Source organism: Aulonocara stuartgranti (assembly GCF_965226115.1).
Source record: "Aulonocara stuartgranti genome assembly, chromosome: 6".
Lineage (NCBI taxonomy): Eukaryota > Metazoa > Chordata > Actinopteri > Cichliformes > Cichlidae > Aulonocara > Aulonocara stuartgranti.
In genome coordinates, this window is record NC_138944.1 from 18,179,099 (window position 1) to 18,321,338 (window position 142,240).

Below are 142,240 nucleotides of genomic sequence, written 5' to 3' on the forward strand. Positions count from 1 at the left end.
TGCTTTCTTTGTTTTGTTAGATAATAGCTTTGGTGCTGTTATGAATAAATCTGTCCATCAGAAGTATTTTGATTTTGGTTTAACATCAAATGTGAAGCAGCATTTCTGAGGTTGGTTGAGCTGCTCTGGCAATGTGGGCCTTTTTGTTTTTTTAAGGTGACAAAACGCTTCATGTGTTTTTATGTATTTTGAATTTGAATTTGAGTTTTCAAATTTTGAATTTTAATGACAATCATCAAAGCACTTCCTTATTTAGTGCACCTACTTTGCTTCTCATGGATTAGTGGTGACTGGTTTCTTCATGCAGCAGAAGTACCCTTGTAGGATTTCCTTAACTTTCTAATGCTCTGTGAGTTTTAGAGATTATAACAAATCCTTGCTGTCTTTAAAGTGTGTTTTTAAAGTAACTTAAAAAAAAGAGTTACAATTAGAAAAGAAAATTTGTTCTTCTTTATATTACTGGTTAACAAAATGCCTGATTTCAGTGTTTTTCAAATACCCCCAAAAGTATGAGGCCAAAACTGCCGTCTTCATGATCCATTAACAAGTAGGAGTTGTGTCCCTCCTGTGGCGATTCATCCAAACTGCCGCCGGTTCTCTGAACCTCTCCTGCTCACACAGGCCTGCATACACACTATTTGCAGCCTCCCTGGTTAAATTATAAGCACTAACCAAACTGTTATATTTTCATACACACAGCAGGTGTAGATGATAATTACATGTGAAGGGTGGAGTGGTTAAAGGCTGCTGCTAAACACAGGTCAAGACACAAGAAAGGGTGATGTGGGTGATGTAGCACAAACGTCTCTCTCTCTCTCTCTCACACACACACACACACACACACACACACACACCTTTCACTGAATGACACGTAACTCAAAAGCCACCCGCCAAACTTATCAGGAGCACCTGGCTGATTCCCATAAAGCTTCCAATCACAACTCAGAGAAGTCACAGTGGCCACACTGGGCTGCCATGTGGCGACCATCAGAGACAGAGCAGAGGTGACAAAGCTCTTTTTAAAGAGTCAAACAGCTACAGGTTCTCCTACACTTTCCTTGGTTCGCTCCTTGATCACCCACCTCACCCGTGTGAGTTGAATCACCCAAAAACATGCCGGGCGCCCTGTTTCTCTGCCTCCTAGTGTCTTCTGTAATCGCTGCAGAAAAAGGTAAACTCTTTAAGAATTCTCTTGACTCTCTTTAGTTCTCGTCACTGCTCTAAATGTCAAATATTGCAATGGGAATGTCTTCCTCTAAGTTCATAACAGTGTTGCAGATTTACTGATGTCCTGTACACGTTTGAGCTACTCTTTCACAACTGTGCTCCAGACTAGAAGACCTGTATGTTTTATGGATGGTTTACCCATTTAAAGAAAAAAATAAATAAATTCCCGTTTCCTAAAAAACTTTCCAGCTCATTTTGGTGATTTCCTGACTTCCCAGTGATGGGGATCTCGCTTGTGAGAGAGAAAGGCGTCTACAGGGTGAAAGTAGTTAAAACTGGGACACTTTTTCACAAAATGTTAAGAAAGAATCATAACAATTACAGATACTCATGTATTTATCCTTGTATCCTTGTAAGTGTATCATATTTTAACAGTTTGGGTTAGTTTTTTGAGACTTTAGCATCATCACTGTGATTTCCCCTGGAAAAAAAAGTAAAACTGGCACGATACATTTTTAAGCATTACATTGAAAAAAAAACTGTCGCAAATAGGGATGGGTACCGGTGTCCGGTGCCATGATGGCACCGGTTCTGACATAAACGGTAGTAACCAGACCGAAAAGCAGCGCACATTTCGGTGCTTTGTGCTTTTTTTTCCTGAGCTGTGATACACTTCTAGCCAATCATTTTACGTTTCCGAGGATAGTAGGCGGGGCCAGGTACGTACGTTCTGTTAGAGCAGAGCTACAGATTAAAAATGCCCAAGGCAAAGCGGTCAAAAGTCTGGCTGTACTTCACAGCAAAATATGCAAACTCAGCAGCCTGCAACAAGTGCTTTAAGCTGATACTGTGATACTGTCAAAGGAGGTAACACCAAGAATCCGATTAAACAGCTGGCGACGCATAGCGTTTTTTTTTAAAAGCCGAGAAATGCGCAGTATTTGATAGCTTGCTGCGAGACCTCACACCGTGCACGTCGGGTGTGGTGCCAGTTATCGGACCGGAGCAACATCCCCCAAAAACCCGAAGAATAGAGTCCTGGCCCCTAGCCCTGCCAGTGTAGCAGAAATGATGAGGATGATGATGCAGCAGCCGTTCTTCTCTGCATGAGTAGCTTAATGTTGTTCGTGTGTAATTTACGTTGAGTAGGCTAACGACGTTATTACATTAATGCAGGTAAGGTGAATTAGCAAACACAGTCATAGCTACATGCAGCTGTCTTCTTGTTTGATGGCAGATACTCCCTTCACCCTGGCCAAAAAGGCTAAAATGACCAAAGAAAAAGTGGGAAACAGTTAAACGAGAGAGGTTTTTGGACAAAGTTTGTGTTTTTTCCATTGTTTAAGCACTGCTTCCAGCCAAGAGTGATGCCATATATGCCACATAGCTGCAGAAAAGGCTAACATTGTTATCTTTTTACAAAAAAAAAAAACAAAAACAGCTGAACATGAGAGGTTTTTGGACAAAGTTTGTGTTCTCCATTCTTTAAGCACCGGTTTGAGCACCGTTTAAGCACCGGCACCGTTTCAAAAGTACCGATTTGGCACCGGTATCGGATAAAACCTAAACGATACCCATCCCTAGTCGCAAATATGAGAAAAAGTAAAACTCTTATATACAAAGTACTATTTCATTTATTTTATTTCATCAGAAGATTCAATAACCTCTACATTTAAAAAAAAAACTTGACTTTTCTTGAATTATTTGATGATTTGGGGTTTAAAGGGTTAAAAAATATGCTATGCCACTTCTCTAATTCTTTTGTGTCAGATGCCATCTTCTGGGTTAAACAAACCCTAAAAATAGCCCATCACTGAAAAGATCAGATCAAACTGTACAAAGTGTTGTTTCTTTGCATTTTAGTAACACATAAAATTGCATTTCATTGTAAACAAATAGGTCACATTCTATAGCAGTTAATAAATCCACAAAGATTTATTGAATAGGTTAAACTTCAAATACAAAAATACTTTACAAAGTCTTTAGTAGAAGTAAAAGCATTATGATGAAGACTCAATTTATTATGTTTTGGGTTTTTTTCTCTGAGACTCAATTACTAAAATTCTTTATGCCTCCTAAAATCTAGCACAAAGCAAAATCAGTTTCCATCGACAAGACTCCTTTTTGGTGCCTCGTTTTTTTCTTATAATTCTCATGCAGACGCAGATTTATTGTTTCCAATTTGGAATATTGGTGGACTACCAATAAGAAGGAAAGTCCAGGACTTTCATTCTATACATTTTGATATCAGCCATTTATATTGTTATGTATTAGCAGTGCTAGCAGCATGCCTTCAAGACTAGCAGTCGTGGTAGTGCAGTCAGCAGGTTAAAGGTCAACCACTATGGCCTTCGACAGTCCTACTAGAGATGACACAAGCCTGTAAGGACATTTTTCTTTATAGTATAAGCACTGACATCCTATATCAGGGGTCTCCAACTCCAGGCCTCGAGGGCCGGTGTCCTGCAGGTTTTAGATCTAACCGTGGGTCAACACACCTGAGTCACATGATTAGTTCGTTACCAGGCCTCTGGAGAACTTCAGGACATGTTGAGGAGGTCATTTAGCTATTTGAATCAGCTGTGTTGGACCAAGGACACATCTACAACCTGCAGGACACCGGCCCTTGAGGCCTGGAATTGGAGACCCCTGTCCTATATACTGCATATGTGTGTGTGTCACTAAGCGAGTGCAGACTTTGTTTCCTGGTCTTATTGAGACACTGAAAAAAGGAAGTAAAATCTCTCTGCACAGTTGAGTGTTTAGTGTGTCTCCTGTCTTCCTGCCTCAGACAGCGCCCTTCCTGGACTGAATAACACCAAAGATGTTGAAGCCTTCATCGACTCTGCTGAAGTGGTGGTCATCGGATTCCTGGAGGTCAGACAAGAAAATTGCATGTGAATAAAAAAAGGTCTCAATCATAGGCTCAGATAAGTTTGGGGATTTTTTTTAAAGCAAAGCCCACAGTAGCTGTTTTGCGGCTTAGTTTATTATGTTAACATGCATGTGGAAACCCAGACACGATGAGACAAATTAGCTGAGAGTGAGACCGTGAGGTCTCCAGAAATACAGCCTTTGTTTGCACCCCGGCCTCGGTGATGCTGCTGTCACGAATACGTTTTGAAAAAGGATCTGCTTCCCGTGGCCACACCTTTGGCAGTGCTGGTGCTGTAAGGACACAGGGTGGCTGGCTGTCCCACGGTGGCGAGCTCTTTGGCCAGACTTTGTGTGCGGGGGAAGATGGCAGACTTGACAGGAAATACATAGGCATCTGAAGATCTGTGGGATTGGCTCCATTGCTCCTCTCATAAACAAGTGCAGAGACGAGGGGAAGGTTCAAGAGAGGATAGTGGAGGAGAAAGACAGAGAGCACACAAGGATAGTTCATAGCCGGACCATGATGCTGAAGGCAATAAGAGACAAAAATATTGGTGCTGTGACTCACTGAGAGTGAACACATATTACAGGCTGCGAAATGAGAAAACGGACTGCCAGAGCTCATGCAACAGACTCTCAGAAATAGACATGATTCACCTTCCTTTGAGTCAGCCTCATCTGTCTTTTCTCCCTGGCAGCTGCACCTTCCAAATTGTTGAGGGTTTCTAGTGTCCCCCTGGAGACACTGGTGTTCTCGCTCAAATTTTACATAAGATAGGACAAACAGTAACAAACAAATAGTGAGGGGGAGAAAAAGAAGGGAAAAAAAAGAATTTACATGGTAAGTTATGAGAGGAGGTTGAAACGGTCTCCCTCTTTGTTCCAGGGAGAGGAGAGTTATGGCTATAAAGAACTGGTGGAGGCTGTGAAGCAAGTCAGCTCTGTCCCCGCAGCCATTTGCTCCGTGAAGGAGGTGTGGGCTGAGTACAACCTCTCCTCGGATGCCATCACTCTCTTCAGAAAAGTACTGCACATATTTTCAGTAATAAACGATGTACGATGTCTGTTTTCATGAATGCGATGGTGATGCTGTGTGTGATGCTTGCAGGCAGATAACCACCAGGAGAACATTGATCTTTCTGAGGCCAAGGACTTAAAAGCTGACGGTCTTGTAAACTTTATTTCTGTGAACGAGATCCGATACATCACAGAGTACAGCCAAGTGGTAGGTCCCACTCATGTCTTCTTCACGGTCCTCTCCTTCTATCTAATATTATCTGTTAAGTTAACATTTCAAATACTTTTAATTAATTGAAAAATGAATGAATAAAAAGCAAAGATCCATCACACAAAATCCCCGGAAAAAGGTGGATTGTTAGAATTTTATTTCTCACATTTTGAACCCCACTCTTTTCTATGTCCTCATCACTCTCTTTTCTCTTCTGTTCCTCTCAGACAGCAGTGGGTCTGTTCAATTCAGAGGTGAAGACACATCTCCTGCTCCTTGCCAACAGGGGGAGCAAAGATTTTGTTGAGCTCAAGGAGCGACTGGGAGCCCTGGCACCCGAGTACACAGGCAAAGTGAGAATATTCCTTAGTGTAATTCAGGTGTAAAAGAGCAGCTTTGAATAAATCTGAGTGCTATATGCATCGATCAGCTTCACTCTGGAGTGTGGAAATAGAAAGGGCTCATGAGAATACAATAAGGTTTGGCTTTTTTGCTTCAGTACATCATCATAGTGGATTGAAAATCAAACAATCCATAAGTGACTGAAGTGCAGACTTTCAGCTTTAATTAAAGAGGTTTAACAAAAAAAAGTATTGACTGTTTAGGAATTACTTTCATTTTTAGACAGTCTTTAATTCTCGCTTTAATTTCAAGGTAACTGGGTAAGCATAAGAGCATAACACGTTATCAAGTCAAACATGGCAATGTTATGGCATTATGGCTACTAATGGAACCGGCTTAGGTGTGCATTGCTCATGCCAAGTCAGTCACCTGATCTGAATCCAATAGGCATTCCTGTTCAGTTACTGAAGACAGTGAGGTGTCTGCAGCTCATGGCAGGAATAAATATGAATTTATGAGGTTTAAATATCAATTTCCTGCCTTTAGGTGAGAGGCAGGTTACATCTTGGACAGGTCACCAATCTATCGCAGGGCTAACATATAGACAGACAACCATTCACACATGTGGTCAATTCAGAATCCCCTATTAGCCTAATCCCATACAGTGAGAGGAAACCAAACACAGGGAGAACATGCAAACACCACACAGGTGGGAACTTGGAAACTGCTTGTTGTGAGGCCTCAGTGCTAACCAACAGCTTTAATATAAAATCGTGTTAATTTGTCCAATTACTAAATCCTAAACAGTAAATGAAATACTTTTGTTAAACCTCTTAAGCTAAAGCTCAGAGTCTGCACTTCAGTCACATCTTGATTGTTTGATTTAAAATGCGCTGTGGTGGAACACACACAAAACTGTGTGGCCTGTTTCTATACTAGTTGATCATTAGACTGCAAACCACGTGCATCCTTCATACAGCACTTTATTCTACATCCTTTTATCTATCTCACATCTACACTTACAGACCCTTTTTGAATAAGCAATTAAGCTAACACGCAAGACTTTGGACCAAGTAGAACTTATTCAATCTGGCCAACGAAAGTATAGACAGGGATACAAAATTCTTTAATTACATTCTGCCAAAAATCAAATAACTTGATCTAATCTAATTATGTAAAATGAACCGCCTGTGTTCCAGTTCTTGTTCGTGCTGCTTAATGGAGCGCTGAAGTCCAACTTAAAGCCACTCGAGTACTTTGGCCTCAAGCCGAAGGACCTCCCACGAGTTGGCATCTACGATGGTAACTCTGACACGAAGTGGCTTCTACCGGAAGGAGAAATTTCTACAGAGCGAGTGCGGGAGTTCTGTGAGTCTTTCTTACGAGGAGAACTGAAGGTGAGCAGCTGTTACTAAAGCTTAGTCACTGCTCTTGACCGAACACATCTATGGTTGCGGTGTATACAAATCCAGTTTGAAGATTTTAATTTATTATGGCAAAATGATCATTCTCTTGAACAAACAGAGGTCAGTATCCTCCAGGAAAAATTGCAATTGCATTAGCCCACACTAGTAATGTACCATGAGCCATCTTCCATATATGAGCCACACAAAAGACAGGAAACCCCCCCCCCCTCTGTGTATACCAGTTTGCTCTGTTACACCCCACAGAGCTCCAGCTGGCTGTGAGTTTCCACATCACTAAACTGTGGCATTAGAAATCTGAATTCAACTGACATCATATTCATTAAATGAATCAGCCCTAAAAAAAAAAAAAAAAAAGAGAGAGAAGCAAAAATAACAGCAAAACACAAGAAAGCATAATCTGCTTAAAGGTTTAATCATAATAATCTTTTAGAGAGCACAATTGCTGATGAACCTATCGATGAGTTAATGCTTCTTTCTCTACTTCAGATTATAGTTGTTATAGTCTAATCCAAAATGTGTCATCAAAAGATGTATTAAGACAGAAAGAAAACCTGCCACTGCTATTTGCTTGCTTTTTATTTTGCGTTCAGTTTCTGGTGGGCTTTTTTTTTTTAAGCTCTCAGCTGCAGATATACTTTAAAAGGAAAAGCTTTGACTCTCATCTTCCTTTTATAAATGGTTCAATCACATATTTACTTGAATAAAGGAATCCATTTAGCTTATAAATATGTTGCTTCCCCCAGACGCTGTCTTCTAAAATGCTAAAAGATGAATACATTTATAATGTTCAGGATTAAATTACTTAAAAAAAACAAACAGATGTGGCCAGCGTAAATGAAAGTGCTCATAATGCATCCGTGTAGCTGCCATGATTGTAGTTTATTCATGAATTGCAAGACTTTGAACTTTCCTCTGAATAATGCTGAATTGATAAGCTGTCTTCTGTATTTCACTTATTGCACCTTTATTTATTTATTTATTTATTTTCAGGGGATGAAAGAGGCTGAAGAAAAGCCTAAAACAGAGCTGTAGGACTCAAGAAGAAAATGAAAATGAGCTTCTTATTTACAAAATAAAATGAGTAAATTTGAATGAAAAAACTAGATTGATGTCTCTTTTCTCATAGGACTTATACCCTTTGAGCAGACAGGGAATTGTTTATATTTATGAGTGTCCATAAGTATATTATGTGTCCTTATTTATTTTCCAGTATTTGTTATGTTTTGCCTGTTTACACGAGTGTGAGTCCGTCTGCAGTCTGGTTAGTTGACCACAAGTCACTGGCCGCAAGTCGCAGTGATCTGGCGGAGTTTGTTAGTCTTGTCCACTAATGTTATTGTCAGAGCCACAACACACCAACCTCAGAGAGACTGACAGAAAGCATGCTGGGAAGATGTGGATGGAAGCACTGTAGTAAGTGGTAGTTTCTCGAATGATTCATTCTGGGGAACAGTGTTCAAATAAAGTGAAAAACACCATCTGTACAATATAAACTAACATGAAAATCACACACAGCCCTAAAGCGGGGCATCTAATTCAAGATTAACGTAAAGTTTCACTACAAGACATATCAGGATCTAAAAAAACGGAGCATATTTAGCTACAGAGGCTGTAAAAGTTCTATAAAAGAACAACAGATGGGCTGTAGACATCAAGAGTGAAAAAGGTTTGGGCTGTTCCCAAAAATATTCTCTCAAGCAAGAAGGGAATTTCAAGGCCCAGACTGGGATCAGTATAATTAGTGGTGCTGCGCTGCCAAGCGGATACATCCGGCGGAATCGGGAAAGCCTGGCAGGTGAACATTTCTCCAAGACCAGATGGAATATACAGTATGTGTCCCCCGCCATCTGAGTTTGTTTACGGCTACAAGTGAGACGGCTGACAGATGAGGCAGTGTTACATAAAGTGCTGGGGGCGGACAGACATGACAGCGTTTTCATCAAAAGGGCAAATTGTAAGTTAAAGCCTCTGTAGGGTTCACGTTTCCTTACGTCTGATATTAAATATTGCTGCCCCTCTCGTGCTCTTCTTAAATAAACAAGATGTTGTATCACCAGAAATTAAAGTATGATTTTATTTGCATTTATTGTGTTTATATTACTGTCATTTTTAATCAAGGTTCCTTCTGTCATCACATCAAAATACAAAGAACACATGATTTAATACAGAATCGCATGGCCTCCTGTGGTTTACAGATGATTTTCTTAGAAATTCTGCTAAGGCTGTTTTTAAATTGAAACTTTGGCGGCTGTTAATTTTAATAATTTGGTAATTTAGTTCTGGATGCAGGTGGGACAAGCTGACGAACATTTGGAGAGTATGGGTATGGGAAGAAAAAAAAACATAAATAATTCCATCATTTCCTCTTAAAAACAAGCAAAAACTGTTATTTGCTTTGTTTTCCTCAGAGCATAGAGTTTAAGTACATGTAGTTTCTGTTGCTCTTTACCTTATATGTCTTCAGTGCAGCAGACAGACTGCAGCCATGCCAACTGCAGATGTTCTGCTCAACAAAACTCACTCCCAACCAGTCGTGGCAGATGGCCGCCTGTCCATGAGCCTGGTTCTGCTTTAGGTTTCTTCCTGTTAAAAGGAGTTTTTCCTTTCCAATGTTGCCAAAGTGCTTGCTCCTAGGAGCTCCTATATGAGCTCTTTTTTCTCGAATTATTGTAACATCTTTACAATATGAAGCACGTTGAGGCTACTGTTGTTGTGATAAAACTGAATTAATTTTAATTGAATGTGTCCTTCAGTGTGCACATTAAACATGTAGAAGTGTTTTCTTTCATTTGTGCTGTGTTTATTTGTAAAATTAGAAACAGTCTAATGTATTACTTTATGGATGGACTATTGTTATTCATTTTTATGTTCTTAAAGCTTCCTGAAAATTCAGTTCAATTCAATTTTATTTAAATAACACCAAATAATAACAACAGCCTTACAATAATACAGAGAGAACCCCAACAATTATTCAACCCCCAATGAGCAAGCACTAAGGCTACGTCCACACTCATTGTTAGTCCATTTAAAAATCTCTGTGCTTTTCCTGAACATTTTGCCGCAACGTTTCAACGAACCGGAAAGTAAATAAACGGCAGACAGAAATGAGACAGGCCGAATCTTCTTGCGTTTCATGCATGCGCAGTACTGGAACGTAAGCGTTTTGGGCCTTTTCAATGTGGACGCACAGCTCTGTAAAAACGACTGAAAACGCTAGTGTGGACGCGGAGCGTTTTCAGACGAAAACACCGTTTTCAAATCTATCCGGGCTAGTGTGGACGTAGCCTAAGTGACTGTGGGAAGGAAAATGTCCCTTTTTGCTGGAAGCAAACTCCGACAGGAAGAAGACAGGACAAAGGACACACTGTGGGAGGGGGGCAGGTATTAATAATTACTAATGATTAAATACAGTGTGGTGTATAAATTGACTGAAAAAGAAATAGTCATGGGATTACCCCAGAAACCTAAACCTATTACAGCATAACTAAGGGAGGATCAGGATACCCTGATCCAGCCCAAACTATGAGCTTTATCAAAAAGTAAAGTTTTAAACGTAATTTTAAAAGTAAAGAGGGTGGCTGTCTCCCACATCCAACCTGGGAGATGGTTTCACAGAAGAGGGGCCTGAAGGCTCTGCCTCCCATTCCCAAAGGGAGTTTTTCCTTCCCACTGTTGGCAAATCTTTCTTACAACTGATTATATGATTATTGTGGTTTTCTCTCTAATATTACTGAATTGGTGCTTCATAAATATCACTGACCTGAGTTGAATCCACTGGATGTAGAAACTCTTAAAAAAAAGAATATGACACCACCTATATTACTGTAGCTGGTGATCATGGACAAGATAAGGCCACAGCTTCAGCTGCTTGATTCTGTAGTTTCCACTATTGTAGGTATTAGATTCATGAGTGAGCTCATGAGCTTGTGGGATTGATGGTATAAGCCTCAGGGCCATCTTTCATGACATCTGACATGTGAAGCAACAGTCTCTTCCTCCTGCTGCTGAACCCAAACATGATCCTCTCTGTTCTCTGGCTCTCACGGTCCTGTTGGGCTAAACTAAGCAGTAACTTGGCTCTTACAGCCCAAAGTAAACCTCATAAATCTGCATCTAAAACTGGCCTCTCAGTAAGACAAGTCTCTAATAAGTAAGCAATAAGTATACTGTAGGTAACCGTCTTTAGCCAAGTGTGTAACTGGTGTTCCCCAGTTTTTCAGAAAAAAGGCATAAAATGTCACATGATGCTGTTTGTTTATTCTTCTGAAAAGAAGTGGTAATGTATTTAACAGAAAACAAAAATTCTTTACTGCACATTTTTTGATTTGATTTTGATTTTATTGATTAGGATTCAAATATCTCAATGAATACAGAACAAAGATCTACCACAAAGCAAGAAAGCATGAGACAAGGCTAATCAAAAGGTACTGGCTGAAGCATTTGCTTATTACGCCAACCCTTTTAACAAAAGATCTTTTTGCATGCAGCTCCTGTACACAGGGCAGAAAGAAAAAGACTTTCCCTCCATATATTTATAGTGTGCAATGCTCTGAAACCACATCGATGTACTTTACAGATTTAGATTACTGTGTGTATGTGTGTTTACTGCTTGTATAACAAAACTTTTATTACTCCCTTACTTTGTGCGGCACACAAAAAGCAAAAAAGCACAAGTGTTTTTCATTTTTATTATCAGTATGAAGTTGTAGCTTCATATGCTTATTAAATAGATGGTATGTGTGTGAGGTTGTGTAGTAGTAGTAGTGTGTGTGTGTGTGTGTGTGTGTGTGTGTAGTGGGGTGGTGGGGGGCAGCAGTTTAATATCGATGGGTTTTTTTTAGGAAATGTGTTTTGCTGGCTTGATGAAAGGTTTTGTGGTAAGTGTGAAGTCCCATCCATCCAATTTACAAAAATAGCCTTTATTTTGAAAGATGCAGATGGCATCTAAACATGCAGAAAAAAATGTAGATAGCTATAATGTATTATTAGAGCTTCCTGCAGGAGAGCTCAACCTAATACATTTTTTTTTGTTCTTCCTCCTGAATGCCACAAAAAACCTTCTGTTTGTCGAAACATGACGTCACACAAGTGTCTTGTGGTGGTTTGATGGATCAGGTGACGAGAAAGAGGACCGGCTTCAGCACCATACAGACCTCGTGTGCCAAAATGTGCAGTGAGGATGTGCTAGAAGTCCATGAGATGTCCAACACCACTGCTGTGTTGGGTGAGGCTGATTTAGCTGACAGGCACCTTGAGATCAAACAGAGCCCTACTCTGGCAGTTGCTGAAGTTTCGTGATGCCATGAAATAAAAGCTCCATCCTCTGCACAACTCTTACAAATTTTTAGTCAGTGAAGGGGAAAGCATCTTCCCACCCACTCTGTATGCAGAGGGGGCAGACTGCTGTCAACCTTAACTGAGGATACAGTCAGGTGGTGGAAAAAATACTTTGAGGATCTCCTCAATCCCACTGGCACACCTTCCATAGAGGAAGCAGGGTATGGAGACAAGGGGTATGCCTGTGGCTGGGGTCACTGAGTTTTATATAAACTCTGGTGACAGGGGCCCTAAGACCTAGAGTCCCTTTGCCCTTGGATTGGTGGTGGCCCCTATTTTTAAGAAGGTGTGTACAAAGTTCAGGGAGATCACACTTCTCACCCTCCCTTGGAAGCCTCAGCCTCCCCTTGTAGACATGAGAGAGGAGGTGTAAATTTAGTTTTTATTGCTAACAATAAATTAAACTCATTCATGATGGCAGCTGGACTACTACCTAGAAAAGAATTTCTAGGTGTAACTGAGATGGATGTGGTCTCAGGATCTCATTTTGCACTGGGGCACTTTACAGCCAAGTGTGAAGCAATCTAAGGCCATAGTTCTCCCCCAAACACGGTGAAGAATCCACTTTGGGTGGGGAATAAATTGCTGCCTAAAGGGAAAGAGTGCAAGTGTCTCAGGTGGTTGTTCATGAGGGAGGAAACAAGGGATCTGGAGATTGACATTCAGATAGTTGCAGCGTCAGCAGTGATGCAAGTACTGCCATCTGTTATGGTGAAAGCGAGCTGAGCATGAAAGGAAAGCTGATGACTTAGCAGTTGATCTATGTTTGTACCCTTAGTTATGGAAACAAGCACTGTATGCCAGAAAGAATGAGATCACAGATACAGGTAGCAGAAACAAGCTTCCCTCAAAAGGTTTCAGGCCATCTGTTAGACATAGGGTGAGGTGCTCAGTCAGTAGCGCCTCAGAATAGAGACACTTCTTCTCCACATCAAACGAAGGAAGCTGAGGCATTTTAGCATCTAAGATGCCTGCAGGATTATCTCCTGGGCAGAACTGTTTGAAGGGGCTTGAAACTGGGGGTGCTGAATATATGAGTGTTTGTGCGCGCACGCTTAGTGCAACACATGTGAGGCAGAAACACAGGTGAGCAAATTGATTATGAAACACTTAAAAAGTATACCAGTCTTTCAACTACGAGTTTTCTTTAGACACAGCAGTCAAGATGTGCATACACACACAATAACCTATGTGTGTGCAGCTAACCTAAACCTAACCCTAAATAATGACATGAATCATTTTTGAAATTTAAAATACATTTATCTGTTTTTTTGCATTTGCAGGGGTTACTGTACTGTACTTCCCGCAGCATTGCTCTTAAGGTTTTTCAGCCATGTCCAAATAGGAAGAGAAACCCAATAAATGCAGGCGAGATATATCTCTATATCTTTACAGCTAGCTTGGGAATGCTTCACTGTTCTCCCATGACAGTTTGAGGAGGTGACAGGGGAGAAAGAAGGCCTCTGTTTAGACTGCTGCCCCCTCCCACCCCCCCACCCCCCCAAGCCAAACTCCCATAAGTGGCAGAAAATGATGGATGGATGGATGGATGTAATAACATAGCTGCTTCATTATAAATCCATGTCCAGTATTATAATGTAATTTTAAATTTTGTGTCTAAGCACAACTAAAATTTAACTGCTAAAAATCAAAAAACTTGTTTTGCTTTTATTTAAGCTGGATAATTTTTACTGCTAATTGTTTGTTGTTTTTTGTTTGTTTAATATACTAAAGGAACAGCTAGAACTGGCTCTTGCGGTAACACTGTTGTATAACAGCACCGTGTCCGACAGTTCCTTACTCTTTTCAGATGTTACACTGTAATATTTAAATGTTGCTGAAATATATTATGGGTATTTTAGGTACCTTACTGCAGACACAACACGAACAAAAGGAAATGTCATGCTTTTCTCCGAGCTTCCACACGCAGCCTGAGGTAATGGTTTTAAAAAATGCTGAATACAGTCCTCTAACTGGTCATTTGAAAGTTGTTTGTTGCAAAGATATGAGGCATGTGCATCATGCAACAGGAATAAAGCTGGTATGGATAAGAGTTCCAGTAAGAATGGCTCTGCTTACCCATCACCCATGAGGCCATCTGTCTGATGGATATAGACGTCTTTACTAGATACTGATTCTGTGTAAACTACACAAAGCTCAAAGAGAAGCAAATGATGGTTAGCCAAGAAAAGAAATTCCAGATTTCAACCCCACTGAAGTGTCGTGGAAGTATTTACAAGAACAAAAACTGACCGTCTTGTAGTTAGAGATATTTTCCTTTGAAAGGTGAAACAAAATTTCAGCAAACTGACAATAACGAGAAATTGTCCCTGCTTAAAAAAGGGAAATGATAACTTCTCAGGAATTTATTTCTCTACCTGAGAGCATATCTTCAGACCAAATGTGAAGAGGTCATTTTCTGATTGAGATCTTTGTGCTTTTTTAAATTTGTTTTGTTTTTAAATTTAGCCCCACAGGCTGAAAATTAATTTACCTTTTTTTTTTACTTAATACTTATTGCTTATTACTATTTACATACTTAATGAATCACTTTGTAATTCAACTATTGTTTCTTTGACTTTTCTTTTAGTTGTTTGTTGATATTGTAATTCACTGCTAACTATTAGCAGTAAAATGTGTTTGCGATAAAGTCAATATGCAACAGCATATGCTCTACGTCGTTTTCTCAAAAGAGTTTCTTTGTAAGTTTTTTTTTTGTATTTTTACTGGTTATGATATGACTAAATATACTGATAATCATACATGTGCAAATAGACAATGGAAAAGTACAATGAAACAGAGAAAAATCATTGGATTTATCAAAAAAGTTCCAATAACAACAACGTAATGGATCATTTACTAAATAAAATTTTAGTGATAAGACGATGTAATCAAAAGCCAGGGTGAGGAAGTGCTTCATAGTTCGGCCTCAGATCATTTGATAGATTGTTCCAGTAGCTCGGAGCATGAAAACTGAATGAAAAAATCTTTGGAATGCCGAAATCATTCCCTGAAACATTATGTATCTCAGGGGATGTGATTTAAAAATACATTTGTAGGAAGTTCTTAAATTAAAGAAAAATATGAAAAAAGGGAAAAATGATGACATTTGACTTGTGAGGATATTACATCATCTGCTTTAGAAAAAGATGCTCATCACTGATATGACTTGACTGCTGTGATCATACACAGTACAGTCGCTATCACATGTTTTAGTTGTATTTAAATCTGCTAGATGCACAAGAGCTGGGACAACTGTGAAAAACTGAGAGCGTTACCTGATGTCTACATGATATTAATTAAAAGCCAGGATGCGGCAGCAACGAGGAACTGTGTCTGCTGCATTTCCTGCCTCCTCGGGGATGTTATCACAATTGTTTTCTCCAACTGTGTCCCCCGAGTACTAAATCCACAAAAATCCACAAAAATGGACACTGGACGAGACACTGAAATTACATGGCATGAAGTCCAAAACAAATCCTAGACACCAGGAATAACGCTAGACTACGAAGCACAAAGGACAACAAGGTCACTCTGCACCACTGGATCTGGCTCACTACATGACAAATGAAGCCATTCGGGGCTCTTTGAGATAAATATGTATATACACGAGTCAAGTGATATGTGTGTGTGAAAGTTTGGTTATCTACACAGTATTTAAGATGCAATATGGTTTAGGTCAAAGCTGCAAACTCCAATACCTTTTTTAAAAATATACAAGCCACCAAAGCCGCACTCGAATATATCGCACAAACAGAAAACTGCATCCAAACCCGCGTGCATAACGCTGTGCGTCCAACACATGGGGGTTGTCTAAATTTATCTCTCTATATGCTGAAATACGCTGACTGACACTGTGCATTGGGCCGCTGGTTGGTGTTGGTAAGCCATAGCCGTGCACTGGATCTCTCCAGGACCTGGGCCGAGATGGATCTGTAAATAGCGTTTGACTGCGGTTTCGAGTGGGACTCTGCAACACTCTAATTAAGCTCTGTCGCATAATGAGGCTCACTGCTGTTCCGTGTCACTCGATTAGTAGGTTGTGGTAGGCTCAGACTATAGTTTGGGGTTTGTGTGGGTGGGAGATCACATCTGGGGCAAGGAATATAGAAACATAACAGCAATGGCAGACCTGGCAACCTTGATGTTAAAGAGGCAGCCCTGCAGTGGGTCGTCTGGATTAAAATCCAATTAAATGTTAAGGATATTTTATAGAAATCTTGTAATAGCACCAGTTTGGACTTTCAGGGTTTGTTGTATTATTTATACTTCAGCGATGACGGATCAGGACTTAAAGGAATTTGAAGGGGATATATAAGACTGGTAAACAAGACAAGTATATAAAAAATGATTAGTTTTGCCTTAAAAAAAAATTGCATTTTTTGTTGGAGAAAATATTACTAAATATATATATATATATATATTGTGGAGTTTATCCAAAAGCAAGAGAAAGGAAGTATTTTGAGATCTCTATTCAGACATTTAACTCAAAATTGATCTACAAGTCGTTCAAGTTCTTCAAAAGTTATCTTTAACTATTTCTGATGAGTTTTTTTCTTTGTATGTGAAAAATGCATATTTGCACACGCGCACGTTGTGGAGAAAACAGCACTTCCACAAAGAGTGTAGGGAATAATTCATCCATCATTCTGTCAACATATGCTCGTACTCACAGGTTTACATGTGTTGCCATGTACTGTACGTAATGTCAAATGCCAGAAATGTTTGTGGCTGTGGCTGTTGGATGAGTTTTTGGACTCTGTGCCAGGAGCTGTTTGGATGTTTATGTGAGTTTTCATGATAAGTGGAAGCGGAAACGGTGACATTTGATTCCCCAGCCAATCAGAGGATTATCTCATTGTGTGGGTCTGGTCTGACAAGAGAGGTGGACTACAGTATATATTGACCTCGACTTGGGAGAAAGAAACAGAACAAGCCGTCAGAGGAAAGCAAAGAAGAAGAAGAAGAAGCTGTAAAAGAATCGAGTTGTCTACAAGGAGACACTAACTACAAGACATCATGAAGGCTCTAACTCTCCTCTCCATCTGCGCTCTTCTCTCAGTGTGCTGGTCCATGGGAGGTAAGGACAAACTCTTGTTAATGCTGTGAAGCTGAGAATCGTTCTCGACCTTTTTAGGGGCGATGTGAGCACCTACAGTACGATTAACGTATGCCATTGTTTGTTTTCATCAGCGGTGGAACCCGAGGTTGTCGTGGACCCCGATGCCGACACAGCTGCTGATGTTGCACCTGCTGACCCTGCCGCTTCTGATTCCTCCTCCGCTTCCGACTCCTCTTCCTCCTCTGAGTCCGATTCCGCCTCATCTGACTCTTCCTCAGACTCTTCAGCATCCGATTCATCATCCTCAGAGTCCTCTGAATCCTCTGAGTCCTCACAGTCTTCAGAGTCCTCTGAATCTTCCGAGTCCTCTGAGTCCGACTCCTCTGCATCAGACTCTGGCTCTGACTCTTCTTCATCATCATCGTCATCCTCATCTTCCTCAGAGTCAGCCAGTTCTGAGGGTGGGTAGCAGATTTGTTTGATAGAAGCTTTGCATAGTTTTAGAATTTAAACGTGAAAAAAGTAAAAGTCTAAAGTTGCAATGTTTGACTCTTCAGCCAATCCAGTGGTGATGAAGAGAGATCTGGCCGCTGTTCTTCTGAGAAGCCGAAGAGCCGCTCCAGCTGGTAACCTCTCCCCTCTGCAGCTGGAAAGGTACAGCCGTTTTCTTTCACTTTGCAGTTTCTTGCTACAAAAGTCAATATTCATAAGTAAAATGCGGTACATACATGCACCATCTAAAACCATTTCTCTCCACCACCCTTCAGCCTCAGAGAGGTGTGTGAGCTGAACGTTGCCTGCGACGAGATGGCCGACACTTCCGGCATTGTGGCCGCGTACACCGCCTACTATGGTCCCGTCCCTTTCTAAGTTAAAAAAGATCTCTGTCATTCATATGTGTACTGTTTTTCTGTCATTTTCTTATGCAACAGTGCAACAACTCCCCTAAATCAGAAGCAGAACACAAAATCCATGGTTCAGAACCATGCTATGATGCTACACAGAGAATTTCTTTAGGCACAAATTATTGCACAAGTGGCCAGCTATAGTGGTCCTGAAAGAAACTGCCTCTTCCAGGCTTTCAGAGAGAGGCACATGGAAACACAAGCCTGTGAAGTATGTTATAGTAGCCCACACAAGTTTTAAATTATTCTTTTCATCTGTAGTGTAATGCAGTGAATGGTGCTACAAGTGCAAATGTATTGTTTCGTTTTTCTTTTTTTTTCTTTTGATGTACTGATGTTTTGATATTATGGATAGTCTTACTTTAAGTGGTAGTTCAAGTGAGTAATGGATGTAGTCGTAGAGGTAGTGTAGTGTTAGCATTGTGTTGATAGTGGTAGTGTACACTATGTGTAAAATGCACATCAGTTATCTGTTATGACTGTAACCACAAATTGCCTCTGGGTTTGAAAATAATAAATTATTTTGGTTTTTGTCAAATTGTTGCATTGTCCTCATGAATTTTTAATTTTAGTTCCTGATCTAAGAAAACAGAATGTTTGGGGGGATACTCAAGGTTTGGCACTAAAGGGCACTGAACACATGCTCCACACTGATATATGTCAGATTGTTTAATATGCTAACTTGTGAGCTAACAGCAGTGGTTCTAGTCAGATAAAGCACTGTGAGATCCCAGCTGCAGCTTGAAGATGAGCAGCCAGAGCCGTCAGTTGTCAGAGGTAGTTAGGAAACCTTATGAGACAGATTCTCTATTGTCATTATGCAGTCACATAATGTAATTCTGTATGCTAGTTCTCACCTTAAAACAGACCGCATTACAACATACATACAAATACACAAATAGTACATACAGTAGACAAATAATTGGAACTGAACAATTGAGGTGATTCAGATGGATTTGCGCTGAACTATTACACATAGACATGCGTTGTGTCTTCAGTATCCTCTTCCTCTTCTGCTTTTCCTCAAATGCCTTGTGCTTCCTTTGATTACCATTAGATGGCAGTGTTGGTCAATCAGTCAACTTAGCCTGTAGAAGTCAGGACTTTTATACTCACCGGCCACTTGTTTAGGTCGACCTGTTCAAAACCTCATTAGTGCAAATATTTAACCAGCCAGGGCATTTAAGCAGGTAGAGTTGGTCAAGACTTGACAGTAACACCTGTAAAGGCTTGCTACAACCAAGGTGTGCAGGGTAGTCTATCTGAATACGGCTGCTGATTATGTCCTTCCTTTGATGTTGAGATGGTTTTTGGAAAGGATAGTGCATCATGTCACAAAGCTCAAATCATCTCAAACTTGTTTCTTCAACATGACAGTGAGTTCACTGCACAGAGTCACCAGATAACAGTGGAACACCTCTGGGATTTATTGTAAAGGCTCACATCATAGATGTGCAGCTGACACATCTGCAGCGACTGTGTGATACTATCATGTCAATGTGGATTTTCTATAATAGCGTGTTCAATATGTACAACAAAGAATAAAGGCAGGTATGAAGGCAAAATGGGGGTCAAAACAGTACTAGCACAGTGTACCTAATAAAGTGGCTGCTGAGTGTAATTCTGTACTAGTTTTATAGGTGATTTAAGAGTTTCCAAAGATACAAGATATGTTATTCTGAATTTGGGATTAATTATGTTCAAGACATCTAAACTATTTTTCTTCTGATGGACTAAAAATACAACAAACACACGCCGTCACACAGATGTCATAATATTAGTATGTCTATCAAAATTAATCTGATCTGCTGTCACCCAATGAAATGGGTGCCAGCAGTCTGTGTGTGTGTGTGTGTGTGTGTGTGTGTGTGTGTGTGTGTGTGTGTGTGTGTGAGAGAGAGAGAGAGAGAGAGAGAGAGAGAGAGAGAGAGAGAGAGACATTTCCATGGCATTACAGTTTTTTACAGACGCTAGGACACATTTCTCACTTTTGCAAAACTCCTCACACAGTGAGCACAACAGAAGTCTATGTGGGCTAAACTGAGGATCAGTTATCATTGTTTTGGCACAAAATGCATTCAATGACTACATCTCTCAAATTTCATGAATTATTTTCTCACTCAGACACAACAACTGCCAAAAATCTTTGTACAGGACATTTTGCATGTGCTTACATACTGTTTTCAAAACTGTTAAACTTATGGCCAAAACAATAACACAATGCAAAACTTGAAAAGACAGCAAAATTCAACAGCAATATTTTATTGAAACATATTTTAAATCTAAAAATGCAGTTTAACCAGCCACAGCTGATTCCCATTGTAGATGAACCTCTACACAGGTGTTACTCCTTCAATTTCATTACAAAAGGAGACAACTGCTGAATAGGTTTGTTTTGTGACGTAAACATGGACCCAGCCAGAAATGGAGAAGTGGCTGAAAGAGGAAGAAGAGTGGCTGGGAGGGGGCGAGGAATACGTATGCGTGGTGGAAGAAGAATAAGAGGAAGATCAAGAGCTGTAGTCTCAGATGAGATCAGAGCTACTGTAATTGATCATGTAGTAAATCATGGTCACTCAATGAGAGAGGCTGGTCAGAGAGTGCAGCCAAATCTGCAACGCTCTACAGTGGCATCTATTGCTAGAGCAAACCAACAGGTAACTTGTATTCTGCAGGGGCATTTGCACATTTCAGAAGTAAATAAGCTTTTGTGTAATTGTTGTTGCATTTCTGCTTAGGACTCAACGGTCACCTCACACAGGAGGGAGAGGACGGATGTTCACTGATGTGCAGGAAACTGTCATTGTTGATATGGTCATCAGAAACAATGGGATAAAACTCACTGAAATTAGACAGAGTCTTGGCAGACAACGTTACTTTTGCAAATATTCACAGTGTAAGCGTAACAACAATTTCTAGAGTCCTGAAAAAACATCAGGTCAGGATGAAACAGTTGTACACTGTGCCTTTTGAGAGGAACTCTGAACATGTCAAGCAACTCAGGAACCAGTATGTCCAAGTAAGATCAGAATAAAATACAGATCTGTTTTTGAACAAAACCAAACACACAAAGACAATTATACAAATTTACTACTGTAACAGCTTATGTTGCCATGTGGATTTATGTTAGAGAGTCATGGAGATTGAAGGCAGGCAAACACACCACATTTTCATCTTTGTGGATGAGGCAGGTTTCAACTTGGCCAAAGCACGGCGACGAGGGAGGAATGTGATTGGGAAGAGAGCCACAGTGAATGTCCCGGGCCAGAGGGGTGCCAACATCACAATGTGCGCAGCAATATCCACTGATGGACTGCTGCTACACAGACCACTGATTGGGCCATACAACACTGAACGGCTCCTTGCGTTCCTGCATGATCTCTATGGAAGGGTTGTGCTAGGTGAGGAAAGGGATGCGGAGAGAAGGAATCAGCCAACATTTATGATTGTATGGGACAATGTGGCATTTCATCACTCCCGTGCAGTCAGAGTGGTTTGCAGCCCATCCCAGAATGGAGTCTCTTTTCCTTCCACCTTACTCTCCATTCCTCAACCCCATAGAGGAATTCTTTTCCTCATGGCGGTGGAAGGTTTACGACCATCATCCACATGATCAAATGTCCCTCCTGGATGCAATGAATGCTGGATGCCTGGACATATCAGCAGAAGATTGCCAGGGATGCCTAGGTGTATTGCTCTAGATGACATTAGATGTGATGTGGATGAGAACCTGTGGCCAAATGGAGAAGACAGAGTAGATTAGCATTACTATTGTATGTGCATCAGTGGATGGTGTGTATACAAATTCTTGTATTTTGGGATTACTTGGTGCAAAAAAATAATACATAAACAAATATTAACGAATTCTGCATGATGTCTGATTCATTCCAGTAACATACATTGAAATTATAAACAGATGTGTCCTTGTTTTACACAAGAAAACACTGTAATGCTACATGTTGTTAGTGTTTTTTAGGTCATTGTTTTGTGGGTGACAAAGTGTGTTTGTCGGCTGTCAACCTTTGCTAGTGTTCTGGAAGAATGAGTTTATTTGAGACCTGAATAAAGTGTTTTGGTAGTTGTAGTGCATTTTGAATGTGAAATGAACTGCTTTGCCAAGCTGACGGTCAGATAGGAGGATTGTGTGAAGAGTTTTGCAAAAGTGACCTAAGTATTGTGAAATGTGTCCTAGCAGCTGTAAAAAACTGTAATGTCAGTTGACCATGTGGAAACTGTCGTGATTCCCGTGTTGTGCTTTGACACAGTTGCACACCCTCTTTATTGATATATTGATGGTGCATCTCATGTTCCCTGCACATGGCTCACTGACACGTGACAGTGAAGGTTTCCCAGATACCGGGTGTGATGGTACAACTCTACTCTAATTTTTTTAAAAAGCACATTTAGGAGAAAAATTACTGTTGACCTAAATTCTGTGCAAAACGTAGAATGTAAAGAAAATAATCAAGGAAATAGGTAAGAAATAACTAAACACATACAATCTTGTAGATGTAGATGATGTCTAGAAAAAAAATAAATAACAAAACATCAATAATTAAAACTTCACAGATCTAACAATACAGTGAACGTACAATGAGAGGACCGTTGGACAGTCATTTTAAAAAGTATGAAAGAATAATTCAATAATACTAACAAAGTTTATGATATTTTTAGACTCTATACATATGTGTGTGTGTGTGTGTGTGTGTGTGTGTGTGTGTGTGTGTGTGTGTGTGTGTGTGTGTAGATAGATGCATTTATTGACTGCTAGTTCTGGAGAAACAGTGCTCTGTCTCTCTGTATTCACTTATTATGCACTTCCTGGAACTAGCTAAAGCCTACATGAACCACGTGATGACCTTGTATTCTGGACCCCTGCTGATGTGACTCTTACCACTGCAGGGCTCTGTCTTTATCTCTCTTAACACTTTGAACACCCTCCTTATACTTTGGTTAGCTCAGAAACAAATAACACAGATAACAGGGCTATATAGAAATGATCAGCATATAAACGGGTCAGGAAACCATACCAATTGATGAATCTAGCATTATTTTATTCTTTTTCCTTTTTAACACAGTTTTTTTTGGGAGGGACAACTCACAATTAAACAAACAAAAACAAATTGTTAGATGTGCATTAATCTAATTCCGGACTATATATTCCTTGAATACAATTACCTCTTCAATTACAAAGTTATACTACACCTTAAAACGATGTTTTAAAGATCTGAATGTGTCTTTTATACACAGTGATTTTTTTTGTCTCTGTATAAAAATACAAAAATGGGAAAATGATGAAACTAGGTAAACATGACAGGTTGGTGTGTCAATGAAACTGCAAAAAAACAAACAAACAACAACAACAACAAAAAACAAAAAAACAAGCACTACATCTCAGACTCCACAGTTAGCACGTTAAATGTTATGTTATGTTAGTTCATGACAATACAGTTACTCAAATGTCAAAAGGATAAGACTGGTGATATTCTGCATTTTTATATCCACACACAAATTGATTTAAAAGACCAAAGTCAACATGATTGAGTCTAGCTTTGTCTGTGTAGCTAAAAATTGTCACATCATGCACCACTTTATAGCGATGCTACCAGTTCTGAGGCTATACACATGAGCTAAATGTTCATCAGCAAACAATGAGCAGGCAGAAAATCATGATGGCATACTGACACAATGACACAACACAAAGTTTAGTTGAAGCCTTTGGGTTTTTCAAGTGTTTAATCATGAACCAGGGAACTATTAAAATTTAAATTCACCAACTCAGCAGGACTCATAAATAAAATAAGCATTTTTATAGCAAAATTTCAAACAGCGAAAATCAACATGTCTGGGTGAAAGTATTTGACTGGCACTGTCACAGTTCCCTGTCTTGTGCCCTGATTTACAGCAGAAAAATAGTCAAATAAAAATTTCCCTTCATTTAAATAATGAAGGTAAAAACAATTAAAGTAGCAAGCTGCTTTAAGAAATGATGATGTCCTTTATAAGGTTAATAGAATTGCACTGATGTTTGCTGCATTTATGTCTTCAGCAAGGCCAAACGGATTTGATGTTAAAATCATAAACTTGCTAAATTATGAAGTATTAGTACTCCGAGATCTAAGTCATCATAGTTAATAACCCTAACCCCACTCTAATAGTATGCTGTGGAAAAAGTAAAGGAGGATCTTTCAGGAGAAAAAAAAAAAAAAGACCCAAAACAAATATTACATATTCTGTGAAAAAAACACACATACACACATTCTGATTGGCTAGCCTTAGTGTTAGGGTTAGGTTTGGGGCCGCGATATGATGACTCTGAGAAACTAAAGTGGTTGGTTTTCATCCTTTCATAGGATTTGCTGACATTAATATAATTATAGATTTCCACTCGTATTTCAAGGTCACTTCAGTTAACGATGTAACGTTTTAGTGCATTCGTCTACGCAGTCATTTCCTATGTTACACTACAATATGTCCATTAGTATGTTTCTTTGCATCACACACAGTCACACACATACAGTTGTGGTAGGAACTTTAAATACATCGTGGAGATTTTTGGATTTTTAATGATTTCTTGGAACTGCTTTTTCCATGGTGGAATGACAGCATACATCTTTAATGACAGTAAAAAATATCAATAGGGTGCACATGTTTGAATTTATTTTGGAATTTCTTCATCCACAAAGCGTCAAAATGACATATTTGATTAAATGTCCCTTATCAAGTTGCAGTCCGACCAGATACTTTTGGCATCCATCAGTCTTGGCAGAGTTTGGTTTAAATTGGCTGGTCTCCTGGCAAAAACCTGGCTTTTAAGCATAATCCATAAATTTGTGTTCTTAGGTTTGAAAGCCTCACCTTTAACCATCCAAACATACCTCTTGTCATTGTGATCAAACAGCTCAATCTTTGTGTCACCTGACCATAAAATTTGGCATTTGGCTTGTCCACGTGGGCAGCTGAAAATTGTAGATCAGTTGTTTAAGGTGTCGATTTTGGAGCAAGGACTTCTGTCTTGGTCAGCGCCGTCTCAGTCCATGGCAATGTAAAACATGCTTCAATTGTTCAGTTCCTACTGCTGGTTTTCCAGCAGTTTCCAGTTCATGGCAGGCTTGAGCCTTTGTGGTTTCTCAACATGTTCCTGAACAATTCCCTGTCATCTAAGGGGTGAGAGTTGGGGTCTTCTTCGAGAAGTTGGCAAAGTGGTGACAAATAACTTGTACTTACAGAGAATTGTTTGAAATGAAGAATTGAAAAAAGGCGTTTTAATAACATTGTACAACTATCAGCACAACCTAAATGAGTTTATGTATAATTTCGATCCTGTGTGGATTAGAGAAAATTCAAAATACATTCAAACTTGCACCCAGTTCTTGCTTTTTAAAGTCCTGTAAGTTGGCTTAATTCCCCCCTGGAAAAACAACAGTTAAAGAAATCATTAGAACTCCAACATCACAGTTACGTTCATGGCCATGACGAGTGCATGTAAACTTCTGACCACAACTGCACTTAAAATATCAAATCTCAAAGCGTGGTCATTTTCAGGACATTTAACTCTATTTTCATCCCATCTTCCGCTTCATTCTCTACACTCATTGCATGATTGTCATATACTGCTGTGTGTGTTGTCTTGTTATTTTCCAATTGTTCTGCTCTGTCTTCTTGGTCGTCGGATGCAGCTTGGCAGCATTTGCAGCAGCAACAGCATTTTGCGATTAAAACCCCAACTGCTTTGTCGTAGGGAGCCAGGGAGTGTGCCCATAGTGGGAGGAAGTCCCAGGATCGCAGGACTGCAGGCAGCCACCCAGGTTTCCGCTTTTGTAGTATGTTGATCACAATGATTATGATCAACATGATGAGTAGAGGAACACCCACGCCCACCAGTACCTTCCAGCCAGCCAGCGACAGGGCGAAAATGAGAAGCGGTAAAACGAAGAAGCAGCAGATGATGTAGACTACAGCAAACCAGCGGTACTTGCCCGTGATGTTGCCCAGACCTTTAGCCAACCGGATAGGGACGCGGGTAAATGGAATGGGATACCACAGAATGATGCCAGAGATGTTGAACAGGAAGTGCACGAGGGCAATCTGAATTGTTAACAAACAACAAGCATCAGTGTAAGTGCAAAGAGGTAGCTTGCTACAAATTCAGAGTAAAAAATGTAATCTTTTACAGGTTGATAATTTCCTGATAAGTTTCTTTTTTATTGAAAATAAATGATTTGGCACGAGATGTCAGAGCCACAAAGATACTGGTCACTTTATTAGGTACACCTTGCTTGGACTTCAATTCTTCCTGACATGGATTCAACAAGATTCAGAGATTTTGGTCTATATTGACGAAAGCATCGTACAACCTCTGCAGATAGGTCAGCTCCACATCCATGATATGAATTTCTCATTCTGCCACATCCTAAAGGTGCTCTATTTGATTGATATCGGGTAACTGAGGAGGCTGGGATGAGTACAGTGAACTCATTGTCACGTTCAAGAAACCAGTTTGACATAGTTTGAGCTTTATGACATGGTGTGTTATCCTGCTGGATGCAGCCAGCAGAAGATGCTCAGTTGGTACTAGGGGGTCAAAATGTGCCAAATATCTCCCACCCCATTTCAACACTACGACCAGCCTTACTCTTTGATGTAAAGCACAATGGAGCCATGTATGTTGTTTACAGCTAATTCTGTCCCAACCATCTGAATGTCGCAGAACCTGTGTGAACTGTAATCTCAGTTTCCTGTTCTTAGCGGACAGGAGGGGCATCTGGTGTGGTCCTCTGCTGCTGTAGCCAATCTGCTTCAAGGTTCGATGTGGTGTGCATTGAGAGTCGTTAATTGGTGGTTATTTAAATTGTACCTATCAGCTTGAAGCAGTATGGCTATTCTCCTCTGACCTATTTTTTATGTAGTTGTTGGGAAAATCCCAGTAGTTTCTCAAATATGCAGACCAGCTCATCTGGCACCAACAAGTCGATATTACTGAAATCACCCATAATTGAAATGAGCTCATTTTGTTAATCAATTATAAGATTTCTCAGTTTTAACATTTGTTATCTTATCTATGCTTGGAGTTGTGAATAAAATACTGGCTCATGTGATTTGAAAGTCTTTTAGTTTTCATTTTGTTCAAATTTAAAGAACGGCCTTTTCTGGATAGTATTAACAAGTAGTTGATAAGGTGTACCTAATGAAGTGTCCAGTAAGTTTATATTTCCAACAGCTGTTTCCACAACGATTTGTCCCAAATTTTCATGGAGGCACCCAATTTCTCCCTCAAACCACAAATTTAAAGTTCAGCTAAATGTCACAGTTGAATAAAAATTAAATTAGTTGGATAAAATATTATTATTATTAGGGTAAAATTAGTCATTTGGATTTTTGCAGACCTTAATATGTAGGTAACCATAGGAAATATGTTAAATAGCAAATATGACATAATTTCTCATGAGAAGATGTACCTGCAATGATATTTAAATTATTATAAATTAAGAAAATGATTTTTTAGTACAGTATAAAACCTTAGAAAGGCTTGTAGTGGTTCTAAATACAATTACTGACACATTTAATGTTAACCAGGACAGGAGAGTGTTTTTGTGGGAATGACTGACCTGTAGAGCGTCAGCCAGAGTTTCTCCGGGACTAGCCATGGCTGCCAGAATGGCTGTGGTGGTTGTGCCGATATTTGAACCAAGACACAGTGGGTACGCTCTCTCTATACTGATGACACCAATGCCTATTGAATTAAAAACGACATGGTTGGAATACATATTTTCACCATGTGTCTGACAACCATCACTATCTGCTTCACCATGATATTACAGTCATTAGATTTAGGTCCTGGTCATTATGCATAAACAAAAATATCAAGAAAAGAACAATACTCCTTTCAGACAGATTCTGTCCTTTACTGCCTAAAAAGTCACATAAAGAAGACAAACAAGATATAGAAATCTTTAGAAAAAAATATTCAGAAGGAAACAAATATTTTCAATCGTGCATCAATGCTGTTTTTAATAATAAATACATGGAGGTGATAGAAGTAATGGATGAATGCATAATTAACCTCACCAACTAGTGGCGTAATGGCAGAAGTGAACACTGAGCTGCTCTGCACGATGAAGGTCATTCCAGCACCGACTAAAATGGCGATGTAGCCCGTGACCCAACCGAAGGGAAATGGGAAATCTGTGCAGATACAAGAACATTCATGTATTATTCTACACATCACATCCAGTTTTTTTTTACAGAATTTATAGAGTGCAGTGATGCTCACTGGTGTTGAGGACTTTCTTGATGACAACAGCCACCTGTCCCTTCAGCATAGAGTTGAGCAGCTTGACTATGAGGATCAGGCAGGAGCAGAGCACGAGCAGAGAGAGAGCCAGCAGAATCAGACCCACCGCCATATCAGACAGATTCACATCCACAAAGAGGTGTGTACCTGGCAACACACAGAAACACGCACATAATTACAAGAAAGAAATACACAATGTGGACAAAACTACTGGCCTACATGTCTTAACATGTCTTTGAATTCAAGTGTTTCATTCAGCCTCATTGCCACAGGAGTGTAAAAATGTTTATAGGTCTACCATTATAAACATTTGTAAAAGAATGGGCCCACTGAATTTGAGTAAGGTACTGCAATGCAATGCAACAAGTCAGTTTGTAACATTTTTTTTTCCCACGATCAAGTCGAAGTAGTTTTGTTGCAAAGTGGAAGCATTCGGGAAACACAGCAACTCAGCCTTAAAGAGGTAGACCTGATAAACTGAGTGCTGAGGAGCGTGGTGCATAAAAGTCACCGGTGCTCTACTGATGCAATAACTGAACAGCTCATTACCTCTGGCATTAACATCAGCACAAAAACTGTGTGCTGGAAGCTTCATGGCATGAGTCTCCAAGCTGAAGCAGCTCCTGTAGGTATAATGTGTAGGTGTCCCACTACTTTTGTTCATATAATGTTGTAGTAACTTTTGTATGCAATTTACTGATAGACTCACAGTGCTATTAGTAAATTGCACTATTATTATGATGACATCTGATGTATATCTAATGTATATATATTTATATGAGATGCTTAATCTGGGCAGACTACTGTCCCACAAGGACAATGAAAAGTACACAGTTCAATCCAAATGTCTCTACAAGGAGACTGTCTATCATATTGTGATGGAAACATTATTCCTTTATTTACATAATTAAATTAAAGTAAATAGTGGTCTTACATTTCTTTATATTGTATGTCTGAGAAATGTTCTTTAGCGTGAAGGTATAATTGCCATCAACCCAGCACAGAGAAGGAGAGGTACAGTTCTCTGGACCAGGAACTGTGACATTCATTAAGGTCTGAAACAGGGTGGAAAACATATATTCAGCATTTAATTCTTAGTTCTTTGGAGTATATTTGGATATATTTGACATGCTTTGGTCTTACTGTGTTGGTGAAGGTTTGGCACCATCTCTTTATGAGGCTCTTGTTTTTAGCTTCTGGATCGTCGGTGGCAATCCCACTAATCACAGATTCATCCAGCTGAGTCAGAAGGAAAAAGGGAGGAGGAAATAAACTGTGAACTATAAACCATGAGAGATAACAGTCTTATATATGAGCATCTTATCTGTCTGATAATGTTAAGAGTGTGAAAAAAAGCAATAGACTACAGACATTCATGTCAGCATTCATCTTTCAGGAAATGAATCGTGCTACTTAATACTTTGTGTTCTCAATGTCATTTTAGATAGAGGTGAAATTCTGCTGTTATATATAGATGTTATGCATGGCCACTCTTACTGTATCATCCAGGCCTGTCAAGCATGTTTTTTCACCTTATTGATGACCAAAAACTGAATAAGGCAGCTGCATGTTTGTTTGTTATTTGGAAAATTAAGATAATAATGACATCTTACCTCTATGATTGATTCAGTGAGGGGGTCAGTGATCACATTTAACAGATCTGGGGCCTCTCCACTCTGGATTTCGAATGAATCAGTGATGAGCTTGGTGACCACAAACAAGTAACCACTGGCTACCTCCAGAGGCAGCAGCACCAACACTGAGAGCCAGTTAAAGAAGTCGTGCACTGTGGCCCCTGCGAAAGCTCTAAGTGTATAATGAAACACAAAAGCAATACAACAATGACCTTTGATCTTTTTGATGAAAGCGTGATATCACTGCTTTCCAGGTAAAGAATTCTAGAGTCATAAAATAAAAATTAATTAACTATTTTGTTTGTTGATTTATTTATTTTTTATTAAATATTACATGGTTAATTTTGTATTTATTTTATTTCCCGGAGGCCTAAGAATCTCAGGTTGAAAAGAAGGCTGTTTGTCAGTTACATAGTAGCAGGTTATTGGAGTTCAAAGAGCTTCAGAGGTAAGATAATAATACAGATAATAAGAGAGTAATAAAACAGACCGATTAATATTCATTTACAGCTAAGTAAACAAGTCAAAAAAAGAACAAAACATCATAAAATGAAATAAAATTCACAGGATTAGTTATCTAAAATTGAATGCAGATAACAGTATCCATAAAAATACAATAAAGTAATTCTGGCGGAAATATGTATAACTTCACAGTAAGTTCATCACACTTTTAATTTATCTATGTTCATCTTTTTAGGACAGATCATCACATCTTGCAAAAGTTTTGCGAGATCTCGCAAAACAAACTCGGGATCTCGCAAAAGTTTTGCGAGATCTCGCAAAACTTTTAGCCGCATTCTTCGGACGCCGGCTCGAAGCCGACGGGGAGGTCGAGGCACGATGTGCCGGGAAAGCGGTGTTCCTCCCGGCTGTAGTGGGTCTCGACCTCCCGTTAGCTCGAAGCTAACGGGAAGAATGCGGCTAAAACTTTTGCGAGATCTCGCAAAAGTTTTGCGAGATCCCGAGTTTGTTTTGCGAGATCCCGAGTTTGTTTTGCGAGATCTCGCAAAACTTTTGCGAGATCCCGAGATAGTTTTGCGAGATCTCGCAAAAGTCTGTCTTAATTTTTTTTTCTCCCATGTCCCCTGCGGGGCTCCGTAAAAAATAAACAAAACCGCTCAATTACTTTTAGAAATATTAGGAGCATTGATCTATCAGCTCTTTCCCATGGCATTAACAACTTACCTACCATTGATGCCTCAGCTTCCATAGACTATAACACTATAACAATGAACTTATCAACCTCTTAGATACCTTGGCTCCCCAAAAAACTCGGACTGTTTCTTTCTGATACTCATCTGAACTTCGCCAACTTAAAGCTACTGGACGCTGCCTGGAACGTCTATCCAGGAAAACAGGACTTACTATTCACAAAGACATGTATCTCAGTCATATACAACACTATAAAGAAGCTATTCATCATGCTAAATCTGCTTACTACACCTCTGTTATTGAATCCGCTGAAGGAAACACTCGCACTTTGTTTTCTACATTGCATAATATTGTTAAACCCCAGATACCTTTGCCATACATACACACTCTGCCACAGTTTGCAACAAATTTATGGACTTTTTTTACACCAAGATTGAGACTATTCATCAGCAATTGCCCTCGTCCTGTGAAATGGTCAATTGTTCTATCTGCATTTTTTGTCCTTCTCAGCTGTCATCCTCTCTATCCAATTTTGAACTTCCCACAATAACTCAGCTATCTTCCATAATTACTAACTTAAAGTCATCATCATGTAAACTTGATCCACTGCCAACAAATCTTGTTAAACTCTCATTCCCGTCTCTTGCCCCACTGATTGCTAATATCGCACACTCCTCTCTTATATCTGGTTCTGTTCCTTCTTCTCTTAAAACTGCAATAATAACTCCAATACTGAAAAAGAATGGTTCAGATCTCTCCAATCTAAAAAATTTCAGGCCAAGTTCAAATCTCCCTTTCCTAGCAAAAATTCTTGAAAAGCAAGTGGCTGCACAGGTTCATCATCATCTCATTGGAAATAACTTGTATGAACAGTTTCAGTCCGGCTTCCGTTCATGTCACAGTACAGAAACAGCCCTAGTAAAAATCACCAATGATCTTTTGCTTGTAGCTGATTCTGGACTTATATCCATTCTCATTCTCCTTGACCTTACAGCAGCTTTTGTCCCACCGCATCCTCCTTCACAGATTAGCATCTATTGGCATCAATGGTACAGTACTCACCTGGTTTACTTCTTATCTCTCTGGCCGCTCACAGTTTGTTCAATTACAGTTCAGTATCTACTCCAGTTAATTCCGGTGTACCCCAAGGCTCTGTCCTGGGTCCTTTACTTTTTTATCATCTATCTCCTACCCCTAGGTAATATTTTTAGGAAGCATAACATCCAGTTTCACTGCTACGCAGATGACACCCAGCTCTACCTATCCTCCAAACCCACAGCTACTCTCCCACCCACATCCATTTCTGACGGTTTAAGTGAAATCAAGGTCTGGTTTACTCACAACTTTCTTAAACTTAATGGCAATAAAACAGAATTAATTTTAATAGGCACCAGATCAAAACAGTTCCAACCAGTCTTTCGTTATCCATTGATAACTCTGTTGTCACACCCTCCCCTCGGGTTAAGAGTCTTGGTGTCATCCTCGATAGCACTCTGTCCTTCACAGCACATATAAATAATATCAGTACCGCCATACTTGTCAATGCTCTTGTCACATCTCGTCTGGATTACTGTAATTCTCTTCTCTATGGTTTACCTCATAAATCCCTCCATAAACTGCAGTTGGTTTAAAATACAGCTGCTCGTATTATTTCCAGAACTAGATCCACTGAACATATAACACCTGTTCTTAAACAGCTCTATTGGCTTCCAATTCACCTCCGTGTCAATTTCAAGATCCTGCTTCTCACTTTCAAAGCGCTTCATAACTTTGCTCCTCCATATCTATCCGATCTTCTCCATACATACTCACCCCTCCGTACACTCCGCTCTTCTTCAGCTTCCCTTCTGTCAGTTCCACCTGCTCGCCTGACTACCATTAGACTCAGAGCCTTTAGTTGTTCTGCCCCGAGACTTTGGAATGCACTTCCACTTGCTCTCCAGACCACACACTGTCTCACCACTTTTCAATCACGTCTCAAGACTCATCTATTTAGAATTGCATACACCTGATCCGTCTGAGTCCATTTTTACCTTGCCCAGTTTTTATATTTGCCTTTATACTTTTATGACTGTTTATGTCTAAATTTTATCTACCATGTTTGCTATATATACATTTTTCTTATCTTTTTTTATGGTATTGTTTACGTGTTACTGTAAGGTGACCTTGAGGGTCTGAAAGGTGCCTATATATAAAATTTATTATTATTATTATTATTATTATTATTATTATTATTATTATTATTACATGTATTTATCATTGGCATGAATGCCATGGTAATTTTTGGCTTTAATGACTTCATTGAACTGTTCTTCTTTCAGGGTGGAATGATTGTACAGAATACATTTTACTGACTTTAAATGTTAAAAAAAAAAATAAAAGCAAGAATTTTTTGATCATGAGAGACTACGGCTGATAATTTCTCTTTGCCAGCAAAGAAGAAGAACTGTAGAGTTCTGGAGGAAGTCCCAAACTGTTACCCGGGATGAGAAGACATTGCTTAAGATATTCTGGAAAAAGCCTGCCATGAACTAGAAACTTCTGAAATACCACATAACGGTCAGTGAAGTGAGTATTATGTCGCCATGGACTGAGACCTTCAACACCACCCCCATATGGTGAAGCAAAGGAGAAGCTAAAGGTCCTACACATTCTCTAACTTCATCTCAAAGCAACAGCTAGATGGTTGAAACTTGGAAACAGTTGGACGTTCACACATCAAAACTAGTTTTGGAGTGGATAAAGTATATATTTGATCCTGCGTATATAGTTTTGACCATGTGTAGATTACAGAAAATTCAAATTTATGCACTCAATCCTTTTTTTAAGTCAGTAAAGATGTATTCTGTACAATAAGTTCACTCTGGAAAAAGAGCAGTTAAAAGAAAACATGGAAATCCCCGAATAACCATACATCGATGCCCATGATGAGTGCATGTAAACGTCTGAACAGAGCTATAATTCATCAGGGTGTTCCTCTAGATACCGTGGGAGAATGCCCACAAGATTCGCAAGGTATATATTTCTGTATATTACTACAATATAATGAAGAACACACACATATTTTCTCCTGGGTTACTTTTTTCTGTTTAGCAGAAGGAAAGGAAGCTTCCATGATGCACAAATTCATTACCTCCGAAAAGTGTTGCGTTCACCAGCCTGCGTCATGGCGACTAGAGTGTTTGTGACCGAGGTGCCGATGTTGGTGCCCATGATGATAGGAACGGCTACCTGAACTGTTAACACTGTGGAGACACAAAGACCTCCTTCAATATCATCCTCACTCATGATGAGTTTTCTATGCATGGATGTGTCTCTGTATGTGCTGGTAGAGGGGAGAAGTTCATACTCACAACCAGACGAGACCATGCTGACAACTATGGAGGAGGAAGTGGATGAGCTCTGGACCAGCAGGGTGACCAGAACACCAATGACTAAACCAGCCAGAGGGTTGGACAAAATTTCGTTGTCCTGAAAGATGTCACCTGCCGTTTTACCTGGACCAGGTGAAAAGTAGAGAGTGAACATTTTCACATTCATACCATATTTTATTTTTGAATATAAAAATATTATATATTATGCTTGGGATTGGTGATCAGGTACATTTTAAACAGTAGTAGAACTGAGTACTGCTAAAGGTGACTTGCACAGTGTCTTAAAAACAAGATGTCTGCTGTGGTAAAAGGACTATAGCTTGCAAGTTTATTGCTCAATATTACATTAACTCACAGCTTCTGATAAGTTTAAGAGTGAGTACCTCCCACAAGCTGGAAAGCTGAGCTCAGGATGTCAAGAGAACAGACGAACATATAGAGGAAACCTAAAAGCAGAATCAGCTTCCCCACTGATATCAGCACTCTGAGGACCTTCCCTTTGGTATCCAGAGCTGAAACAAAGAGAAAGAGACAAAGCAAAATATACAAGATCAACATGTCTGAAATAACTGACTGAAAAAAAAGCACTATTACACAAAAATACACCCCCCCCCCCTCTTCTTTATTGTAAACTCTATAGTCCAGTGGCGCTGGATTCAAAGAGGAGGGTAACAACTAAGTGAATATAGTAATTCATGTATATTTTTTAGTGCTGTCAGCGTTAATCTCGTGGGGCTGCACGGCGTTAATGCGTTAACGACCTAACCACGCTAACACATTGACGCCGTGCAGCCCCACGCAGTAACTCGCTAACGGAGATTTGCCACGTTAATGCGGTTATGGCGTTAACATCATTTTAACAAGACTAGCGCTGACAGCACTAATAATTTTATATACTAGTAGTATTATGTTCTATAATTTTAGAGTTCATCTTAACCTCTATTGCAGTCAAAGCAAATTTACCTAATTTATCTTATCTGAACAGGACGTTTGTTCACTGCTATCACTAACACTACCATTTATTACTGGTACACTGTTCAAGTAATCAGATCAATGTTTGAACTTCTTAAAATGAGGTAATGATGATCCAGAAGCAAACTAGAGTTTGTATTAATGTTTTAAAACATGAAAACCTTTTATGTCTTATTCTTTTAGTTTTATACAGATCAACACTTAAAGCTGTTTTTAAATAAATATTTACAAAATCATCAAACTTACAGACAAACTCGAAATATGAAACAAGTGTTTGCAAAAGCATTTACACCTTTAATAGGACACACTGAATATTAACACACTGAAAATTAATTTGGTGTACATGAGGAAAAACTCCTAAACACATAAACTTATTGGGGGGGGGGGTTCACTTTGTTTAAAAATCAAATATAAAAGCTTCTCAGTGACTATTTTAATTATCACTGTAACAAACAGTAACTCTTTAGCTGCAGGACTTTGTGTTTTACTGCAGCTCTTTATGGTGTGATGTACAGGTAATGTTCTTAATCACTAGGCCTGATTTGTAAATGCAATAGTTATTAACAATGTGCTCATCTTATCAGGACTGTCTTATCACAGTCCTTGATGAGACATTGCTTGTACTATTAGAAACAACGAGTCTACACCTGACCACGGGACACCCGCGTCCTTCAGTTCTGGCAGGTCCCATGGATCTGTCTCCTCCGGCTCATCCACGATCAGAGCCGCAGTGGAATGTGCAGGGCTCGCTTTGATTTCTATAAACATGAGAAAAAAGACCATTTTTGTCCTGCTGCACACACACATGTAATTCTGATTAAATCAATCAGTAGCTTTTCCTTACACACCTTTACTTTTATATCCATTTTTCTCATCGTTGTCTTCCTTACATTTGTTTTTTGTAGCCATTTGCTGAAAAAAAATCAGATTCATTTTCACTCATTTAGCTTTAGTCATTCTCAAACTATTCTTTAGCATAAATAATACTTAAATTATATCAACGCTATTGTAATATTTAGATAACACAAAGAAAAAACTCCATATTATACATAAACTGTAAAGTAGCTTGCTGTTATCCCTAAATGCAGCAAGCTTTTACACAGAATGATGCATTGCTATGTAAAATTTCCTCTATTTTTGCTGCAATTTGTTAGAGTGATGATTGCCATTAACTAACAATGCAGCAAACTAAGCATAGATACAGAAAACCTCATTCAGCTGTATCGGCTCCTCGCTTTTAAACTAATTTTCTCTAGCAGGTATTGGCTTCAGGAATAACACACACACACACACATCTTGTCTCATGCCATGTATTGATACATATATTGATCTTTGTGTCACATTTGTCTAAGCTGTGCCCTGTTTTCTATCATTACTTGTTCATAAGAGGATTACTGCACAGCTAATATTGAACGTCAGTTTTAGTTTTCACATGCTGGGCTTCAGTGGACCACATCCAATCATTTTCAGACTTAATTTCAGTGTTTTCTGTTCTGAATTCCAGCTCAGTAACAATAAACGTGTTTTTTTTCCACATGAATTAAGAGCCAGATGCATACACAGCAGTATGTATGTTAAAACATATTTTAAGAATTTATAAATAAATATAATTAAAAAATCTCCACACATCCTCGTGTTACCATACAAATGTTGCAGTTCATGAACTCTTGACCCATACTGATTCTCCCAATCCATCATATAATTTTATTAACTTAAATACTCCAGTTTTGCATTCAGTTTTCAGTTAACAGCAGCAAAAATAATTAGAAGATTGACTGAGACATGTCTGTCCTCACCTGTGGCGGGTGTAGTGTGTCCATCCTTCCCGTGCACTTTTTACTTCAGCCTCCGGTTTAAAAATGCTGCCTTTGTGCAGATAAAAAAATGTGATGTGCAGTGTTCACATCACTGGGAACACTTCCGTCACGATGATAAGATAAACACACCTTCCAAACTTTGATTATTCTTACCTGACTCGGCTTTAATCTTTTTGTCAGTGGTGTTGCAATCCAACTCACATTGTACCTGATAAGTCTCAGGCTGGTGGCGTCAGCTTTCAACTGCACCTCCACACCTGCTGCTAAACTTACCCTACCGATGTACTTTGTACATTTTGCACGCAAAACTCATAATCAGTTCTGTTTGCGTGTCCCGTTTGGAAATATGATCATCCATTTAAAACATGAACTCTTAAAGCAAAAACTCTGTGCTTAATTTAGCTGTTAAAAAAAATAATTCTTCGTTGCATGTCTCATGCACAGCTCTCAGAGTGAGGATATCTCCAGCTGGTGGACCCTGAGATTAACATGGGAAAGAGGTGACAGACACAATGGATGCCCTGACAAAGATTTATTTATACCACACAGGGCAGTGGGGTGTGATCATTGACTGTATTGGGGATGGGGTGGGTCTATAATGTCATACAAGTCCAACTTGAGTGTATTTTTTGAGCATTTTTGGATAGAAATTATTGATTTTCCTAATCCAGCTACCCATTGGTCAATATTTCAAACTGCCAGTGAATTAAGTTTAGCTCCATAAAACTCTTCATAACAAACAAAAAAAGTCAATCTGCGCCAGAGTGATGCACTGAATCTCCATGGTAGCTGCGCCAGCATGGGAACCCAGAATCCACTGCTCTAGTGCACAACAAGCCCCTGTGGGACATTTCCATGTATCCTTCCCATCTGACCAAATGCTCTGTTGCTAATTTATTAGGTTCAGCTTGTCAATGTGGATGTACATGAAATAAATATGAACTCATAATTTTCCATTTTAAAGAAGTGCTAATTTGATTTTTTTGAAGCACTTTCAACAAATACTGAACACCTTAACTTTCATAAAGGAATTCTGTGTAAGAGGACTGCTTTAGTAGACATAATTGATTTTAGATAGATTAACCAAGCAAATGTGTAACTGTTTTTTTTTTGTTTTGTTTTTTTGTTTTGTTTTTTTTGGGGGGGGGGGGGGGGGGTGAAATGGGGGTAGTTAATATGAATCCAAAAAACAAACCAAAGTGCCACAGTTAACTCAGCAAGTAATTTGTACCTATACCACAGCTTAGAGCTACTTGGGTGGCCCAGTTATGTAACAGTGTGGTTAGCTCAAGTAACTCTGCAGTGACCTAATGAAACCGTTGCCAGTATTGATTGTCCCAGAAGCCACGCTGTGCCCCTCTGCAACCCAGTGCACTGAGGTGCCCGTCTGGTTGTCCCAAAAGCCCACAAATTACAACTCCCCAGCTACAGTTCTAATTGGCTGATTATGCCTTAGCATTCCAGTTTGGCCTTACCCCTAAACAGGAGCACCTCCATCGCACACCAACACAGTTAAGGCACATATACCCTTTAGCCTTGCATCTCCTGCCATGCAGTAAAACCAAATGGAAGATAACTAAGGTGACAAAGGATACAACTGACATTGTCTTTTAGTTTTCTTTTACTTTTATTGATTGTGGTCTCTCTTCTGCTGTACTTATTTTGAACATGCTTAGGATAAAAAGATTCACAGGCTTGATCTTCTCCTTAATAGAAGCATTAAAAGACCTTTGATGCATATATGTGCCTCTACATGGCATGTCCTTCTGAAAACCAAGTAAACAATTATGTTTTAGTTGAACTTCTTTTGTGATGTCCCGCCTATTTGGAGATGAAAGAGGCCACCCAAACACATGAGATATCATTGGAAAAGCCAGGATGTTCTCTTTTGAACACAACGGGGCTTATTATGGTAGCTCAAATATGTCCAAAGACATAGAACAAAAACAATTGTCCATTAAAGAGGACATAAATTAATAGGCTGGTTCTCAGGAGGATGTGAGGCAAAGTCTTTTTCAGTTTACAAGTGCAACAGCATCATCTAGGCACTATACCATGATATTACAGCACTGCACAATTTGGCTCTTATCACCCATTTGTGGCCCTGTATATTATTTTTAATGAAAATCAAGTTGCCATTAATGGTTCCTAAACTGATACATCACTAACGAAGTACAGAAAAATTAGTTGTGCAACTCTGGAAAGTATTTTGCTGTCTGTAAAGTCTAAATAATCAGTACAACATGGACAAAATTATAGTAAAATGTAATGTGTTATTCAATTGAAATATTACGTAGCATGCATAATGTATATTATAAAAGTTGCAGTATTGTAAAATGTAATATGATGAGACATATATGATTATGTGACAAACTGTGCAAACATCTTGAGTCACCCCTCATTTTGCTTTCTAGCAGCCAGACTTTCCTGTCATGTTTTTAATAAAATGTTCTTGAGAAATGCTTCTTCAGTTTTATCAAGGTCTTTTAAAAGACAATGGCTGCTTTTTTGTTTATATTAAATCAAAGTACTTGCACCTGGCTATTTTCACAGGAATGCTTTTTGTTTCTTAAGTCACTTAATACTGACCTATGAATGATTTGTTCATGAAAAGGCTGTGCAATTTAAGAGATGGAACAGTGTTGTGTCTACACATAACAGACAACTTAGCAAAGAACCCTTTTTAAATTGTATCTTCAGCTACTTTATTACTAGTAGTCTGATTACTACTTTATTACTAGTAATCAGACTACTAGTAATAAAGTAGAGTCATAGAGTCTTTAGCCGTCTTTAACCGACTCTATGACAAATGTCCAAGATTACACTATTTGACAGGCAAGAAACTATTGTTCTAATAATTCTCATTAGTATCGGATCTCTTTGGGCGTGTGGCTCTAAAAAAATGTATTCTTCTTACCAGCAAACCAATAGCCACACAATAAGGCAGTTATGATTATGAAAACAATTAAATAGTTTGCATAATATGAAGATGTGAACCGGAAAGTGACAGAAAATAGTTCACCTCCACTAGAGGGAGCGGGTTGACAACATTAGTACCGCTCTAACAGCCTTTTTTTTCCAAAATAAAAGACCCAGTTGAGAGCGCTTTCTGATGTTTTAAAGTAATACAATTGCAACGATGTTTATTTTTTATTATTTGGAATCATGTTCATGGGAGATTACATTCCAGCAGTAAAACTGAGATTAACAGGCTTTCTTTTCTCCTTTTTTGTTAGCTAAACAAATGCAACTTTCCTTTAACTTCCGGGTTAATGTCAACCAATCTGTAGCAATGACATTGTACCAAACTCTAGACAAGTCAGTACGCCGAGTGGCTTATACTATGTTAGTTCACATGCTTTGAGGTGTCAGGAAGCTTGGACATTATCGTCAGTATGTCGTCCTCCACTACAGGTTTCCCGGGCGAGCGGCAGCACCAACCGGCGCAGGTAAAACATGGAGATAAACACGCACTAATTTAGATGCTAACACGTTAGCTTACGGTAGCTGGCAGTGACTTTGGATGAACTGCACGCGCAGTTTTATGGAGAGGGGTGTGTGCTTTGTTGCCCTCCGTTTTAATTTCAGTAATTTGAAGATGGATACGTTTGCATGGATTTCTATGACTTCTAGCGGCTGTTAACTAACAGTAAGGTGTTTGCGTTAACCTGCAGACGCCGCTGAACATTGACTACATCCCCACAGAAGAAGAGAGGAGAGTGTTGAGAGAGTGCAACCAGGAGAGCTTTTTTTACAGGTGTAAGTTTCCCGTGCACGCCAGCTTGATGGTTTAGGATGTGAAAATGTTGTTTGTTGTGACTCCGTCGTGTTTACACTGACATCATTATGATTTCTCCACAGCGGTGCCCTTCTCTGTGATCAGCATGGCTATTACCCAAGCCCTAGTGGCCAGAGGTAATGTTGTTCATACTGTGGAGCAGGGGTGTCAAACTCATTTTACACAGTGGGCCACATTCAGAGCAGTCCAATCTGGTTTTCAATAGGACAGATCAGTCATACGTATTATAAAGTGTTCCTCTTTCTTTCACTCTGAAGACGTAAGAGAAGTCTTATGAAAACAATTTATAAAGAAAATATGTGGGAGTGAATTGGCGTGTCACTTTGGTCTTAAATGTTTAGAAAGAAATGTAGCTTTGTTTTTTATTTTACAGATAAATTTGATCGAATTTTACCACAAAACATTGATTTCTAAAGAACATAGTGAAAAACTTGAACTTCTGCTAATTAATGGAGTATTAACAATAATTTTAAAAAAAAATCTATAATTATAGATACTTTACTAATTCCACACTGTGGAAATTCCCTTGTTACAAGGGTCAGAAAGAAAAAGTAAATTAGACATTATATTTATACACAAGTATTTTTAGATGGTGTTTTTTCTGTGTCTACATTGTACACTCTGACTGCTGTTGGGATGAAGGACTTGCGATAGTGCTCGTTCCTACACAGTGTCTGTAACAGTCTACTGCTGAAGGACCTGCTCAGGGCATCCACAGTCTCATGCAGGGGGTAAGAGACTGTGGATGTGGACCATGCTAATGTCCATAATGAACATTAGCATGGTTAACATCCTGCTCTCACCCACTTCCTCTATGGAGTCTTGGGGACTGGCAAGGACAGAGCTGTTGATGGGTTGCTGATATTTCTGTTTGTAAGATGGCTCTAAAACTGACAGAAAGCACAGTGAAATGTTGAAATTTATGCTCTCCTTTGTAATTTTCACATTTTCTAAAGCATCCAGAGGGACGAGATCATTCTGGCCCCAGGGCCATGTGTTTAACATCCCTGCTGTACTGGAATCGGCACAATATCAGTTAAATGAACATTGTCACATGTTGATACTCAAGTTGACATGAATGTGTTAAATTTGCAGGGGCTCTGTCTGCATCTCCAAGATTTGGATCTTTACCCAAAGTTGCCTGTAAGTTTATAAGTGTTAAATATGTGGGATACACACATACACACACTTGCCCTGTATTTACTGAGTAGAATAAGAAAAACCTCTCTGTTAAACTCAGTTTGTGTTGTTTTCTCGTTTCTTTTTTTTTTTGACTGTGTTTGACCCTACAGTTGCTGGTTTCTGTGGCTACCTGGCTGGAAAACTGTCATATATGAAAACATGTCAGGAAAAATTCAAGAGGCTGGAGAACTCTCCTCTTGGCGAGATTATCAGACAGAAGTCAGGCCTGCCTCCACTGAAGTGAGTATCACATGCACTTAATTAAATGCTGGCCTGTTGAGATTAACTGTCAGCAGCATTGCCTTTAGCATTTTGTCCCCTTCTTTACAGATCCCAGGGTCCTCAGTCAGAGTTGGGTGACCCAGACTCTCAGTCTTTTGAACCCATATTCCAGCCTGCAGAAGCCTCGAGCCACACCTACAGCAAAGATTATGGATATGGCTACAGTCCAGACCCACCAGCACAGATGGACAGAGGAGATGACTTTACTGCTCCAGGTATTCCAAACGGGCAATATGTGGGTTATTCACAATTGAGTTCTCCACAGTAGCTCACCAAAAGAAAGTCCTGGGGCCAAAGCTTCCTGTTCTCTTTTTTTGCAAGGAGTTTGCGGCTCCCACTAGCCGTCTTCAGTTAATTTTCCACGAGTGTTAATATTGTATTGATAAAGTGCTCTCTGAATTTTGCTTGCAGCAAGAATAGAAAAGTGCTACCAGTGAAAAGGAAAGACCTTTTCTATCCTTTTCACTTGTTACAGTTAGGTGGTCATCAAAGTCCAGCATTTACTAGTTTTTCTTGTTCGGCATACATCTGAAATTACTTTTTTTTTTAAAACAAAACAAAACAAGAGTTGGTTGCACAAATTTGAATTTACTTTGGATGTTCTCTAATCCACACAGGCTCAAAAATAGATACACATATCTCCCTTGATATTTTGTTATATGTCCCTTAGCAAGTTGCACCTTAGCCATATGCTTCTGGTAGTCATCAACAAGCTTCTGGCATAGTGCTGGCTGGATTTCTTGGTTAATTTAAATCTGTTGATTTTGTGGTACAGGTCTGACTTTTTGAGCATACTCCAAAATTTTTTAATAGACTTTAAGGTCTAAGCTTTCTGAAGGCAACTCCAGCTTAATGGCAACCTGCTTTATCTATTGCAAAGTCAGTTTTAAAGTACTGAGATCATTGTCCTGTTGGAACACTCAGTTGTGTCCAAGTTTCAATCGTTCGTCTGCTGATTTTAGGTGAATTTGAAGAATTAGGAAGTAGCTGCGTCCAGATGAACAAAATCAACTTTTTTGAGATTTCAGATTTCCTTACGTGGATTATTGAGCATGGATTAAGACGTGGCCCTTCTTCATTATTCTTTCCACTTTGTATAATGTACCACTGGCACCAAAACAGCTGCAGATCATAAACTACCACCCCCATGCTTGATGATACAGTGTTCTTGGGTTTAAAAGTCTCCCCTTCACACCTCCAAACATACCTCTTTGCAAAATACTATTTTTAATTTTTAATCCTCTCATTCTAAAAAGTAATCAGTGTATAAAGCATCAAACTACTTTTTTGCAAATGTTATATTGTAACTTGTATTCTTACTGAGATTAAACATGTAAGTTGCAAAAGGTGTCCACTGAATTCACAGACTGAGTTAATTTAATCATCCAAACATTTCAACAAAACTTTCCAGTAGAAATGAACTTTTTTTTTTTTAAATCCCATCTTTTGCCCTGTAAATTTCAGTCCAGTCATATGTGGAAGAGGAGGAGCCCAAGAGGAAGTCTATCCTCTATGAGGACCTGAGGCTCAAAAACAGAGAGAACTATGAGGTCACACTCACTCAGAAAGCTGACGCATTGCTCAAAACACCACCTGCAAAAGAGCCAGAAAGACCCAAGAAAGATGGTAGGTGGTTACTGCTAAGGCATATATAGAACTTGATATATACTTTTTTTTTCCTTCCTTGGCCAAACTAGATGGAAGATAACCAACATTATAGAACTGTATATTTGTGTCTCTAAAGTGGTGTCTTACAGAGGTTCAAAGTTAGCTGTTAAAGGAGTTGCTTCATAGTCTATAATTCTGACAATGTCTGTAAGTTAGCATTAAATGACACAATAATTAAATTATAGCAACAGCTGAGAGAAAAAAAAATCTTATAGAATTCAAGGAAGTAAAATGTACAAAACCAAATGTCTGGAAGTCCATCAAAGAAGAAAACCTTATTTAGTCGTGGCAGCAGAATCCTATTCCTGTGATGCGCCTGCATCTATATCGTGAACAAGCAGAGGAGCAACTGGCATGGAAACAAATAGTAGGGAGGGAGAAATTTGACCTCATTACTGCCTTTTATTATAATTCAAGATGCAGTGTGGATTGCACCTTACAGGAGGACTAGGATAATTTCCTTAAAAAATGGTGGTGGATAGATAGAGGTCGATTTGCAAGTACAGCCTGTCTTTTAAGTAATTTGTAAAATAATTTGCATTTCTCCTTCTGTCTCTGTACAGTGAAGAAGAACATCTATGGAGACGCTTGGGAGGAATGAGTCCTTTGGTGAAAATAAGATGTGATCAGTATTCGAGTGTCACTTATTGTACAGGACACGGGCTTTTCAGTGGTCACTTTTCATGATGTACAAGATTATGATAATTTTGTCTTTTAAGTATTAATAAAACCAAACAGTTTCAGGTCTTGGTGCTCTGTGTTTTCACACTAATGTGACTTTATCAAAAAATTTTCTATTAACTAGGATAAAGGCAAAGGTTCAAAACAAAAAACCCTGGAGGTGCATTTGACTTGTTTGAACTTGCATCCAGAGTTTAAGACGCTTTCCTAACCTGCAGTTGTTACAATGATTTAAGCACTGTTGTAATTGCATCATGTTTAATACCATGGTGCAAGTACAACAGGGAGTTTAATAGTGAAAGAGAAACTTCTGTTTTACTCATCACAGAGGCCTTTAATTTAGGCGTAAATATGACAATTTAACTTGCAGAGAAATGGACCAAAACCACCAAGGAAACCACTCTCTAAACCTAATCAGTGAAATTTGTTTGGACTGTTTGTCTAGATGCAACACAGAAAGTGGAGTACATCCTGCTGACACCAAATTCAGATAATCAGACAAAAAAAGAAAAATAGAAAGATACAGTGCTTAGCAATTTTACTAGATCACCAACTAGCGTAAGGATTACGCAGCAGCTCCCATAAATTAATAGCACTGGCATAAAAATCATATTTGGTGTTATTTGGTTATTCCACCAGTATGTGCAAACACTTTTAATCAAAATATATTTAATGCTAAAATATAGTTATCCATGAATTTTCAGATGTACTTTTACAAAAACTGGTAAAGCACATTATTGCTTTCTTGATGCCAAGTTGCAATTATTTACATGCATTTCTTACCAGGAACATAAATAGTTGAATTTGGTGGTCTAATAAAATAAGTTTTTTAATACTACCATAAAAAGATTGGAATATTTTAAGAAATACTGGGAAAACATGACTGCTCCAACAACACTGCACACTGGTTATTAGTTATACTTGATTGTCATTTTTCTTATGGGTTGACCATGCAGTTAATACAGCCCTATTAGGGTCTGTATTAACTGCATGGTCTGTATTGTTACTTCTGTGCATCAATTCTGGTTTCCAATTTGTAAGAAAGAGATTAGAAGGTTTTTATTTAATTTTTAATTAGTAGGAATAAAAATATAGAAAATTGGAATTTTTAAAAATGACAAGTCACCAGAAATATTTGAACTTTCAAAAAAAAAAAAAACTACAATTAATTATACAAGCAGGCAGAAACAATCAGTGCTGAGATGCTGCAGGATCTTATAGATGATAAAAACTGAGTAGCTTTTATATAGGATAAGCCTTCATAAGTGGATCCTTGCCAAGGCAAACTCATCTGAAAATATCTACTCTTGTAACAGTGATCCTCCGCTCTTATGGCCATGGCTATGACCATGACTGTGACCGTGGCCATGGCTGTGACTGTGGTTGCAGCTGTGGTCGAAACTCTGTGGTGAAAAGTGTCCAGAGCTGTGTCCTGCAACATGTCCATGAAGACTAAGAGGTGGTGTGGGACTCGCCTGGTGTGGCCAGCCTTCATAAGTCATGGCAGCAGTGTTGGCAGTGGGTAATGGAGCATAAGCTTGCACTGGGTAAGACCCAGGTGTGGGATTGATCTGTGGAAGCAAGGTCTTCTTCCTGTCCTCGGAGGAAGCTGGGATGAACATATCACCGCTGACGGTCCTGAACAGCCTGAAAGGCAACAACTTCTCCAGAACTCCAGCCTTTGCCTCAGACATGTCCAGAAAAGAGACCCATCCTTTACCGTACATCACCCCAACCAGGATGGCAATCACATTACAGGGCAGCACACAGTGAGGGACCAGAGCAGTGGTGATGACAAGGAACACCCAAGGAAGGGCCATAGTGGGAAAACTCACTCCACATAGAAAGGCTTTAGTCATCTTTGTGTGCATGGTAGTTATAGCCACAGAGGCAAGAGTGACGGGAACCAACCCCTCAGTGTGACCCTGGAAGCCGTCCTCCTGCAGGAGATCCATGAAGCTGTAAAACAAGCCTATGATCGAGGACAGCAGGAGGAACAGAAAGAGGAAACGGACCGTCCCCACACCTTTCTCCAAGCTCCCGCTGAGAAACACCAAAGTTGTGATGTTCAGAAGAAGCTGAGCAAAGGTTCGGTGGTAAAAGGGAAACATCAGGATGCAGTATAGGTGTCCGTTTTGAAAAACACTTGCGCCGATGCTGAAGATGCCTTGTTTTAAGCTCAAACATGTTTGGATTGCAAATAAAACACACGATATGATGCTCACTGTGACAATCCCGCTGGTGAAAGCTGGAACAATATCTTTGATAATTTTGCAGATCATCTTAATATGCTCAGTGAGAGCCATTTTATCATCCAACTCAGGATATCCACGATTAATGAGCTAAATAGAAGTTGAGCAAGACTTGCCGAACTGCTTCATCGATGTCTTCACTTCCTAAAGAGGAAGAAGTGCCATTTCGGGATGTTTCGAGCCGAAGGCTTCTGTGACTTTCTCAGGATGTTTCCTTTTTGATGGATAGAAATGGCGTGCAGTCTGTGATGCAATATATCGATAAAAAGCACACCAAATTAACTTACTGTACAAACATCTAGCTAGGTATGAATCAGGGCGGCTAGCATGGGTAATAAGAAAACTTCTCGGTAAAACTTTCAAAATAAGTTTCCCTCTAATTTATTTTAGTAAAAACATGTATGTTCTAAGATTTAACCAACGACATTCAAGTCATATTTTGAAAAAGACTTTGCTCAGCTTCCGGTTTTAACTGCCCATCCTCTAGCTATCATTCACACTTCTGCGCCTTCTGCTCAAAGTGAAGAGATGCACTTTTTTCTTTCCCACAAGTATTTGTACAAGTTTAAGATACTTGAATAATCTTCATATAACAACATGCAAGACTCCTAAATAGTTGGGAGATTGAGTATGCATCAAGACACCATATTAGACTGTGAAACACCGACTGAAAAGCTCAATAGTTTATAAAGGTTTTTAAAATGACATAAAACTGCCAGTGATTAAATGCTACAGTCAATAATTATGAAAACTATAAATAATAATAACTCAGCTCAAAGAGCATGAAGGAAACTTAATGCAATACTTCAGTTCTCCCTTTGTTTTACTGAGCAAGTGAGACAAATATTTTTTGCCATTTGAACCTCTCACACGCATCAGTGCGTCAAATTGTGATAACTCTGATTTTTTAAATAAAATGTGCTGTGGAATATCAGTATCACTAGACAGCAGTAAATGTCATTCCACAGATAGATGCCTTCAAAAACATCTATCTATGGAATGACCTGGGATTTTTACAGATGGTAAATGGTAAATGGCCTGTATTTGTATAGCGCTTTTCTAGTCCCTAAGGACCCCAAAGCGCTTTACACATCCAGTCATCCACCCATTCACACACACATTCACACACATATCCATCTTCCTGGGTTAGTACATTGCAGAGAGCTGTAATTGAATACTTGTTTACAAATATTTCTCGAATTAGTTTTACATATTTTATATATTGTTATTTCATATAGTGGCCTTCGTTGTTTAACTGTGAATTGTGCTGTTCTTGGTGTTTTTCTGTACATCTGTACATTCCTCAATTACACCTCTATGAAAAGTGCATCCAAACAAAATGGATTGCTATCATATTTTATTTTATTTTATTTAACAAAAAGTACATATAAAAATTACACGCGACACCAAAGCCTTGTTTTGTGAATCGGCTTGTTAAAAAAAAAGTCTGAAAAGAAGTCTGTCCCTCTTCCGGTGTCGTACGGTTACTGCGGCGGATGTTGATGTTTTGTTTCAGAGATCTCAGAACGATGTGAAACTGTATCGTCTCCGGGACTGCTCGATATTTTTGTGGCCGTCTTCCCCGATACTTTTTGTCCTATTTCTCTGTAAGGTTTCGCTGTTTGTCGGCATCGTGTCTCTCCCGGTGTCTGTCCCGGGAAGCGCGAGGCCGAGTCGTGCGATGATGGAGGACTTTGATGAGATCTACGAAGAGGAGGAGGAGGAAGAGGAGGACGAGGACAGGGCCGCGGAAGAACAGCTCCTTAAGTACGCTCCGGACCCGGTAGTGGTGCGAGGGTCCGGTCACGTAACTGTGTAAGGAACTGACAGAGCTCACGGGGGTCTACAAAACAGTTTAACGTTACTGTAAAATGCGGCGGCTAACACAGCTTTCCGTGGGTAACCGGTGGCTAGCTGCGTTAGCTGCCGCTGTCTGGCTTAGCCTAGCTAGTTAGCTTCTAACTTAGCATCAAGCTAACTAACCGAGAAGTGAATGATCGGGTCTAGCTTCAGATAAATTTGACCTTTCTTGAGATTTTTTTATTGTAGCTATTGTCAAGTTGTGACAACGTGTTCCCATCACTGGTTTCATTTTTTTGAAGTTAAGTACAGACTTTCAGAGCTGTTTATACCGATCATTACAACACAAGACAGTACTGTGTCCGTAAATAGGTATTCTCACAATTAAAGCTAGTAATAACCTACCATATCTTGAGTAAAGAAATTGTATTCTTAAGTAGTTGACTGTACTGAGAGTAGAGCTTTTTTCCAAACAAGTATACGCTTAACTTGTTTTTTCCGCTTATCTTACCTTGTCTCTTCAAAAAAAAAAAAAAAGGAAGAGTATCAAGCGTACAAATACTAAGAATAAAGACGGGAAAGGGATAAAGGTTGCAGTTTGTTAAAGTTTTGTGCCTTGAATGGATAAATATACCTCCGTATTTCAGCCAATTTACATTTGTGGATTTAAAAGTTGGGTTTTTTTTTTTTAAATGTCCAGTTTAGTTGGGTGGAAATGAGCTTACAGTTGAGTTACCTCCAAACATAAATCTGTGTCCTTACTGTTTTGGGGAGTTTAACCTACTGGTACTGTTTCTTTAATTTAACAGTGCCTCACATTCATTCTCACAGTGTTTTACACTACGCTGCTCTTTGCGTTGAACATTAGATTTGTTTGTGTAATTCAAAATTAACAGTGACAGAAGCTAAATAAGCAGGTCTGTGTGATAGTACACAGATGTATGGGATGTTTGAACTGTGTATTATACATTATCTTTGAATGTTTTAGATGAATTATAAAATAATTATTTTTGTTCTGATAAAGTAAATAGCTTCTCTTTGCTGTGGGTCTCAGAAAGATGTTGTGATGTGATTTTTAATTTCTGCACTAAAAGTATATTAAATCTCTAATAGTGGTTCATGTCTGATACAGTTTCATCTTTAATGTTGTAAGTAAAAATGTAATTTTTTACCTACTTTCAGGTTTGGACTCAGTAACAAATTCGAGTCAGAATTTCCTTCAGCACTTACAGGAAAGGTGAGTGTGTTGTTTTTATTGAAAGCAAACCATGACCGTGGGATTTAGATCAGAATCAACATGTAGTGCGTCATTTAAATTAATTTCTTTCCTCTTTTTTTTTTTTTTTTTTGTACGAAATACAGATATTTGATCCACATTTAATGGTGCTAAAAGTGTGAATATACATACTTTTAATAATAAAAGTAATACTGTGTGCTTCCCTTAGGTGGCACCAGAGGAATTCAAAGCCAGTATCAATCGTGTGAACAGCTGCCTAAGAAAGACGCTCCCGGTGAATGTGCGGTGGCTTCTGTGTGGTTGTCTTTGCTGCTGTTGCACACTGGGCTTCAGTTTGTGGCCCGTCATCTGCCTCAGCAAAAGGGTGAGATGCCCATTCACTTCGTCCCACAGTTTGAAAATGTTACGCATTTGTTGCAGCATCACAGTGAACACAACAAAAAATGTTGTGCCCTAAGTTGATATGAGGCCGTTTTTTCACAACAGTATCATCTAATATCTTTTTCCAGACAAGAAGATCTATAGAGAAACTTTTGGAGTGGGAAAACAGCAGACTTTACCACAAGGTAAGCAATGAAGGCATCATTTGAAATGTGTGGGTTGATGAAACTTATCTAATCTTCTATAATCACTGTTTCTGTGTAGTTGTGTTTGCATTGGAGACTAAGCAAAAGGAAGTGTGAAACCAACAACATGATGGAATATGTAAGTATTAGCTCTTTTCAGTGGTGCAATTATCCCAGTACAGTTAAAGAAAGTATACTAGGTGTTACACCCACTACCAGATTGCGTTAAAAAGCTGCTGATTTTAACTCAAGAGGTACTATTTCAGATGATAAATTGTGCCGAGGGTTGGTTTGTGGTTGTTCATGTAGTTACAGGTTTATCGCTGCACCATGGAAAAGTATCATATCTCCAACCTTTTTGAGCGCAGATGTTAGGCAGTTATTGTATCTGCAGTGTATGCTTGCGTGTCTTTGATCGATTAGTGTAGCGCATTGTTGCTCAGTCCAAAAGAAAGGGGTAGAAAAAAAACAACAACTTTTTAATTGAGTATATTTAGTTGTCGAGTAAATGGGGCTCCTGCAATCCACAGCCCTGGCTAGTGGTTGTGTACCACCTTGTCTTTTGTTGTGCATTAACAAAATATTACAAATTAGTTTAACCTACTAGTATTAGCGTTTCTTATTACTAACATTAGCAATTTTGTGTCATGGTGTCTGGGCTTTTATATACAGATGTTGTTTATCCAGCCAGCTTTCAGCTACTTCATCTGATTCTGTGCCAGTTTAATTGTGTTTAGAAGAGGCTGACATGCTCCTCTAAATATAAACGCAGCATATTGATTCTTGTAAAGATACACAAAATGTAATATTCTGTGGTTGTTATCTGTTAATATATCTGGCTTCCTCATAATGGTAACACAATAGCCATTTATCCATCAGCCAGTTCCTCTTTTTCATAGTTTTGCGTAGGCAAAAATGATAATCACGATTATTTTCACTGAAATTGAAATCTCGATTATTTGACGATATTTATTTAACCCTTTAAGACCTACTATAGAACCAAGTCCGCCAGAGCTTATATTATTTTTTTACATGTTGTAGTGCCATTTGTGGGAGCATTTCAAGTTGCTATACAACTATTATAGCCCATATTTTAATAATATGTATGCATTAAGTCCATAGTAACTACATTAATTGCAAAAAAGTGCAATAAACTACAAAAAAAATTGAAAATCGTTTTTGTTTTTTTTACATATATTTCTGCTTGGAGAAATTTAAGAGGCTTATCCCTCAAAACTTTAAATACAAAAAAGTTGCAAAAAATACTTTACAACAACAGGAAATTTATTTTGAGTGTCTTCATAGTTTTATTTTGGAGATACACCAATTTTTATATACTGCAGGAAAAACGAAAAAACAATCCTATGATGCAAATTTGCAAAGAAAACAGCAGGTGCATCAAAATAAACTATTTCCAGCAGTGCAATTCGAGTTCTAAGCATCTCAGAAACTATTCAGAAAAGTCAAACATGACCAGTATACACTGTAAAAACTGTGACTAGAGGTTACTTAAAAAACCTATGGCAACAAAGTGACACTTATTTTACTTAAGTAGAATTTAATTTCAAGTGATTTATGTAAAATTTAGATAAAATGTTAATTAAATTTCAACAAAAAACAATAATAGATATTATTGACATTGTCTTTTAAATATGTGTTGAATTTAGGGACAAAATCTCAAATTGAAGGTTAAAATTGCCTAATTATAACAAAAAATTAGTTCATTTGAAATGAATCTCTGAGAAAAATTACTTTGAATTTACTAACGATCTGGCAAAGGTTTAGTAAAAATGACTAAAATATCCATTACAAAAAAATTAACAACTTTTTGTTTTTAATTAAAACTCTAATTGGATTCACTAATTTTCCAATTAAACTTTATAATTAATGACTGAATAGTAAGAGAAAATCAAATTAATTTAACTTCTTTTCTGAGTAAAATGAATCAATTTCGCAAAGACAACATTCAAACAGTAATTGTTTTTATTGTGGAATTTAAAACATATACAAAATTTATAATATAATATTTTTCTGATTAATTTAGATTGTATGCACTGAAATTCTTCACTAGTGCTTGCCCCAAAATAATAGGAAGAATAGGCCATAATTGAAAATACAGTTTCAGCCAACTTCTCGAGAATGTCAGTCTTTACTTTGGAGGTGGGCAGAAGATTTCCATTCTTTTTATACTCCTCGGTGGCTCTTTCCAGTTACATTTCAGTTTCATGTGCAGACTGTGGAATGGGGAACAGCTTTGGCCAGGGCTCACAACGTTCTGTGAACTTCTGCCTTTTGAGAATAATGGTGTCCTGAGAAGATGTGGTTGCAGCAGAGTCTGCATTGGATACAACTGGATTGGATGATGAGTCATAGTCAGTTGATCAGAGGGGCTGCCGAAAACTGGCAGGATGACCAGGGTGATGCCAACAACCTTCACAGTGTCTTTGTCTTTTATCTGGTCACTTCTGCGAATAGTGAAGTAGTCCTGAAATTTTGGTTTAAAATACTGAAGACTTAAGTTGTTTGAAATCCCAAAGGTATCCTTCACAACACCTTGCAGCTCCTCCTACTGTTGGTGGGATCCCTGATGAAAGAACCAACTTCTCCGTTTGGTCATCAGTGATTACATGGAGCTCTATCTCGTTCAACCTAGAATAAAATGTAAATGGGCAGAGTTAAGTTAGATTAAGTAGGGTCAACTTTGTCATTTTCTGCTGCTTCAATTTCAAAACTAGTAGTTTAATTCAATACAATCATCCATCAAAACCTATTCAAAATGCATAGTCTACATACTGATCAGCTGAATTTAAGTTGAGGGATCTTCCAACAACTGAAAAGAACACAACATTAATAGCAATCGCACTCTCCAAAGTAAAAATTTTACACACACAAATTGTTAAAGACAAATTTGAATTAATACTAAAATTTTTAAAGGTGAGATTCACATATAAAACAATGAAACTCTTTATTAGATTAAAAAGGGAATAGACTCTATTTTCTGTACCGATTTGGTGACAGATCATGACATGAAATAACACTATTTGTGTATTTATATACTGTATATATCTTCCCATATTTGAAAAGATGTCCTTTTAATCTACACAAGGTCATCTCTGTATCCAAACACCATTGGGTGTTAAACATAGAAATTATGAAAGACTTATGTCAGATTAAACACGTATTACTATATTATTTCCTGAATGTAGCTTTGTCTTGAAGATCGTTACATCGTGACTGAGCATGGGTCTCACTGATACACCGACCAAGTTTAACTGGAAACTTGCATTATCCCTCTATGTGAACTGTGCCTGCACTAAATTCACAGGGCTCCGACAGCATGAAAATGAAAACCAGTTATTTTGCTGGACTGAGCCACTTTAGCTTAATTACCACAACTGAAAAACACTGCGTGGAGACATAAGCTTTGAAAAACCGTGACTGACAAAATCCCGCACAAATGATTTTAACTACATCACTCACTGCTGAGTGCAAAACGTTTTCATAAAATTTTAAAAGTAAATGAGGGAGGTTACAGCCCATCGAAATACATAATTGATATATTTTTTTAATATGGTAAAACGTGGTTAGTCAAAGCTCTTAAGTAACACAGCTGCGAAGGCTTGGAAAGTGACCTTATGCTAGCAGTCCACTTCGTGCCATTTTGTGTAAAAATACAATACTGTCATTACAGTGGTCATTATTAGTCTAATTTTGACGTATCATACTGTTTAGAACTTTTACTCAAAACTGCTATACGTTATTGTTTAAAACGTGTCGTATATTCGTACAAATTCAGATAATCTTACCTCGGACAAAATGGAGATCATCATCCACTGCTGAAGCGTGTGTGTCCTGCACGTGGCACAACAGACTACAGGTGGAAGTGTAGAATGATTGAAATGAAAATGCTTTCATTAGTTAAATCTATTAGATTTCTTCATTTTTCACGCTACTCATACATTTTTGTTAAATCTGCTCAAAAAACTATTGCTTAATTTACCCCAAACAAAATTGTGTAAATTTAAATAACTGAACATCTCAAAAATGTTTAATTTTGCTTAGATTTAATTAAAACAACACATACATGTTTTTACTGATTAATAGTTACTATTACTTTCCTATTAGATACTAATTAACCCAAATCACAGTTTTTACAGTGTAGGCTTTTAAGGCCTACAAGTAAAAAACTACAATTTCCGCGAAAATGACATCACTTCCGGTTTCGGGCAGGAAATGGCGGACATGTGATAGTTCGCGCTGACGTCTGTTTCACTGTGGGAAGTGTTACGAACAGCTGATCGGATTGGCAAAGCTGTTTCTGGAATATTATGTTTTTGTTCCTGCAACCGCTTTTTATGCAGTTTTTGCAAAGCTTTATGTGGAAGGAAACCGTGACCGAGGACAAGCTGATGGCATCAGATGTAAGTACAACTCCTCCGGGTTATTGCGCTAGCTTACACGGTTCCGGTTCTACAGGGATTTAAAAATAGTTACACAAAACGGAGCGTGCTGCTCTGACCGGCTTTAAAGGGTTAACAATGACTTTAAAAAATAATATAAAATAGTGTGCAACACCACTGAAGTTGTTTTTAACCTCTCTTTTCAACCAACGGCAGTCACTCTCCTCTCCAAATAACTTCTGCTTAGCTTTCCGAGCTTCCCTCGGGTCCTCTTAATCAGCGGTCTCCAACCTTTTTTGCGCCACGGACCGGTTTATGCCCGACAATATTTTCACGGACCGGCCTTTAAGGTGTCGCGGATAAATGAGGGAGGGGCTAATAATCGGCTCCGTCATTTTTAATGATCGTTGAAAGCCCAGATCGTAATCGTGATTAAAATTCGATTAATTGAGCAGCCCTAGTTTTGCGTATAGCCACGGGCAGCCTGCTTGTTTTTTGGGGGTTTTTTTTGTATTTCAGAAAAAGTAACTTTAGCACGATCTGCTTAGTTAAGTTGGCACTCAGAAGTAAACAAATAGGCTTGCACAGGTTTGCATCTGTGACCCAGTTAGATGTGAGATGGTGGCTGTTTTGATATAAACGCTGTGGCCAAACCTCTCCAAGTGAAGTGAGTTTTTTTTCCATCAATACCTACTCGGGTCGGCTCAGCACAGCCTAAATCTTAAGACTTAAATCTTGTTGAAACATCCCTGACTCACTACTGAGAGCCTTTTGTTCTATTCCCTGCAGGTAATCCTAATAGAATTCCTACCTAAGGTCCCGATCTTCAGACCGGACTAGCCTGACTACAGCTGATCTGAAACTTCTTCTGCTGCCTGCCGCTGTCACAGAATCATGATGGCTGTAAAGTTCCCAAATTATTACAGTTCCTTAAATACTCCAGCATTTATGTTGACATTTATTCTCCCTGTTTTCTCTTGGATCCATTCCCTATAACATATCTACAGCCTTGTTTACAAATCCAGCAGCCCCATACTTTTTTTTTTTTTTGGGGGGGGGGGGGGGGGGTGACATCACCATTGAACCTTGGCCAGCTGGGCAAACCTATATCAGCCTATGGGATGTGAGGGGAGAACCAGCCGTGGACAATTTTCTTGATCTTTGGAACTATACCTGGAGACTAGACTCTCAAATTGAGTTCTGGGAGCCACGACTGGAAATTTGTCATTTTTATGTTTCCTAACCGAAGCACATGGCACAGACAGACCATGATTAAAAAATATATCAATCAATAAAACACTTTCATATGTTACACCACCAACTTCACCTGCAAAAAGTACACGCCAGTGCATTTGTAATAGTTGGTTTGGTGCTTTCGATTTGTTAAAGGCAGAGGAAGCAACGCAACACTGAACTTCAAAAGAGCCTTCATCCAAATCGACGCTGTAGCGGAACGTGGGGGTCCTGCGGGAACATGTTGGGCCAGTGGCAAAAACAGCTGAACTCAATGTCACTATTCAAATACCAGGCATCCTCTGGCCTCTTTTCACGTCACTTCACTGTGCATCAACCTAACCCAGTGACAATCACACACTTTGACTGTACTGTATGAATGGGTCTTTATGCTACACAGGCTACGTGGAGCAGTTTGTTTTAAACATGTGTCCAGGTGGTGGGCTGACTCTTGAAGAGACGGCCACCGGTGTTAAAGAAAAGCTTTTTTTTTTTTTTTTTTTTCTTCTTCTTCTTCTTTGTTTTTATTATTTGAAGGTTTGTTTTCTGTTTTGTTGAAAGAAAAGACGGACAATGCTTGCAAAACTTTTATGTGTGTCAAACATAAGCAAAAAAATAACCGAAATTGGACAAATCAAACAGAGGATACTCTTCTTTGGTAATGAAAAAAAAATACTTCAATCTTTTAGTTTAAGTAATTTATAAATGTGAGCGTGCATTGATGAAATAAGCATCGTTTGTGTAACTGCAAAGGAATGCCTTGGTTGTTTTATTTCTCTCTGGGGTCTTGTGTCGTGACTAAAGCACACAATCGCTTTGTACATAAGAGAGGCCAAGTAAAGGTGTTGATTATCTGCTGACCTTGGCTTACTCGTGTGTAAAGGATGTGGATGTGTACAAGGCAGATATTCTGTTTTAGATGTAAACTTACTCGAGATGAGCATAAAGAATAAGAGTTCCACCTTGTGAGGTGTTATGTGGTACAAGTGATCTGTGTCATGAAGCAGGATTTGGGCGTTCAATATAGTATGGGGAAACTCAAACAATCAACAAGGAAATGAAGCAGGTCTAATATGTGTAAAGAAGTTTTCAGCCCTACTCTGTTCTATGAGGCGTTTTTGTCTTCCAGTTTGAACCAGTTGTTTTCAGAAAAAAAGCTCAGACTCTCCACAGTCTGCTAATATGTAAACATGCCGCTCTTTCCAGCAGAAGTTAGTGAACACCAGTAACAGACCTCAAAGGGAAGTAACAAAATGCACTCCGTACAGTAGTAAAGTGTGTCTAATTTGATTGCAGTTTTTCCAAAGACTTCTATAGAACCTGAACTCTTTTTTTGTTTTTGTTTTTAATCACAACTGAGTGCAAGTATTGGCTCTTCCACATTGGCTTCATTTTTTTTTTCAGGTCTTGGAGCCATGTCCATTTTTTATATCATCTATAGTTATCAGCTAGCCTGACAAACAAGGGGCATTTATAGGCCATATTTAGCAGAAATAACTGCTAAATAATAGGCAGTTATTATTTTTCGCGTAAATCCATTAAAAGCAACCTAAAAAGGTTTGAGTGCCGCAAACATGGTTAAAAGGAGCCTGCCTCAGGTGGTCATATGAGGAGCTGCAGCCGGTGGCAGTTCGATGTTAGCAGGATTTTTCAGCTCCAGAGAAGTCCACTTTGTTATAAAATGTTGATTATGAAGCCTTGTTTCTGAGTGAGTTATTTAGCCTGTAATCCTACTTCATGATGGTTACTTCAACAAATGGTTCCATGTCACAGATCACAACGTGAAGCACATCACATATCTTGCATATGTTTGACATTGACAAAGAGAGGAACAGATGGAAATCTGAAAGAAGGCCTTTTTGAGTAGATTGTATAATTGTCTTTCCCTGCTCCACACACCTTTGTGAAAGCATAAGAAGACTATGAGGTTATGTATGTCAAGAATTTGAGCTAAGCCACTTAGTTTTTGTTCACTGAGGTCTGGTGATTGCATGGATCACACTCAGGGGATTGCACTAGATTTTGAAAAGCCCCAAAATGTAGCAAAATCTCACTGTTACACCAGGGTGTCGCATATAGTACACGCGTCACATGTTACTTTGAGTAATTGCTAAACGATGCAGTTGAAGATTTGGAAATATCCCTGAGAAAAAAAAGAATAACCTTTATAACATTTCTGTGGTCTTTCTATTTAGAAAGTGAAGGAAGCACATGCACCAACAAAAAACAGATTTAGCCTTTTTATGTTAAAAGACCCAAATTCACTTGATTACTGCTGGTTTGCCTGTCGGTTCATCTGTCACTTTTCTATACTTTGAACTGTTCTGTGTAAAGCGAGGCATAGGGCCGTATGCATATTTGTGGTGTGTGTGCATGATGTTTGCAGAAGCAAATGTTCCGATGTAGATCTGACTGTGATGAAATCCTGCACAAAAAATGAGTCCTTTTTATATAATCTTGAGTGGTCGTATGTGTGCGTGTGTGTCTGAGAGACAGAAAATGTATATACATGACTCATGAGCAGATGTATGTAAAGGAATAAACTTAATTAAACAAAGGTATGGACATTCTTCTCTTCAACTCATTTTTTTATTAACTGCTTCCTTGGCTGCTATTATTTGCTAGATAATAAGCGCTGACAGGCATCTTTGTAAGGTACACCTGTCCACCTGCTCTTTCATTCTAATCAGCCAATCAAATGACAGCAACTCTGTTTATTTAAGCATGAAGACGCAAGATAACCTGCTGAAGCTCAAATCGGAACATCAGAATGGGTAAGACAGTTGATTTGAGTAACATTTAACATAGCATGGATCTGTAAACCCTAGGGTTTACAGAGAGTGGTCGGACAAAGAGATCAAGTAGGCTTTAGATTTAGAAAATGTGTTAACACCAGAGGTCAGAGAAGAATGGCTTAGTGACATTTATGACTACTTCAGTCTTCCTTGAATAGATCCAGACTACTTTGGACCATGTCTAAAATGGTCTTGGTGCCATTTATTCAGAAAGCAAATGAATATTTTCATTTTTATGTCAGTTCAGTGAAGCTAAATCTAAATTGCTTTGAAGAGAGATGACAGCCACTCATATGTTTTTAGCATGTTTAATTTTCGTGGTAATGCTCTTGACAGACATGGCTTCTTCATCAACACTTAGTGACATTTATGACCATGTCAGTCTTCCTTGAATAGATCCACACTAGTTTGGACCATGTCCAAAATGGTCTTCATTCCACTCAGTGAAAAGCTTCTCAAATAGGTTGAGATCATCGGGCGTTGTGCTGCTCAAGGTCATATCAATAGTCTTTGTTCCTGGGCTGAGCGCTGGATCTGGGCAAAACCCTGCAAGAAGACATTTGTAAATAAAGTTCATTCATAAATTTGATTAATCTATGACCTTATCAAACATGGTGGTTACAAAAATATAAAGAGTATAAAGATAATATTAGATTGAAGAAGTAACATTCAGTTCAACTGCAGTTTCTAGGTTTTCATATTATATAAAGGTTTATACCTTTTTCTGAATCCATGATAGCAGGTGGTTGTAGGTTCAGACACTCTGCCTGCTTTGTAAACTCTTCCAGCTCAGCAGCAGACACTTTAGTTCTCCTACCTGAGAGACAGAAAAAGTGTTAGCACGGCACCAAGTAAGTAAAGAGATTAAAACACAAAGAAACAACTGCTGCTGCTATTTCAGGACCTGGACCACTTGCTGCAATTGAAGGAACCATGATATTGAAGGAGAATTTGTGGCCATGAGCACATGAGCAAGGCCACCTCTGAATGGCTTTCAAAATCTGTTCATGCTTGAAAATCCAATCCAGTGCTGGTGTATTGAATGGACTCTACATAGTAGAGTTTTGAAAAATTCTTCCACAGCGATGTGAAAGACTCATTGCTAATGATTGCAAATGCTTGATTTCAGTTCTTGATAACCAGTTATTAGGTTTAGGGACAATTTCCTTTTCACACAGTGCCATGTAAAGGAAATATTCCTTTAAGAACTGTGTTTTCTATTTGCTTGGGTTATTTTTGTCTAATCTAAAATTGTATTTGATGATCTGAAATATCTAAGTGTGACTAATATGTAAAATAGAGAGAAACCAGGAAGGGTGCAAATACATTCTCACAGCACTGCATGTTTTTAGATGTTTTATTCTTTTCTTTTTTTTTAAAAAAAAAGAAGAAACATTTCTAAATATGCCTTTAACTGGCAAGTGTTATTTGTAACTGGTATTTCTAAAGGCAGTGTTCCAGTTTATTAAGCCGTAGAACAGTGGAAACCACTGTTCAATTATTAGTCATTGTTTTATTTTGGAAATTAGTGGCCGGCATCTCATAAAAAAATACTTAAGTACTTTGACATTACATTATTTAGTGTGTCATTGTTCTTACTCAGGAGATTGAGTTTGCTTGTGGTTCTTCCAACGTTGTCATTTGCGAAGATAACAAGGCAGTCAGGGCAGCCAGTATTCAGCAGGACAGCAGAAGATTGGTTATTGTGCACTGTGGACAGATGACAGATGATGGCCACGCTTCATATTCTTTTAGCATTGGTAAGGGTGCAGTGTGCAAATACACACCAATCGATATATACTAAAAGTGTTGTGGCAATGCTAGGTCCAAAGTCTAAATCAAAGTCTAAATCTGGTCATCGAATGTTTGTTCCCTCACTAATACTCACCCAAACTGTTGTTAACCAAAGTCATGGTGGTTTTCAGTGTGAAACACTTGCCCATCCTTTTAGAAGATAAAATTAAAGAGATTTCTAAATTCACATTACTTGAAAACAGTATCAGTTCAGGCAAGGCTTTATCATTTTTATTACATTTTATTAATGTAGAGATTATTGAACGTATTAGCCTCAGTGGCAGCAGTGGTGTTCATCCAGGCGGACACCACAAGCATCTTCATCAGCATTTTGAATCCAGGTATGCCTGTGCTCGCTGCTATTTGTGTCCATTTTCCCACCAGCTGAAACAGATGGTGTATAATATACAGGGGGTAAAATAAATATTGAAAACATCACCAGATTTCTCAGTACATACATTTCTAAAGGTGCTATTGACATAAAATTCTCACCAAATGTCAGTAACAATCCAGCCAGTCCACACATGCAAAGAAATCAAACCATAGATGTTATGTGTAAGAATGAGAAATGAAAGAAGGAAAAAGTATTGAACACGCTTACTGAAATTGTATTTAATACTTCATGCAAAAGCTTTTGTTGGTAATGACAACTTCAAGACGCCTCCTAGCCGCAGGCATCGCTCAGGTGTGATTTTGGTTCATTCTTCTACACAAACAGTCTTCAGATTCTGAACGTTCTGTGAGCCCTGCTATGAACTCTAAACTCTATTATATCTATAGATTGACAGGTCATTCTAGCAGCTTCTTTGGCTTTGTGTTTGGGATCATCGTCTTGCTGAAAGGTCCGTCCTCATTTCATCTTCAACATCCTGGTAGATGCTAGCAGAACATTTTTCTATTCATCTTCCTCCATTTATATGAAACATTCCAGTGCCACATGACGAAAAACAGCCCCATACTTTGATGTTCCCAACTCCAAACTTCACTGCTGGTATAGTGTTTTTGGGGTGATATGCAGTGCCTTTTGACCTCCAGACATGGCATGTATTATAGCATCAGTTCAGTTTTGGTCTCTTGTGACGGACCGAGCAGTGAAGGAAACTTAGGCACAGGTTAAAGTCCAAAAAAATGATTTTTTATTTAACCCAAAAAACATATTTGGTTAACTCATGCAAAAAGAATCAAAATCTTGGGCCCATAAAAGAGGTCAAAATAACAAAACTCTACTCAAAGTCGACAACACAACCAATAACTCAAACAAACTGACCTAACTTAATGAGACAAAGGGGAAACTTAAATAGTGGCTGATCAGCCCACAAAAACAGGAGAAGGGGTAAAACACACAAAACCTAACTAAACCAAACATAATGAACTTCAATTCCCCCCCATTGTTATGATATTTTGATACCACGGTTAGCATTTACAGAAGATTGTTTTATACAGGAAAACTGTTACTCAATAAGGCCCATATACTAGTTGTTTTTCTCTTTCTCTGTGACCCAAGAATTAAGGTGTAAGACTCACAAGCTGGTCCCCCAAGGTCGAAAATACCACAGAGATGAGACCACTTCCTTACTCCCATCCTCCCTTTTTCTTTATCTCCTGGAAAAGGCTCGTTAAAGGCTAGGTGGTTCGTTTCAGAATTCACTGATGAAAGAACTCTGTATTCTATGTCTAGGAGTGTATTTTGCTGGGATGATCATAAATTGTAGCTGAGCTGATAAACTACACACAGGATACTTCTTTGCTCACAAGACAGGAAGACGTTTCCTTATTTGGTCTGTACCGGTTTGAACTGGGAAAGCTGACACACGAACCTTTTTTCATCTATATAAACTGCTGTGTATCAAATAAACCTTTGAGTCGATTGGGAAGGCAACCTAAAGCAGTCTCTGTTTTCTTGTTCTCCCAAGCTGCTCCCGAGCTCGTACTAACACGCTGAATGGCATACCTGAGTGTTACTTTAAATAATTAGGAATCTTAGAAGGAAAGGACAAAACTCTGCTTATCGCTCACGCCACGGAGGAAACCCGGGACGGCAATTTCCTTCACCCATGGTCCTGAGTTATGGCATGAACCAATTTGTAGTCTTCCTTTAAAGCTCGCTCTGCCCCTTTTCCACCTCTTGGCTCCTTAATCAAGGGACTGGAACAGCTGCAACTAAGGTAACTCAGAAAACAAAAAATTAATCATACATAACAGTGTAAACTAAAATGTGTGCACTTATTTTAGAATGCAGTGTTATGTGGATATGTAAATTAACTCTAAACCAAAACCAGTTATTTATTGTCCTGTAAACAAATTCCTATATTTAAAGAAAGAAATGTGACTGCAATGTTACTTATAAGCCTCTACACTAACATGGTGGGTATTACCACTGTGTGGCTGTAAGTGCAGCCATCACATCTCTACTGACCAGAGTATATTCTGCTAGTATCTCTTGTCTAAATTTTGTTCAGCAAACTTTAAACGTGCTTTAGCATGCTTTTTCTTCAGCAATGGAGTCTTGTATGGTGAGCGTGCATACAGGCCACAGCAGTTGAGCTGATTCCAAGTCTTTTTGTAGCTCTTCGCAAGTGCTCCTTTGCTTTTGACAACTCTTCTGATAATTCTTTTCACTCCCCTGTCTGAAAACTGGTGGGGAGCAGCTGGTCCTGGCCAGTTTATGGTGAAATGATGTTCTCTCCTGCCCCAACAGTGCTCACTGGAACCTTCAGATCCAACACAACCGTTCTGGTTATGTTGGATCTGAAAAGTACTAGGTTTAAAACACATGGGGATCGGGCTTTTCAGGCACTGGCACAGAGGCTGTGGAAGTCCCTGCTGTTGTCTTTACGCTCTCTAGACTCCACTGACTCCTTTAAAAAGCAGCTGAAGACATTTTTATACAAACGAGCTCTTAATTAAATTTTTCACTGTTTCACTATATAAATTAAAATTTATTTACTTGCTACTTACTAGTTTAGTAATTCTGATGGATTGGTTTTATCCATCATGTTTCTTGTGTGACACATTGGTAATGAGACAACTTTTTATAGGCCATCAGTTAGAACAGAACCAGCTAACATTAATTTGCACTAGGGGGCAGGGTTGCTTTGTAATTGCTGATAGATTTCAGCTGGTGTCATGACTTTCCATGCCTTTTTGCACCTTCCTTTCTATATATTCAATACTTTTCCTCTTATTATAACACAGCTTAATTTATGGATATCAATGGTTTGATTTCTTTGTATGTGTGGACTGGATGGGTGGTTATCCACATCGGGTGTGAATTTCATGTAAATTTGGTGGCATGTTCAAAACTTATTTTACTCAGCGTATATGTGCAGAAAGTCATAAGTGAAAGGTGAGATAAGAGAGAGTCTGACCTGATTGCCGTGGATTTCAAGAGGCTGGATTAGATTCTCACAGCTTGTCACAGGAGCTGAGTGTCCAAGAGACAGAAGACCGAGCACAGCTACAGCAACGTGAACAAACTCCATCATGGCTCATCTGCTGATAGTGTGGCTTCAGACTCTGAAGTGTGTTCTGGACATTCGAGACTCAGCCCAGTTTAGGTGAAGTATTGCTCAATTGTTTACTTATGTGTTGTAATTGTACTTAACAGAAATATTGACTCTGTGGCAGTACAGTCAGGGGGTTATTTAAATGTGTTGCGACAATGGTAGAGCAGGTCATCTACTGATCGGAAGGTTGGAGGTTCGATTCCTGGCTTCCCCCAGTCTGCATGCCAAATATCCTTGGGCAAGATACTAACCCCAAATTACTCTCCGATGCATCCATCTGAGAATGAACGGGTGTGTGAATGTTAGTTAGAAAGCACCAAGAAAATGTGCTTGTGCGAATGGGTATGAATGCACAAGTTGTGTAAAGCGCTTTGAGTGCTCAGAAGATTAGAAAAGCGCTATATAAGAACCAGTCCATTTACCAATCCCACCTAAGGGAATTTCACCCTCTGGGAAATAAAAAGATTGACATGTAAATGTAACAAATTAAATTAAAAGCTACCTGGGTTTGAAAACACATCCCGGCAAGAGAGGCAAGGCAAGGCAAGTTTATTTGTATAGCACAATTCAACAACAAGGTGATTCAAAGTGCTTTACAGAGACATTAGAAACAAGAACAAATAAAAAGCATGATTTAAAATTGAATAAAACAAGCAAATAAACTAACTAACTAATTAACAAACAAACAAACAACAGTATATAAAATCAAAACAGATAAAATCAGAACAGTAGATAAAATCAGTAGTTAAATGTAAGTTTTGAAATTTAAGCTTAAAGTGTGGATTTGGTGCTTTATTCAAATGCAGCTGAGAACAGGTGAGTCTTCAACCTGGATTTAAATAAACTGAGTGTTTCAGCTGATCTGAGGCTTTCTGGGAGTTTGTTCCAGATATAAGGAGCATAAAAGCTGAATGCAGCTTCTCCGTGTCTGGTTCTGACTCTGGGAACTGATAAAAGACCGGATCCAGATGACCTGAGGGATCTGGATGGTTCATACTGGGTCAGGAGGTCATTGATGTATTTTGGTCCTAAACCATTCAGAGCTTTATAGGCCAGCATCAGAACTTTAAAGTCTATCCTCTGACGGACAGGCAGCCAGTGTAAGGACCTCAGAGCTGGACTGATGTGGTCCACTTTTTTGGTCTTAGTGAGGACTCGAGCAGCAGAGTTCTGAATGAGCTGTAGTTGTCTGACTGATTTTTTAGGTAGACCTGTAAAGATGCTGTTACAGTAATCAAGCCTACTAAAGATGAATGCATGGACTAGTTTTTCCAGGTCCTGTTGAGACATCAGATCTTTTATCCTTGATATATTCTTGAGGTGATAGTAAGCTGACTTTGTTATTGTCTTAATGTGTTTTTCTAAGTTTAGGTCTGCATCCATCACTACACCCAAATTTCTCGCCTGGTTTGTGGTTTTTAGATGTATAGATTGAAGTTCTCTGGTGACCTGTAATCGTTTTTCTTTGGCGCCAAAGACTATTACCTCAGTTTTGTTTTTGTTTAGCTGGAGAAAATTGTGGCACAACCAGTCATTGATTTCCTCAATGCATTTACCAAGAGCCTGTACAGGGCCTCGGTCTCCTGGTGACATTGTGATATATATTTGTGTGTCATCTGCATAGCTGTGATAGTTTATTTTGTTGTTGTTTATAATCTGTGCCAGTGGGAGCATGTAGATGTTAAACAGAAGGGGTCCCAAGATGGAACCTTGGGGAACTCCACATGTGATACTTGTCTGCTCAGATGTGAAGTTACCTATTGATACAAAGTATTTCCTGTTTTCTACGTATGTTTTGAACCAGTTTAGTACAGTTCCTGAAAGACCTGTCCAGTTCTCCAGTCGTTTGAGTAATATGTTGTGGTCAACTGTATCAAATGCTGCACTGAGATCCAGTAAACTAGGACTGACATTTTTCCACTGTCTGTATTCAGACATATGTCATTAAACACTTTGGTCAGAGCGGTTTCAGTGCTGTGGTTCTGTCTAAAACCTGACTGGAAGGCATCGTAGCAATTATTCTGTTTTAAGAAGTAACTGAGCTGTTGAGAAACTGCTTTTTCAATGATCTTACTTAAAAACGGGAGATTTGAGATCGGCCTGTAGTTGTTCATTTGTGTCTTGTCAAGATTGTCCTTTTTCAGTATAGGTTTGATTACAGCAGTTTTTAGTGATTCTGGAAACACACCTGATAATAAAGAAAAGTTGACGATCTGTAACAGGTCTGACTCTAAAGTCTTTGAGACCTTTTTGAAAAAACTTGTTGGCAGGACATCTAAACAGCAGGAGGAGGAGTTCAGTTGACCTAAGATGTCCTCCAGGTCTTTGCTGTTAATAGGTTGAAACTGTTTCATGGTGTTTAAACAGTTTTTTGGTGGACACAGTACATATCCTGGATCTGCTGTTGATGTACCAATTGCTTGTCTAATTTTTTGGATTTTTTCAGTGAAGAATTTGGCAAAGTCATTGCAGGCCATGGTCGAATGAAGTTCAGCTGCCACTGACACAGGAGGGTTTGTTAGCCTGTCAACTGTAGAAAATAAGACCCGAGCATTATGGCTGTTTTTAGTGATGATGTCAGAGAAGTATGACCTTCTTGCATTCCTCAGTTGTAAATTATAATTGTGAAGTTTCTCTTTATAAATGTCATAATGAACCTGGAGGTTTGTTTTTCTCCATCTGCGCTCAGCTTTCCTACACTCTCTTTTTTCATTTTTCACCAGTGTGGAGTTTCTCCATGGAGACTTTTTCCTTCCAGAGATAACCTTCACCTTAATGGGAGCAATAGTGTCCATTACATTTAACATGTTAGCATTGAAGCTATTGACGAGCTCATTGACTGACCCTCTGGGCAGGTCAGGTGTTAATGGGAAGACCTGGTTAAAAATTGCACTACTGTGTTCAGTTATACACCGTTTTGTGATCACTGTTGTTGATATATTTGTGTGGGCTGAGATTTTACTTTCAAAGAAAACACAGTAATGATCAGACAGGCCCACATCAGACACAGTAACCTTTGAAATGCTCAGGCCTTTGGAGATCAGTAGGTCAAGAGTGTGTCCTCTATTATGTGTGGCCTCTGTTATATGCTGAGTCAGCCCAAAGTTGCCCAGAATGTTACTCAGGTCTTTAGTCCCTTTGTCCTGAGGGTCGTCCACATGAATGTTAAAATCCCCAGCAATAATTACACAGTCAAAATCAACACAGATCACAGACAGCAGTTCACTGAGGTCATTAAAAAAGTCTGTGCAGTATTTGGGAGGCCTGTAAACATTAAGAAACACAACTTTGGATGGGGCCTTCAGCTGTAAAGCCACATATTCAAAAGACTGAAAACTTCCAGGAGATAGCTGCTTACATTGAAATGATTCATTAAATAAGACAGCAACCCCTCCTCCTCTCCTGCTCGCCCTGACCTCACTGATAAAACTGTAGTTAGGAGGGGTTGTCTCGATGAGAACAGCTCCACTGTTACTTTGGTCCAACCAAGTTTCAGTTAAAAACATAAAATCAAGGCTGTGCTCAATGATTAAATCATTAATTAAAAATGTTTTCCCAGCTAGAGATCTAATGTTTAATAAAGCCAACTTAAGTGTTTTAGAGGTATTACTTGTCCCCTCGTGTTTGGGAGCAGTCTGTGGCACACAAGGTATGTTTACTATGTTTAAAGATCTTTTAGAGTGCAGCTCTCTGTGTTTTGACCAGGCCACATGTCTCCTGTCACCTAAAAGTACAGAAATTTTAAAACCTTCTAGTAAACAGGGTCCCAGCTTCTCCTGGGAAAAGTCATCACTGCCATAATCCTCACAGCCCGGACCCTTCACACATCACGCATCAGACTGCGGAGACAAAGCATGAAGGTGGTAAGGAGGAACTAAGGGGGGCGAGGCTGGGCAATGTGACTTCGATTGCTCTGTTGAGGGTGGGGCTCGATGGCGAACCTTTGGCCGCTCTGGTGGGGGGTTTATGGGGGACAAAAAGGGATTGGGACGGGGGGTAGATCTGAGCCCAGCATTGACCCGCTCCATCATCTCCTCAGTGAATTTCAGGTGTGGGGAGGAGGGAGAAAGAGGGGGAGGAGGGTGATGGCCTGTCAGGGGTTTGGGGGACTGGGGAAGGTCGTGGTCCCTTGTCCTGGTCGTTGGTGTTGTTGAGAGAGTTGGAGGCAAATAGGGACCCCTCTTCTTGCCTTAGATGTCTCTCCTTTCTGAGGCTCTTCCTCAGATGCCATGGATGTCTCTCCTTTCTGAGGCTCTTCCCGGGTGGGGGCAAATGGAGCTCCTCCTCAAGGTTTCTGCTGGGCTTTGTCTGTTCTTGGAGTACTGTTTGTTCCTCTTTATGAGATAACTCCTCGTTTATCTCAGCCTTGGCACCAAGCACAGATGGATGACGCATGGAATAAAACAAGTTGGAGGTGAACAGTTTCACCCCTGACTTGTTAAAATTAAATCCATTTGCTTTGAACAGATGCCTGCGTTCCCAAAAAATATTAAAGTTGTCGATAAAGTGCACTGAGTGGTCAGCACATGCTGATATAAGCCATTTATTCAGTGTAAACAACCTGCTGAATCTCTCGTCTCCTCCTCTGACCGGCGGTACAGGTCCACTGATGAATACAGCTGCATTCAGAGAGTTTACAGTATTTAATAATCCAGTAAAGTCCCGTTTCAGAACCTCCGACTGTTGTTTGGACACATCGTTTGACCCTGTATGCAGAACAATGTTTGTCACAGTTGGATATTCATCTGCAATTTGAAGAATTCTCTCCTTCAGGTTGTTGACCATATCGTTAGGAAAGCAGAGGACTTTAGTGTTCTTACCGCACATCCTTTGTACATCCTTTATGGCAGAGTCACCCACAATCAGAGTTTCAGGCCTAGCCTTTAGCTTTCCCTGTGGCCTTTCACTTTTCAACAGATTTTCAGACCTTATTTCGCTGCTTTTAGATGGATGGTTGTCCGATATAGATCCAGGGTCCTTTGATAGTGGAGCAAATCTGTTCTGCAGTTTCACATTCAGTTGTTTTGGAGGTTTGTTGTTAACCTTCCTATTCACGGTTGTCCAGTCCTGTTTCCTCCCGTATACAGGGGTAGAAGAGCTTCTCTGTCTCGTAGGAAGTGAAGGCCAGTCGGTTTCAGAGATTTCAGCTCGCTGTGCCCTGCCTGTGATACGTCCTCCCCCTTCCAGGAGACATGATTTATGTCTTGGTTTTGCACCAAGACAGTCTAAGGGGGGATTATCACTTGAGGATTTATAATAATGCACAGAGTCTACTTTCTTGGTCATGTTATCTGTGCTCCTTAGCTGTGTACTAGCTTGCTCATCGCCATTGTTTTGAATCAAAGGCAAGGTTGTTTCATTTCCACACAGTCCATTTACCTCCACGTTTAATTCTAAGCGATGAATTTTTGTCTCCAGTACTGCAATCTTCTGCAGGAGGCTGTGGTAGTCATCTGTGGAGAGGGAAGGCATCTTGTTGCTAGTTAGCCTAGCGGTTAGCACCTTTCCAGGTTATTGAGGCTGCTCGGTGCCCAGACGCTGTAATCAGGCTTCAGCTGTGTCTAGGCCACAGACACACGGAGCGCTGAGGATAAGGTAACCAGAGGTGTGGACTCGAGTCACATGACTTGGACTCGAGTCAGACTCGAGTCATTAATTTTATGACTTTAGACTTGACTTGAAAAAATGTTCTAAGACTTGTGACTTGACTTGGACTTTTACACCAATGACTTGGGACTTGAATTGGACTTGAACCGGTTTACTTGAAAAGACTTGATATTTTACCCCAAATATAAAATTTAACATGCATATTATATAGAGATTGAAAATGTGACGTCATTCACGGGTAGAACCGCAAAGGATTCTGGGAACTCGTGGCAAGCGGTACTAGCGCACGCAGGCTTTCAATTAAAATCAGTTATACAGCGATAAAAAGAAACACAAAAATGTCAAGAAGCTGTTGTATTATTAACTGCAATAGCCGGTCGCATGACAGCCACGGGAAGCCGACGGGTAAAGAGATCGGTTGTTATCGGATTACGTCGTTGAAGAGAAATTGTTCGAGCCATGTTTCCGAAGTAACAAAGACGCGACGGATGGTCTGGATTGCAGCCATTCAAAGATCAAATATAACATCCCAGAACACTCCAGCTCACAGGTTAGTCTGCTCCAAGCATTTACACGAAGGTCAGTGTTTTTTAGTAGTTAATACGTCATTTTCATAACATAATTGGTGATATAGGTTACAAGCAAGTCTGGCGCTGAACAGAAATTGTCGCGCTATGCTCCTTTGTTTATTGTGCATAAATAGTGAATTGTCCTGACACAATATTGCGTTTCGCTTCTGTTATTATGGTACATTGACAAAAACATATGCTTTTATTCACAGGATAAAACAGGTTTTTTGTATCACTAATTGCCCAGTACGATTACAGCATACAATATTATTGTCACTGCTACATTTCTGTGATGCATACCAGAAATTATTTCCACTACTAATTAACTACCGTTGAGCTCAAAGGTCCTATTAATAAACGGTTAACGAATGTGTATTTATGACGACGATTTGTGAGACTGGTAAACTTATGATACGTACGATGGTCTTTCGTTCTACACGGTGCAGTTCAAGGTCCTGTACCCATCCGTCGGTAAACTGTACCTGGGCTTGTTGCAGTGACCTGAAGTTACTAAACTTCATGAGTGTATGCACTCACTCCAAGAAGCGTATAATTATAAATATGCATATAAATATGCCAAGATGAGATAGCTGACTTCATCTAACTAGCAAATGTTGTCCAGGCTACGTTGGTGATACAGTTTTTTTTAATGTGTATGATATTTTTGTCATGCGATTTTAAAGCTGGTCCTACAACCGCATCCAAGAATAACATGCAGCTTATCTCAGAACTGTCGGTGAAAATTATTCTTGGAGCTAGGTTTAATTGAGCTGCATTTTAAAGAGGTGCAATTTCACAATTTGTGTATATTTTCTAAGTTCACTATTTTGTCATGTGTTGAGAAAAACACAGATTTTAAAATTACACGGTCTAATATTTACATTTAGCATATAACTGCAACATTATTTTTTCGTTGTTTTTTTTTTTAAAGACTCGAAAGGACTTGAAATTCAAAGTTTCAGACTTGTGACTTGACTCGGACTTTTACACCAGTGACTTGAGACTCGACTCTGACTTGCCTGACATTACTTGAGACTTGACTTGAGACTTGAGGATAAAGACTTGAGACTTACTTGAGACTTGCAAAACAATGACTTGGTCCCACCTCTGAAGGTAACCATAAAATGTTGCTGTTTCTGTTAAGAACACTCTAGTCCTAATGATCTACAAGTGTCCAGAAGTTATCGCAGGTAAGCTCACACGGAAAAAGGGAAAAAATCAGCATAAAAATCAATAAAAATCAATATAAGAAGCAAAGCATTCAAGAGCAAAGAGATGAAGCGTCCACACTCACAAAGGGGAGGAGCAAGCAAGAGATGGTTTCAATGACAAAAAACAACACTTTATTGAAAGTTATACAATAAAAACATAAATGGAATAAAAATAATAGAATAAGCCTAATAGTGTCCTCATATCAGTACCAATAAATGTCTTGATGCATGCTCAGTCATCCAGGTAAGTAAATCCCAAAAGGTTCAATTCAATTCAATTTTATTTATATAGCGCCAAATCACAACAAAAGTCGCCTCAAGGCGCTTCATAGATACAGAGAAAAACCCAACAATCATATGACCCCCCTATGAGCAAGCACTTTGGCGACAGTGGGAAGGAAAAACTCCCTTTTAACAGGAAGAAACCTCCGGCAGAACCAGGCTCAGGGAGGGGCGGCCATCTGCTGCGACCGGTTGGGGTGAGAGAAGGAAGACAGGATAAAAGACATGCTGTGGAAGAGAGACAGAGGTTAATAACAGATATGATTCAATGCAGAGAGGTCTATTAATACATAGTGAGTGAGAAAGGTGACTGGAAAGGAAAAACTCAATGCATCATGGGAATCCCCCGGCAGCCTACATCTATTGCAGCATAACTAAGGGAGGATTCAGGGTCACCTGGTCCAGCCCTAACTATATGCTTTAGCAAAAAGGAAAGTTTTAAGCCTAATCTTAAAAGTAGAGATAGTGTCTGTCTCCCGAATCCAAACTGGAAGCTGGTTCCACAGAAGAGGGGCCTGAAAACTGAAGGCTCTCCCTCCCATTCTACTTTTAAATACTCTAGGAACAACAAGTAGGCCTGCAGAGCGAGAGCGAAGTGCTCTAATAGGGTGATATGGTACTACAAGGTCATTAAGATAAGATGGGGCCTGATTATTTAAGACCTTGTATGTGAGGAGCAGGATTTTGAATTCAATTCTGGACTTAACAGGAAGCCAATGAAGGGAAGCCAAAACAGGAGAAATATGCTCTCTCTTTCTAGTCCCTGTCAGGACTCTGGCTGCAGCATTTTGGATTAGCTGAAGGCTTTTCAGCGAGTTTTTTGGACATCCTGATAATAATGAATTACAGTAGTCCAGCCTGGAAGTAATAAATGCATGAACTAGTTTTTCAGCGTCACTCTGAGACAGGATATTTCTAATTTTAGAGATGTTGCGCAAATGGAAGAAAGCAGTCTTACATATTTGTTTAATATGTGCGTTGAAGGACATGTCCTGGTCAAAAATGACTCCAAGGTTCCTCACAGCGTTACTGGAGGCCAAGGTAATGCCATCCAGGGTAAGAATCTGGTTAGATACCATATTTCTAAGATTTTCAGGGCAGAGTACAATAACCTCAGTTTTATCTGAATTAAGAAGCAGAAAGTTAGCGGCCATCCAGGTCTTTATGCCTTTAAGACATTCCTGCAGTTTAACTAATTGGTGTGTGTTATCTGGCTTCATGGACAGATAGAGCTGGGTGTCATCAGCATAGCAGTGAAAATGTATGCTATGTCTTCTAATGATACTGCCTAAGGGAAGCATGTATAATGTAAACAGAATTGGTCCTAGCACTGAACCCTGTGGAACTCCATAAATGACCCTGAGTGTTTGAAGAGGACTCTCCATTTACATGCACAAATTGGAGTCTATTAGATAGATATGATACAAACCACTGCAGTGCAGTACCTGTAATACCTACAGCATGTTCTAATTGCTCTAATAGGATATTATGGCTAACAGTATCGAATGCTGCGCTAAGGTCTAGCAGGACAAGCACAGAGATGAGTCCACTGTCAGAGGCCATAAGAAGATCATTTGTAACCTTCACTAAAGCTGTTTCTGTGCTGTGATGAGCTCTGAAACCTGACTGAAACTCTTCAAATAAACCATTCCTCTGCAGATGATCTGTTAGCTGTTTGACAACTACTCTTTCAAGGATTTTTGATATGAAAGGAAGGTTGGAGATTGGCCTATAATTAGCTAAGACTGCTGGGTCTAGAGATGGCTTTTTGAGTAAAGGTTTAACTACAGCCAGCTTGAAGGCCTGTGGTACATAGCCGATTATTAGAGATAGGTTGATCATATTTAAGATCGAAGAATTAATTAATGGCAGGACTTCTTTGAGCAGTTTTGTAGGAATGGGGTCTAAAAGACACGTTAATGGTTTGGAGGAAGTAATTATTGAAGTTAACTCAGAAAGATCAATTGGAGAAAAAGAGTCTAACTTAACATCAATGGTACTAAGAGTAGCTGTAGATAATATTACATCTGTGGGATGATTATTGGTAATTTTTTCTCTAATGATAAAAATTTTATTTGTGAAGAAGTTCATGAAGTCATTACTAGTTAACGTTAAAGGGATGGTTGGCTCAAAAGAGCTCTGACTTTTTGTCAGCCTGGCTACAGTGCTGAAGAGAAACCTGGGGTTGTTCTTATTTTCTTCAATCAGTGATGAATAGTAAGATGTTCTGGCTTTGCGGAGGGCTTTCTTATAAAGCAGCAAACTATTTCTCCAGGCTAAATGATGATCCTCTAGATTTGTGACACGCCATTTCCTCTCCAGATTACGAGTCATCTGCTTTAGGGTACATGTTTGAGAATTATACCACGGAGTCAGGTACTTCTGATTAGAGACCTTAGTTTTCACAGGAGCTACAGTATCCAGAGTCGTACGTAGTGAGGAGGTGAAATTATTAACAAGATAATCGACCTCTGTTGGGGTAGCGTTCAGATAGCTGCTCTGCTCTGTGTTGGTACAGGGCATTGGAGATGATAACAGTGGGTGGATTATATTCTTAAACTTAGTTACAGCACTTTCAGAAAGACATCTACTTTGATAAAGTCTACTCTCCACCGCTGTGTAATCAATTATTGTAAATGTAAATGTTATCAGGAAATGATCAGACAGGAGAGAGTTTTCAGGAAACACTGTTAAATGTTCAGTTTCTATGCCATATGTTAAAACAAGATCTAGAGTGTGATTAAAGTGGTGGGTGGGTTCTTTTACATTTTGAGAGAAACCAATTGAGTCTAATAACAGATTAAATGCCATGTTGAGGCTGTCATTTTTAGCATCTACATGGATGTTAAAATCACCCACAATAATTATTTTATCTGAGCTCAGAACTAAATTAGATATAAAGTCTGAGAAATCAGACAGAAACTCTGTGTAAGGCCCAGGTGGACGATAGATGATAACAAGTAAGACTGGTTTCTGAGTTTCACAGCTGGGGTGGACAATGTTAAGCATCAGGCTTTCAAATGAATTAAAAGTCTGTCTTAGTCTTTCATTAATTAATAGGCTGGTGTGAAAAATTGCTGCCACACCGCCCCCTCGGCCTGTGCTTCGAGATTTCTGGTAGTTAGAATGACTCGGGGGTGTTGATTCATTTAAACTAACATAATCATCCTGCTGCAACCAGGTTTCTGTAAGGCAGAGTAAATCGATTTGTTGATCAATTATTAAGTCATGTACTAACAGAGACTTGGAGGAGAGAGACCTAATATTTAATAATCCACATTTCACTGTTTTACTCTTTGGTTCAGATGTGGATACTGTATTGTTCTTTCTTTGTGATTGTTTATGTTTAAGTTGTTTGTTGCTGGTTTTTAGTTTGTTTTGTCTTTTTGGAAGCTGACACAGTCTCTATGGAGATGGGTTTTTGGGGGGGGTAGCAGGAGGAGAGAAGCTGCAGAGAGGCGTGTAAGACTGCAACTCTGCTTCCTGGTCCCAACTCTGGATAGTCATATTTTGGGGGGTTTAATAAATTTGTCCATATTTCTAGAAATGAGAGCTGCTCCATCCAAAGTGGGATGGATGCCCTCTCTCCTAACAAGACCAGGTTTCCTCCAGAAGGTTTGCCAATTATCTATGAAGCCCACATCGTTTCTGGGACGCCACTCAGACAGCCAGCAATTTAAGGAGAACATGCGGCTAAACATGTCACTCCTGGTCTGATTGGGGAGGGGACCAGAGAAAACTACAGAGTCCGACATTGTTTTAGCAAAGTTGCACACCGATTCAATATTGATTTTAGTGACCTCCGATTGGCGTAACCGGGTGTCATTACTGCCAACGTGAATTATGATTTTACTGAATTTACGTTTACCCTTAGCCAGCAGTTTTAAATTTCCTTCAATGTCGCCTGCTCTGGCCCCTGGGAGACAATTGACTATGGTTGCCGGTGTCTCTAGCTTCACATGTCTGAGAACAGAATCGCCAATTACCAGAGTTTGACCCCCGGCGGGTGTGTCGCCGAGTGGGGAAAAACGGTTAGACACATGAACGGGTTGATGGTGTACCTGGGGCTTCTGTTTAGGACTATGCTTCCTCCTCACCGTGACCCAGCCGCCCTCTTTCCCCAGCTGCTTGGGGTCTGCCGGGGAACAGCTAGCGGGGCCTACGCTATCTTCGGCTGCACCAGCTACAGGGGCCTGGCTAGCTACGGGTGAATGAAGGGTGCGAAGCAGAGTCTCCAATTCAGTAATCCTGGCCTCCAGCGCTGCAAATATGCTACATTTGTTACAGATATCATTACTGCTAAAGGTGGCCGAGGAGTAACTAAACATCTGACACAATGAGCAAGAAAGTGCAGGAGGAACAGGTGAAGTAGCCATGGTGCTAACGAGTCGGCTACGAGCTAAGCTAAGCTAGCGAGACAGTACAGAGACAGTGAGTGAATACTTTGGCTATAAATTAGGTAGTGAGTACACAGAAAGTGTGCTTCGGATGAAGCACGTGAAGATTATACTATGAAAAAGAATGTATTTAAAAGTTGTTAATTAAATTGCTAAGCAAATAAGCTACTCAGAAACACCACTGTGTTTGAGCAGGAACAGGAAGTGATACTCTACCACAGAGCGAGCGAACACCAAGTGCCACCAAGGTTGATCCTGTTCATCTGGACGTAGCATTTTTAATGATCAAGGAACTGACCTCACAGCCTACTGTTCATTCAGTGGGCTAGTTTCATGCAAACCTGCAGTCAGCTGAGACTGAAGAAGTCACTTGGATGAGTGACGAAACGTTTCTCCCACTGAAAGCGCTAAATCCAGATGAACAGACTCTACCTTTTGGGAGTACCAATGAAGAAAAATAATAGATGTTGGGATGGACTTGGTAGCTAGAGGCTCAAACAAAAGGGAATGAAAAGAAATACAGACACTATAAGTCACTTCAAACCCAGAGTGCTGGTCAATAAAAGAAGTGTGAAAAAGCAGGGCCACAACCAGAAAGGCCACACTGCCACTGGCTCGATCTTCTGTAGTCAAATCCAGCAACTACACTCAACAAAAATATAAACGCAACACCTTTGTTACTGCTCCCATTCCCCATGGGATGGACGTAGAGACCTAAAATTCATTCCAGATACACGATATAACCATCCCTCCCAAACAGTGGTCACAAATCAGTCCAAATGTGTGGTAGTGGGCACATCTGCTATATTGAGATAATCCATCCCACCTCACAGGTGTGCCACATCAGGATGCTGATCTGACATCATGAGTAGTGCACAGGTGTACCTCAGACTGCCCACAACAAAAGGCCACCCTGGAATGTGCAGTTTTGTCTCACAGCAAAATGCCACAGATGCCACAAGCAATGAGGGAGCGTGCAATTGGCATGCTGACAGCAGGAATGTCAACCAGATCTGTCGCCCGTGCATTGAATGTTCATTTCTCAACCATAAGCCGTCTCCACAGGCGTTTCAGAGAATATGGCAGCACATCCAACCGGCCTCACAACCGCAGACCTCGTGTAACCACACCAGCCCAGGACCTCCACATCCAGCAGGTTCACCTCCAAGATCGTCTGAGACCAGCCACCCAGACAGCTGCTGGAACAATTGGTTTGCACAACCAAACAATTTCTGCACAAACTGTCAGAAACCGTCTCAGGGACGCTCAACTGCATGCCCGTCGTCCTCATCGGGGTCTTGACCTGACTCCAGCTCGTCGCCGTGACAGACTTGTGTGGGCAAATGCTCACATTCGATGGCGTCTGGCACGTTGGAGAGGTGTGCGCTTCACGGATGAATCATGGTTCACATTGTTCAGGGCAGATGGCAGCTGAGAATGTCCCAGTTCTTGCATGGCCAGCATACTCACCGGACATGTCACCCATTGAGCATGTTCGGGATGTGCTTGACCGGCGTATACAACAGCGTGTACCAGTTCCCACGAATATCCAACAACCTCGCACAGCCATTGAAGTGGAGTGGACCAACATTCCACAGGCCACAATTGACAATCTGATAGACTCCATGCGACGATGTGTTGCACTGCATGAGGCAAATGGTGGTCACACCAGATACTGACCGGTTCTGGGTCCCCAGACCCCCAATAGTGCAAAAAACTGCACATTCCAGGGTGGCCTTTTGTTGTGGGCAGTCTGAGGTACACCTGTGCACTACTCATGATGTCAGATCAGCATCCTGATGTGGCACACCTGTGAGGTGGGATGGATTATCTCAATATAGCAGATGTGCCCACTACCACACATTTGGACTGATTTGTGACCACTGTTTGGGAGGGATGGTTATATTGTGTATCTGGAATGAATTTTAGGTCTCTACGTCCATCCCATGGGGAATGGGAGCAGTAACAAAGGTGTTGCGTTTATATTTTTGTTGAGTGTAAAAAGGATCAAACAAGATGATTAGTAGTCACAAGAGCTGGACTTTATAGTTTTACAGTGTCCATAATGCTTTGTCCAACCATCAGCAGACTGAGCCCAACCGGAGCAACATGAACAAACTTTATCATGGTTTGTTGATTGTTTTTAGTACATGGTGCATTAAAGTGACAAAACTAAGTAATCTTTTCTTCTTAAAGCAGGTTCACATTGTCATTTTTATGTCAGTTCAATGAAACTAAATCTAAATTACACTGATGACACAGAACAAATTGCCACAGAGGAAAAAACAGTCACGCATCTTTATTTTAAGTGGCAATATTCTTCACAGGCATAGCCGTCAGTCTTGCTTGACTGAAGCCATACTTCTTTGGATCATATCGAAAAGGGTCTTCACTCCATCTTCACTACTGAGAAGTTCTTCTAGAAGGCTGAGCTCATCAGAGCTTATGGTGTGTGTGGTTACATCAGTGAAATTTGTTTCTGGGGTAAGAGATGGATCTGGGCACAAACCTGTGAAGATGACATTTGTGAATGCCTTTAATTTATGAGAGGAGAAATTAATTGAATCTACAGTTGTTCAAACCATGGTGGTATACAAATAATGACAACATTAAACTGAAGGTGTAACATTTAGTTCAGCTGCAGTTTCTTTGTGTAACTGAACTCATTTGAAAAATTGTAATCTGCTACTGTCTATTGCGTTTTGTTTATTTTTCAGGGCACATACAGACGTGGCTTTAAGACTTTCATATTAAGTAGAAGTTCATACCCTTTTCTAAGTCCATGATAGCAGGTGGTTGTAGGTTCAGACACTCTGCCTGCTTTGTAAACTCTTCCAGCTCAGCAGCAGACACTTTAGTTCTCCTACCTGAGAGACAGAAAAAGTGTTAGCACGGCACCAAGTAAGTAAAGAGATTAAAACACAAAGAAACAACTGCTGCTGCTATTTCAGGACCTGGACCACTTGCTGCAATTGAAGGAACCATGATATTGAAGGAGAATTTGTGGCCATGAGCACATGAGCAAGGCCACCTCTGAATGGCTTTCAAAATCTGTTCATGCTTGAAAATCCAATCCAGTGCGGCTGAATTGAACGGACTCTACATAGTAGAGTTTTGAAAAATTCTTCCACAGCGATGTGAAAGACTCATTGCTAATGATTGCAAATGCTTGATTTCAGTTCTTGATAACCAGTTATTAGGTTTAGGGACAATTTCCTTTTCACACAGTGCCATGTAAAGGAAATATTCCTTTAAGAACTGTGTTTTCTATTTGCTTGGGTTATTTTTGTCTAATCTAAAATTGTATTTGATGATCTGAAATATCTAAGTGTGACTAATATGTAAAATAGAGAGAAACCAGGAAGGGTGCAAATACATTCTCACAGCACTGCATGTTTTTAGATGTTTTATTCTTTTTTTTTTTTTTTTTTTTTTTTAAAGAAATATTTCTAAATATGCCTTTAACTGGCAAGTGTTATTTGTAACTGGTATTTCAAAGGGCAGTGTTCCGATTTATTAAGCCGTAGAACAGTGGAAACCACTGTTCAATTATTAGTCATTGTTTTATTTTGGAAATTAGTGGCCGGCGTCTCATAAAAAATACTTAAAATAAGTACTTTGACATTACATTATTTAGGTGTGTCATTGTTCTTACTCAGGAGCTGGAGATCTTTAACTGTGGTTCTTCCAACGGTGTTATTTGCGAAGATAACAAGGCAGTCAGGGCAGCCAGTATTCAGCAGGACAGCAGAATTTTGGAAAGGGAGCTCTGTGGACAGATGACAGATGATGGCCATACTTCATATTCTTTTAGCATTGGTAAGGGTAAAGCTGCAGTGTGCAAATACACACCAATCGATATATACTGAAAGTGTTATGGCAATGCTAGGCACAAAGTCTAAATCAAATGTTTGTTCCCTCAGTAATACTCACCCACAGTGAGAGTGTTGTTAACCAAAGTCATGTTGGTTTTCCGTGTGAAGCACTTGCCCATCCTTTTAGAAGATACAATTATTGAGATTTTTACATTAATATTATTTGAAAACAGGGTCAGTTCAGGAAAAACATCCTTTTTATTACGTTTTTTTAATTTGGAGGTTGTTAAATGTATCGGCTTCACTGGCAGCGGTGACCTTCACCCAGGTATTTTCCATAACCATCTGTACCAGAATTTTGGATCCAGGTATGCTTGTGCTCTCTCCTTGTAGTACCCATTTGCCCAGCAGCTGAAACAGATGGTATTAGCTGTATAAGACAACAAACATTTCATATCGAAAATAAAAAAACAAATAAACAAGTGAGAAATGATGTAAGAGAGAGTCTGACCTGACTTCTGTAGATTTCAAGAGGCTGGATTAGATTCTCACAGCTTGTCACAGGAGCTGAGTGTCCAAGAGACAGAAGACCGAGCACAGCTACAGCAACGTGAACAAACTCCATCATGGCTCATCTGCTGATAGTGTGGCTTCAGACTCTGAAGTGTGTTCTGGACATTCGAGACTCAGCCCAGTTTAGGTGAAGTATTGCTCAATTGTTTACTTATGTGTTGTAATTGTACTTGACAGAAATATTGACTCTGTGGCAGTACAGTCAGGGGGGTTATTTAAATGTGTTGCAACAATGTTAGAGCAGGTCATCTACTGATCGGAAGGTTAGAGGTTCGATTCCTGGCTTCCCCTAGTCTGCATGCCAAATATCCTTGGGCAAGATACTAACCCCAAATTACTCTCCGATGCATCCATCGGAGAATGAACGGGTGTGTTGAATGTGCTTGTGCGACTGGGTGTGAATGCACAAGTTGTGTAAAGCACTTTGAGTGCTCCAGTGTTGCCAGCTCCTCAGTTAGGAAAATCGCTATTGGCTGTCCTAAAAATCGCTTAGAAGTCGCTAAATGATGTCATCGCCTAATTTGCATAATTGGTCATGCTAATGTAATTGTAACCTAAGTTGTTGGAGAGAGAAATAACATCGTGGAAGACACATAAAGTGAGTAAAAAAAAAAAAAAAACCCATCTTAAATGCATTTAGAATTTATTTAGAACTATAAATTAAATTTCTTTTAGCAATTATTGTTTTTTAATGTCACAATTCCAACCCTGCTCCTTTACCAAGGCTTGCACCGGCAAAAGTGACCTGAAATAGGCACTCTGGTGGAGGTACTTTGTGTGTGTGTTTATTAGTAATGGCCTATATTTGTATAGCGCTTTACTAGTCCCTAAGGACCCTAAAGCGCTTTACACATCCAGTCATCCACCCATTCCCACACACATTCACACACTGGTGGTGGCAAGCTACACTCAACAAAAATATAAACGCAACACCTTTGTTACTGCTCCCATTCCCCATGGGATGGACGTAGAGACCTAAAATTCATTCCAGATACACAATATAACCATCCCTCCCAAACAGTGGTCACAAATCAGTCCAATTGTGTGGTAGTGGGCACATCTGCTATATTGAGATAATCCATCCCACCTCACAGGTGTGCCACATCAGGATGCTGATCTGACATCATGAGTAGTGCACAGGTGTACCTCAGACTGCCCACAACAAAAGGCCACCCTGGAATGTGCAGTTTTTTGCACTATTGGGGGTCTGGGGACCCAGAACCGGTCAGTATCTGGTGTGACCACCATTTGCCTCATGCAGTACAACACATCGTCGCATGGAGTCTATCAGATTGTCAATTGTGGCCTGTGGAATGTTGGTCCACTCCACTTCAATGGCTGTGCGAGGTTGTTGGATATTCGTGGGAACTGGTACACGCTGTTGTATACGCCGGTCAAGCACATCCCGAACATGCTCAATGGGTGACATGTCCGGTGAGTATGCTGGCCATGCAAGAACTGGGACATTCTCTTTTTTTTTTTTTTTTTTTTTTTTTTTTTTTTTTTTTTTTTTTTTTTTGCCTGTCCCGTTTGGCTCTTTTGCCATCAGAATTGTTGTCTAAAGGCAAAGAAAGATGCCCAACGGATTTACTTTACCAAACTGACCATCCCAGCCTTGCCGTAATGGTCCATTTGATTCACCTTTTATTGTTTATTTTATTTTCACTTACTGAATACGGGACAGACTTGACTGGGGGAAAGAAGGGGAGAAAGAAAGAGGGAAAGAGAAACAGCTGAGAAGAGGGACGGGGGAGAAGGGCAAAAGACAAAAACCAACAGAACGGGCAGAGAAAAAAAAATGCATATATCAATCACCTGGATCACCTGCTGAGAAAGAAAAAAGAAAGCAAGCAGAAGAGAACAAGAGTAATAGAATAAACAACATCACAATGATATATGGGAATATGACAGTAAATACTAAATGTTAAACATTATTGTGCAGCACATAAGATCAACAGAACACAGTGTGCTTTGAGGTAGGAGCCAAAAAGGGTGTAGTTTGTGGGTGTGATCACCCGTGTGTACACCTGTGAGCATGGACGCGCTTGTTTTTTGTTTTTTTAAAAGGTTCCTTCATGTAATAATCTGCTAGAGGGTGTGGGGGGGGCCACAGCCCTGTCCTCCAGGGCGTGAAGCAGGTGTGGAGGAGATCAAAACTCCAGACATCCAGAGGCCCCCAGAACACAAGAGACCAAGGAAGACCAACAGAGGGGCAGCCGCGCCACTGTCCCAGAAAGAGCTGAGGAGAGTCCCAGATGAGGGCTCACTCAGCAGCCGCGGAGCAGAAGCCAGGGGGAGTTGCAGTGACGCGCCCGTGAGCTCCGCCGGCAGCCAGCTGCGCCTGAGTGACCGAGCCCCAGGCCGAGAGGCCGGGGGCACCCCACCTCCGAAGTGGCCCGAGCGAGCCCCAGGCTCCAGGCCCCGATAAGCGGCCGCCAAGGAGTGAGCCGGTGTGTACCTGGACGCCCATCCCCGGACACAAAGAACCACCAACGCACCGATGTCTGAGGGGGTCCGCCACTGGCAGGGGAAGTGGTGGTAGGGGGAGATAGGCCTCCAAACCTTGGAGGGCCTGAGATGTCCCCAGAGAGGTGGCGCCTGACACCCAACCTGACATATAGACACAGACATACAGGCACACACAGATACAAACATCCATTCCCACCCTCATGCTCTCATATGCACTTACTCCACACTCAACCAACGTGGAGACAGACATAAAGAGACGTTGTACACACGATCACACTCCCCAAGCGTACTCTACAAACCGGGTCTAGGTGCCCTCGCCCCTGGAGGGGGGAACTGCACCCAGACCCAGGTGGTGTTACCCTTTTCCCTGCGGTGGGGGGAGGCAGACCGCCCCGACTCCGCAGCAGCAGGAAGGCTCCACACTCCAGACCGCAGTCGGACGGCCAACTCCTCCTCCTAGCCCCCCTGCTCCAGCAGGTCGCAGAGAACGGGGGTGAGAGAAGACTCCAAACCTCCCTCCACCCGCTCATTGTAATGTTGATGCATGTGTGTTCTAAGGTGCATTTAAAACCCAGGAGGGCATGGAGCTACCTGCCAGAGAGCAGCAGGTAAGCGCATGGTCCCTCCTGCTAGCCCTCAATGTCTACGTGTATTTAAAATTGAGAGGTGGGCAACGATGCCAGGGGTGGGGTGTACACTGGGACATTCTCAGCTGCCATCTGCCCTGAACAATGTGAACCATGATTCATCCGTGAAGCGCACACCTCTCCAACGTGCCAGACGCCATCGAATGTGAGCATTTGCCCACACAAGTCTGTCACGGCGACGAGCTGGAGTCAGGTCAAGACCCCGATGAGGACGACGGGCATGCAGTTGAGCGTCCCTGAGACGGTTTCTGACAGTTTGTGCAGAAATTGTTTGGTTGTGCAAACCAATTGTTCCAGCAGCTGTCTGGGTGGCTGGTCTCAGACGATCTTGGAGGTGAACCTGCTGGATGTGGAGGTCCTGGGCTGGTGTGGTTACACGAGGTCTGCGGTTGTGAGGCCGGTTGGATGTGCTGCCATATTCTCTGAAACGCCTGTGGAGACGGCTTATGGTTGAGAAATGAACATTCAATGCACGGGCGACAGATCTGGTTGACATTCCTGCTGTCAGCATGCCAATTACACGCTCCCTCATTGCTTGTGGCATCTGTGGCATTTTGCTGTGAGACAAAACTGCACATTCCAGGGTGGCCTTTTGTTGTGGGCAGTCTGAGGTACACCTGTGCACTACTCATGATGTCAGATCAGCATCCTGATGTGGCACACCTGTGAGGTGGGATGGATTATCTCAATATAGCAGATGTGCCCACTACCACACATTTGGACTGATTTGTGACCACTGTTTGGGAGGGATGGTTATATTGTGTATCTGGAATGAATTTTAGGTCTCTACGTCCATCCCATGGGGAATGGGAGCAGTAACAAAGGTGTTGCGTTTATATTTTTGTTGAGTGTACATGGGGCGCACTGACAGAGGCGAGGGTGCCGAACACTGGCGCCACCGGGCCCTCTGACCACTACCAGTAGGCAATGGGTGAAGTGTCTTGCCCAAGGACACAACGACCGAGACTGTCCAAGCCGGGGCTCGAACCACCTTCCAATTACAAGGCGCACTCCCAACTCTTGAGCCACGAGATCACAAGGTTTAAAACTACTAAACCACAAAACAGCATAACAGTAAAAGAAGAACTGACTGCGTTACAGTCAGTGCAGGAGCAGCGGCTTCGCTACAATAGCTCGTCTGGACATAGTGCCAGACGAAGCTTCTGACCCTCAATTAACTGAGCTTCAACTCTTTAAAAGCACAAACTGCAAGGTGTGTATAAAAATAGTTATAACTGCACCTGGAATAAAGGTTAATATGGTGCCTGCATGTTTAAACATCTTAAGGCCCTCTCAAAGCTATCTGTTATATTGTTAATGCAATGCGAAGGCGGTCGCACTTTTTCTCCTCTCCTCCTTCCCCTTATCTTCCCTGCTTAGCCTCTTGTGTCCTTGTCTTGTCTCGTGTGTATTACTTTCCCTCGAACAGTCTCTCACTGTCGTTCTCTAAAACCTAAAGAGAATTATGGATTTGATCAACTGGTCTCTGAATGCTATTGACACCCTTTTCTCAACGAGAAGTCTGGGCTCGGGAGAGCCTGAGTGCCCTGGAGGGACTTTCCCTGCCGGATACACGATGGACGGGTGGCAGAACTGGAGGGTCACGTGCCTGGCGGGACTGTCGAAGATATCTACCTATTCGGAACCATGATAACAGGGTTCTTGCTGATCGGAGCTGGCTTGGCCCTGACTTATTGGAGAAATAAGAGAGCGAAACCAGCTGTTCAAACCCCCCCCCCTCCCAAGGCTGACCGCTGGAATTGAAGTGATGGAACGAGGCGCGATCTCTCACAACGAACGCAGCATGGTTAACACCTTGGAGACGCTTACGGCTGCCATGAAAACTCAAAGTAACAGCATTGAGCGTATGATGGGATACATCAGAGAGGGGCCTGCTCAAAATGACACCCTTGAGCGAAAGTTGGATCACATCGCAGAACGGATCACTGCAGTTGTGGGGTCTCAGAACCAAAAGAATGACAACACCACGGAACAGAAGTTTGATACCATCATGGGGAGGCTCGCGGCTCTCCAACAGGAGATCGAAGAGACCAGTGTCAGAGTGCTAAATTCAGAGCTGCTCGCATAAAGGAGAAATCAACAATATTCAACATATGGACACCACGGCGCCAGCTGCTCAGGCCCAAGGCTGGAGCCGATCAACGACTCCCTGATAACGACTGTGTGATGACTATTCTTCCCATCCCATGCAAGGCCACCTGGGTTGGCTGGCAGACTGTTTACTTAGCCTGATAGAGCGAAGGACACTGTCTCAGCTGAACTCTGGACACGCACACACATACACTTACACTGATAAGCACGCACTCATCCCCCTCCCTTTCCAAACGCCTTCGATGCTTGTTTCCTGTGGGGGACGACGGCGGGTCTGTGTGCCGCGCTGTTCATTCAGTGGGCTAGTTTCATGCAAACCTGCAGTCAGCTGAGACTGAAGAAGTCACTTGGATGAGTGACGAAACGTTTCTCCCACTGAAAGCGCTAAATCCAGATGAACAGAATCAACCTTTTGGGAGTACCAATGAAGAAAAATAATAGATGTTGGGATGGACTTGGTAGCTAGAGGTTCTAACAAAAGGGAATGAAAAGAAACACAGACACTATAAGTCACTTCAAACCCAGAGTGCTGGTCAATAAAAGAACTGAATCTACAATTGTTCAAACCATGGTGGTATACAAATTATGACAACATTAAACTGAAGGTGTAACATTTAGTTCAGCTGCAGTTTCTTTGTTTAACTGAACTTATTTGACAAACCGTAATCTGCTACTGACTATTGCGTTTTGTTTATTCTTCAGGGCATGTACAGATGTGGCTTTAAGGCTTTTATATTAAGTAGAAGTTCATACCCTTTTCTGAATCCATGATAGCAGGTGGTTGTAGGTTCAGACACTCTGCCTGCTTTGTAAACTCTTCCAGCTCAGCAGCAGACACTTTAACTCTCCTACCTGAGAAACAGGAAAAGTGTTAGCTGGGGATTGCTGCAGGCTCATGTCAGGGCACTACGATGGTACAGAAGTATTTAAGTTATCAAAATAGTCGTTGCCCAGTAAGGAAATACAGTAAAAAACAAAAATATGCAGAATGCCCATGGATTACAAAAGGATTGCAAAATGCATGTAAGAAGAAAAATACCTTATACAGAGAATTTATAATGAACCGAAGTACAGAAGCTGAAAATAAATATAAGAAATATAAAAATAAATTAACGAGTATTTTGAGGTCATGTAAAAAGGAATACTATGAGAAATTATTGATTATGAATAAAAATAATATTAAAGGGATTTGGAAAACATTAAATACCATCATTAAAAAGGGCTCTGGACAGTCAGACTATCCTTCGTATTTCACAAATAATAATAGAAACATTACTAATATGAGCGATGTGGTAAATGATTTCAACAACTTCTTTGTAAGTGTTGGGCCAGACTTGGCTGAAACAATTCCTGATATGACAGATTCGGTAGAGAAAGAAACCAGACTCATTGATCGCAATCCTCATTCAATGTTCTTAACGGCAGTAGAAGAAAAGGAAATCATTGATATTGTTGGGAAATTACAAACAAAAAACTCTACAGACTCTGATGACATAGATATGGAAATAGTCAAGAAAGTGATAGAGGGCATTTCCAAACCCTTAACACATATCTGCAATTTGTCCATACAAACTGGTACATTCCCGACACAAATGAAAATAGCTAAAGTAACACCATTGTTCAAAAATGGTGATAAACACCAATTCACAAATTATAGGCCTGTCTCTCTACTTTCTCAATTTTCAAAAATACTGGAAAAGGTTTTTATTAATCGACTTGACAAATTTGTAGATAAACACAAAATAATAACGGATAGTCAGTATGGTTTCAGATCAAATAGATCAACATCATTGGCATTAATAGAATTGATTGAAAATATCACTAACAATATAGATAAAAGACAATGTATAGCTAGTATATTCATCGACCTAAAAAAAGCTTTTGATACAATTAATCATGAAATATTACTCGATAAATTGGAGTATTATGGCATTAGAGGAGTGGTGTTAGAGTGGGTAAAGAGTTATTTGAGAGACAGGAAACAATTTGTGAAAATTGGGGAACATCAATCAGAGTGTATGGACATTGTTTGTGGAGTTCCGCAGGGGTCAGTATTGGGACCAAAGCTGTTTATCCTCTATATCAACGATATATGTAGAACATCAGATATATTACAGTTTATTCTATTTGCAGATGATACAAATATTTTTTGTGCTGGAGAGAACTTACAGCAGCTTTTGGAAATTGTCACACAAGAAATGACTAAACTGAAAACATGGTTTGATAGAAATAAGTTATCATTAAATTTGGAAAAAACGACATTTATGTTATTCGGAAACTATAAAAAAGATGCCGAAGCAAAGTTATTAGTAAATAATGTCGAATTAGAGCAAGTTTCGGATACAAAATTTCTGGGTGTGATAATAGATAACAAAATCTGCTGGAAACCTCATATAAAGTATGTACAAGCTAAACTGTCAAGAAGTGTCTCCATACTGAGTAAAGTTAAATATTTTTTGCCTTCCAAATCACTCCAGGTACTTTACTGTTCACTCATATTGCCATATTTGGAATACTGTGCGGAAATTTGGGGAAACACATATAAAACTTCACTTCAACCAATATGTAAAATTCAAAAAGAAAGCAATCAGGATTATTAGTAAAGCTGGATATAGAGACCATACTAACACCATGTTTTTGAAATTAAAAATATTGAAGTTTATGGATCTTATAAAATACAAAACGGCAAAAATTATGTATAAAGCTAGATACAATATGTTACCAGGAAATATACAGAGGATGTTCTATGACAGAGAAGGAGACTATGAACTAAGGGGTAAGTTGAATCTGAGGATTCTTAAAGCACGGTCAAATGTTAAAACCTTTTGCGTAACTATTTATGGAGTAAAACTGTGGAATAGCTTTACTGCAGAATTACAGCAATGCTCAGGAATTGGCAAGTTCATAAAGACACTTCGAAAATTACTCTTGGAAGGATATGATATTGAAAAAGACAATCACCCATTGTATGTATAAATATGTCAACTCGTATTTAAATTATAAATATCGTGCCAGCCTTGTTGATATAAGTTTTCTTGTGTATTGTGTGGAGTATGTGATGAGGAGATTTAGATAAATATGTGGGATTAATAAGATGTTGAGCAGGGGTAGGAGTTAATAAGTATGTGCATACTTCTTCCTACTCCTTTTCAGACCAAACAACTGTTATCTCATGTTAGACGAATGTGTTTTATTTTATTATATTTCTTTCTTGTTTGTCTGTACAAATACGTGTGTGTGTGTATATCTACACATATATTCGTATTCGTAAATGAAAATACATGTAGACGAGTATATATTGTTTTTTTTTTGTTTGTTTTTATTATGTCTGAAATAAATAAAGATACAATACAATACAAAAATGAAAATTACCACACAGACTTTTCCTATTTTCAAACATCAGTGCATCTGTGCATGTCTTTAAGACGCAGCTGTAGTTTAACTAGTTGATTTTTTTTTCATATTGGAGTTTTGTCTTATTATTAATAAGTAAAGCTGGGTGTCATCTGCATAGCAATAAATATATGTGTAGTGTTTTCTAATAACATCGCCTAATGTATAATATAAAAAGCATTGCAACTGTGACTAGTTCTTGTGTGTGAAGAAGATACCCCATTTACTTGCACATATGAGAATTTATCAGATACATATTATTCATACCAGTGACCCAACAAACATCCAACCACTGGGGTGAACAACCTCACCTGACTTATTTTGATATTTAGTGATAATAGTGGTAAACTATGAGTCCCTCCCAAATGGCCCTGCTCCTCACTCTATCACTAAGAAAGACCATCCGCCACCATCTGGAGGAAGCTCATTTTAGCTGCCAATTAGTCCTCCAAGTAAAGGAGTTTTAAAATGTTGCTTAGATATCACCGCATTAGTGATACTCATCTAGTAATTGAACTGGACTTGTCCTTTGTTCCAGTAAAGACATACAGTAACAACATAAAAGTGATTGTTCATCCAAATAAAGCAGAAGAAATCAGAAGCTACATTTAGGCATTTTTATTTGTTTGTTTTATTTGTTATGCTTTTTCCATAGTTTCACACATAATTTTTAAGAAGTCTTTAATTTAATTCAGTATTACAATGGATAGTTTTGTTTTGGCACAAATACAAACCTGTTAATGTAGAAAAATCATGTCCTTAACTTCTCTTAGCAACTGGATGTTTATGCTATTTCAGACTTGATGACCATTTATATAGAGTGAGATGATCTTTGGTATTTTGCTGGCTCGGAGTAAAAATGGTCACAAGAAGTTAATACAAAGGTTTTTTTTTAACTGATCACTTTTATCCTATAAGACATTTCTGTCCTGTTTGGAGTTTTCAGTTTTATACAGTTTTCAAAGATTCAGTTCAAAACTTCAGATCCTTCACTAGATATGTGTTTATCTTTCTCCAAATATGCTCATTCATACACGTCAGACAGAAAAATTATGTTGCTTTCAAATTAAAGCCTTTGATTTTAAAACCACTTACTGTGGACTGCAAGATTGTGTACAGAGTTTGCTAAGAGGCACACTCATGTAACAGACTACAGATCCGTTTCAATCCCAGTGTCAAGTGAAATCATTTTAAAGGTTTTATTAGTAACAGGTTTACATCATAGGAAATGTTAGGCAGTAAAATAAAAGGATCTTTAATGTCATCTTAGAGATGAACAACAATCTTTGCACAGAGGTGGAAGAAAAAACAAACAAACACGCGATAATAAGACACAGAAGCACTCAAAAAGGAGGGTGATAAAAGTAAATGTCCACATGATACAATGACCTTTAAAATAAAACTGTCAGCTACTAAAGAAGAGACCAGAAATAAAACCAAACAAACAAAAATAAGTAAATAAAAACAGAATAACATGTGAACAGAGAAAGAACAGGAAAAACAAAGAAAATAATGAATTATTAAAACACAGACTATGACAAAATTTCATAATTTTGACATAGCATGTTTTCTATTTTGTGTTCTAACACGTATAAATGTGTCTAAATATGTTTTAGAGATGTGAAATAAACAAGAAGAAAAGCTGATTTGGACTATCTTTGCAATATATTATACGTGCAATATTATAGCAATAATTTTAACTTTTACTATTTCCCCACTAACAATATAAAAATAATAATGCAGTTCCATCATATTAAAATGAGCTACAATCTCCTTTTATCTTAAAGTAAAAAAAAAACTGGCCAAACTCTCCCATTTGAAGGGACTATAATACATGAGGTTTACATCCGATTCAACAAGTGCGTTTACATTAATTCTTTCCTTTTTTTCGTACAAAATACAGATACTTGATGCACATTTAATGGTGCTAAAATGTGAATAGACCCACCGTTAATAATAAAAGTAATACTGTGTGCTTCCCTTAGGTGGCACCAGAGGAATTCAAAGCCAGTACCAATCGTGTGAACAGCTGCCTGAGAAAGACGCTCCCGGTGAATGTGCGGTGGCTTCTGTGTGGTTGTCTGAATTGCTGTTGCACACTGGGCTTCAGTTTGTGGCCCGTCATCTGCCTCAGCAAAAGGGTGAGATGCCCATTCACTTCGTCCCACAGTTAGAAAATGTTACACAGAGAATCTGCGATATTTGCTGCAGCATCACAGTGAGCAAGACAAAAAATGTTGTGCACTAAGTTGATATGAGACCGTTTTTTCACAACAGTATTATTCTTATTACTGACATTAGCAATTTTGTATCGTGGTGTCTGGGCTTTTATATACAGATGTTGTTTATCCAGCCGGCTTTCAGAGAAAGGTGGGAACAGATGGAAATCTAAAAGAAGGCCTTTTTGAGTAGATTGCATAATTGTCTTTCCCTGCTCTGCACACCTTTGTGAAAGCATAAGAAGGCTATGAGATCATGTATGTCAAGAATTTGAGCTAAGCCACTTAGTTTATGTCCACTGAGGTCTGGTGATTGCATGGGCCACACTCAGGGGATTGCACTAGATTTTAAAAAACCCAATAATGTAGCAAAATCTCACTGTTACACCAGAGTGTTGCATATAGTACACACATCACACGTTACTTTGACACACGCTAAATGGTGCATTTGAAGATTTGGAAATATCCCTGAGAAAGAAGAAAAAAAAAACCTTTCTAACATTTCTGTGGTCTTCCTATTTAGAATGTGAAGGAAGCACATGCACCAAGAAAAAACAGATTTCAGGGCTCTAGACTAACTTTTTGCCATGGGCACAAAAAAGTTAGGCGCAAAATTTTTTTCAACCGCATCGCTTAACACCGCAGTTTTACATGTGCACTTTTTTTTGGGGGGGGGGGGGGATATTAATTAATATAGATAATATATAATATAGAAATATTAATTTCTAAATTATTAACTAACAATCTTGTGCTTAAAGTGCTTTGTCAATATTGTAGAAAATGTTAAAGCGTCTGGACTTCTTTAAGTTGCTAGAAGACGTTTCACCTCTCATCCGAGAAGCTTCTTCAGTTCTAAGGTCAAATGGCGGAAAGTAGGGCTGTTCGATATAACGATATACAGGGAGTGCAGAATTATTAGGCAAATGAGTATTTTGTCCACATCATCCTCTTCATGCATGTTGTCTTACTCCAAGCTGTATAGGCTCGAAAGCCTACTACCAATTAAGCATATTAGGTGATGTGCATCTCTGTAATGAGAAGGGGTGTGGTCTAATGACATCAACACCCTATATCAGGTGTGCATAATCATTAGGCAACATCCTTTCCTTTGGCAAAATGGGTGAAAAGAAGGACTTGACAGGCTCAGAAAAGTCAAAAATAGTGAGATATCTTGCAGAGGGATGCAGCAGTCTCAAAATTGCAAAGCTTCTGAACCGTGATCATCGAACAATCAAGCGTTTCATTCAAAATAGTCATCAGGGTCGCAAGAAGCATGTGGAAAAACCAAGGCGCAAAATAACTGCCCATGAACTGGGAAAAGTCAAGCGTGCAGCTGCCAAGATGCCACTTGCCACCAGTTTGGCCATATTTCAGAGCTGCAACATCACTGGAGTGCCCAAAAGCACAAGGTGTGCAATACTCAGAGACATGGCCAAGATAAGAAAGGCTGAAAGACGACCACCACTGAACAAGACACACAAGCTGAAACGTCAAGACTGGGCCAAGAAATATCTCAAGACTGGTTTTTCTAAGGTTTTATGGACTGATGAAATGAGAGTGAGTCTTGATGGGCCCGTGGCTGGATTGGTAATGGGCACAGAGCTCCAGTCTGACTCAGACGCCAGCAAGGTGGAGGTGGAGTACTGGTTTGGGCTGGTATCATCAAAGATGAGCTTGTGGGGCCTTTTCGGGTTGAGGATGGAGTCAAGCTCAACTCCCAGTCCTACTGCCAGTTTCTGGAAGACACCTTCTTCAAGCAGTGGTACAGGAAGAAGTCTGCATCCTTCAAGAAAAACATGATTTTCATGCAGGACTCCATCCTGTATGCTCCATCACACGTGTCCAAGTACTCCACAGCGTGGCTGGCAAGAAAGGGTATAAAAGAAGAAAAACTAATGACATGGCCACCTTCCTGATCTGAACCCCATTGAGAACCTGTGGTCCATCATCAAATGTGAGATTTACAAGAACGGAAAACAGTACACCTCTCTGAACAGTGTCTGGGAGGCTGTGGTTGCTGCTGCACGCAATGTTGATGGTGAACAGATCAAAACACTGACAGAATCCATGGATGGCAGGCTTTTGAGTGTCCTTGCAAAGAAAGGTGGCTATATTGGTCGCTGATTTGTTTTTGTTTTGTTTTTGAATGTCAGAAATGTATATTTGTGAATGTGGAGATGTTATATTGGTTTCACTGGTAAAAATAAATAATTGAAATGGGTATATATTTGTTTTTTGTTAAGTTGCCTAATAATTATGCACAGTAATAGTCACCTGCACACACAGATATCCCCCTAAAATAGCTAAAACTAAAAACAAACTAAAAACTACTTCCAAAAACATTCAGCTTTGATATTAATGAGTTTTTTGGGTTCATTGAGAACATGGTTGTTGTTCAATAATAAAATTATTCCTCAGAAATACAACTTGCCTAATAATTCTGCACTCCCTGTATATCTGATGACGATATAAAAACGTCTATCGTTTCATTTTACGCTATAGTTTGTTTCGTGGTGTCGCAAAATACACTGTTTACGGCAATATTTTTTCATCGTTTTGATGGTCACTGTAGTGGCTATATTAATTTCTTAAAGTTCTCTCTTTCTCTTATATTTAATATAACCACACTAGGGACAAGTGCCTGTTTTTATGGGTTGTCGTTAGCAACAACGACGGTAAAACCATCGCATGTCCGCTTGTTTATTTTCCACATAAACCTTTCACAATAAAGCTCAAGATCCTGTTGAGACTTTTCAAAATAAACAGAATCACGTGAAAAAGTATGCAGAGTGTTTATAGATGAGAAGGAAAAAAGAGCCGTCAGGTGCTAAAAAATAAACCTTAGACTCAAACGTTGGAACAGGCTTTTCCCCAGAGCCCGCCGTGTAATAAATACGAAGAAAACGGCGGCCATTACAACTTATGTCTAAAAATGTGAAGTTTCATGCATCAGTTAAAACACTCGACTCCAGGTACACGACACCCAGCTGGAAACACTTCACCTACCCGAGATTTACAGAATTTACAGAAAATATTAAATTTTTTGTGATTTATATCGTTATCGGACGATACATGTTTTATATCGGGATATGAGATTTTGGTCCTATCGCACAGCCCTAGCGGAGAGTCCCAGATTTAAACCCAGTGGGAGTATTCCCCCAAAGAGGGACAAAAGGACCCCCTGATGATCTTCTAATCACCTGAGCCAAGGTGTGAAAACGGGTGTAGGTCGCAATCAGCCAGGGTTTCGGGTGAGCTCATTGTGAAACCTGGCCCCACCTTGTCATGCGATTTCCTGAGGTCAGATGGCCCAGGATGTGAGTGGGCGTTAAGGCGTCTGGGGAGGAAACTCAAAACTGGATTATAGATGGCAGACAGTTGGTGTCGTAAACCACCGCCTCTGTTCAAAGATGGTCGCTCACAGTGGACATAGATGGCTTCTTTCACTCCTCTTTCAAACCATCTGTCCTCTCTGTCCAAAATGTGAACATTGGCATCCTCGAAAGAGTGTCCTTTATCCTTTAGATGCAGATGGACCGCTGAGTCTTGTCCTGTGGAGGTGGCTCTTCTGTGTTGTGCCATGCGCTTGTGAAGTGGCTGTTTGGTCTCTCCAATGTAGAGGTCTGGGCATTCCTCGCTGCACTGTACAGCATACACCACATTGTTAAGTCTGTGTTTTGGAGTTTTGTCTTTCGGGTGAACCAGTTTTTGTCTGAGTGTGTTGCTAGGTCTGAAATGCACCGGGATGTCATGCTTGGAGAAAACTCTCCTGAGTTTTTCTGATACACCGGCTACATAGGGGATGACAATGTTGTTGCGTCTGTCTTTCTTTTCCTCCCTCGCTGGTGTTGGATCTTCTTTTCTGTGCCTCTTTGCTGACTTTATGAATGCCCAATTAGGATAACGGCATGTTTTGAGTGCTTCCTTTATATGTGTGTGTTCCTTCTTTTTTTCTTCAGGCTTAGAGGGAACATGTTCTGCCCGGTGGTGTAGGGTGCTAATCACTCCAAGTTAGCCAATCACCCTCTGGTGGTGCTAATCACCAGAGGGTGATGGGAGTCAAAGAGGAGGTATTGGTCTGTGTGTGTGGGCTTCCAGTAAACTTCAATGTTGAGGTTGCCATTCTCTTCAATGTGCTCAGCGCAGTCCAGGAAAGGCAAACAGTTATCCTTTGTGTCTTCCCTGGTGAACTTGATGTTTTTATCCACAGCGTTAATGTGCGCAGTGAAAGATTCCACTTCTTGTGTCTTGATTTTGACCCAGGTGTCGTCTACATATCTGTACCAGTGGCTGGGTACTCTTTCTTTGAAAGAGTACATATCTGTACCAGTGGCTGGGTACTCTTTCTTTGAAAGAGCCAAGAGCCTTCCTTTCCACTTCCTCCATGTAAAGGTTGGCTACAATAGGTGACACGGGGGAGCCCATGGCACAGCCATGTTTTTGTCTGTAGAAGCCTTTGTTGTATTTGAAATATGTTGTGGTAAGGCAGAGGTCTAACAGTGTGCAGATCTGATTGGGTGTGAAGTTGGTCCTGTCTTCCAAGGAGCTGTCTTCTTGTAGTCATTTTCTGACAGTCTCCACGGCCTCCGTGGTGGGTATGCAAGTGAAGAGAGAGACTACATCAAAGGACACCATGGTTTCATCTGGATCCAGGGTAAGTTTCTGGACCTTGTCGGTGAAGTCGGTGGAGTTCTTGATGTGGTGTGGGGTGTTCCCCACGAGAGGAGCAAGGATGGTAGCAAGGTGTTTAGCAATGTTATAAGTGGCTGAGTTTATGCTACTGACTATGGGTCTGAGTGGGACAGCTTCCTTGTGGATTTTAGGAAGTCCATAGATGCAGGGTATGGCATCCCCTGGATAAAGGCGGTGATATGTGAGATGGTCAATGATTTTGTCCTTTTCAAAGTCTTGAAGGCAAGCTATAACTTTCTTTTTGTAGCTGCTTGTGGGGTCTCGCTTTAAGGCTTTGTAGGTATTGTTGTCACTGAGGAGCGTAGTGATCTTTGTGTGGTAATCTGTAGTGTTTAAGACCACGGTGCATCTTCCCTTATCAGCTGGTAAAATAGTGATGTTGTGGTCTTTGCTCAGGGAAGCGACAGCCTTCTTTTCTTGTATTGTGAGGTTGGACGGAGGGACTTTGGCACTGGAGAGGGTGGCTGAGACTTTCATCCTGATTTGCTCTGCTTCTGTCTGTGATAATTTGTTAATCCGTATGGCGGTTTCTGTGGCTGTGATGAGGTCCACTATGGGCAACTGTTGCAGGGAAATGGTAAAATTGAGTCCTTTGGCTAATACTCTCTTTTCAGTGAGATTCTGGTCTGAAAAGTTCTTTACCCATTTCTCCTGACTGTCTTCAGGTGTGTTTTCTTCTCTGAGTTATGTAGGTTCAGAATGAGGAGTGTGTGTTTTTGAAAGCAAGGTGTGAAATTTCCTGCGTTGTCTTTCTTTTCCCTTAGAGTGTTGGGCCCGCTGAGCCTTGTCCACAAACTTGTAAACCTCTTCTAAGATTGGAGAGGGTAGAAGGGTTTCCAGTTCCTGCAGAGTCTGGCTGATCTTGATCTGGAGGGCATCTATAGTGAAATGGGCCTGTCTTATCCTTTCACTTAAAAGCTGATTTTGTGCTCTCTGTAGAATCAAGTCTGCTCTGTATCCCCTGACAGCGGATCCAAGGCGCAAGCTCTTAGGAACAACTCTGCTTTGTCTGCATCTTAGGTTGAAACAGAGATGGTTCCTATAATCCACTAGTTTCCTTGATTCCCTTTCATACTCCAGCACCAGTTGAAGGGTGTTCCTCCCAAAATGTACGGCAATATGTCTGTGAAGGTTCTCAGTCATCCAGGTCATCGTAGTCAAAGGAGCTTGCAAAGAAAAGCATCTGGACTTCTTTAAGTTGCTAGAAGACGTTTCACCTCTCATCCAAGAAGCTTCTTCAGTTCTAAGGACCTTAGAACTGTGTGTGTGTGTGTGCGTGCGTGCGTGCGTGCGTGCGTGCGTGCGTCTGAGAGACAGAAAATGTATATACATGGCTCATGAGCAGATGTATGTACAGTAATAAACTTACCAATAAACAAAGGTATGGACATTCTTCTCTCATTTTTTATTAACTGCTTCCTTCGCTGCTATTATTTGCTAGATAATGATGAGCACTGACAGGTGTCTTTGTAAGGTCCACCTGTCCACCTGCTCTTTCATTCTAATCAGCCAATCAAATGACAGCAACTCTGTTTATTCAAGTGAGCTTTAGTTTTAGAAAATGTGTTGTTAACACCAGAGGTCAGAGAAGAATGGTACACTACTGGAAGCTGATAGGAAGCCGACGGTAAATCAAATAACCCCTCATTGCAATCAATGTATGCAGAACAGCATCTTTACAGAAACAGAAGACCACACCAGGCGCCAAACTTGTCAGTTAAGAACAGGAAACTGAGACTACTGTTCAAATGGGCTCACCAAAATCGGACAATAGAAGACTGGAAAATGTTGCCTGGCCTCATGAGTCACAACTTCTGCTGCTGTATTCACTTGGTAGAGTTAAAATCTGGTGTAACAACATGAATGCATTGATTACTCCTGCCTCGATGAAGACTGGGAGAGGATCATTCTCACCTACCTCCGACCTCTGGTGAGCGCGCTGCTGGGCCCCCTGCAGTTTGCTTACCATCCTGATTTTGGGGTGGATGATGCAGTCATCTGCCCCCTGCACAGATCACTTTCACACCTGAAGAGTACTGGAAGCAGTGTGAGAGTCATGTTTTTTCTAATTTTCCACTGCGTTCAATACAATCAAACCAGCGCTGAGGGAGAAGCTGGAAGGAGCAGGAGTCGAACATTACCCAATTTCAGGGACAGTCGACCATGTAAGGTTTCAGTGCTGTATGTCTGAGGTGGTGGTTTATAGCACATGGGCCCCTCATAAATAAAACTGAGTTAAATTGAAAATGAGGCTTTCAACACTGAGCATATAGCAATTTTTTTAAACATAACAATACAAACTTGTATGTTGTCTGTATGCTATTTCAATTTTTTTATTGCATTCTGGTTTTGTTTATATTCTACTCAGTGTCCCAATTGTTTCTGTAAACTATAAATATTTTTCTGTACATAAAAGTTTTGCTGGTTTGTCTTTGCCCCACCTGAGTGTGAGCCCAGTTGACACCAGCTCAGCCTTCAATGAGAAGCATACAGTACCAAAGAAATTCATAGCCCAGCACAAGAGGTCAAAGTACCAGAGAAATAAAAAAAACTCTCAAGCTCAGTTTGTTAGAAAAACAGAGTCAAGCCATCCTTAAATACAGCTGCTTTATTTCCCCCTCATACAAGTTGTGGTTTTAATCATTCTCACCTATAATAATTCTTGAGTATTTTTCTCTTTTGCATCAGTCTCTGTTAAAGGTCCATAAAAATTCAACAAATATGCTGCGAACTTACAGTATATCTGTTCTACCTTGTTCCTTGAAGTAATCGCACATCTACACCACCAATTACATTAAAATAATATAAACATATACATGAAAATAACTTTAATTTTTATTTAGTTTTGCATTCTGTCTGGTATTGATATGCTCAATGCAATTTTTACCAAGAAGTTTCACATTTTAAGTTTTCATTATAAGTAGTAGTAATTTGGCATTTAGCTAAGGTCAGTGTTTTTACTTGTTATATGAGGCAATACCTGGATCCTACAGAGCTTGCACAGATAATCCAGCTGCTCCAGGATGGCACATCGATATGTGCCACTGTATGGAGCCAATTACATGGAAAATCTTGGAATAATCATCTGGTAACGCTCTGGGGCCACATTTCAACCACAATGAACATCAAAGAAGGACTCCTCCGCAGCTGCCTTGCTTCCTGCATCCATTTAGTGGATGCAGGAAGCAAGGAAACAGGTGTGGGAGGAGAAGGGCATATTGGCCCGCAGAAAGCAGAACGATGGAGCTAACTTGGAGACTATTCCGAACAACCTGTAACCTATTTTTCACCGTTCCTGCCAACTGCTCAGACTAACAAAACTGACGGGTTAAACTTTTTTTACAAAGGAGATTATCAGGTGATTCTGATGCTGAGTCTAATTTTTAGCAGAGCGAGAACATTCACATTTCAATTTATTATTATTACTGGTATTGTTATTGGTTTTGCATTTGGCTAAGGTCAGTGTTTCCACTGGTTATATGAGGCAATACCTGGACCCTTCAGAGGTTGCACAGCTAGCATAGCTCCTCTAGGATGGCACATCAATACGAGCCATTGCAAGAAGGTATGCTCTGTCTCCTAGCACAGACTCAGGAGGATGGAGCAGACACTAGGGGACACACAGTTACTCTAGGTGAGCTGGACAGGGCCGTAGAAGGTCCTTAACCGATCAGTAGGATCGATATCTCCTCTCTTATGCAAGGAGGAAGAAAATGAGAGCTGCCAGCAGGCCACTGGTGTGAATGTGTCTGACCAATCAATCAGAAACAGACTTCATGAGGGTGGCCTGAGGGCACAATCTCCTCTAGCAGGCCGTGCTCGCTGCCTGGCACTATGGAGCCTGATCGGCATTTACTCATGCACTATAATGTCCTTAAAATAGAGAAAGTAGAAATGTTTTGGTGCCATTTATTCAGAAAGCAAATGAATATTTTCATTTTTATGTCAGTTCAGTGAAGCTAAATCTAAATTGCTTTGAAGAGAGATGACGGCCACTCATATGTTTTTAGCATGTTTAATTTTAGTGGTAATGCTCTTGACAGACATGGCTTCCTCATCAACACTTAGTGACATTTATGACCACGTCAGTCTTCCTTGAATAGATCCACACTAGTTTGGACCATTTCCAAAATGGTCTTCATTCCACTCTCAGTGAAAAGCTTCTCCGATAGGTTGAGATCATCAGGCATTATGTTGCTCAAGGACAGATCAATAGTCTTTGTTCCTGGGGTGAGTGCTGGATCTGGGCAAAACCCTGCAAGAAGACATTTGTAAATAAAGTTCATTCATGTGAGAAAGAATACATTTGATTAATCTATGAACTTATCAAACATGGCGGTTACAAAAATATAAAGAGTACAGTGGCTTGCAAAAGTATTTGGCCCCCTTGAACTTTCCCACATTTTGTCACATTACAGCCACAAACATGAATCAGTTTTACTGGAATTCCACATGAAAGACAAAGTGGTGTACATGTGAGGAGTGGAACGAAAATCATACATGATTCCAAACATTTTTTATAAATAAATAACTAAAAAGTGGATTTCAGTCTCTAAATGTGCAAAGCTGGTAGAGACATACCCTAAAAGACTGGCAGCTGTAATTGGAGCAAAAGGTGGTTCCACAAAGTATCCGGTTGTTCAGTCTGACGTCACTAGCCGTGTCTGGGTCTAAACTCCGCTGCAGGTCCATATATCAAACGATCACTATGGCATTACTGAGAGTTGAAAAACTGTCTAAAGTCTTTCATCTTTAATAAAATGATCAGTGTTCTGCTCTACCAGGTGTAACAATTGAGTTTAACATCCAGGCATCCATGAAAACGGAATTTATGACATTTAACGGAGTTAGAAGTTAGCAGGGAGTTAGCTCGCTAGCTTCTATCTAAATACAATATAGCATGTCCTGACTGCGGGGTTTTGGAAACAAATTAAAACGTACAGCTCTGTTATCACTTCCAGCATAAATGAAGACAGAAAACTAAACAGCAGTGACGTTTGTAGGGTTACTGAAGTTGGGCTACCTGGTATATAATGATGTGCTACGTGACCGCTAGCGACACAGCTATGTTAGCATAATATAAACAAGCTAACTTTTTTTCCACTCAATAAAAGTTAGCGTGAGTGCTCTCGGTGGTCAGGAACAAATGTAATCGCATGGCAGGATGCTGTAAAAGGACCAAACTTCAGCCAGGAGAACAACTGAGATAATCCATCCACAATACGAGGTTAGTCATTCATATACTGCTGCATGGGCTGGGCTGTAGTTACATCCTAAGGTTTTAAAAACTGAGCTTAAATAAATGATTAGCGGTAATAAAAGCCGAGGGAGGTCAGTGATCACTGACTGTTTTAGGAGCTTTTTGAGATCAAATAGAAGAAAATACATAACATTAAACATGTTAACAACACAAAAGCCATATTAAACGCAGACTACCCAGAAGTAGGATTCGTCGCGTCATCACTGAACAACCGGATAGACTCAGGGGGCTTAATAATTATGCACACCCCACTTTGCAGTTATTTATTTGTAAAAAATGTTTGGAATCATGTATGATTTTCCTTCCACTTCTCACATGTACAACACTTTATATTGGTCTTTCACGTGGAATTCCAATAAAATTGATTCATGTTTGTGGCTGTGGAAATGTGGAAAAGTTCAAGGGGGCCGAATACTTTTGCAAGCCACTTTATAAAGATAATATTAGACTGAAGAAGTAATATTCAGTTCAACTGCAGTTTCTAAGCTTTCATATTATATAAAGGTTCATACCCTTTTCTGAATCCAAGATAGCAGGGGATTCTAGGTTCAGACACTCTGCCTGCTTTGTAAACTCTTCCAACTCAGCAGCAGACACTTTAACTCTCCTACCTGAGAGACAGAAAAGTGTTAGCACGGGGCCTACACAGTGACACCAAGTAAATAAAAAGATTAAAACACAAAGAAACAACTGTTGCTGTTGCTACTTCAGGACCTGGACCACTTGCTGTAATTGAAGCAACCATGATATTGAAGGAGAATTTGTGGCCGTGAGCACATGAGCAAAGCCACGTCTAAATGGCTTTTAAAATCCGTTCATGCTTGAAAATCCAATCCAGTATGGCTGAATTGAAGGGATTCTACATAGTAGAGTTTTGAAAAAAAAGACTCATTGCCAATCACTGCAAATGCTTGATTTCAGTTCTTGCTAACCAGTTGTTAGATTTAGAGACAATTACAATTTCACACAGTAAATGAAATATTTCTTTAAGAACTGTGTTTTGTATTTTCTTGGGTTATCTTTGTCAAATATACAAATTTATTTGATGATCTGAAACATGTAAGTGTGACTAGTACACAAAATAGAGAGAAACCAGGAAGAGGGCAAATACATTCACATCACTGCACTTTATTCTTGATGCTTTATTCTTTTTAAATTTGTTTTCTGAAAAAATGCCTTTAGTGGGCAACTATTATTTGTAACTGGTATTTCAAAGGGCAGTGTTTGGATTTGATTCATTAATGCAGGGGAAACCACTGTTCAATGATTAATCACTGTTTTAACTTGGAAATTAGTCACCAGCATTTCTTTCAGCTATAATAAATTAAATGCATGAAGCTGGACCATAAAAAATACTTAAGTACTTTGACATTACATTATTTAGGTGTGTCATTGTTCTTACTCAGGAGCTGGAGAGCTTTAACTGTGGTTCTTCCAATGGTGTTATTTGAGTAGATAACAAGGCAGTCAGGGCAGCCAGTATTCAGCAGGAAAGCAGAATATTGGTAATTGTGCACTGTGGACAGATGACAGATGATGGCCACGCTTCATATCCTTTTAGCATTGGTAAGGGTGCAGTGTGCAAATACACACCAATCGATATAATGAAAGTGTTGTGGCAATGCTAGGCACAAAGTCTAAATCTGCCCATATGGAAAAGAAATAGTAAAAACATATATGATTTACTCATGAAAGTGGCCACTTTCTCATTACTTTCATATTTTTTTTAGTAAGTATACAAAACATACAAGTTTCATTGTATAATTTTTCAAGGGATCTTATATGTGTTTTCACTCTTATATTCTTTTCATACAAGTTTCATACAAGACAGATAAAAACTTTATAAGATTTATATATATCTTTTCCATATGGGTGGTCATCCAAATGTTTGTTCCCTCAGTAATACTCACCCATATTGAAAGTGTTGTTAACCAAAGTCATGTTGGTTTTCAATGTGAAGCACATGCCCATCCTTTTAGAAGATAAAATTAAAGAGATTTCTAAATTCGGATTATTTGAAAACAGTATCAGTTCAGGCAAGGTTTTATCATTTTTATTACATTTTTTGAATTTGAAGATTATTGAACGTATTAGCCTCATTGGCAGCAGTGATGTTCATCCAGGCGGTCTCCACAAGCATCTTCGTCAGCATTTTGGATCCAGGTATGCCTGTGCTCTCTGCTATTTGTGTCCATTTTCCCACCAGCTGAAACAGATGGTGTATAATATACAGGGGGTAAAATAAGTATTGAAAACATCACCAGATTTCTCAGTACATACATTTCTAAAGGTGCTATTGACGTAAAATTCTATCCAGATGTCAGTAACAATCCAGCCAGTCCACACATGCAAATGTAACCCGGTGTTAAAAATGGGATTAAAAGTATAAATATTCATACTCTCACAATGGGAATAAATATTGATAAAAACAAAGTTAATTATAATAAATACTGATAAAAAGCATGTAAACATAAGTTTAATTAATATGTACATATGTATATGTAATATATAAATGGTGTGGGGGCAGGACTTAGTCCTTTAGAGTGTGTTTGTTAGATCCACTGAGCGACCAATCATTGGCCGGTCTGACCCTCCCCCAGTCTGTGTGTGCTGCTCAGACACCTGTGTGTGCCTTCGTGTGCCAGTCAGATACACCAGAGACACAGACGGTAAAAGATCCGCTTACTCGTGCAGCAAAGAAGCTAGCTGGATAGTGAAAGTCCTTTTTCGGCGAGAATAATAAGAGTGATACTGTATTCCAGAGGCCGTGAGCCAGCGTGAGCACTGTGAAGCCCCGTGTAGCATTTGTTGCTTCACATGGTCAAGTTTTTTCCCTTTGCTTATTTGGATTGGATTGGTTTTGAGGACCTGAGAAGAATCGAGGATCCCTTTTCCAGTACTGGATGGCGAGCCCAGCCCAAAGAGCCAGATGAACTGGTAGATTGTAACCCGACTGGTTACAAACACACTGAGTGACTAGTGAACACTGAAAGACTGAAATTGACTTTTAAAAAAAAGACACAAAAGAAAATATATCCTTGGGTCGACCATTTGTGGGGTTTATTTTATTTTATTTTGTTCTCAAGAAGCGCGCTCTACTTTTGTTAAATGTGCACAACCTGCTGAACTTTAATAATTGCTAATAAATGCAATTGTGTTTTCTACACCTATTGCGTACAAGTCCTCTGTTGTCATACACCCTTGGCTCCTACAAATCTAGAACCTGTCTGATCTGGCCCATATTCCCCTTCTGTCCTCGTACTAAGGTTAAAGGTAACTATACTGCCCGTACTACATGCAAAGAAGGCAAGAAGTAGCACTAACAGGTCTTACATGCCCACTACTAGTATTGCACCACCAGTGTTACACAAAGAAATCAAACCATAGATGTTATGTGTAAGAATGAGAAATGAAAGAAGGAAAAAGTATTGAACATGTTTACTGAAATTGTATTTGATACTTCATGTAAAAGCTTTTGTTGGTAATGACAACCTCAAGACGCCTCCTAGCCGCAGGCATCGATCAGGTGTGATTTTGGTTCATTCTTCTACACAGTCAGTCTTCAAATTTTGTTTTTGGATCATCGTCTTGCTGAAAGGTCCGTCAGCTTTTCATCTTCAACATCCTGGTAGATGGCAGCAGAACATTTTTCCATTCATCTTCCTCCATTTATATGAAACATTCCAGTGCCACATGATGAAAAACAGCCCCATACAACTCCAAACTTCACTTTTGGTATAATGTTTTTGGGGTGAGGCCTTTTGACCTCCAGACATGGCGTGTATTAAGGCATCAGTTCAGTTTTGGTCTCAACTGACCAGAGTATATTTTTCCCAGTATTTCACAGGCTTGTCTAAATGTTGTTCAGCAAACCTTAAACGTGCTTTAGTATGTTTTTTTTCTTCAGCAATTGAGTCTTGCATGGTGAGCGTGCATACAGGCCATGGCAGTTGAGAGGATTTCAAGTCTTTTTGTAGCTCTTCGCAAGTGCTCCTTGGCTCTTGGACAACTCTTCAGATAATTCTTTTCACTCCCCTGTCTGAAAACTGGTGGGGAGCAGCTGGTTCTGGATGCTTTATGGTGAAATTATGTTCTGTCCTGCCCCAACAGTGCTCACTGGAACCTTCAGTAATTTAGAAATTCTGCTGTAACCAATGCCATCAATTTGTTTTGCAACAATAAGATTATGAAGGTCATGATATGTTTTTTGTGTGACACCTTCTTCTTCTTGTAAGTATTATTGGCAGTTGGCAAACAACTGCATGGTGCATTTCCACCACCACTGGTATGGAGTGTGGACAGGATTAAAAATAAATAAATAAAATTAAAAAAAATTTTTTTAAAAGCAACCTACTTCATATCCTTCCAAAGAATATTCCTTCTCTCAAAAACTGAAACAAAGCCTGATAACTTTTATTCCCCGACTCCTTTTGTAATAACTTAATAAGATCCAATTTCATGTTAATGTTACTGAGACTTCGAACCAGTTGTGTCCTCTCTACCTTCCGACACTGCAAAATAACATGCTCCAAAGTTTCCTCCTCTCCACAACAATCACATTTCCCTGAATTATGTTTCCCTATCAAGAATAGTATAGAATTCAATCCTGTATGTCCAAATCTCAGTCTTGACACCACCACCTCCTCTCGCCTACTCCTTCCTGTGGCTCCCCTTACTCCCACCCCCCTTTGAATTTTATATAACCACCTTCCCCACCTTTCTTCTTACCACTGTTTCTGCCATCTACCCCTCATTTCTAGCTTAATAATACTCTTAACTTCCACCTGACCAAAACTCACTGCCAGATCAACTATCCTATGATTAGTGGCTTCTTTTGCTAACCTATCAGAATCAGAATCAGAATCAGAATGGGTTTATTGCCAGATGTTGAGGTTTACAACATTAGGAATTTGCTGCGGTGCTTCAGTGCAAACAATAAGAATTAAAGTGCTATGTAGAAAGAAAGATATGTGCATGAGATATACATTAGATATATACATGAGAATAAGAATTAAGAGTGCTACGTAGAAGGATATATACATGAGTGCAGGTGGTGAACAGTGCCAGACATGAAATGATGCAGTGACACAGCGTAGGGTCATGTGTGAGTGGCGGGGACAGTCATGTGGTTATTGTTCATGTGTCCAACAGCAGAGGGGAAGAAACTGTTCTTGTGGCGAGAGGTTCTGGTGCGAATGGACCGGAGCCTCCTGCCTGAGGGGAGCAGGTCAAACAGACTGTGTCCAGGGTGGGAAGGGTCAGCTGAGATCCGGGCTGCACGCCGCAGTGTCCTGGAGGTGTACAGGTCCTGCAGAGATGGGAGTCTGCAGCCAATCACCTTCTCAGCAGAGCGCACAACACGCTGCAGTCTCTGTTTGTCCCTGACAGTGGCTCCAGCGTACCACACGGTGATGGAGGAGGTGAGGATGGACTCGATGATTGCGGTGTAGAATTGCATCATCGTCCGTGTTGGCAGGTTGAATTTCTTCAGCTGCCTCAGGAAGTACATCCTCTGCTGGGCTTTCTTGATGACGGAGGTGATGGTGGGCTCCCACTTCAGGTCCTGGGTGATGGTGGTACCCAGGAAGCGGAATGAGTCCACAGAGGTGATGGGGGTGTCAGTCAGGATGATGGGGGGGAGTGGGGCTGTGTGCTTCCTGAAGTCCACAATAATCTCCACTGTCTTCTGGGCATTCAGCACCAGGTTGTTGTGGCTGCACCAGGACACCAGACGTTCAACCTCTCTCCTGTAGGCAGACTCGTCCCCGTCCGAGATGAGTCCAATAACGGTGGTGTCATCTGCAAACTTGATTAGCTTGACAGACTGGTGGGTGGAGGTGCAGCAGTTGGTGTACAGGGAGAAGAGCAGAGGAGAAAGAACACAGCCCTGAGGGGAGCCGGTGCTGATGGTCCGGGAGTCCGAGACATTCTTCCCCAGCCTCACGTGCTGCTTCCTGTCCGTCAGGAAGTCAGTGATCCACCGGCAGATGGGATCAGGCACATTCATCTGGGAAAGCTTGTCTCGGAGATGGTCTGGAAGGATGGTGTTGAAGGCAGAGCTGAAGTCCACAAATCCTCTGCTTCATTCCCCCTTACCCCATAGTGAGCTGGGACCCATACAAACACTACTGACAGACAGATATGTATTCTGAAAAGAGTTTGCTGAATCTCTATTAAAATATCTGATCTACCTTCCGAATGACCTTTCTGTAGACTGACCAAGGCTGCTCTTGAATCTGAACAAATAATTGCTTTCAACGGCCTCAACTCTTCCACCCATTGAACCGCTAATAGAATTGCTATCATTTCTCCTGTAAACACAGACAATCCATCATTAATCCTCTTCCTAATTACTACTGCTACCCCCACATGACTTAGCTGGATTCTTTGAAGCATCTGTATATACTTGCACATACCCACAATACTGTTCAGTGTAACCGTGAACTGAATTTGAGTGTAGACCGCCTGCCCTATCCTGACTCTTCTGGTGCAATAAAGCAAAATCTACAGTTGCTTCAGGAAGTATCCGTGGAGTGATTGCAGGCCACGGCACTCGCTGGCATATGTCTAACTGATCTAATTTAAGTTCTCTAGCTCTTCCCCCACCACCCATCCAAAGCTCTTTAACTTCTTCCTGCCTTTCTCCCAGCAAGGTTTAAGTACTTCTAGTGTAGGGTGATCCTTCCGCTGACCCTGTAAGTTTGCCCAATAAATCAATCTAAGCTGTTCCCTCCTCAGCCCTAGTTTCATTTTCTCCATCTCCACCTGCAAAGTTATTTATTATTTATATAAATGATATTTGTAAGGCATCTGATATATTAAAATTAGTATTATTTGCAGATGACACAAATATTTTTTGTTCTGGGGGGAATCTAAAGGAGCTGCTGGATACAATTACTTCAGAAATGTGCAAAATTAAAAAATGGTTTAACAGGAACAAACTATCGCTAAATCTAAGTAAAACTAAAATTATCTTATTTGGGAATTCCCTTAGAAAAGTGCAGATTCATGTAGATGGTGTGGAAATTGAAAGAGTACTTGAACATAAGTTTCTTGGTGTGATTATAGATGATAAATTAAACTGGAAGTCTCATATAAATCATATACATAACAAAATTTCAAGAAGTGTCTCAATCTTGAGTAAAGTAAAACACATTCTGGACCACAAATCACTCCACATTCTCTATTGTTCCCTGATTGCACCGTATTTGAATTACTGTGCAGAGGTTTGGGGCAATACTTACAAATGTTCGCTATCATCAATCTTTATATTACAAAAAAGGGCCATAAGGATAATCCATAAAACTGGTTGCAGAGATCATACAAATCCACTATTCTTAAAATCAAAAATTCTAAAATTCACAGATCTGGTTCATTTTCTCACAGCACAAATTATATATAAAGCAATAAATAACCTGCTTCCTGACAATATTCTAAAAATGTTTTCTAAAAGGGAACAGGGATACAATTTGAGGGGGGAATTAAATTTAAAACATCCTCGTATCCGTACAACATTAAAAAGTTTTTGCATCTCTGTGTGTGGAGTGAAGCTGTGGAACAGACTAAGTAAAGATATGAAGCAATGTCCAAGCATGGCGCAGTTTAAAAAGCGGTTTAAGGATATGGTTTTTACAGGGTACAGGGAAAAGGTAGAGATTTGATAGGGTGTTCTTGTCTAATATTTTCATGTGTGTGCGCATGCACGGGTTTGTTGGTATGGGTATATATGTATGTGTATATGTATGTATGTATATATATATATGTGTATGTGTATATGTATATATATATATATATATATATATATATATATATATTAAATATATTAAATATATATAAAATTGTAGGTTGTGTATCCTTCAGGTGTTAATGGGGTTATTGAAAATGTGTATATGTGCGTATGTGTGTATATACGTAGGTATGGATAGATAGAAACATATATGTGTATATATTAAAAAAAAAAAAAAAAAATTACACATAACATATAATGTAATTACAAGGAGGTATTTCTGTAGTCTATTGATACTAGATAGTGGAAAAGGGGTGGGATTAAATAAGCTTATGCTTCTTCCTGCTCCTTTTTGAACATGGACGTTATTTGGAGTTGTGGTTGCTCGTTTTCCTTTTGTTTGCTTTGTTCATTTGTCTCTTTTAATTCTATTTTTTTTTTTATACTTTTTCAACATGTTCAAAATAAAGATTCAATCAATCAATCAATCAATCAAAGTTACAGTAGGAGTTTGTGTGACACCTTGGTAATGAGACATCTTTTTATAGGCCATCAGTTAGAATAGAACCAACTGATATTAATTTGCACTAGGGGGCAGGATTGCTTTCTAATTGCTGATAGATTTCAGCTGGTGTCATGACGTTCCATGCCTTTTTGCAACTTCCTTTCTTCATGTGTTCAATAGTTTTCCTTGTGTCATCTTATTATAACACATAGCTTAATTTATGGACATTGATGATTTTACTTCTTTGTATGTGTGGACTGGATGGGTGGTTACCCACATCTGGTGTAAATTTCATGTAAATTTGGTGACATGTTCAAAACTTATTTTACTCAGCGGAAAGTGATAAGTGAAAGGTGAGATAAGAGAGAGTCTGACCTGATTTCCGTGGATTTCACGAGGCTGGATTAGATTCTCACAGCTTGTCACAGGAGCTGAGTGTCCAAGAGACAGAAGACCGAGCACAGCTACAGCAACGTGAACAAACTCCATCATGGCTCATCTGCTGATAGTGTGGGTTCAGACTTTGAAGTGTGTTTTAGACATACGAGACTCAGCCCAGTTTAGGTGACGTATTGCTCAATTGTTTACTTATGTGTTGTAATCGTACTTAAAAGAACATAACAGACATATTTACTCTGTGGCAGTACAGTCAGGGGGGTTATTTAAATGTGTTGCGGCAATGCCATCTAAGGGATTTTCACCCCTAGGAAATAAAAAGATTGAAAATGTAACAAATTAAATTAAAAGCTACCTGGATTTGAAAACACATCCTGGCAAGAGAGATGGATTCAATGATAAAAAGAACACTTTATTGAAAGTAATACAATAAAAAGTTAAATGGAATGGAAAGACTGTCTTTCAGCCTAATAGTGTCCTCAAATCAGTGCCAAGAAATGTCTTGATGAATGCTCAATCATCCAGGTAAGTAAATCCCAAAACGTTGATTCTGTTCATCTGGACATGTTTTTATGTTTTTATAAATAAAGGAACTGACCTCACAGCCCATTGCTCATTCAGTGGCACTCTAAGAAATGACACACTGATGTTGGTAGCATTATGTAAATGCTTCATGTTAAAACTAATGCCACCAATTGATTTTTAACTTTAAACACAAGTATGTTGTTTTGAATTTAATTAACAACATAATATTTCAATACAACAAAATGCAGTAAATTAAATCCAATGTAAAAAGTTCATTTAAAATGAAGAGCACTTTAATTTAAAGAGGATTGTCCTAATAGGCTCTCCGTACTTCTGAGTTTGCACATGTGCAGTGTGGAAGTTTGATCATCCGCCATTTTCAACTGAGACTTGCATATGCTTAGCATCCTGGATTGAATCCATCGCCATCTGAGGATTATTTGGTAAGTTCAACAATTTAAGGATGACAAATTTGATTAATGTATACTAACTGATACACATCTGACACTTTCGGGAATACTTTTGCATTTTTTTTTAAACAAATGATGCCTGGCAAATTTTTTAACACTCTAGCTTGTATACCTCTCTCACATGTTAGAAGTATGAAAACATTTAACAAATATTGTTGAACCTGCTTCGGTGTAATTTTCCAAAATCTTTTGCGATTCTTGTTAAGATGAGACTTACCTACTAAGACCGACAGTTTTAAAATTACTCCCAACATCTACCGCACCTGCTCCCTGACATCAGTAATGACCACTGGGAGCGCCAGCGATCCTGTAGTTTGAAGAATGAAATGAATGTGTAGTGTATTTTAGAAATGTGCATCAATTAAGTTGCTACATTGTTTGAAAGAATTCGACTCCATGTTGATTTCTGGTTTAGTGTCAGAAATCTTCACTGAAGAAGCTTCACTTTTCTTTCCAAGCTCCTTAGACTACGATGACCTGGGGATGACTGTGAACCTTCACAGACTTATTGTTATCCACAAAATGTCATGATAGGATTTTAAGTCCATATTGCCCAGTTCTAATCTTCTATTTAATTTTAATATTTTTAGGGGCACAATTATTAAATATATTGAACAATCTAGAATTGATTAAAGCAAAAATGAAAGCTTTCACGTAATGTCAAAATTGAAAAGCTTCGATTTTTGGGTTCATATATTTGTTAATCTGACACAGAGGAGTCAGTGCCTTACCAATCATGAACCTCACTGCACATCACTGATGTGAGTTATGAAACATTGCTTAATCACATATCTGCTATGTGTTAATATTTTTGACTTTGTTTTGTAAAGAGGTTGAAAGGAACCAAAATAGGAAACTTCTCTCATATTGAGTTCTTATCTCCACCAGAATCCCAGCGTTGATGTTTGACAGGAATGCATTCTGAAAGCTGTCTGTGTCTACTTAAATGAAAAGCCAGATGACCTGTTCAAGGAATTCTTGGTAAGTTAAAAAAGGAAAACGATCAGTTATTTTCCTTTTTTAAATTTGGGATTGGAAATGGAAGGTGGACTTACTTGTCCATATGTATATGTACGCAATTAACTTATCTTTTTTTTATTTTTATTTAAAGGATGTGGATCTTGGTGCAAGCAGAGAAACAGAGCAGCTGACTTTGGGAGTCTATGTTGTCAGACATGAGAGCAAACTCTGCAGATACACCTGAGGACATTGGTGTCATCATAGAAGGATGCACTGTGCTGCAAGCTCTTAGTGATGTGGCAAAGGGTTGTGCCCTCCTGCTTGGACTAATCTATAGTCTAAATCTGAGCTACCCAAAGCACCTGAAATACACATTTGAATTTCTTCAGAAGGTGCTGATGGAGTTGGATGGGAACAACCTATCCATGAAGGTGCAGGTTCTGAAAAACAAACTGCTTGAGTGAAACAGCCTGCAGTGAACTATAGAGGACACTGAACTTTAAGGTTCTCGAACCCTTCTCCTTGCACTTCATAAACTGTTCAGTTTGAATTGCCACAAGAACTTCTGCAAGGCCTTTCACTTTTCTGCGTTCTTTGTTCTTGAACCTTTACCAACATCCAACTACACTGAAAAAGACTGCTCCTAACTTTGGACTTCAGTTTAAGTTTTGAAGCAAAGATTATTTTTCTAAATATGTACAAAAATGACACAAGTCATTTCTACCTGCTGTTTGCAGGGCTGTATTGTGGGCTTTTCATTGTAGCCCAATCAAGTTTAAATTAAGTCATGTTAATGTTAAAAATGTTGGAATCACAACACTTTCCAGTTTTAATCATTTCAGTTTAACATGACATTCTGTATCTTGTCTTCCTGCACCTAAAATGCACTTGAATATATGTAAAGATTGTTTGGGGGAAAAGATCTAGAAGCATTTGAATTGCTCAAAGTGTGCTTCAACAAGTTTTACACAAAGTGTTATTAAAGTTAGGTTAACTGAATAAACTTGTGTTCGATTTATTTAATTTACAAACTTAAATAGACTAAGTTGCAATTCTGTTAAAGTGATTTAATCCTATAGTTTCAGTAGAGCGTGTTTTGGGTGAGTAGATTTATCAGATTTACTTAAAATTTGTTGTTCAAATTAAATATATCATACATTTTATATTTCACTAACCCAGTTGTGTGGAACCGGTTGACATAACTGGGTGGAGTAAATACAACATGTTATTTCTCAAAGTAAGTACAGCTTGTTTTGGTTGAGTAGGTTTTATTTAGTCTTCTCAATTTAAATCAACAAGGTTAGTTATATCAACATTATGATATTCAGCTAATACAACATGATTCTTTTGATTTGCATTTAATTATCCAAATCTTATCAGATGTACTTAAAATTTCTTGTTCAAATTAAATGTATCATACATTTTATATTTCACTAACCCAGTTGTGTGAAACCGGTTGACATAACTGGGTGGAGTAAATACAACATTTTATTTCTTAGAGTGTAGTTTCATGCAAATGTGTTTATAAGCAGGGGTGCACATAAGTGGTCCGCAGGTGCGCATTCGCTGTCAAAATAAAAGACATGCACCAGATAAGAAGTTGCAACGTGCGTTTGCGTACATAAGATGTTCTGGAGGAGGACAGTCATTTGTTCAGAACTCTTAAAGATGTCGAAGAAGCAAGCTCTGTAAGCAATTAATTTGGTGTTAATCCACCAAAGTAATTGCAAAGTAATTGTGGTTCGAACTCATTCTGACATTTCTTTGGAGGTGGAGGAACACCAAGGAATAAGTCTGAATTAGTGGGCCTGCTGAAGCGCAGACCCAACATTATTTGGTCATTCGAGCCGGAGTCCAACAAATGGCTTTCCACCGAGGAGGGGGAGACGACACACCGAAATTGTGAAATTTGCACAAAGCAGATGAAAAAGTGAGTGTGAATGTGCCTGACGTCAGTGTGTGTGCGCGCTCCAGAGGAGTGTGAAAGTGTGTGAAGCAGTCTCCAGCTGGGAAGAGGGTGACTCTGCAGGTCACCAACTACCCTAGTGGACGCAAAAGAAATAAAATTTGTGTTGTTGATGAAAATAAGCAACAATAATATGAAGAGTGTTTGGTGTCTCTCAGCCTAAAAACAACTACCATCTCACTTTCAGTTCACTTTCAAACCAGAGAGAGGAGATGTGTGTTGTTTAAGTAGTGATGAGAATGTCCCTCAGACAGGTGAAGAGCAGACCTGGATCAATTTTCCACATGCAGCAGTTGGAAGAAAATTATAGGTTAAAAATCATTAGAAACACTCAGGCCGAGTTTTGGCCAAATTGTGTTAACAGCTTAACTCCCATGTGTTTGTCACCTGAGAAAGCAAGCTCCCTGAAGACAAGAAATGCAGTTGCAAAGAGCAACAACATGGCAGTCCAAGACACAACAGCAGAGTCCTGAGCAGAGAGACCCAGCAAGCAGCAGTATGTGCAAACGGCATCAGAGAGAGAAAAACCATCACTTTGACTGGATGGAGTGCGTTTCCAGCAAGCTGCAACTTCATTGTGTGTGAAGAGGACCTGTGAAAAGACTGTCTGAGTTGACATTTGCCACGTTTGGAGTTAAATGGCAATGAAAGAGACAGTGGGAGAATACACAGGACGAAGCTGAAAAGAAGAACTACCATTGGACTGTTGAAGTGGGAGAGGAGAGCAGGTGAGGACATAGAGGAATGCTGTTGTTTAGAGTGGGAAATCAAATTTGGGTTAGCAAACCTGGGAAAAGGGAAACTGACTGCTGTAAGTGGGTAAACTGAGAAGGAGTCTGGACCACAAAATGAGAGAGGTACATAAAATCACACAAACAGAAAATGCATTAACCCTACTAACACATATATACCGGTACACATAGAATGAAACTCATGAAGACCAGACAACATCTTAAGCATGTGTTTCTGTTTATCATCTTGTCCAGTTCACTTAGTAAGATGAAAAGTGATACATAGACTAGTGGACTAGTATTGTTTTGGGGAAAGATGATTGCATTATAGCTGGGGGGAAAACAGAATGCTGATGAGAGATGAGATGAGATAGCCTTTATTTGTCAGTTGCAGGTCTTTTGCCCACAACCGAGATGACAGACCTTGCAGACCGTACATACAATACACAAACATCACATTGGGGAGACAGGTCAGGCTAGGTAGCGAGGAAAAAAACATTGAAATGTGTAACACAAAAGGATAATACAGGAATGCACAGATATCAACACACCATAGCACAATAACCACAGACAAGCAACATGGGAAAGAGTTCCAGTGTGTACATCTGATCTGGGACCGCTGCTATCTTTCGACTGCGCCTCCAGCTGACCCGATGTCCACATCAGAGGGGAGGTAAGCGTTGGAGGTGGCATTGGATCCGGGGTAGGGAGGGTGATGCGTCGGTGAGTGCTTATCAGTATCAGTATATGTATGTGTGTGCGTCTCCATAGTTCAGCTGAGACAGTGTCCTTCGCCCTGCCAGGCTAAGTAAACAGTCTTCCAGCCAACCCAGGTGGCCTTGCATGGAATGGGAAGGAACAGACTCAACAGTCATTATCAGGGTGTTGTTGTTCAGCTCCGGCCTTGCAGCTGGCGCCAAAGGGGTATCAGCATACGTGATGGTATTTTTTACTTTAGTGCAAACAGCTCATATGAATTTCAAAGCAGTTCTACAGTCCAACACTGGTCTCTCAATCTCCCGTTGGAGAGCCGCGGGCTTCGCCATACTTGCGTTCTGTGATGTTGTCATTTCTTTTTTTTTCTTTTTTTCTTTTTTTTTGCCTGTCCCGTTTGGCTCTTTTGCCATCAGAATTGTTGTCTAAAGGCAAAGAAAGATGCCCTACGGATTTACTTTACCAAATTGACCATCCCAGCCTTGCCGTAATGGTCCATTTGATTCACCTTTTATTGTTTATTTTATTTTCACTTACTGAATACGGGACAGACTTGACTGGGGGAAAGAAGGGGAGAAAGTAGGAGGGAAAGAGAAACAGCTGAGAAGAGGGACGGGGGAGAAGGGCAAAAGACAAAAACCAACAGAATGGGCAGAGAAAAAAAATGCATATATCAATCACCTGGGTCACCTGCTGAGAAAGAAAAAAGAAAACAAGCAGAAGAGAACAAGAGTAATAGAATAAACAACATCACAATGATATATGGGAATATGACAGTAAATACTAAATATTAAACATTATTGTGCAGCACATAAGATCAACAGAACACAGTGTGCTTTGAGGTAGGAGCCAAAAAGGGTGTAGTTTGTGGGTGTGATCACCCGTGTGTACACCTGTGAGCATGGACGCGCTTGTTTTTTGTTTTTTAAAAGGTTCCTTCATGTAATAATCTGCTAGAGGGTGTGGGGGGGCCACAGCCCCGTCCTTCAGGGCATGAAGCAGGTATGGAGGAGATCAAAACTCCAGACATCCAGAGGCCCCCAGAACACAAGAGACCAAGGAAGACCAACAGAGGGGCAGCTGCGCCACTGTCCCAGAAAGAGCTGAGGAGAGTCCCAGATGAGGGCTCACCCAGCAGCCGCGGAGCAGAAGCCAGGGGGAGTTGCAGTGACGCGCCCGTGAGCTCCGCCGGCAGCCAGCCGCGCCTGAGTGACCGAGCCCCAGGCCGAGAGGCCGGGGGCACCCTACCTCCGAAGTGGCCCGAGCGAGCCCCAGGCTCCAGGCCCCGACAAGCGGCCGCCAAGGAGTGAGCCGGTGTGTACCTGGACGCCCACCCCCGTACACAAAGAACCACCAACGCACCGATGTCCGAGGGGGACCGCCACTGGCAGGGGAAGTGGTGGTAGGGGGAGATAGGCCTCCATACCTTGGAGGGCCTGAGATGTCCCCAGAGAGGTGGCGCCTGACACCCAACCTGACATATAGACACAGACATACAGGCACACACAGATACAAACATCCATTCCCACCCTCATGCTCTCATATGCACTTACTCCACACTCAACCAACGTGGAGACAGACATAAAGAGACGTTGTACACACGATCACACTCCCCAAGCGTACTCTACAAACCGGGTCTAGGTGCCCTTGCCCCTGGAGGGGGGAACTGCACCCAGACCCAGGTGGTGTTACCCTTTTCCCTACGGTGGGGGGAGGTAGACCGCCCCGACTCTGCAGCAGCAGGAAGGCCCCACACTCCAGACCGCAGTCGGACGGCCAACTCCTCCTCCTAGCCCCCCCGCTCCAGCAGGTCGCAGAGAATGGGGGTGAGAGAAGACTCCAAACCTCCCTCCACCCGCTCATTGTAGTGTTGATGCATGTGTGTTCTAAGGTGCATTTAAAACCCAGGAGGGCTTGGAGCTACCTGCCAGAGAGCAGCAGGTAAGCGCATGGTCCCTCCTGCTAGCCCTCAATGTCTACGTGTATTTAAAATTGAGAGGTGGGCAACGATGCCAGGGGTGGGGTGTACACCCTGATGGTACTTTGGACTCCGTGTATTGTGCCCACCCCCAAGATCCTATATGTATGTGTAATGAGAGTGTGAGTAATGTGAATGTCTAAGTTGTGGGATAAAATTGAGGCAGAGGCAGCCAGAAGGGGACAGAGGGGGGGGTAGCCTCCTCTGCACCCTGGTGACATACCCCTACTCCAAGGTCCTGCATGTGTGGGTGGTTGTGGTGGAGCGGGAAGAGGGAGGCAGCTGGAGATGGGGAGGGAAGGAAGGGAGGGGCAAGTGACCCTTCCCTGGGGCCAGCTCCCCCGCTGACCCCAGTAGGTACCCCCATACTCCGCGACCCGCCAGGGATAGGGGGCCCAGGCCCATCCAGACCGGGGCCCAGCGCAGCAGCACCTCCCGGCCCCACAGAGCCCGGGACAGTCCTCCTAACCCCACCACAGAGAAAACTGCACCCACCCCACCATCCACTCATCTTCCAGACTACATAAGACAATAAACACCCAGGCTGAGATCTTCCTCCACCTCTCCTGTATCTCCCCCTCCTGCAGAGGGAGCTCCTGAAGAGAGGAAAGCTCCTGCAAGATGTGACAATCTCCCCCACCAGTTGAAGAGCCCCCCAGGTGGCTCGATGCACCGGCGGCACCCCGCTCCAGGGCTGGGCCCCCATGCACCCACCCGCCCACAACCCCGGCAACACACCAACCAGGACCCAAGCCCCCGAGGCCCGGTCCGGGTCCCAGCCCAGAGACGGAGCGCCCCCAGAACCTCACGCCCATCCCGGACCCACCCAGGGGCAGCCAGGCTACCAGGTCAGTAACCCACGTCTGTCAGCACAGACCCTCCCCTAGTCCCGCTGCACGCAGCCGCGAGGAAACAGTCACCTGAGAGCCAACAGAGCCCCTAACCGGACATGACCGCTACCCCGGGTTGAGCCCCCCAAGGAAGATGCCTCCGGGGAACCCCCCGACGCCCTAAGCCTGTCCCTACCCCCACACCAATCACAACAGTGAAGGCGGGACCAGACTATGACCCCCCACCCCCACTAGGTGATGGAGCTGATCAAAGGAGCCCAGAGCAATTGATCTGATGTGGTGGCAGAGGCTGTATCAAGACTAATGTAATCTAATAGATAATTTCTATATTGGTTAGAATTAAGATTATTTTTATTTTTCCAGTTCATGAGGACTGTTTTCTTGGCTATGCATAGGGCAGTGAAAACCATATGGGCGATATTCTTTTCTGAAGTGACATTATCTAAACTGCCCAACAAACACACTAAGGGGGAAGTTGGAATGTTACATTTCAGACACTTCGATAAGTCTTCACATATCTCGCGCCAAAACTTCTGAACTGGTGGACAGAACCAAAGAGCGTGGATATAATTGTCCGGTGAATTGGTTTGGCAGTGTGAGCAGTTGTTGGTAGACGTAAAGCCCATCTTGAACATCCGATGACCTGTATAGTGCACTCTATGTAATATTTTGTATTGAATTAATTGAAGACTGGGATTTCTAATTAGATTAAAGGTTTTTAAGCAAATCTGAGACCAGAAGTTTAGGTCTAAGTTAACTGATAAATCCGCTTCCCATTTTGCAATAGGAAGTGATATTGATTCATCTGTTTTAGAAAGCATTCTGTATATTTTGGATAGTAATTTGGGGGTTTTAAGAGTAAGAAATTGAACCACACTTGGTGGTGTTTGTAGTTCAACTTGACCCGGTTTAAATTTCTTTTTTACTATGGATTTAATTTGTTGATATTCTAAAAATCTTTTCTTGTTGATCCCATATTGTGTAACTAGTCCGTCAAATGAAATAAATTCTGTTCCTTCTAGTATATGTTCTAAATATTTGATTCCTTTACCACTCCAATCTGAAAAGTTTATCATATTATTGTTTTGTAATATGTCAGGTTTGTTCCAGATAGGTGTACGTTTGCATGGGATTAATGAAGACGCTGTCAATTTTAGAAACTCCCACCATGCTGTCAGAGAAGCACTGATGTTGATGCTTTTAAAGCATTCATGTCGTTGGATGTTTGAGCTGATAAATGGTAGGTCTGAGATCTCTAGATTATTGCAAAGTGCTTGTTCTACATCTAGCCAAGGTTCATCTAAGAGGGTATGTTTTAGCCATCCTGAGCCCACAGGAGGAGGAGAGGAGGTAAGTGACGGAAGTGACGGACAACGTAAGCGACTCATGTTGTAACTGACGTCAGACGCCGGAGATTTTGGCGGAAAATTAAAGCAAATGGTAGTTTTGATTTGAACAAATTCATTTAAGCTTCAGCATTACCAAATACACTTATCAATTGTCTTATAACTAACACTATTTGTCTAAATAATCTCCAACACCCTGGAGAACAACGAGGAGAGTTTAGAGACTCTCCAAGATTATATTGATCAGTGCTTTCAGGATCTCGTGATGAAGAAGACCCCGTGTGCAGCTTCCCCGGCCAAACCTGAGACGCCGTCGTCGAAAAGACAACGCCCGGCAGATTCCCCCGGCTCAACATCGCCAGCCGGCAAAGATATTGCCGACATATTGGAGTCAATCGACAAGCGATTGTCCAGTTTCGACGCAAGGCTGTCCTTGGTGGAGATTCTTAACCGAGAATTTAAATGCTTGCGAGAATCCCTGGAGTACAGCCAGCAGCAGGTGGAAACGCTTGCTGCTGAAAATGCCACGCTAAGTGAGTCGGTGAAATGTCTCACAGATAATGTTACCCAGCTCAATAGAGAAAATAAAAAAATAAAAGAAACAGTTATCGATCTACAAGCTCGTAGCATGCGTGATAATCTTGTATTTTCTGGTATTCCAGAAGCCGCTGGAGAGGACGCGGAGACCACGGTAAAAAGCTTCATCAAAACCCACCTGAAGCTGCCGGAGGACACTGTGAAGAACATCGTCTTCGATCGGGTACATCGCCTCGGCCCCATTCGGGCTACGACAGGGAGACCACGTCCTATCGTGGCCAAATTTGGCCACTTCAAACAAAAGCAACACGTGAAAAGCCGCGGCAGGGAATTAAAAGGAACGGACTTCAGCGTGAACGACCAGTTCCCCAAAGAGATCTTGGAACGACGCAGGGTCCTCTTCCCAATCCGACGCGGCTTCATCCAGAAGGGCTCCCGCGCTGTCATCGCTGTGGACCGGCTGTACGTGGACGGACAGCTCCACCACGACCCCAACATCACTCCGTGGCTGTATTAACCTCACACCAGATAAGAATCAGCTACACCATTTCCCTATCCACACACACTAACTTGCATTAACATCTGTTTAACTTACCAGTATCAAATCGCATCTTAAAGTGTGATTTCATAGCAGAATTAACACCATCACTCTCCGTCAGTGATTTAATTGGAATGTTTACGTTTTGTTTTGTTTTTTTTCTTCTCGTTTTTTTTTCTCCTCTCTTCCCCCCCCCTCTTGGTTTTATGCTGCTCACCCCTGTCCTTGGTTTCTTTCTTTATTCCTTTCACTGCCTCGATCACCTGCTTCAACACTCATCCACAAACATTCTTTATTTCGACACATACGCACCATGCGCTCAACGGCAGCACATTTACATCAGTCAGACAGTGCACACAGTCGTTTAGGATACACACACTTAAGCCAAGCCTACTCATATTAGTAACTATGCATACACAAAGTCAGACCCACGGAGCATCTCGCCACACATTTTTTCTCTCTCTCCTTCTCTTTATGTATGAACAAGTGACGTATTCTCTCCACCTGGCTAAGCGACGCACACAGCATACATCCCTAGTTATACACAAACATCTATGGGTACACTGAGGTTCATTACATGGAATATAAATGGAGCTGGCTCCAGAGTAAAGAGGTTAAAAATATTTAACCAACTCAAAAAACTACAGGCAGATGTTGTCCTTTTACAAGAGACCCACAGACCTCTTAGAGGTTCGAATGAACTTAAAACACCTGAGTTTCCTAATGTGTTCTCAGCTTGTTATAATTCTAGACAAAGGGGAGTAGCAATTTTAATACATAAAAATATTAATTTCACAGTACTCGATACAGTTATAGATCCAGAGGGCAGATTCTTAATTATTAAACTATCTATACTTGATAAAAAGCTATGTATTGCAAGTGTATATGGTCCAAATGTTGATGATCCCTCATTCTTTCACGGTTTTTTCAGTGCACTCTCTGAACACTTAGATGGCACACTTGTTCTTGGAGGCGACCTCAACCTTGGACTAAATGAAGACATGGATAGGCTCAATACAGCGGGAACTCAGCGTAATTGGCAGTCCACAAATATAATCAAACAGTATATGAGCGACTTTGGTCTTTGCGATGCATGGCGCTCCCTTCACCCCACCAGTAAGGAATATACTTTTTTCTCACATGTCCATCACTCCTACTCTCGTCTGGATTATTTTTTGGTCAGCAGCTCACTGCTGAACGACATTTCAGACACTGAGATTCATCCTATAGTTGTCAGCGATCATGGTCCTGTATCTTTAACACTAATGCACAAGAATAATACTACGCCAAGAAAAAACTGGAGATTTAATATATCACTACTTAAAGATGAAGACTTTATTAAATATTTTAAAAAAGAGTGGACTTCATATTTGGACTATAATGACACTCCCGAAACATCAGCTTCTGTTCTATGGGAAGCAGGGAAAGCTGTGATGAGAGGTAAAATAATTTCTTTCTCATCACATAAAAAGAAAAAAGAAAACAAAAATATTCAGGAATTAGAAAAAAACATCAAATCACTAGAAGAAGCCTACGCGTCCCACCAAGATCAGGAAACATTGAACAAAATATGCAAAACAAAACTAGAATTAAATGAGATAATTGATAAAAAAACAAAATTCTTAGTACAAAGACTACGCCTACAAAATTATGAACATGGTAATAAATCCGGTCAATTTCTAGCAAACCAGCTAAAAATAAATAAAGAAAAAACAACTATATGTGCTGTTCAAGATTCATCTGGGAACACAATATATGATCCGATACAAATAAACAACATTTTCAGGGATTTCTATAAAACGTTGTATTCACCACAAATAAACCCATCTAAAAAAGAAATTGATCAGTTTTTGGACAACATAACTCTTCCAAAATTATTGGACACTCAAGCAATGGCACTGGATTCACCACTGACACCAGGTGAACTCCAAGAAGCCCTGATAAGTATGCCCAATAATAAGGCTCCAGGTCCAGACGGCTTTCCTGCAGAATTCTACAAAGAATTCTGGTCGATTCTAGCACCAGTTTTCTACAGAACGTTGTTGGAAATTAAAGAAAAGGGCAGACTTCCATCAAATATGAATTCTGCAAACATTAATCTCCTGCTAAAACCAGGCAAAGACCCTGTATATCCCTCAAGCTATCGTCCAATATCCCTTATAAACGTAGACCTTAAAATAATCTGCAAAGCTCTCTCAAAGAGACTGGAGAAAATAACCCCCCTCTTAATTCATCCTGACCAAACTGGTTTCATAAAAGGTAGGCACTCATCAACAAATACACGTAGATTACTTAATTTGATAGACTACTCATACAGTAAAAACCTAGAAACTACAATATTCTCTTTAGACGCAGAAAAAGCATTCGACAGAGTTAACTGGAAATTTCTATTTGCAACTTTACACAAATTTGGTTTTGGATCCTCTTTCATAAACTGGTTAAAAATATTATATAATTCCCCAACAGCTTGTGTTAGAACAAATGACCAGACATCCTCCAGCTTCTGTCTCTTGAGGGGCACCAGGCAGGGATGCCCACTCTCCCCTTCACTGTTTGCAATTTTTATTGAACCACTAGCAGCAGCAATTAGACAGAATTCAGTAATTAAGGGCATAAAATGCAAGAACATGGAACATAAAATCAGCCTTTATGCGGATGATGTGTTACTCTTTCTCCAAAATTCACAAACCAATATCTCTGGGGTGATTGAATTGATAAACTCTTTTGCAAGAATATCAGATTACTCAATTAACTGGTCAAAATCTACAGTCCTACCGATTAATTGCTCCTTCCATAATTCCTCTTCTACACCACTGCAATCGGGAAATATAAAATATTTAGGTATTAATGTTTCTCCCAAGCTTGCAGATCTAACTAAATTAAACCATATCCCACTTTTAAAGAAGGTAGAAGATGATCTGGCTAGATGGAAATGTCTACCCATATCACTCATGGGAAGGGTTGCCGCTATAAAAATGATGGTCTTACCAAAAATAAATTATTTATTCTCAATGATCCCAACTAAACCGCCACAAGATTGGTTCAGATCTCTAGATTCATGTATGTCCAAATTCCTTTGGAAAAATAAACCCCCACGTATAAGCTTAAAAACACTACAAAAGACCAAGGATAAAGGAGGACTAGAACTGCCTAACTTTCAGCACTACTTCTTAGCCAACAGGCTTCAGTTTATCTCAGGATGTTGTCATTTCTTGTGCTCAAGGAGCCAATTTCTGAGAACTCACGGCAGTGTGCCTCCTCGAGATGTCATCCAATTTTGCGCCCAGAGATGTTATTCCGGGCTAACGCTTCCGAGATGTATCCAGTCTGCAGTCAGAGATCTTATTCTGAGTATTCACAGCAGCCGTAGCCTCTCCAAGATCTCATCCGTGCTGACTCAATGAGCCCATTTTGAGAAACTCACGCTTCTCCCATCGTTTCAATCCCAGCAGGCAGCCTTGTGGGGGTTTGAACAGCTGGTTCCGCTTTCTTAATTCTTCGATAAGTCAGGGCCAAGCCAGCTCCGATCCGCCAGAACCCTGTTACCATGGTTCCGAATAGGTAGATATCTTCAGCACTCAGGCTCACCCGAGCCCAAACTTCTCGTTGAGAAAGGGGTGTCAATTGCATTTAGGGACCAGTTGAGCCAATCCATAATTCCTCTTTTAGGTTTTAGAGAACAGACTGTGAGAGAAGTTAATTTGCTTAAAATCACAAAAACAATCGATTAATAGTAACTTAAAGTTATTACAATACAATTGGATCATGCAAACATATGTAACACCGGTGAAATTGAATAAATATAATAACAGAATTCCAGATACATGTTTTAAATGTGGAGAAGCCCGTGGAACATTTTTCCACTGTATATGGGAATGCAGAATTGTCCGTGCATTTTGGCAGGAGGTGATGAACAAAATAAACCAAATTTTGAATAAAAAGATTGCTTTAGATGTAGAAATGTTGCTATTACAAGTGTATTCTAAAAATCTTAAACTAAGAGCCCATCAAATTAAGTTTATGGATTATTGTACATTACAGGCAAAACGTATGATTGCATTAAATTGGAAAACATCAGATCCTCCTGCTATTGGTGCTTGGATAAATTCTTTGGCACAGTGTATGGCAATGGAAAGGATAACGTACTTTCTCAAAAACAAGTTAACATATTTTGATGAAATTTGGAAGCCATTTAAAAACTTTATAAAAGAAGTAAACATCGGACAACTCCTGCAGGAGTGTGGATGAGGAGAAAATTGTTTAGTATGTGCTAGCTATTTCTATTGTCTACTTTTTTTCTCTCCTTTCTTTTTTGTTTCCTTGAATATGTATAAATGCCACATATTGTACAAATGTATACATATTCTATGTGGGGGTTTTTTTGTTTTTGTTTTTTTTGTTGTAGGTTTGGAAGAGAGCAGGGTGGGAGGTGAGGGCGGGGAAAAAGGGTTCCTATTACAGCAGCATATAATTGGGAAAACAAACCTTTGTATGTTGTTGCAAAAAGCAATAAAATTTATATTTAAAAAAAACTTACAGGATTTGTCTTCTAGGATGCAGGCTCCAGGTGGAGCTGGGAGTTAAACAAGCTTAACATTTAACCGCTGGCTGATGTTTTTTCTTTAACGCAGGGTTAAAGCCAAGCCAGCTCCGATCCGCCAGAACCCTGTTACCATGGTTCCGAATAGGTAGATATCTTCAGCACTCAGGCTCACCCGAGCCCAAACTTCTCGTTGAGAAAGGGGTGTCAATTGCATTTAGGGACCAGTTGAGCCAATCCATAATTCCTCTTTTAGGTTTTAGAGAACAGACTGTGAGAGAATGTTCCAGGGAAAATACAAAAAAAAAAACACGAGACTAGACAAGGACATAAGCAGGGAAGATAAGGGAGAGGAGAAAAAGTGCGTCCGCCTCCTCCGACAGCCAAAGAAGAAGAGGGGTGAAATATGAGTCACTGTATTCCATTACAGTTACCGTTTAAAAAGGCAGGCCTCGAGCAGCAGAGTTCTGAATGAGCTGTAGTTGTCTGATTGATTTTTTAGGTAGACCTGTAAAGATGCTGTTACAGTAATCAAGCCTACTAAAGATGAATGCATGGACTAGTTTTTCCAGGTCCTGTTGAGACATCATATCTTTTATCCTTGAAATATTCTTGAGGTGATAGTAAGCTGATTTTGTTATTGTCTTAATGTGTTTTTCTAAGTTTGGGTCTGCATCCATCACTACACCCAAATTTCTCGCCTGGTTTGTGGTTTTTAGGTGTTTAGATTGAAGTTCTCTGGTGACCTGTAATTGTTTTTCTTTGGCTTCAAATTACTTCAGTTTTGTTTTTGTTTAGCTGGAGAAAATTGTGGCACAACCAGTCATTAATTTTCTCAATGCATTTACCAAGAGCCTGTACAGGGCCTCGGTCTCCTGGTGACATTGTGATATATACTTGTGTGTCATCTGCATAGCTGTGGTAGTTTATTTTGTCGTTCTTTATAATCTGTGCCAGTGGGAGCATGTAAATGTTAAACAGAAGAGGTCCCAAGATGGAACCTTGGGGAACTCCACATGTGATACTTGTCTGCTCAGATGTGAAGTTACCTATTGATACAAAGTATTTCCTGTTTTCTAAGTATGTTTTGAACCAGTTTAGTACAGTTCCTGAGAGACCTGCCCAGTTTTCTAGAAGTTTGAGTAATATGTTGTGGTAAACTGTATCAAATGCTGCACTGAGATCCAGTAAAACTAAGACTGATATTTTTCCACTGTCTGTATTCAGACATATGTCATTAAACACTTTGGTCAGAGCGGTTTCAGTGCTGTGGTTCTGTCTAAAACCTGACTGGAAGGCATAATAACAGTTGTTCTGTGTTAAGAAGTAACTGAGCTGTTGAGAAACTGCTTTTTCAATTATCTTACTTAAAAATGGGAGATTTGAGATCGGCCTGTAGTTGTTCATTTGTGTCTTGTCAAGATTGTCCTTTTTCAGTATAGGTTTAAGTACAGCAGTTTTTAGTGGTTCTGGAAACACACCTGACATTAAAGAATAGGTGACAATCCGTAACAGGTCTGACTCCAAAGTCTTTGAGACCTTTTTGAAAAAACTTGTTGGCAGGACATCTAAACAGCAAGAGGAGGAGTTCAGTTGACCTAAGATGTCCTCCAGGTCTTTGCTGTTAATAGGGTGAAACTGTTTCATGGTGTTTAAACAGTTTTTCAGTGGACATGGTACATATCCTGAATCTGCTGTTGATGTACCAATTGCTTGTCTAATCTTTTGGATTTTGTCTGTGAAGAATTTGGTAAAGTCGTTGCAGGCCATGGTCGAATGAAGTTCAGCTGCGACTGGCACAGGAGGGTTTGTTAGCCTGTCAACTGTAGCAAATAAGACCCGAGCATTATGACTGTTTTTGGTGATGATGTCAGAGAAGTAGGACCTCCTCAACAGGAGGATGACAGAGGCCAGAGTGAGAGACTTTACACATGAGTGTGTGGGCCCTGCAAATTTAACCTTTTAGCTGTAATTTTTCTGGGTTGCTGGGTTTATGCGTGCAGGAAACTGTGTTTACAGGCTATACAGGGAGTGCAGAATTATTAGGCAAGTTGTATTTTTGAGGAATAATTTTATTATTGAACAACAACCATGTTCTCAATGAACCCAAAAAACTCATTAATACCAAAGCTGAATGTTTTTGGAAGTAGTTTTTAGTTTGTTTTTAGTTTTAGCTATTTTAGGGGGATATCTGTGTGTGCAGGTGACTATTACTGTGCATAATTATTAGGCAACTTAACAAAAAACAAATATATACCCATTTCAATTATTTATTTTTACCAGTGACACCAATATAACATCTCCACATTCACAAATATACATTTCTGACATTCAAAAACAAAACAAAAACAAATCAGCGACCAATATAGCCACCTTTCTTTGCAAGGACACTCAAAAGCCTGCCATCCATGGATTCTGTCAGTGTTTTGATCTGTTCACCATCAACATTGCGTGCAGCAGCAACCACAGCCTCCCAGACACTGTTCAGAGAGGTGTACTGTTTTCCCTCCTTGTAAATCTCACATTTGATGATGGACCACAGGTTCTCAATGGGGTTCAGATCAGGTGAACAAGGAGGCCATGTCATTAGTTTTTCTTCTTTTATACCCTTTCTTGCCAGCCACGCTGTGGCGTACTTGGACGCGTGTGATGGAGCATTGTCCTGCATGAAAATCATGTTTTTCTTGAAGGATGCAGACTTCTTCCTGTACCACTGCTTGAAGAAGGTGTCTTCCAGAAACTGGCAGTAGGACTGGGAGTTGAGCTTGACTCGATCCTCAACCTGAAAAGGCCCCACAAGCTCATCTTTGATGATACCAGCCCAAACCAGTACTCCACCTCCACCTTGCTGGCGTCTGAGTCGGGCTGGAGCTCTCTGCCCTTTACCAATCCAGCCACGGGCCCATCCATCTGGCCCATCAAGACTCACTCTCATTTCATCAGTCCATAAAACCTTAGAAAAATCAGTCTTGAGATATTTCTTGGCCCAGTCTTGACGTTTCAGCTTGTGTGTCTTGTTCAGTGGTGGTCGTCTTTCAGCCTTTCTTACCTTGGCCATGTCTCTGAGTATTGCACACCTTGTGCTTTTGGGCACTCCAGTGATGTTGCAGCTCTGAAATATGGCCAAACTGGTGGCAAGTGGCATCTTGGAAGCTGCACGCTTGACTTTTCTCAGTTCATGGGCAGTTATTTTGCGCCTTGGTTTTTCCACACGCTTCTTGCGACCCTGTTGACTATTTTGAATGAAACGCTTGATTGTTCGATGATCACGCTTCAGAAGCTTTGCAATTTTGAGACTGCTGCATCCCTCTGCAAGATATCTCACTATTTTTGACTTTTCTGTGCCTGTCAAGTCCTTCTTTTGACCCATTTTGCCAAAGGCAAGGAAGTTGCCTAATAATTATGCACACCTGATCAGAGGTGGGACCAAGTCATTGTTTTGCAAGTCTCAAGTAAGTCTCAAGTCTTTATCCTCAAGTCTCAAGTCAAGTCTCAAATAATGTCAGGCAAGTCAGAGTCGAGTCTCAAGTCACTGGTGTAAAAGTCCGAGTAAAGTCACAAGTCTGAAATTTTGAATTTCAAGTCCTTTCGAGTCTTTAAAAAAAAAAAACGAAAAAAGAATGTTGCAGTTATGCTAAATGTAAATATTAGACCATGTAATTTTTAAATCTGTGTTTTTCTCAACACATGACAAAATAGTGAACTTGCAGCTCAATTAAACTTAGCTCCAAGAATAATTTTCACCGACAGTTCTGAGATAAGCTGCATGTTATTCTTGGATGCGGTTGTAGGACCGGTGTTGTGCCAAAAAGTGATTGTCTGCCAAAAACTGATTTCTGGTATTTGCCAAAATTGATTGCTCGTATTTAAACTGCTATAAGTAACTTGTTGGGCTATAATACACTCAACAAAAATATAAACGCAACACCTTTGTTACTGCTCCCATTCCCCATGGGATGGACGTAGAGACCTAAAATTCATTCCAGATACACAATATAACCATCCCTCCCAAACAGTGGTCACAAATCAGTCCAAATGTGTGGTAGTGGGCACATCTGCTATATTGAGATTATCCATCCCACCTCACAGGTGTGCCACATCAGGATGCTGATCTGACATCATGAGTAGTGCACAGGTGTACCTCAGACTGCCCACAACAAAAGGCCACCCTGGAATGTGCAGTTTTGTCTCACAGCAAAATGCCACAGATGCCACAAGCAATGAGGGAGCGTGCAATTGGCATGCTGACAGCAGGAATGTCAACCAGATCTGTCGCCCGTGCATTGAATGTTCATTTCTCAACCATAAGCCGTCTCCACAGGCGTTTCAGAGAATATGGCAGCACATCCAACCGGCCTCACAACCGCAGACCTCGTGTAACCACACCAGCCCAGGACCTCCACATCCAGCAGGTTCACCTCCAAGATCGTCTGAGACCAGCCACCCAGACAGCTGCTGGAACAATTGGTTTGCACAACCAAACAATTTCTGCACAAACTGTCAGAAACCGTCTCAGGGACGCTCAACTGCATGCCCGTTGTCCTCATCGGGGTCTTGACCTGACTCCAGCTCGTCGCCGTAACAGACTTGTGTGGGCAAATGCTCACATTCGATGGCGTCTGGCACGTTGGAGAGGTGTGCGCTTCACGGATGAATCATGGTTCACATTGTTCAGGGCAGATGGCAGCTGAGAATGTCCCAGTTCTTGCATGGCCAGCATACTCATCAAACATGTCACCCATTGAGCATGTTCGGGATGTGCTTGACCGGCGTATACGACAGCGTGTACCAGTTCCCACGAATATCCAACAACCTCGCACAGCCATTGAAGTGGAGTGGACCAACATTCCACAGGCCACAATTGACAATCTGATAGACTCCATGCGACGATGTGTTGCACTGCATGAGGCAAATGGTGGTCACACCAGATACTGACCGGTTCTGGGTCCCCAGACCCCCAATAGCGCAAAAAACTGCACATTCCAGGGTGGCCTTTTGTTGTGGGCAGTCTGAGGTACACCTGTGCACTACTCATGATGTCAGATCAGCATCCTGATGTGGCACACCTGTGAGGTGGGATGGATTATCTCAATATAGCAGATGTGCCCACTACCACACATTTGGACTGATTTGTGACCACTGTTTGGGAGGGATGGTTATATTGTGTATCTGGAATGAATTTTAGGTCTCTACGTCCATCCCATGGGGAATGGGAGCAGTAACAAAGGTGTTGCGTTTATATTTTTGTTGAGTGTATATGAAACAGATGTCAAATGCATCCCTCGTGGATGGCATATAGTCATCTTGAGCCACAAACAACATCCGTGTAACAAGGTAGAAGCCACAATCAGTTTTTGGTAGTGACTTTTATATAACCTTTATTTTTGCAGTTAAAAACAATCTCATTAACATTAAAAATGTCTTTTGTAAGAGTAAGTTGGCCAAGAGGACAGCAGAAATGGCAGCAAATATTACAATAGTTCTTTAAAAATATTTTAAGTAGGGATAAAGGACCGGATTGGTTATAATGTAAGTACAATAACACAGAGTTGTGAAGATACTTGAAAAACTGATAATTTTTTAATTCTCTATATAACCCCTTTGTAAACCCTGTTCACCGAAGTCTATTTACGAACATACATAAAGATATTACACATAAAAAAAATACACGGAAACATTGGAAATCACTTTTTGGCACAACACCGGCTTTAAAATCGTATGACAAAAATATCATACACATAAAAAAAAAACTGCATCACCAACGTAGCCTGGACAACATTTGCTAGTTAGATGAAGTCAGCTATCTCATCGTAGCATGTTTATTTGCATATTTATAATTATACGGTTCTTGGAGTGAGTGCATACACTCATGAAGTTTAGTAACTTCAGGTCACTGCAACAAGCCCAGGTACAGTTTACCGACGGATGGGTGCAGGACCTTGAAATGCACCGTGTAGAAAGTAAAGACCATCGTACGTATCATAAGTTTACCAGTCTCACAAATCGTCTTCATAAATACACATTCGTTAACTGTTTATTAATAGGACCTTTGAGCTCAACGGTAATTAATTAGTAGTGGAAATAATTTCGGGTACGCATCACAGAAATGTAGTAGTGACAATAATATTGTATGTTGTAATCGCACTGGGCAATTAGTGATACAAAAAACCTGTTTTATCCTGTGAATAAAAGTATGTGTTTTTGTCAATGTACCATAATAACAGAAGCGAAACGCAATATTGTGTCAGGACAATTCACTGTTTATACACAATAAACAAAGGAGCATAGCGCGACAATTTCTGTTCAGCGCCAGACTTGCTTGTAACCTATATCACCAATTATGTTAAGAAAAATGACGCATTAACTACAACAGCAGACTGACCTTTGTGGAAATGCTTGGAGCAGACTAACATGTGAGCTGGAGTGTTCTGGGACGTTATATTTGGTCTTTGAATGGCTGCAATCCAGTCCATCCGTCACCTCTTTGTTACTTCGGAAACACGGCTTGAACAATTTCTTTTCAACGACGTAATCCGATAACAACCGATCTCTTTACCCGTCGGCTTCCCGTGGCTGTCATGCGACCGGCTATTGCAGTTAATAATACAACAGCTTCTTGCCATTTTTTGTGTTTCTTTTTATCGCTGTGTAACTGATTTCAATTGAAAGCCTGCGTGCGCTAGTACCTCTTGCCACGAGTTCCCAGAATCCTTTGCGGTTCTACCCCGGAATGACGTCACATTTTCAATCTCTATATAATATACATGTTAAATTTTATATTTGGGGTGAAATATCAAGTCTTTTCAAGTAAACCGGTTCAAGTCCAATTCAAGTCCCAAGTCTTAGAACGTTTTTTCAAGTCAAGTCTAAAGTCATAAAATTAATGACTCGAGTCTGACTCGAGTCCAAGTCATGTGACTCGAGTCCACACCTCTGCACCTGATATAGGGTGTTGATGTCATTAGACCACACCCCTTCCCATTACAGAGATGCACATCACCTAATATGCTTAAATGGTAGTAGGCTTTCGAGCCTATACAGCTTGGAGTAAGACAACATGCATGAAGAGGATGATGTGGACAAAATACTCATTTGCCTAATAATTCTGCACTCCCTGTATGTTGATTAGGCTATTACGCTGTGTTATTGGGAAAATGGTGAACATTACAGTGGGAAAATGAGCATACAGTGTGAGACACATATTGTGTTAAAACCAGTATTGCTTCTTTTACAGCAGAGTGTTAACTTTATGACCTTTTACAGCACCTCTGGAGTCTGTTGATCTAGGTTTGACCTCCAAGATGCTACTGCTAACATTTGTTTTCTCTCTAAGAGTGCTTGTAAAGGATTCAGCACAGACAGACAAGTGACAGAAGAAAAGCAAGAGATACAGTGATTACAGAATGGTTTAAAGTTGGGCTCATTATTTGACCACTATTGAGCTCATAGACATAAATTAAGTGGAGTGACAAACTTAAGGAAAGTCACTGATTACAATGTGGAATGAACACGTGGGATGATCCATGATTTGAGGCGAATTACGGTGATAGTAGTGGTTTAATGATTTGGAGAAAACTGCATTGACACTTGTCTCTATGGTGCTGAATACTTTATTACTCTTATGATACAGTTGTTTGCAAATGTGAAGTTTGTTTCAACTTACAGGATTTGTCTTCTAGGATACAGGCTCCAGGTGGAGCTGGGAGTTAAACAATCTTAACATTTAACCGCTGGCTGATGTTTTTTCTTTAACGCAGGGTTACAGGTTTGGAGTAGAGCTACTCTAAGGGACAAGCCCTGGGGAATTTTTAAAAGAGAATGTGCAACTTTCTCGTGCATGTCCCATTGAGTTTAGTTGACATATGGAAAGGACCATGTGGCAAAAGAGGGTTTTCTGGAGAGCTGTCATGTTTGAAATTGCAAGTGTCGTGAGGTGAAGTGACTGAGGAGATCGTCCACAAGATGGAAGCTGAGGCCAGGAGAGAGGTTTCAAGAGGACCAGTGAGGAGCAGAGATCACCTCCAGCACAGCTGACAACCCACAGAGGGCTGTGCCACTTGATCAAGACTGGATTGTGGACAACAGTGAAATCCAAAAGAAAGACATTGGACGTTGACGTTGAGGAAGACAAGTACGGTGTAAGACTTGCTCTGCCCGAAATCTTCAGCAGCGTTGGAACGGGAAACTGAAGGATGAAGGGCGTGTGCTAAGCTCCAATCGACAGTGCACAGAGGGATTTCAGCGATGGAATTGTGATTCTGTGAACAGCACAGACACCAGGAGACTGGGAATGACTGACAGGAGTTTCCGAAGGATGAATGACCACTTAATGTTGCATCACTGTGACATGCGTACTTTGGCACTCTGAAGAGGGTCTTCCTGTGTTTCATTCGCATCATGAATACTTCTTCAAGCAGGCTGAAATTTTGAGCCATGGGCCTGCCATGACTCAACAGGAGGGAGAAGAGCATAACAGCCATAAAACAAAATAACTGGATCCAGTTTCCTTCTCAAAAAAGATTTTCTGCAGAGATGAAAGGAGGAGTTGTAAATGCAGATGATCTGCCAGGTGGCTTTGTTCCCCAAACAGGAAGAATGCTTGAAGTGAGAAGATTTGGGGGTTGATGGTTGATGGACCAGGGTCTGCTCCTGCACACCAAATCTGGAACTACTGTCCATCATGTGTCGTCCTTTTTATCTACCTCGGGAATTTACATCGGTCATTATAAGTGCCGTTTATATTCCACCACAAGCGGACACGGTCACCGCCTTATGCGAGCTGCATGAGGCACTCACACAGCACCAGACACAACACCGGGACGCTGCGCTTATTGTGACGGGGGACTTTAATAGCGCCAACCTCAAACGCGCAGCGCCGAACTTTTATCAACACATCACCTGCCCCACCAGGGGTGAAAGGACACTGGACCACTGCTACACTACGGTCAAGGACGGCTACAAGGCACAACCCCGCCCTCCGTTTGGCAAATCTGATCACGCTGCCATCTTCCTCATGCCAAAATACAAACAAAGGCTGAAACAGGAAGTTCCGGTTCAGAGGAAGGTCGCGCGCTGGACGGATCAATCGGTGGCCGCGTTACAGGACGCACTCGATGACGCAGACTGGGGCATGTTCAGAAACAGCTCCGATGATGATGTCAACGTGTTTACGGAAGCGGTTGTGGGATTCATCGGGAAACTAGCGGATGATACCGTGGAGACAAAGACTATCACAACGTTTCCCAACCAGAAGCCGTGGGTGGATAAAACCATCCGCGACGCTCTGAGATCCCGCACCGCTGCCTACAACACGGGACTCACGACGGGGGACATGGACCCGTACAAAGCCACGTCATATAACGTGCGGAGGGCGGTGAAAGAGGCGAAGCAGCGCTACGGGAGGAAACTAGAGTCACAACTCCAACAGAGTGACTCTAGGAGCCTGTGGCGGGGACTAAGGACAATAACGGACTATAAAGCACCAACGCGTGACGAACGCGGCCGTGACTCTGGCAGACGAGCTGAACACTTTCTATGCTCGCTTCGAGGCTGCAGCTAAGGACTCCAACGATGCTAGTGCTAGCGGCGCTAACGGCTGCAGACAGGAAGATACTGCCAGCACCGGAAACGTGCTCGTCATCTCCGAGCATGAAGTAAGGAGAGCCTTCAAGAGAGTGAACACCAGGAAAGCAGCAGGACCAGACGGCATCCCAGGTCGTATCCTCAGAGACTGCGCATACCAGCTAGCTCCTGTGTTCACTGAGATATTCAACATCTCTTTATCTCAGTCGGTCATCCCCACATGCTTTAAAGAGTCCATCATTGTTCCTGTCCCGAAGAAACCCCACCCTGCTTCTCTCAATGACTATCGCCCTGTAGCCGTCACCTCAGTAGTGATGAAGTGTTTTGAACGCCTGGTCAGAGACTTCATCATTTCTTCACTACCAGACACACTGGACCCATTACAGTTTGCTTACCGTCCAAATCGTTCCACAGACGATGCCATCTCTCATCTCCTCCACACATCACTTACTCACTTGGACACTAGAAGGGGGAATTATGTTAAAATGCTCTTCATAGACTACAGCTCTGCATTTAATACCATAATTCCCTCCACACTCACCACCAAGCTGGAGCATCTGGGACTCAGCTCATCTATGTGTCAGTGGATCTCCACCTTCCTAACTGGCAGACCACAGGCAGTAAGGATGGGCGGACATGTCTCAGCCTCCACCACTCTCAGCACTGGAGCCCCCCAGGGGTGTGTTCTGAGCCCCCTGCTGTACTCTCTGTACACATATGACTGTGTGGCCACTACCAGCTCCACCACCATCATCAAGTTTGCTGACGACACCGTCGTGGTGGGCCTGATCTCTGATAACAACGAGACGGCCTACCTGAAGGAGATTAGGAATCTGGAGAACTGGTGCCAGAGGAACAACCTCCTTCTAAACGTCAGTAAGACAAAGGAGCTGATAGTGGACTTCAGCACTAAGCAGGAGAGGAACTACCAGACCCCTGTCATCAACGAGTGCCCAGTGGAGAGAGTGGACAGCTTCAAATACCTCGGAGTTCACATCACGCAGGACCTGTCATGGTCCTGTCACATCAACACCGTGGTGAAAAAGGCCCGTCAGCGTCTCTACCACCTCAGACGCTTGAGAGACTTCCAACTGCCCTCCAAGGTGCTCAGGAACTTTTACTCGTGCACCATAGAGAGCATCCTGACGGGAAACATCTTAACCTGGTTCGGGAACAGCACCATGCAGGACAGACGAGCTCTACAGAGGGTTGTGCAATCAGCTGAGCGCACCATCCGCTCCGAGCTCCCTGACCTGCACTCAATCTACAGCCGACGGTGCTGGACCAAGGCCAGGAAGATCGCGAAGGACCTCAGCCATCCCAACAACGGACTGTTCTCTCTGTTGAGGTCAGGAAAGCGATTCCGCTCCCTGAAGACCAACACAGAGAGACTGAGGAGGAGCTTCTTCCCGCAGGCGATACGGTCTCTCAATCACACCACCACACAGTACTGACCCACACATATAGTTCTTACACACACACTGGACATTCTGGACATTGTTTTTCACTTCATCACTTAAATCACTTTAAGCATATTTGCACTGCACAACACTGGTCACTATATTCTTCATTTCCAGTTAATACTTGTACAGCTGCTGTTATTGTGTATATATTTATTTATATTTCTTCATACATTCTTATATAGTTCTATACTGTGTATTGTGTATTTTGTTGTACAGTTATTTTATTTTCAACTTTAATTTATATATTTTATCTTATTCTTTCCCAGTTAAATTTACCCTTCATTCTAATTTGTGTTGTACAGTTATTTCATTTTTAACCTTAATTTATATTTTATCTTATTCATAGCCTTTTCCTTTTTTGTTTTCTTTAGGTCACGAGCAGTTGTCCAAGCATTTCACTACATATCGTACTGTGTATGACTGTGTACGTGACAAATAAAATTTGAATTTGAATTTGAATTTGAATGGAGACCATAAAAAAATGGGGCTGCTGATCAGGCCCAAAGCTTTGAAGATAGCCGGAAGCCGTATGGACAAACAACAAAACCAACTGGTGTGTTTGAATGCTCATTTCTACATACATTTAGACAAGGAAACATCTGGAAGAGACACTTATGGAGCACTGCTGGTCATGATGTCGGTTTGGTTATCTGGTGAGAGGGAAACATGAAGATGAAACCAGGAGATGTCCTTACTGAATCATCAGAGCTGAACAGGTGATGGAGAAACAAGTTTACCTTTTAGGTGACATGAATGAGTTAAAGGGAAGTTATGAACTGTTTATGAGAGACAAATAATACCAGGATGCTTTTCTAAGTAGCAGACAGCTGGTAACTGTGCAGGGGCGGGTCTAGCAGAGTGTTGCCAGGGGGCCAGGTAGGGCATTAACAGGGAAAGGTGGGCACAAAGAAATACTTTTCTTTCTTATTCTCATTTAAAATGTCTGGCTTTTAAAAAATAATTATCTGGATCTTAAAACAAATGATTGATAGATTGATAAATATATACCATCAAAACTATGTACATCACTGTCACAACAGCATTTGTTTTCATTCAAAGGCTTTATGATTTTTCCTATAATGGCGGGCCGGTCTATAGTCAAAATGCCCGGGCCGATTTTTTGTCCCAGTCCAGCCCTGTCGTTACTTACCCTGAACAGCGTTTCGTGGAGTGGAGCTAGCTGTGATAGCGTTAGCATTTGCTAACGTCAACACTGTGCGGTTGTGATGAGAACTTGGACCAGGATCCGCTTCATCTCCAGTACACTGCTGCAATACTCTCTCAAACTGAGGTGAAGACGTACAATCTAAGCGGTTAGCAAACTTGTCTCCTGCAGCCATGTCCTTCACAAGAATTGATACACCTGTAACGTTATTCGCGCCCAGTGTTTTGCATTTGTCGGTGCCTTAACTTTATTTTGAGCTGCATACTGCCACCGGCTGCATAGGAGACGCATTGCACCATTGAACCTAAATCGACACTTCATGAGCTATTACTTATGTCTGAGTAAAGGAGCAACCAATCACACAACTGGCTCCGCCCTGTCTCTCTTGATTGACAGACAAAGTCATTCTGCTGAAAAGTCGCATTATGAAATAAATAGACCATTGAGAAAAACGGGATTTTGAAATAAAGACTGACTTTGAAAAAAGGACATTTTGGAATAAAAACGGCTGGAAATAAATAAAATGCCTCAGCGATAATCTCTGTTATTGGGAAAGATAATGGCCATGAAATAATATTTCACAATAATAAGTAAATTTATAAAGCAGAACGTAATATATTTCACAATAATGAGCATTTTTTTCAAAATGTGTTCCATTATTTCACAATATCATTCTCACATTACATATCTGTGTCTTATTTATTCACATAGTTATTTATTTCATCATGACCTATTTATTTATTTAATTTTGAACACTTTGGAGTTCCATAGTTGATACCCTTTTCCAAGTCCATGATAGCAGGTGGTTGTAGGTTCAGACACTCTGCCTGCTTTGTAAACTCCTTCAGCTCAGCAGCAGACAACCTAACTCTCCTACCTGAGAGACAGAAAAAGTGTTAGCACTGGGGGCTCATGTGAGGGCACTACGATGGCACAGAAGTATTTAAGTTATCAAGAATAAAATTATATCGGGGACAATTTTCAAACGTTACTGCATCCATTTGTAATCAGCAATATTTTGTAAGGTATTTTAGTACAATTATGTACAGTGAAAAAATATTTGGCTTCTTTCTGATTTCTTAGTTTTTTGCATATTTGTCACATTTAAACGTTTCAGATCATCGACCGCATCTGAATATTAATCAAAGAAACATAATTACAAAATGCAAATACAAAATGCCGTTTTTAAATTATGGTTTTACTTTGTTAAGAGAAAAAGGCATGCACAGGTCCTGTGGGGAAAAAGCAATTCCAACCCAACTTTCTCACAGCAATGTACATCTTGATACTTTTTTTTTTTCTTTTCTCATTGAGTTTAAAATTTTGCCTTTTACTGTTATTTGGTTGTCCTCATTCTGACGACAGTATTTGGAACCTTCAGTTATTTATTTAATGGCCTGGAAAAGTGGAAACGACTGTTAATCATTGTTTTAATGTTGTTAATGTTGTTGTAATTTGGAAATTAGTCACCAGCATCTCTTTCAGCTTTCATAAATTAAATGCATGAAGTTGGACCATAAGAAAAATTACTGAGTACTTCAACATTACAGTATTTAGCTGTGTCATTGTTTTTACTCAGGAGCTGAAGAGCTCTGACTGTGGTTCTTCCGATGGTGTTATTTGAGTAGATAACAAGGCAGTCAGGGCAGCCAGTATTCAGCAGGACAGCAGAAATTTGGTAAGTGTGCACTGTGGACATGTGCAAATACACACCAATCGATATATACTGAAAGTGTTGTGGCAACGCTCGGCACCAAGTCTAAATCCGATCATCCAAATGTTTGTTCCCTCAGTAATACTCACCCAGAGTGAGAGTGTTGTTAACCAAAGTTATGTTGGTTTTCAATGTTAAGCACATGCCCATCCTTTTAGAAGATAAAATTAGAGAGATTTTTACATTATTATTTGAAAACAGTGTCAGTTCAGGCGAAACAATTACACATCCAGTCTTTCAGGAGGTCTCACCACTCGACCAGATCTGGTAATAGTCCCTGTTGGTCTGAGGTGGCTCCTATTTCTCCTCAGAAAACCCCTGTCTGTCTCTACCACATATGATCTGGGAGCACTGGCAGGTCCAACTACTGCTCCGGTAGTTCCTTCAGTGGTAATCCACACTTTCTGTCCTGACGATAGTTCCAGAAGCGGTCTGACTCTATGCCTGCGGTTGTAGTGTTTTGCCTGCTCACGCCTCCCCTCCTCATCTTTTTTGCGAAAAGCCTGTAGGTCAGGCCACTTTGGCACTAGCTTTGCCACAGCTTGTGGCAGCGTGGTCCGCAGGTGTCTCCCCATAAGCAACTGCGCCGGCGAGAGCCCATGTTCCAGTGGGGTGGCCCTGTACCTAGCAGTGCTCTGGTGTAGTCACAGTCCTTTTTCCACAAGTCTTTAATAGTACGAACAGCGCGTTCTGCCTCCCCGTTGGCTTGGGGGTAGCTGGGGCTGCTCGTTTCATGTGTGAACTGGTACTCTTTGGCAAAGTGCTTCAACTGTTCTGATGAAAATTGCGGCCCGTTATCCGATACCACAGTCTCGGCAATACCATGTCTTGCAAAGGCTTCTTTTACAGCATTAATAGTGACCTCTGCAGTTGTGTGTCTCAGTTCAGCTATCTCAATGTACCTTGAGAAAAAATCAATAATCAGCAGGAAGTGTTTCTTTGAACAGATCCATGCCGACTTTTTGCCACGGGCGGTCGGGAACAGGAGTTGCCAGCATTGGTTCACGGCACTGTAACCTATGTTTTTGACATGTTTCGCACCTGTCTACCATTTGACGTATTTGGGTTCAGATGCCCGGACACCACACCGACTCTTTTGCTCTGGCCCTGCATTTTGAAACGCCCTGGTGGCCTTCATGCAAACGTGACAAAACCTCCGCTCTCATTTGAGGTGGTATCACAAGTCTCTCCCCTTTCATGAGAAGACCATGGACTAGATTGAAGTCCATTCTGTATTCCCAGTACCCCTTTAACTCTGGATCTAGTTTACCTTTTTCTGGCCAGCCTGTCGCACATTGATTCACCACCCTTCTACACAGGTCATCCATTTCCTGCGCCAACTTAATCTCCTCCAGCCTTTTATCTGTTGCTGGGAGATGGGAAACTACACCGTCCACGAAAACCTCCACCTCTTTTTCCAGCTGAAGATCCCCAGCAGAAGGAGGCCCCGCCAGCGGTGCTCGTGAGAGAGCATCAGCAGTGACGAGGTTCTTCCCTGGAACATGGACAATGGTGAAAGTAAAGCGCAGCAGCCTGAGGCGGAATCTCAGGATGCGTGGAGGCAGGTCGTCCAGGCCTCTTGTGCTCAGAAGAGGGACCAGGAATTTGTGATCTGTGATTAGAGTGAACTGTAAGCCCATGAGGTAAGATGACAGTCGTTCACACGCCCACGTTACAGCGAGCACCTCCTTTTCTATCTGCGCGTAGCGTTTCTCTGTGTCTGTGAGACCTCTTGAGATATATGTGACCGGTCGCCAGGAGTTGTCAGACTGTTTCTGAGTGAGAACAGCCCCGATACCGTATGGCGATGCATCTGCAGCGACTCGTGTATCTGCTGAGTTGGAGTACTGAGTGAGCACTTCTGGAGAGCTTAATATCCCTTTTAGTCTCCTAAATGCTGTTTCCTGTGGCTCCGCCCATATCCACTCGTTTCTGTCTTTTAGCAGTTCCTTTAATGGTGTGATGATTGTGGCTAGTTGTGGCATAAACTTCGCAAGATAGTTGGCCATGCCCATGAGACGGCGCACATCTTCCACACTCTGAGGCTGCGGCAGCTGCTGGATTGCTGTTATCTTGTTGGGATCAGCCTCAATGCCTTTTGCTGACACTTTGCGTCCCACAAAGATTATTTGACTTTTAGCAAACTCACACTTCTCATTCAGAGCGAGACCCTCCTTCTGAAACATTTGGAGCACACAGTGCAACCTCTGGTCGTGCTCCTGCCTGTCTCTGCCATATACAAGCACATCATTGGCGTGACAAATCACCCCTTCAAAATCTTCCAGCATCTGTAACATTCGCCTTTGGAAATGTTCCGGCGCCGATGCAATGCCAAAAGGAAGGCGGTTGAACTGAAACCTTCCAAAAGGCGTGATGAAGGTAGTGAGTGGCCTTGACTCTGGCGTGAGTGGAATTTGCCAGAATCCAGACCAGGCGTCGAGCTTTGTGAACACTTTAGCATCTTTCATCATCGCTAGTGTTTGATCTACTGCTGGGAGGATGTG

The 142,240-nt window shown here is 40.5% G+C and overlaps 10 protein-coding genes and 1 long non-coding RNA gene across 13 annotated transcripts; 6 read left to right on the forward strand and 5 right to left on the reverse strand.

Moving 5' to 3' along the window:
• Nucleotides 1–966: 966 nt before the first annotated feature.
• erp27 (endoplasmic reticulum protein 27) lies at nt 967–8,135 on the forward strand. Its single transcript, XM_082535217.1, has 7 exons — nt 967–1,171; nt 3,959–4,044; nt 4,931–5,068; nt 5,153–5,269; nt 5,500–5,625; nt 6,814–7,011; nt 8,032–8,135. Exons 1-7 carry the CDS (start codon nt 1,114–1,116, stop codon nt 8,071–8,073), a joined length of 765 nt encoding a protein of 254 aa, XP_082391343.1. The 5' UTR covers nt 967–1,113; the 3' UTR covers nt 8,074–8,135.
• Nucleotides 8,136–17,274: 9,139 nt separating this feature from the next.
• On the forward strand, nt 17,275–18,883 carry bglapl (bone gamma-carboxyglutamate (gla) protein, like). The gene is made up of 4 exons (XM_082535060.1): nt 17,275–17,458; nt 17,572–17,901; nt 17,998–18,094; nt 18,208–18,883. The coding sequence occupies exons 1-4, from the start codon at nt 17,398–17,400 to the stop codon at nt 18,308–18,310; spliced, it is 591 nt and encodes a 196-aa protein (XP_082391186.1). The 5' UTR covers nt 17,275–17,397; the 3' UTR covers nt 18,311–18,883.
• A 4,515-nt stretch (nt 18,884–23,398) lies between these two features.
• On the reverse strand, nt 23,399–38,071 carry slc34a2a (solute carrier family 34 member 2a). The gene is made up of 14 exons (XM_082536283.1): nt 37,742–38,071; nt 37,568–37,637; nt 36,620–36,683; nt 36,419–36,529; nt 35,183–35,311; nt 34,779–34,922; nt 34,559–34,670; nt 30,253–30,445; nt 29,783–29,878; nt 29,574–29,694; nt 28,619–28,786; nt 28,414–28,530; nt 27,954–28,078; nt 23,399–26,433 (listed from the first exon to the last, which is right to left on the reverse strand). The coding sequence occupies exons 2-14, from the start codon at nt 37,589–37,591 to the stop codon at nt 25,870–25,872; spliced, it is 1,968 nt and encodes a 655-aa protein (XP_082392409.1). The 5' UTR covers nt 37,592–37,637; nt 37,742–38,071; the 3' UTR covers nt 23,399–25,869.
• A 2,773-nt stretch (nt 38,072–40,844) lies between these two features.
• On the forward strand, nt 40,845–45,265 carry LOC309707683 (OCIA domain-containing protein 1). Its single transcript, XM_082535158.1, has 8 exons — nt 40,845–41,037; nt 41,263–41,347; nt 41,450–41,503; nt 42,483–42,530; nt 42,680–42,809; nt 42,900–43,066; nt 44,316–44,477; nt 45,083–45,265. Exons 1-8 carry the CDS (start codon nt 40,984–40,986, stop codon nt 45,118–45,120), a joined length of 738 nt encoding a protein of 245 aa, XP_082391284.1. The 5' UTR covers nt 40,845–40,983; the 3' UTR covers nt 45,121–45,265.
• A 124-nt stretch (nt 45,266–45,389) lies between these two features.
• Nucleotides 45,390–47,906, reverse strand: rhbdd2 (rhomboid domain containing 2). Its single transcript, XM_082535155.1, has one exon. The coding sequence runs from the start codon at nt 47,504–47,506 to the stop codon at nt 46,502–46,504; it is 1,005 nt and encodes a 334-aa protein (XP_082391281.1). The 5' UTR covers nt 47,507–47,906; the 3' UTR covers nt 45,390–46,501.
• Nucleotides 47,907–48,913: 1,007 nt separating this feature from the next.
• chic2 (cysteine-rich hydrophobic domain 2) lies at nt 48,914–59,255 on the forward strand. Of its 2 annotated transcripts, none has more exons than XM_082537214.1 (6): nt 48,914–49,219; nt 50,435–50,489; nt 50,698–50,853; nt 50,999–51,055; nt 51,135–51,194; nt 56,245–59,255. In XM_082537214.1, the coding sequence occupies exons 1-6, from the start codon at nt 49,134–49,136 to the stop codon at nt 56,293–56,295; spliced, it is 465 nt and encodes a 154-aa protein (XP_082393340.1). In that variant the 5' UTR covers nt 48,914–49,133; the 3' UTR covers nt 56,296–59,255. The 2 variants fall into 2 exon arrangements, with proteins under 2 accessions (XP_082393340.1, XP_082393339.1); XM_082537213.1 differs by having other exon boundaries at nt 48,915–49,267.
• Nucleotides 59,256–59,795: 540 nt separating this feature from the next.
• On the reverse strand, nt 59,796–64,997 carry LOC309708586 (uncharacterized protein). The gene is made up of 6 exons (XM_082536769.1): nt 64,646–64,997; nt 61,516–61,661; nt 61,372–61,427; nt 61,083–61,193; nt 60,202–60,300; nt 59,796–60,029 (listed from the first exon to the last, which is right to left on the reverse strand). Exons 1-6 carry the CDS (start codon nt 64,760–64,762, stop codon nt 59,887–59,889), a joined length of 672 nt encoding a protein of 223 aa, XP_082392895.1. The 5' UTR covers nt 64,763–64,997; the 3' UTR covers nt 59,796–59,886.
• Nucleotides 64,998–78,730: 13,733 nt separating this feature from the next.
• Nucleotides 78,731–81,472, reverse strand: LOC309709312 (uncharacterized protein). Its single transcript, XM_082537869.1, has 6 exons — nt 81,176–81,472; nt 80,930–81,075; nt 80,783–80,844; nt 80,505–80,618; nt 79,618–79,716; nt 78,731–79,358 (listed from the first exon to the last, which is right to left on the reverse strand). Exons 1-6 carry the CDS (start codon nt 81,290–81,292, stop codon nt 79,186–79,188), a joined length of 711 nt encoding a protein of 236 aa, XP_082393995.1. The 5' UTR covers nt 81,293–81,472; the 3' UTR covers nt 78,731–79,185.
• A 19,316-nt stretch (nt 81,473–100,788) lies between these two features.
• Nucleotides 100,789–111,271, reverse strand: LOC309709280 (uncharacterized protein). 2 transcript variants are annotated; one of them, XM_082537837.1, is made up of 7 exons: nt 111,255–111,271; nt 110,636–110,762; nt 104,090–104,235; nt 103,940–104,001; nt 103,432–103,545; nt 102,542–102,640; nt 100,789–101,024 (listed from the first exon to the last, which is right to left on the reverse strand). In XM_082537837.1, exons 2-7 carry the CDS (start codon nt 110,750–110,752, stop codon nt 100,855–100,857), a joined length of 708 nt encoding a protein of 235 aa, XP_082393963.1. In that variant the 5' UTR covers nt 110,753–110,762; nt 111,255–111,271; the 3' UTR covers nt 100,789–100,854. The 2 variants fall into 2 exon arrangements, with proteins under 2 accessions (XP_082393963.1, XP_082393962.1); XM_082537836.1 differs by lacking the exon at nt 111,255–111,271 and having other exon boundaries at nt 110,636–111,240.
• Nucleotides 111,272–111,303: 32 nt separating this feature from the next.
• LOC309709326 lies at nt 111,304–113,818 on the forward strand. The gene is made up of 3 exons (XR_014277472.1): nt 111,304–111,624; nt 112,540–112,632; nt 112,763–113,818. It is a non-coding gene; the product is annotated as an uncharacterized lncRNA (long non-coding RNA).
• Nucleotides 113,819–120,327: 6,509 nt separating this feature from the next.
• Nucleotides 120,328–121,356, forward strand: LOC309707719 (uncharacterized protein). Its single transcript, XM_082535200.1, has 2 exons — nt 120,328–120,730; nt 120,860–121,356. The coding sequence occupies exons 1-2, from the start codon at nt 120,463–120,465 to the stop codon at nt 121,249–121,251; spliced, it is 660 nt and encodes a 219-aa protein (XP_082391326.1). The 5' UTR covers nt 120,328–120,462; the 3' UTR covers nt 121,252–121,356.
• Nucleotides 121,357–142,240: the final 20,884 nt, after the last annotated feature.

What these genes read in the sequence shown, in the direction of transcription:
- LOC309708586 (XM_082536769.1), bottom strand. Translation starts at nt 64,762, where the DNA reads ATGATGGAGTTTGTTCACGTTGCTGTAGCTGTGCTCGGTCTTCTGTCT. An exon ending in TTGAAATCCACGGCAATCAG is followed by an intron (nt 61,662 to 64,645) that starts GTCAGACTCTCT and finishes CATCTGTTTCAG; the next exon opens with CTGGTGGGAAAATGGACACA. An exon ending in TATCATGGATTCAGAAAAAG is followed by an intron (nt 60,030 to 60,201) that starts GTATAAACCTTT and finishes GTCTTCTTGCAG; the next exon opens with GGTTTTGCCCAGATCCAGCG.
- rhbdd2 (XM_082535155.1), bottom strand. Translation starts at nt 47,506, where the DNA reads ATGGCTCTCACTGAGCATATTAAGATGATCTGCAAAATTATCAAAGAT.
- bglapl (XM_082535060.1), top strand. Translation starts at nt 17,398, where the DNA reads ATGAAGGCTCTAACTCTCCTCTCCATCTGCGCTCTTCTCTCAGTGTGC. An exon ending in AGAGTCAGCCAGTTCTGAGG is followed by an intron (nt 17,902 to 17,997) that starts GTGGGTAGCAGA and finishes TTGACTCTTCAG; the next exon opens with CCAATCCAGTGGTGATGAAG. An exon ending in TCCCCTCTGCAGCTGGAAAG is followed by an intron (nt 18,095 to 18,207) that starts GTACAGCCGTTT and finishes ACCACCCTTCAG; the next exon opens with CCTCAGAGAGGTGTGTGAGC.
- slc34a2a (XM_082536283.1), bottom strand. Translation starts at nt 37,591, where the DNA reads ATGGACACACTACACCCGCCACAG. An exon ending in CGCGGGTGTCCCGTGGTCAG is followed by an intron (nt 35,312 to 36,418) that starts GTGTAGACTCGT and finishes TCTTTGTTTCAG; the next exon opens with CTCTGGATACCAAAGGGAAG. An exon ending in GACATACAATATAAAGAAAT is followed by an intron (nt 28,787 to 29,573) that starts GTAAGACCACTA and finishes GTGTGTTGCCAG; the next exon opens with GTACACACCTCTTTGTGGAT.
- erp27 (XM_082535217.1), top strand. Translation starts at nt 1,114, where the DNA reads ATGCCGGGCGCCCTGTTTCTCTGCCTCCTAGTGTCTTCTGTAATCGCT. An exon ending in TGTAATCGCTGCAGAAAAAG is followed by an intron (nt 1,172 to 3,958) that starts GTAAACTCTTTA and finishes TTCCTGCCTCAG; the next exon opens with ACAGCGCCCTTCCTGGACTG. An exon ending in TGGTCATCGGATTCCTGGAG is followed by an intron (nt 4,045 to 4,930) that starts GTCAGACAAGAA and finishes TCTTTGTTCCAG; the next exon opens with GGAGAGGAGAGTTATGGCTA.
- LOC309707719 (XM_082535200.1), top strand. Translation starts at nt 120,463, where the DNA reads ATGAAGAAGACCCCGTGTGCAGCTTCCCCGGCCAAACCTGAGACGCCG. An exon ending in TGCTGAAAATGCCACGCTAA is followed by an intron (nt 120,731 to 120,859) that starts GTGAGTCGGTGA and finishes CTGGTATTCCAG; the next exon opens with AAGCCGCTGGAGAGGACGCG.
- LOC309709280 (XM_082537837.1), bottom strand. Translation starts at nt 110,752, where the DNA reads ATGATGGAGTTTGTTCACGTTGCTGTAGCTGTGCTCGGTCTTCTGTCT. An exon ending in AATCTTCAAATTCAAAAAAT is followed by an intron (nt 104,002 to 104,089) that starts GTAATAAAAATG and finishes ATCTTCTAAAAG; the next exon opens with GATGGGCATGTGCTTCACAT. An exon ending in TAAAGCTCTCCAGCTCCTGA is followed by an intron (nt 102,641 to 103,431) that starts GTAAGAACAATG and finishes TCTGTCTCTCAG; the next exon opens with GTAGGAGAGTTAAAGTGTCT.
- chic2 (XM_082537213.1), top strand. Translation starts at nt 49,134, where the DNA reads ATGATGGAGGACTTTGATGAGATCTACGAAGAGGAGGAGGAGGAAGAG. An exon ending in CTTCAGCACTTACAGGAAAG is followed by an intron (nt 50,490 to 50,697) that starts GTGAGTGTGTTG and finishes TGCTTCCCTTAG; the next exon opens with GTGGCACCAGAGGAATTCAA. An exon ending in TCATCTGCCTCAGCAAAAGG is followed by an intron (nt 50,854 to 50,998) that starts GTGAGATGCCCA and finishes ATCTTTTTCCAG; the next exon opens with ACAAGAAGATCTATAGAGAA.
- LOC309709312 (XM_082537869.1), bottom strand. Translation starts at nt 81,292, where the DNA reads ATGATGGAGTTTGTTCACGTTGCTGTAGCTGTGCTCGGTCTTCTGTCT. An exon ending in AACCTCCAAATTAAAAAAAC is followed by an intron (nt 80,845 to 80,929) that starts GTAATAAAAAGG and finishes ATCTTCTAAAAG; the next exon opens with GATGGGCAAGTGCTTCACAC. An exon ending in TAAAGATCTCCAGCTCCTGA is followed by an intron (nt 79,717 to 80,504) that starts GTAAGAACAATG and finishes TCTGTCTCTCAG; the next exon opens with GTAGGAGAACTAAAGTGTCT.
- LOC309707683 (XM_082535158.1), top strand. Translation starts at nt 40,984, where the DNA reads ATGTCGTCCTCCACTACAGGTTTCCCGGGCGAGCGGCAGCACCAACCG. An exon ending in GGAGAGCTTTTTTTACAGGT is followed by an intron (nt 41,348 to 41,449) that starts GTAAGTTTCCCG and finishes ATTTCTCCACAG; the next exon opens with CGGTGCCCTTCTCTGTGATC. An exon ending in AGATGACTTTACTGCTCCAG is followed by an intron (nt 43,067 to 44,315) that starts GTATTCCAAACG and finishes TGTAAATTTCAG; the next exon opens with TCCAGTCATATGTGGAAGAG.